The sequence below is a fragment of the Pelobates fuscus genome, chromosome 2, assembly GCF_036172605.1.
Source record: "Pelobates fuscus isolate aPelFus1 chromosome 2, aPelFus1.pri, whole genome shotgun sequence".
NCBI lineage: Eukaryota > Metazoa > Chordata > Amphibia > Anura > Pelobatidae > Pelobates > Pelobates fuscus.
Window position 1 is genome coordinate 3,917,860 of NC_086318.1, and position 144,179 is coordinate 4,062,038.

Genomic DNA, 144,179 nt, shown 5'->3' on the forward strand with positions numbered 1-144,179 from the left:
AGGCACACTATGGTGCTTCCTTGCAGGCAGACTGAATTATAGACACGCATTATGGAAGTAAAAGCTTTCAATTTGGAAAAAAATCAATCTTAAAAAAAACAAAAATTACATGCATTCTTTCAAGTTAGAATTTTGAAAAATGCTTCGTAGGAGATTAAGAAAAGCACGTTCCTTCAACTATTTAGCTGAGAGAGATGTCGGCAAGCTTTTGGAAATCTAGTTGGTAATTTGTATCACCTCTCTTGATTTCAGGAACAAATATCACCAGTAAACTATCCGCTCAAAAGGACACTGTAGGCACTCAGCTCATTGGAGTGGTCTGGGTGCAATGTCCCCTGTCCCTTATCCCTACAGTTCTTAGAAACTGTAATAATTACCTTGCAGGGTTATCTCCCCCTAGTGGTTTCTACCAGACAGCCACTAGAGGGACTTCCAAATGCTTAGATGACTTTTGACCATCTAATTGATGCTGTCCTCACATTCTGCATGAGGACTTCCAGCATTACCAGAATCCCCATAGGGAAATCTTAATACGAGAGCGGCCATTGCTGCGCATGTGCATTAGGTCTCCCCCGCCGGTCAATGTCGGCGAGAGAGGGGCGTGGGCAGAGCCTGACCCAGCGCCAAGGGACATGGTCGCTGGATTCAGGAAAGTGACTGAAGCGCCGCAGTAGGGGGGGGCGAGAGGGAGGGAGGGGGCCCGGTAGTATTCTATAGTGCCAGGAAAACAGCTTTGTTATCCTGGCACTATAGAATCTCTTTAAATTAGCTTGAATGGTGTCAGGGTATAAAAGGCATGTCCTGTAAAAATTAAAAAGTATTCTTTCTTTTCAAACTCAGTTTCAATGTATCAGACTTACTTTGGGAGGATCATTGGAATATGCGTTGATCATATTCTCTGCTCCATGCTTCACCTTCAGCTCAATGTCCAGCTTTTTCTGCAAAGCACTCAGCTTTGTGTTCTCTGTCTGGGAGCTGGTGTCACCTTTAGGAGCATCTCGGGTCTCTGGACATCCCGGGAAATAGTAACAAGAAAAAAATACATTTGGAAATGTCAGCAGACAGTATCACTCAATAAATAAAGAGAGTTACATTAGAGTAGGTAATGCCGTTATAGATACCGCAGACCCAGAGAGCAGCTTTAAATCAAGGAGTATAAACACTGAAATAAAAGATAAATACAGAGTAAACAACAAAAATCCCAGCTGCTAGAAGTCCCCCGTGCTTGATGACACCATAGGAAGACGCCATGTACATGCCTTCCAGTTTCAATAGATGTCAGTGAGATAGATCTACAGTAAATATTGTATCGACTCCAGTCTTTCATGGACATTTCTAGGAATACTCCAAGTTTGGTTTAACTCCTTACCTGGGTCCCACCAGGCGCCTGTGACCACATCCCGGGTATTCAGTCTTCCCGACATCTGACGTCTTTTCCAGATTTCATGGGGAGAACATTTGTAGCCCATGGAACAGCGCAGTCAGGGGAGTGGGCCTTGACAGAGCCAGGAGTAGGCAGGGGAGTAACCAGTTAAAGGGGCGTGGTTATTGGTAAATGGGGGTTGGACAATAGGAGTATATTAAGCGGCCATTTTATGACTAAGGGACATTTTAACTAAAGTGACACTTACCTGGTAATTGTTTTTGGCAGGTCTGTGTTGGTTTTTTCTTTTGTCTTGCAGATCATGGCATCGATGGAAGAAATCCTGGAGGGAGTGAGAGCTGCTGTGCGCGATAGAGGACTGGCCTGGCTTCATGAGCAACTGGGGGCTCAGGGTCCCCCCCCTACAACCCCTGCGGCGGCTGCACGGCGTTCCATGAGGAGGGCGAGACCGCCCCAGCGGCTGAGCCCAGGCATGGAGCCCGAAGTCGGCAGACGGAGGAGCCCGTCAGCGGAGTCTGTTGGGGCCTTGGATGAGGTAGCGGGCCCCAGCGGAGTGGAGGTACCGCGGCCGGCATCGTCGGTTCGACGCGGTGCTGGCCGGGCGCGGGCAGCAGCTAGGCCGAGGCCTACCACGCGGTGTGCGCCCCGCCGGGAGGCGGCAGGCGGGACGGTTGCGGCTGGAGCCAGGACCCAGAGCAGATCGGATGGTGGAAGCAGTGAGCGGTTGCGGCCCGGTGAGTCAGGGAATGGCGCTGGGGCTGGGCAGCGGGCGGGGGGCAGAGCGGAGGCCTCTAGTGATCAGGCGGTCCCCCTGATGGCAGGGGGAGCCCCTGGGCAAGGGGACACATCGGGGGCGGCCTCTAGTGGGGCCAGGTGCAGCACAAGGGACTCAGACGGCGGGTCCGCTCAGCCAGGTACATTGGGGCCGGCAGGGCCCGCGGCTTTAGCGGACAGGAAACGCCAGGACAGACAGGCGGAATCCCCAGTTCGCAAGGCGGCCCAAAAGGGGCCAGGTTCAGCGGGTCGGGATAGCTCCCAGGAATCAGCTCAGGGCTGGGAGAGAGCGGGAGGGCCGCAGGGGCGGCTCCCGGGGACCGAGGGGTCTCTCGCGGAGCCCTAGGCCGCATCGCAGCAGGGAGCAGCGCGGCGTCAGTGCCAGGCATGACAGGAGGCAGGCTGACGGGTGGAGGGGTAGAGAGAGGAGCAGGTCAGCAAGCAGGCTTAGCAGGAGGAGATCGGCCTCAGGGGAACGGAGGTGGAGGCAGTGGCGCAGTGCGTCTGGGTCATCAGGCAGGAGCTCGCCAGGTCAGCGGCGCAGCGCTTACGGCCGGGAGGGCCAGGCAGGGAGACGGGATATGGTGCGGAACTACAGGCAGGAGCATAAGGAGGTTGGGCGGGTATGTGATCATGTGGACACACTACCCAGGTGTCGTTCTCCTTGCAGGTCTCGCAGCACTACACCCGCGGTCCTGAGGCAGGGCCAGGCTGATGGGAGTCGGCGCCAATTGGATGCTCCGGAGCCAAGCATGGCGGACGGAAGGGAAACGAACCCACGGCCTTCTGCGGCTTCGGGCTCAGGCGGTGAGTCAAATGTTACACCACACGCAGGAACACTATTGACTTGCTTAAAATCTTTCTTAGATTCATGGGCGGGTGGGGAAATGGCTTCACCTCAGTTTGGGAGAGTGTGGACGTGTGAGAAAGGCCAGGGGTTACAAGGTAGGGCCGTGGGCCCAACACTGGATAGCGAAGTGGGGTTATCTGTGTCCGAAACTAGTAAGGAGTCGGGGGAGAAGGTTGGTATTGGGGGCGAAATTACCGACGCTGCGCGGCAAAACGTGCACGTGTCTTTCTCGGGCCCATTAGGTTGTCATCTGAAAATGGACATCAAGGAGAAAATTTGGAAGGGTGAGTTTGTGGAGGTTTTTTCCTTACTCCCGCTGGAGGAGTTCTTAGACATGAAAGAGGAGGACAAGAAGGACGCAAAGAAGGAGGAGGAGGAGAAAAAGCGTAGGTATCGGAAGATTCCTAAAACATTTGCGAACTGGCTACGGGCCTTTTGTATCCTGGCCAGCGTGATAGGGGAAAAGTCGCCGGATAAATGCTCCCAATTGTTTTGCTACCTAGATGGGATTGGGGAAGCGTACCGGACCTATGGCGGGGTCGCCTGGTGGCGGTACGACGAACAATTTCGCCAGAGGTTAGCGGCGAATCCCAGCATGCGGTGGGATCAAATGGACCTTCCCCTCTGGATGCGGCTCATGATGGCGCAAAAGGCTGCGCCCTTTCAAGGGACGGCCGGTGCGGCCCCTGGGGGACCTGCATCGGCCGGGCAAAAGAAAGGCTTCTGTTGGCTCTTTAACGAGGGCCAATGTAAGTGGGGTACGTCGTGCCGGTTTAAGCACGAGTGCTCAGGTTGTGGGGGTGCACATGGAGCCAGCCGGTGTTTTAAGCGAGGTAAGTCTGCGCCAGGAGCGGGAGCCATTGGAGCGTCGGCCCCCTCCGCTGCCGCGGGGGGCAACCCCGGTGAAAGTAGGCGAGATGCTGCCGTGGCTAAAACAGTACGGTAACCGTCAGGACGCTGAATTCTTATGGCAAGGCTTTACGGAGGGTTTTTCAATACCGTTTCAGAGTAGGGATGTGGGGAGGTTATGCAGTAACCTCAAGTCGGTGGGGGAACACCCGGGAGTTGTGAGGGACAAGTTGCTGAAGGAGGTGCAACTGGGTAGGATGGCTGGGCCGTTCGAGGCTCCGCCGCTGCCTGACTTGAGGGTATCCCCGCTGGGGGTAGTCCCCAAGAAGGAGGCGGGTAAGTTTAGGTTGATTCATCATTTATCATTCCCGAAAGGGGCGTCAGTAAATGATGACATCGATGAGGCCCTGTGCTCCGTATCGTATGCATCATTCGACCATGCTGTCGAGTTGGTTCGGAGAGCAGGGCGAGGGGCCTTGATGGCGAAGGTGGATGTGGAGGCAGCATTCCGGCTCCTTCCTATCCACCCAGACTGTCACCATTTGTTAGGGTGCCTTTTTGAGGGTAAGTTTTTCGTGGACCTGTGCCTACCCATGGGTTGCTCCATTTCATGTGCGTATTTCGAAAAGTTTAGCACGTTCTTGGAGTGGGTAGTGCGTAAGGAAACGGGCGGGGGTACGGTGGTCCATTACCTGGACGACTTTCTGTGTGTGGGCCCGGCTGGGTCCGACAGATGTGCCCAAATACTGCGGGTGTTTCAGAGGATAGCTCAACAGTTTGGGATTCCTCTGGCGGAGGACAAGACAGTGGGCCCGACCGAGTGCCTGAGTTTTCTAGGGCTGGAAATCGACTCGGTCGTGGGGGAATGTAGGCTGCCGGAGGAGAAGTTGAGGGTGCTCCGCCAGCAGGTGAACGCGATAAAGGGCGCTAGGAAAGTTACGCTGCGGGGACTGCAGTCCTTGCTCGGCAGCCTTAATTTCGCTTGTAAGGTGATCCCTATGGGTAGAGTTTTTTGTAGATTTCTGGCTAGGGCTACCTGTGGTGTCCGTCTGCCGAGTCATTACATCAGGGTGTCGGTAGGTATGAGAGAGGACTTGGACATATGGGACCGCTTCCTCACTGAGTTTAATGGACGGGTGTTTTTCAGGGATGCGATGAAGGCATCTGGCGACGCCGGGCTGTTTACGGACGCCTCGGGGAGCGTTGGCTTTGGGGCTTACCTTGGGGGCAAGTGGTGTGCCGAGGTTTGGCCTGCGGCTTGGTCCGAGAGCCCCTTGATTCGGAACCTCGCCTTTTTGGAGCTTTTTCCAGTTGTGGTAGCGGTGTCACTATGGGGCGAGGAGCTCAGGGACAAGAAAGTTATCTTCCACTCTGATAATATGGCAGTGGTACAGGTAATTAACAGTCTATCGGCTTCGTCCCTGCCAGTGGTTAGGTTGTTGCGGCAGCTGGTGCTCTTGTGTATGTCTTGGAACGTTGTCTTCCGGGCACGGCACGTGCCGGGCCTGCTGAATGTGGTCGCTGACGCTCTGTCTCGTTCACAGTGGGTGCGGTTCCGGGAAGCAGCACCGGACGCGCAAGCGACAGGGCAGGCGTGCCCGGAGGAGATGTGGCGGCTCGGGACGTTGTGCTTGGGCGATACATAAGGAGCTCACTGGCGCCGGGGACTTGGACCGCTTATACTAAGGTTTGGAGTGAATGGGAGGAAATGTTGTCCCAGGCGGGAGCAGGCGATTCTGCAGCCGGTAGGTTGGACACGCTGTTGTGGCTTCTTTGCAGGTTGGTGGCAGGTGGGTCGTCCCCTTCTAGGGTGGAGCGCTACATGTCTGCGTTAGCCTTCCTGTTCAAGTTTAACGGGTGGGAAGACTTGACGAAACATTTCTTGGTGAAGCAAACTTTGAAGGGTTTCAAGAAGGGCAGGAGGTCTGTGGATACGAGGAGGCCTGTGTCCTTTGCCACCCTTCAAGGGTTGGTGGGGTTGTTGAACGAAGTGTGTAGTTCAGCATTTGAGGTCACTTTGTTCTCTGTGGCTTTCGTATGGGCTTTCTTTGGGGCTTTTCGTATTGGCGAATTGGTGAGCGCCAATAGGTCGGGGGCATCGGGCCTCCGGTATGAGGATGTGGCTATCGAACAGGACAAGGTCGTGATCTGGCTCCGGCGCTCGAAGACGGACGTCTTCGGAAAGGGTAAGAATGTTGTCCTGTCCTCGCTACCAGGGTCCCCGGTGTGCCCGGTAGCGTGTGGGGACGTGTTTTTACGGGTTCGCCCGAAGGTTGGTGGTTGCTTCCTGATTCACGAGGATGGGAAGGCGCTGTCGCGCTTTCAGTTCTTGCGAGTCTTCCGCATGGGGTTGACGAGATTGGGCTTGCAGCCCGGACAATTTGGTACGCACTCCTTCCGTATCGGGGCTGCGACTGAGGCGGCGCGTCTCGGGCTGGGGGAGGAGCGGATAAAGCAGATTGGGAGATGGGAATCCATCAGGTTCCGTGCATATGTAAGGCCGGAAAGGTTGTTGTGAATGGAATGTTGTGGATGTGGGTAAAGGGTGCTCTGCCGGTTAACTGAATTTGTTTCCTTTCAGGCTTGGTCGCTTGGCTGGTGGGTCACTCGTTTGTCTACTGGGCGGAGAAGAGGGCCGCAGTTCGGAGACAAGGCACACAACTGGGTTTTCTTCTGGACACAGTGGACCTTCGGTGGTTTGGTTTTCGGGGTTTCAGCTGGCAGAGTATAAGTGGTGAAATTTTTGGGATGTTGTCCAGGGGGTTTGCCCCAGATATACTGTTGATTCACGGTGGGGGCAATGACTTAGGTTTGGTCCCCCAGAAGGTGTTGGTCAGGAGAATGAAGAGGGACCTGGATAGGGTGAGGGCTCTGGTCCCTGGAGTTACAATAGTGTGGTCTGAAATGGTGCCGCGGTTGAACTGGAGGCATGCCAGGGACCCGGCGGCTGTGGCACGTTGCCGAGGTAAAGTAAATAAGGCCATGTCTGTCTTTATTAGGAGAATAGGGGGGGTCTCAGTGAGGCACTTTGAATTGGAGGGCGGGTTGCCCGGTTATTTTAGGCGGGATGGTGTGCACCTGTCTGACGTGGAGTGCGATCTATTAAATTTAGGTTTCCAGGAAGGTATTTCCAAAGCCCTATTTATGTGTGGTGGGGGTCGCTCGAGACATTAAGGGTTCAAGTCTCTTGCTATGGCGGGATAGGGCTTGGGTAATTGGAAGGTAGGAGGAGTATAAATTGGTTAGGCTGGATTAAACTGGAGTGTGAAATGGTTTGTGGGTTCGAGCTCATCGGTGGCTCCGAACCAGGTGGTGTAGGGGGGTCTCGGTACACCCCTACAGTTAAAAAAGTTATGGATATGGGGCCTCTTTGGTAGGCCATGTGTTATGTGTTATTTGTTATTTATAATGTTATTTACTGTTATTGGGCGGGTTCATTGCCGGGGGTAATTTATGTACGGTGGGGGGTGGAGGTATATTTACTTTTGTGGCAATGACCCCAATTTGTTACCTTGTTTATAATAATAAATAAAGCTGTGGACTTTTTTATTCCAACAGAAATACGGTGTCTGTAAGTTATTGGGGGGTTGGGGTAAACAGCGCACCTGCCGAATAATCGACTGTGCGCATGTCATGTAGCCCATGGAACAGCGCAGTCAGGGGAGTGGGCCTTGACAGAGCCAGGAGTAGGCAGGGGAGTAACCAGTTAAAGGGGCGTGGTTATTGGTAAATGGGGGTTGGACAATAGGAGTATATTAAGCGGCCATTTTATGACTAAGGGACATTTTAACTAAAGTGAAACTTACCTGGTAATTGTCCCTCCCACCCTCCCTGTTGTTTTGGAGTTCCCGTTTGGTCACAGCGGCGGGATAGGGCTTGGGTAATTGGAAGGTAGGAGGAGTATAAATTGGTTAGGCTGGATTAAACTGGAGTGTGAAATGGTTTGTGGGTTCGAGCTCATCGGTGGCTCCGAACCAGGTGGTGTAGGGGGGTCTCGGTACACCCCTACAGTTAAAAAAGTTATGGATATGGGGCCTCTTTGGTAGGCCATGTGTTATGTGTTATTTGTTATTTATAATGTTATTTACTGTTATTGGGCGGGGTCATTGCCGGGGGTAATTTATGTACGGTGGGGGGTGGAGGTATATTTACTTTTGTGGCAATGACCCCAATTTGTTACCTTGTTTATAATAATAAATAAAGCTGTGGACTTTTTTATTCCAACAGAAATACGGTGTCTGTAAGTTATTGGGGGGTTGGGGTAAACAGCGCACCTGCCGAATAATCGACTGTGCGCATGTCATGTTATGTTTACACGAGTGGCCACCACCAGCTCCATCCATTTAAAAACATTACTGGAGAACGTAGCTCAAGAAACAGTTTGACTTTTACTGAATGAAACTACTGCCAAGTGCTGAACTATACTCACCTGCTGAGTTTATGGGATATGCTCAGCATTGTCATTATAAATAATGGGAACATTAAGACTGGCTGAAATTCCAGATATATTCTGCTATCAGACAGTAGTGGATTATGGGTTGGAGGCAGTCCCCCTGTATGGGGGTTAGGAGATACTCATTACAGGTGTCTGGAGATACGTATAAGGCGAACTACCTTCCCGAAAATATTAGCTACGCAATCTAACGTGCAAGAAATGTCAAAATCGCATATTCTGTACATTGTCTTCAGGTAACCACCTAACAATAGAAATCTAAATGTTAAAGGGTTCCACCAAGCACCATGACCACTTCAGTGTTTTGTAGTGGTTGTGGTGCCTGGAGTCTGCACTTACAGATATATTTAGACGATTGTCATTAGCCAGTCTGGAACGAGAGTTCTGTGCCGGATAATGTGAATTCTGTGCATATTCCACGCACAGAGGGTCATTCTTTGGCTGAGAGAGCTCAGTTGGTGGCTCTCGGTTCTCTTGTTCTTTGGAGGTTCCACGTTCAGGTCTCATACAGGTTATAAAATGCTAGAACTGGTTCAGTCTCCATGGAGATCGATAGATATACACTTACATATACACACAGCAATCACACACAGCGTTTTAATGTACCTGGAAGTTGATCTACTTTCTGCTCAACGTCATCAGGTATCTGACGTCTGGCGCGCTGAAAAAGCAGAAACAAAATCAATTAGAAAACAAAAGGCACTTTGCAAGAAAAATGCTCAAACAAACCAAAAGCTTTCACAGTCTATCCCCTGGTTGCTGCCACAGGGGCCAGTGATACGTTTTAAACTGCTAGAAACAAACTAAAATACAGGAAATGAGTCTACTTAAAGGAACACGCCAGGCACCATAACAACTTGTTTATAACTCCCCTAATAGGTTGGCCTTGCCGTGACAGGTGAGCTTACAGTTTATTGACCGTTAGAGTGGTACTGAAATCATTATTATTGAAACGTACATAGGGATTTAGGATAGCGCGCTGATAACGTTTTATTTGTTTTATGTATTTGGGCTAATGAATACTATAGCCACTGCTGCCGCCCATGAGTACTGGGAGTTTACGTTAAGGGTATAATTTTGTGTAGCATGCAATCATTTCATTGAAGTTGTTATGGTGCCTGGAGGCCCAGGCGCAGTCTTACATATAAGTGTTAACCTGTTCTTGACCGGTTTAACACCAAAGATGTGTCTCCGGTCTCTGTCTCTTCCGCTCAGTAAGGAGTGATGGCTGGAGTTAAGGACAGGGACGGAGGAGAATTATGTGAAGATAGGAAGGAGATCCCAATCCCAGATAACTCAGATACAATGAAAAATGTGTCTCATGGAGCAAATATGTTTTGTGCAAATTGTGTACATACAATAAAGTGCAAATGGTTCAAAATGATATTAAATCCATTAAATCCAGTATTTCAATGTATAAGGATTTTACTTAATTAAAATAAGAATAAAATAAAAGATCTGCTTCCCCCTCCAGTAATTCACATTAATAATCATAAACTGGGTCTCACTGTATTCTCCTTTTGGACCCAGCCATGAATTATATTGGCGTTTGGGGTAATAGCGCTCAGTTAATTATTAATATAATTGGAACCTTAAAGAAACCAAGTCATTTACTTACATTTCGAAGGCGCAAACGTGGAAAACACGAGAAAATGTTTCTATTTGCCATCATTAGCAACTTGATCACTACAACAGCTAAGCAGTGTCAACTGTCTGAGCAGTGTCTAGTGACTGCTGTAAGCTGTGACCATAAAGGGTGATGTCACATGATGTCACATCGAACTGTCACAAAGGATCACAGGCTCATCCAGCCAGATAGACAGACACACAGACACCAATATCATTTATAGTTTTATATTATTTTAATAAAAGATACATTATATATATATATATTGAGCTGTTACAGTCTGTCTATCTGTCTGTCTGTCTGAATATGGGCTGTGGACGGTCTTATTCACCAAACTCGGGTTATAGTGAATTGAAAAACAAACTGGAAAATTTAGACAAAATATATGATTTAGAAAATCTCTTCAATTCAACTTTTGCCAGAGATTACAATTGTTTTTTCAATTCACTGCAATTGTCTGTTTAGTGAATAGCTCACAATATGTTTCTCTCTCTCTCTGTGAAGCCCTTTCCACAACATGTCAGTGAATGAGAGGGCTGAATTAATGATGGCAGCTACAGATAGCGGCTGCTCCCACTAATCTCAGGAAAGATTGAACAGCCCTAAAACTGATAGAGTCTGTATTTTATGTATTAAAGGGACCCTCCAGGCACCCAAACCACTTCTGCCCATTGGAGTGGTCTGGGTGCCAACTCCCATCACCCTTAACCCTGCAAGTTTAATTATTGTAGTTTTCAGACAGCCACTAGAGGGACTTCTGTGTTCTTAAAACACGAAAAGTGTTTTAAACAACGCTGGACACGCTATGCATGAGGACCTCCAGCATCGCCGGAATCCCCATAGGAAAGCATTGAATAATACTTTCCAATGGGGTGGTCTAATGCGCGCTGGATTCAGGTTTTAACCCCTTCAGCAACATGGGATGGGGGGTGGAGGGAGTGGGGCACTGTGATCCTATCCGTAACCCAGCCATAATCTCACTGTGGTCTGATAGCCACGCACAGCACGTTACATTATAGTGTGCACCCGGGAATTCTTTACCATTGATATTATTTAATTTTATAAAATGTAAGAATGTATTAAAGGAACACTCCAAACACCATAACAACTACAGCTTTACTGGTTATGGTTCCAGGAGTGCCCTGGGGTTCCTTAATAGTAAGTAACCAAACCATTTAGGGTGATCTGACATATTCCCTGTGTCCTGCCGGGCAGCTGACTCTCCTGTAAGGAGCTTCTGTTATCTCCACTGAGCTATGGGTGCGGTACATGGTCAGCTCATTGGGTGAGATCTCAGTGTTAATGCAGCCTTGCACGGCTTTCCCAGCTCAGTTGGCATGAGCTTCTGACAGCGGAGAATGCAGCATTTGGCGCCCAGGGGCATTCGGGCAAGTTAAACCATTGTTATATGATGTGACTACTTACTCCGGGAGAGCGCCAGGGTACTACTGGCACCATAAGCACAGCAGCAGGCTGTGTTTGCTATAAAGGAGCTGTAGTTATATTGCATTGTGTGTGTGTATAAGCATCTATTTATTACCTAAACAGGGATAACTGTGGGTGCAAAATTGCATGCACCATTTACTGTGGCAAAGAATCGTGTAACCTTTAATATATGGTAATATTATATTTACTTCTTTAGATACATTTATTGACTCGAGAAACAAGGAATTTACCCATAAGTCTCTTAATCGAAAAGCCTCCTTCTCTTGGGATTATCATGACATCATCAACTATATCACCATATGTTAGTTGGGAACTTTCCCGTAACAACCCTTGCTAGTCAAACTCCTCCCCATTCATTGAGCACTATTTCCTGATTGGAGGGACTAGAAACTGATCAGCTTTTAAACACTACCAGTGGTTTGTATACTCCCCTATAACGAAATTAAGTGCTCTATTTAAACCTGGTGAACCTTCGATTCAGTTCCCCGGGAAGAGCTTGTTGATCGGTAAAATGCGCGTCGGGGCTCAGCTCAGTATCCTGGACCCCCATGATTATCATGTCTTGATAGATTTTCACTACCTCTTTTTATAGCGGCATAATACACTAACAATTCTCCTCTAGATATGATGATTACCCATTGAACATTTGAGGTTTGGGTACTGAGAAACGTCCGTATTATTAGACAGTCAGTTAGTTAAACACTTATTATTAGTGAGCTGCCCGTGAAGGCAGAGCTTACTTAATGAACCTTAAACAATCAGGGATACGTTCTGATCTATCTGATTAATAAATCCTTCGAGAACACTTTATTCACCTTTCATGTTCAGCTAGCTTTGGATTGTATCGCTTGGAGATTGGGTTTCCTTTGTCTTTATATGGGTGAAGCGCTATATAAATGGGTAACCAAAGTGTGAAATACCAGGTGATGGAAACCAGAGAGATCAAAAAAATACCTTCTGTGTTATCAATTTCACAACAATTCTTAACAGGGGTTTCCTAAAAACATAAACATAAAAATCCAAACATAGTGCAAACTGTAATGCTAAAACATATGATATAGAATTTTCCACAAACTGCCCACTCACACTTTTAGGAGCTAGAGGGGTATAGCTCAATAGAAGCACTTTCAGAGTCCGTAGAGGCGACTCTTATCCCTTCTTTTATCGCTTCCTTTCTTGTATTCTGGAAAGTATAAGGGAGAATACCTCTGGTGCAATAACGTAAGTACACTTTATATATTTATAAAGGGAAAAAGGGTACTTACAGACCCAGAGCCATCCGTATCGGCTCTGATCCAATAGCATATGTGGATTAAGAACCACACTCCTTTAAGAATAGCAGGACAAATGCCCAAAGTGTGTATCAAAAATGTAAACTTTATTGACTATATAAACAATTTAGTACAATAAAAATATAAATATATATATAAAAACACACTATTAGGCATAAAAAGTCCAGTAATATAAGAGTCCTTTGCTCACACAGTTTCCAGAACGCGTTTCGCCGTGACGGCTTCCTCAGCTGGATGTGCAAAAAGTCTGTTTCCTTCTTGTACTGGTTCCTGCTGTACCGGCTCCAGAACTCCGCGTTCTGGAGTTGTGCAAAAAGTCTGTTTCCTTCTTGTACTGGTTCCTGCTATTTGTACCCCTCCAGTGTGACAGAAGCTTCTGTTCCAGGGCCTTTTGGAGAGGCTTGAAGGCCATCCTCTTACCCACAGACTATGGACCTGGTCCCAGGAGAACCTGAAAGGGACTTGTGACGGTAGCAATCGATTTACAAACTGTGCATTGGTAGTTTGACAACTCTGTAGCGCCCTCTGCTGACTGAATACAAATGGATATATTTACATAATGCTGGTATGTAAATTAGTGCAATTAAATAGGTAATTAAATGTATATATTGCTGCTTTTTTGTGCCTGAAAAAGTTACTTGTATTATACAGTTAATGTATTAATTATAATTGCTCGTTTTTCAATGTTCTGTATATTTATATTTAAAATAGTTGTCACACCATGTTTAAGGACAAGTCACCAAAGGCTAGTCTTTGTCCAAAAAATAAATAAATAAAATAATAATAATAAAAGAAAAGGAAAATAAAATAGTATTGTGTGTTAGCTTGATTGAGAACTGTGTGTCCTTTCTGGGTTGTTTTGGGATTCCAGAGGGAACAATACTTGTCTAGAAAGACAGAGCTGCAGCCTGGTCAAGTGGAAGAGTTCCTCAAAGACCCCAGTTAAGCTTTGGTGACTGAGTCTGAAGAGCTCCAGAGTCCCTGGTAGCAGAGAGGAAGCTGACCTGGCGAAGGTACTTAGTCGGAGTACGGGAGCTCTGTCACAGTCAGTACCTTGAGTCACAAGGTGCGGAAATGGGGATGGACTGTGACACAGGAAATATCTAATATTTAATTAGGGTATATGAAATAGACACCATCTCATCCTGTAAATAAAGTGCCCCAATCCTGCTCTAATTACAGTCTAAGAGGAACGCCAAGTCCTCAGTGATCAATCAAGGTTCCTAGGGTGTAAATATTGCTGAATCCCAAAAGAGGAACCCAAAGGAAATATCCTAATGAATAAAACACTGTATCTTTAATAATATGAATTATGTGCGGCCCTGGACGGATGGCTTGCTGTGTGCATGATCGGCTCTGGGTTACAATCTTGCAGCTAATTTACTCGAACTCTTTAAAAACAAGAGGCGGAGAGGAAGAATGACAAACTACAAGCTGAATGTATTTGTTTTATAAGGTCGTTCAGTTTGTGGGAAAGCCCAGAAGGTAATATTTTTATGCAGAGAATATAGGAGACTACTTTTCTAACCATGAAGAAGTCCATGATGGTGTGGAAGTGTGTGGGGTGGTGGAGAGCAGTTAAATGTTATATCTGTTTGTATCTAATATCCCATTATGTGCTGTCTGTAATCCCACACAGAAAGCAGGGTCTCACAATGGAGTGATGATATTTCTATTTATTGGAATCAGTTACATCAAGTGACAGTAATTAGCAATGATTGGACGGGAATTGGTGGGACACAGTCCATCCCAAGCGGAGAGATAGTAGGACGGATCACGAGGCGTGCCATCAGTGTGCTATGTGCTATGCAGCGTCCGTCACTCGTTACCGGATAGAGATTCGTTTTCTGTTGGAAGAAAAGCCAAAGTATTGGTTAATTTATTATAAAATCATTTATTAATACGGTGATAAAACCAAACTGATCTTACAAATCACGCAGCCTTCATCATTCCAGCTTGTGTTACTGACATTTATAGGACCTCACACCTTCTGTAGATCACATATATTCTAACATTGCCTCCCACACTCTCTGAATCTCTGGGAATGGCTCAGTGTGATGGACCACTGACAATGAATGCCTGAACCCCTCCTACTGATTGCCCAGCACCCCAAATCATCTACTGATAGACATAGCACCCCAAATAATCTACTGATAGACATAGCGCCCCAAATAATCTACTGATAGACATAGCGCCCCAAATCATCTACTGATAGACATAGCGCCCCAAATCATCTACTGATAGACATAGCGCCCCAAATCATCTACTGATAGACATAGCGCCCCAAATCATCTACTGATAGACATAGCGCCCCAAATAATCTACTGATAGACATAGCACCCCAAATAATCTACTGATAGACATAGCACCCCAAATAATCTACTGATAGACATAGCACCCCAAATAATCTACTGATAGACATAGCGCCCCAAATCATCTACTGATAGACATAGCGCCCCAAATCATCTACTGATAGACATAGCGCCCCAAATCATCTACTGATAGACATAGCGCCCCAAATCATCTACTGATAGACATAGCGCCCCAAATAATCTACTGATAGACATAGCACCCCAAATAATCTACTGATAGACATAGCACCCCAAATCATCTACTGATTGCATAGCACCCCAAATCATCTACTGATAGACATAGCGCCCCAAATCATCTACTGATAGACATAGCGCCCCAAATCATCTACTGATAGACATAGCGCCCCAAATCATCTACTGATAGACATAGCGCCCCAAATAATCTACTGATAGACATAGCACCCCAAATAATCTACTGATAGACATAGCACCCCAAATCATCTACTGATTGCATAGCACCCCAAATAATCTACTGATTGCCCAGCACCCCAAATCATCTACTGATTGCATAGCACCCCAAATCATCTACTGATTGCATAGCACCCCAAATAATCTACTGATAGACATAGCACCCCAAATCATCTACTGATAGACATAGCGCCCCAAATCATCTACTGATAGACATAGCGCCCCAAATCATCTACTGATTGCATAGCACCCCAAATAATCTACTGATAGACATAGCGCCCCAAATCATCTACTGATAGACATAGCACCCCAAATAATCTACTGATAGACATAGCACCCCAAATAATCTACTGATAGACATAGCACCCCAAATCATCTACTGATAGACATAGCACCCCAAATCATCTACTGATAGACATGGCACCCCAAATAATCTACTGATAGACATAGCACCCCAAATCATCTACTGATAGACATAGCGCCCCAAATCATCTACTGATAGACATAGCACCCCAAATAATCTACTGATAGACATAGCACCCCAAATCATCTACTGATAGACATAGCAGCCAAAATCTTCTACTGATTGCACAGCAGCCCAAATTGTCTACTTATGGAAGGGCACCCCAAATCTTTTACTAATGGACTTAGCACCCCAAATCTTTTACTAATGGACTTAGCACCCCAAATCTTTTACTAATGGACTTAGCACCCCATATCTTCCACTGATTATTGTATAATATCCCCCTATCTGTCCTATCTCCAGGGCTGTGACGGATATTTACCCTCTGATTAGGACATTCCTCACCTTAGACATCTCTGCAATTTAATTGACACATATCGTAACAGCATTTCTTATTTCCAGGGCAGTCTCTATCCGAATTACAATTACCGGGGGGAAAGGGTACCAGGCACTTCATGAAGATTTGCCGTACACGACACACGCCAGGCTTTTCTGTAAGAGTTAAACAACATAGTTCAATACAAATCATAATGGGTTAACAGATAAACAGCATTCACGCATAACTCTTATCACTCTCAGCTCACACTCTCATTACTCCCAGCTCTCTATTATCAATCCCAGTTCTCCCATCAGTAATTCTGGGAATTGTAGACCCAGTTTGGGGAAATTGTTTAATTGTAAACTTTTCATTACTGAAATATAGACAGCTGACACTGGGAAGCAGATAGTTAATTATCCCAAAATAAAATACGATGTTTGTGGTTGGTATTCCAGGTATCTACTACCCTTTCTATATCACTGTTACTGCTCCCACTGGAAGGCTATTCCAGGTATCTACTACCCTTTCTATATCACTGTTACTGCTCCCACTGGAAGGCTATTCCAGGTATCTACCACCCTTTCTATATCACTGTTACTGCTCCCACTGGAAGGCTATTCCAGGTATCTACTACCCTTTCTATATCACTGTTACTGCTCCCACTGGAAGGCTATTCCAGGTATTTACTACCCTTTCTATATCACTGTCACCGCTCCCACTGGAAGGCTATTCCAGGTATTTACTACCCTTTCTATATCACTGTTACTGCTCCCACTGGAAGGCTATTCCAGGTATCTACTACCCTTTCTATATCACTGTTACTACTCCCACTGGAAGGCTATTCCAGGTATCTACTACCCTTTCTATATCACTGTTACTGCTCCCACTGGAAGGCTATTCCAGGTATTTACTACCCTTTCTATATCACTGTTACTGCTCCCACTGGAAGGCTATCCCAGGTATCTACTACCCTTTCTATATCACTGTTACTGCTCCCACTGGAAGGCTATTCCAGGTATCTACTACCCTTTCTATATCACTGTTACTGATCCCACTGGAAGGCTATCCCAGGTATCTACTACCCTTTCTATATCACTGTTACTGATCCCACTGGAAGGCTATCCCATGTATCTACTACCCTTTCTATATCACTGTTACTGCTCCCACTGGAAGGCTATTCCAGGTATCTACTACCCTTTCTATATCACTGTTACTGCTCCCACTGGAAGGCTATTCCAGGTATCTACTACCCTTTCTATATCACTGTTACTGCTCCCACTGGAAGGCTATCCCATGTATCTACTACCCTTTCTATATCACTGTTACTGCTCCCACTGGAAGGCTATTCCAGGTATCTACTACCCTTTCTATATCACTGTTACTGCTCCCACTGGAAGGCTATCCCATGTATCTACTACCCTTTCTATATCACTGTTACTGCTCCCACTGGAAGGCTATTCCAGGTATCTATCTACCCTTTCTATATCACTGTTACTGCTCCCACTGGAAGGCTATTCCAGGTATCTACTACCCTTTCTATATCACTGTTACTGCTCCCACTGGAAGGCTATTCCAGGTATCTACTACCCTTTCTATATCACTGTTACTGCTCCCACTGGAAGGCTATTCCAGGTATCTACTACCCTTTCTATATCACTGTTACTGCTCCCACTGGAAGGCTATTCCAGGTATCTACTACCCTTTCTATATAACTGTTACTGCTCCCACTGGAAGGCTATTCCAGGTATCTACTACCCTTCCTATATCACTGTTACTGCTTCCACTGGAAGGCTATTCCAGGTATCTACTACCCTTCCTATATCACTGTTACTGTTTCCACTGGAAGGCTATTTCAGGTATCTACTACTCTTTCTATATCCCTGTTACTGCTCCCACTGGAAGGCTATTCCAGGTATGTACTTCCCTTTCTATATCACTGTTACTGCTCCCACTGGAAGGCTATTTCAGGTATCCACTACTCTTTCTATATCACTGTTACTGCTCCCACTGGAACCCAGTGTACCCAGTAAGTGTGTCATAAGCCAGTGTACCCAGTAAGTGTTCCATTACCCAGTGTACCCAGTAAGTGTGTCATTAGCCCAGTGTACCCAGTAAGTGTGCCATTAGCCCAGTGTACCCAGTAAGTGTGCCATTAGCCCAGTGTACCCAGTAAGTGTGCCATTAGCCCAGTGTACCCATTAAGTGTGCCACTAGCCGTGTGTACCCAGTAAGTGTGCCACTAGCCGTGTGTACCCAGTAAGTGTGCCACTAGCCGTGTGTACCCAGTAAGTGTGCCACTAGCCGTGTGTACCCAGTAAGTGTGCCATTAGCCGTGTGTACCCAGTAACTGTGCCATTACCCAGTGTACCCAGTAAGTGTGCCATTACCCAGTGTACCCAGTAGGTTTGCCATTACCCAGTGTACCCAGTAGGTTTGCCATTACCCAGTGTACCCAGTAGGTTTGCCATTACCCAGTGTACCCAGTAAGTGTGACATTAGCCCAGTTTACCCAGTAAGTGTGCCGTTAGCCTAGTGTACCCAGTAAGTGTGTCATTAACCCAGTGTACCCAGTAAGTGTGCCGTTAGCCAAGTGTACCCAGTAAGTGTGCCATTAGCCTAGTGTACCCAGTAAGTGTGCCATTACCCAGTGTACCCAGTAGGTGTCTTATTAGCCCAGTGTACCCAGTAAGTGTGCCATTACCCAGTGTACCCAGTAAGTGTGCCATTACCCAGTGTACCCAGTAAGTGTGCCATTACCCAGTGTACCCAGTAAGCGTGCCGTTAGCCCAGTGTACCCAGTAAGTGTACCGTTATCCCAGTGTACCCAGTAAGTGTTCGGTTAATCCAGTGTACCCATTAAGTGTGCCATTACCCAGTGTACCCAGTAAGTGTGCCATTAGCCAAGTGTACCCAGTAAGTGTGCCGTTACCCAGTGTACCCAGTAAGTGTGCCATTAGCCAAGTGTACCCAGTAAGTGTGCCATTAGCACAGTGTACCCAGTAAATGTGCCATTAGCACAGTGTACCCAGTAAATGTGCCATTAGCACAGTGTACCCAGTAAATGTGTCATTACCCAGTGTACGCAGTAACTGTGCCATTACCCAGTGTACCCAGTAAGTGTGTCATTAGCCCAGTGTACCCAGTAAGTATGACATTACCCAGTGTACCCAGTAAGTGTGTCATTAGCCCAGTGTACCCATTAAGTGTGCCACTAGCCGTGTGTACCCAGTAAGTGTGCCGTTAGCCTAGTGTACCCATTAAGTGTGCCATTAGCCTAGTGTACCCAGTAAGTGTGCCATTACCCAGTGTACCCAGTAAGTGTGCCATTAGCCCAGTGTACCCAGTAAGTGTACCGTTAGCCCAGTGTACCCAGTAAGTGTACCGTTAGCCCAGTGTACCCAGTAAGTGTACCGTTAGCCCAGTGTACCCATTAAGTGTTCGGTTAATCAAGTGTACCCAGTAAGTGTGCCATTAGCCAAGTGTACCCAGTAAGTGTGCCATTAGCACAGTGTACCCAGTAAGTGTGCCATTAGCACAGTGTACCCAGTAAGTGTGCCATTAGCCTAGTATACCCAGTAAGTGTGCCGTTAGCCTAGTGTACCCATTAAGTGTGCCATTAGCCTAGTGTACCCAGTAAGTGTGTCATTAACCCAGTGTACCCAGTAAGTGTACCGTTAGCCAAGTGTACCCAGTAAGTGTGCCGTTAGCCTAGTGTACCCAGTAAGTGTGCCGTTAGCCTAGTGTACCCAGTAAGTGTGCCATTAGCCTAGTGTACCCAGTAAGTGTGCCATTACCCAGTGTACCCAGTAAGTGTACCGTTAGCCCAGTGTACCCATTAAGTGTTCGGTTAATCAAGTGTACCCAGTAAGTGTGCCATTAGCCAAGTGTACCCAGTAAGTGTGCCATTAGCACAGTGTACCCAGTAAGTGTACCGTTAGCCTAGTGTACCCAGTAAGTGTGCCGTTAGCCTAGTGTACCCAGTAAGTGTGCCGTTAGCCTAGTGTACCCAGTAAGTGTGCCGTTAGCCTAGTGTACCCATTAAGTGTGCCATTAGCCTAGTGTACCCAGTAAGTGTGCCATTACCCAGTGTACCCAGTAAGTGTGCCATTAGCCCAGTGTATCCAGTAAGCGTGCCATTAGCCCAGTGTACCCAGTAAGTGTACCGTTAGCCCAGTGTACCCAGTAAGTGTTCGGTTAATCCAGTGTACCCAGTAAGTGTGCCATTAGCCCAGTGTACCCAGTAAATGTGTCATTACCCAGTGTACCCAGTAAGTGTGTCATTACCCAGTGTACCCAGTAAGTGTGCCATTAGCCCAGTGTACCCAGTAAATGTGTCATTACCCAGTGTACCCAGTAAGTGTGTCATTATCCAGTGTACCCAATATGTGTGCCATTAGCAGTGCACCCAGTAAGTGTGTCATTACACAGTGTACCCAGCAAGTGTGTTTTTAGCTCAGTGTACCCAGTAAGTGTGGCATTACCCAGTGTACCCGGTAAATGTGCCATTACCCAGTGTACCCAGTAAGTATGTCATTAACCCAGTGTACCCAGCAAGTGTGTTATTAGCTCAGTGTACCCAGTAAGTGTGCCGTTACCCAGTGTACCCAGTAAGTGTGCCATTACCCAGTGTATCCAGTAAGCGTGCCATTACCCAGTGTACCCAGTAAGTGTACCATTCACCCAGTGTACCCAGTAAGTGTACCATTCACCCAGTGTACCCAGTAAGTGTGCCATTCACCCAGTGTACCCAGTAAGTGTACCATTCACCCAGTGTACCCAGTAAGTGTGCCATTCACCCAGTGTACCCAGTAAGTGTGCCATTCACCCAGTGTACCCAGTAAGTGTACCATTCACCCAGTGTACCCAGTAAGTGTACCATTCACCCAGTGTACCCAGTAAGTGTACCATTCACCCAGTGTACCCAGTAAGTGTGCCGTTACATGTCTGGATAGCCAGTGCTGCTCCTTGGATTTACCTTTCAATGCCGGTACACACTGCAAGCGGTTTTTAGATTTAGACAGACAGCATTTCTCGTTCTTCTTGCAATCCGCGTCAGTGCTGCAGAGGGGTTTATCTAGTGATATAATGCAAGATATCTCCTCGTTGCTGATTGGACAGAAGCCGGCGTGCTCTGTAGAGAAGGACACGGAATACTTTATTCTAACACATAATATATCGAGGACATACCTGTGTTATTATAACACCCATCATCCTCTGCCCAGTGTAGTACATCGCAGAGTTTGGTCAAATTATTATATAACGGAAAACGATACGGCGACCGTCAGAAAACACCTGTCCATATAGTATCCATGTCAGAGAGACAAAAGGAAAATGGCTTCCAGTAACTTGTCCTAAATCCTGATTTACTCTGTATTAACTTCCCAGGTGTTTAATATTATATTTATTTAATCCTGTATCTAACAAATTCTATATATTTTATAAATCCACCCCTCTTTATCCTGGAACTGGACTCCCTGTCAATCATTGTTATAGGCTCCGCCCATTACACCTGGCAGTCAGAGAGCAGACAGAGAGAAGGAGAAATGAAACAATATTTCTAATTCTCCTCTTCATTTGCATCGTGTGCCCTGGCTGTGCCTTGTCTGAGCTGGATTGTAGTGTCATTTGCTAAATGTTTTAGGTAAATTTAAAAGAAAATGGAGAATCGTATTAAGAAAAGATTCGCACAAGTTCTAGGTAATTTACGGTGTTTTATTAAATGGTGTAAATTCAAAGAAAGTCACAATGTCCCTTTAACTGGCTTTATTCACAGGACCAGAATGCTGATATATTGTGGGAAATTTACTGAACTCCAAACGGCCAAATTCAGGTCAAATCTTCCTGACACTATAGAATCCTTCAGTGCCCCCCTCCCTCGTGATGTCCCCCGGCGCTGGGTCAGGGTCCGTCCACACTCCTCCCCCAACGACATCAGCCGGCTGGGGAGACTTAATGCGCATGGGCAGCAATGGACGGGCTCGCATAATAATCTCCCTATAGGAAAGCATTATTCAATTATTTCCCAAAAGTGCAATAAATACCACTGCAGGGGACATGTGACATTGCACCCAGGACACTTCAATGTGCTGACGTGCCTACAGTGTCCCTTTAAAACTGCAAATTTGGTTTTTATTTAGTTTAATTCTGGGAAACGTTCAGAGCTTATCCCCTAAATGTCTTAATTTAAGAAATCAGTCAAAAAAAATTCACATTGTTAAAAAGTTATTTTTCCTTAAAATATAAATCCCCTTTGCATTATCAGTTTAGTTAGTAAAAAAGTGTCTGTCAAATTGTGTCTGAATTAATGTATACATTTGTGACGAGACCAATCTCGCCACATTGCATTGGAGGAGCCTGGTGCCTCTGGACTATGGCCCTGGGAGATTATGCCCTTTAAAAACAGTATTCGGCCATACCAGAGTGTATGTCACTCATTCTGGCCCTTTAAATAATGTTGGGGAAGGTTTGGCACTCTTTATATGGCACTTCGGATGCAGCTGAAGTGCCAAAGTCGTCGAAGTGGCCGAAGTGGCCGCCATTCGACAAAGGAACACGTGGCGGCGGCCATTTTAATTTAGTCAAACGCGGTCAGCGGTGTATGCTAAAGAATCTGTGGAACTGAAATCGGCTACGCAAATACACGAACACCGCTGACCCTTACCGTCGCCTCCACTTCGACACTTCGGTAAAAGTTGAAGTACGTTCGACAATTCGAACATCCTGTTTTAATGTGCTATTTGCACGAACGGACCTGTTCGTGCCTTAGAAGGGGACTTAGCCATTTTTCTACAGGAAATTGACCGACCGCACAGCCCAAATCTATGGAACTGTTTTGGGCAGGAAAATGTGCTTGCGGTCGGTCATAAAGGACTTCTGGCTATCTTTTTATCCACTGGAGGGATTGGTATGATTTTTGAGAGTGTTTATGTTTAAAGTATGCTGAGTTTAAATATGTAATTTTTATGGAGATTGGATGTATGGCTTTAAATTTACAGGGTATGTGGAAAAATCGTATTTTTACTGTCTGTGATAATGATGTTAAACCATTGTGTAACATAATTGTATCACAGGCAGAGGGGGGGATTTTGTGTGTGCTGGGAGTGTCTTCTGTAATGTACGTATATGATGATTATTTTAAAACACCCTGTGGGTGGTCCTACTTAATGGAAACTGTCATAAAAGAAGGTTCTTTTGGTGCCATTAAACAGACCACTGCTTGACCCTCAACACGGAGCCCTGTCTCGTCTTTGGGGGTATTCACTGTATGCTGTTAGAGACTGATTGCCAGGAGTGTAAGCGGATTGTCTGTTTTTCCTTGTTCGTCTGCTAGCAGCTTTTAGTGAGGTTCCAGCTCGGGAGTCGGCGTGCTATTTTGTATCCGGTTCGAGAGTTTGGTGTTCTGCAGTAGCTGTGCTTGTATCTCTGGAAGGGGAAGATCTCCTAAACGGCGGTTTAACCCTTTTATGCCTGGGGGTGCCGTTACAACATTTATTTAATAGATCCAGGGACTCTGCATGATTTTTGTCAGGATGGTAATTTCTGAATTTGGGGAATAAATGAAGCCGTTGTGTAAATCAATAAACAGCTTTATCTAATAATATTACCTTTTATTGGCGTTACACATCTCCCACCGCAACACTTCATTAGTCCAGAACAGTCCTTGTCGCTCTGGCATTTTGGTTTGGGAAACGGTTTGACTAAGGATTCTTCAGAAGCCGCCACATTGTCTGACTTCTTAGAAGGACAAAATCCAGATTTCACTGTAACCGAGATCGTCTGTTAGTATCTCATACACAAATACACAGTATAAACAATATAAAACTTGGAGATTATCTATGGAACCTTATAACTTGTCTGAGGCGCCCAAATCATTCAATGTCTGGACTTTAGTTCTAAACTTGAGAGAACCACCTAACTCAGAACTCAACTTAACATTGATGGAAACGTGTTTCAAATGATTTAATATTTTGAAAATTATTTGAATTTTTTGATCATTTTTGATATATTGATATTTTTTTTTACACATGATATATCTTGACAGTTTAATACAAAAAAATAATAATTTGAAACGCTTATCCAACATTATTAAATGGAGGCCAATATTGGTAAGATATCAAGGAAGTTAGTGAGTGGTGTTTGCCAACCTTTCTGCAGGTGGACCTTCTTCTGGTGGAGTTGGGGAGTTGATAAAGTTCTGGCACTAGAGCTGGTGTTTGAATTGCCTATTGCGGGGTATAGTTGAGGTCAAGCAGTTATTGGGGGCAGTGATATATAACATGGAGCCATTCTTGCTGGATTTTCACCGGCATCCTTGGTGTTTATTTGCCGTGATTTGGTTTGCTTCTGCAATCATAGCCGGCAATAGACATTTTATTTCTTATTGGAAGGTACTTTGGTGGGCTTGGTGTAGAAAGACAAGTGTTTCACCCACTATCACAAATCTGTCTTAGTTTTTTTTTTTTGTCATAAATGGTGACACTTAGTGATGTAACTGATTGCCCTGGGGAATCCTCACATGCCCTGACTCAGTTATCCACAGGGGGCAGCATGGAGCCAGACTCACCAGTCCCTGTTGAGGTACACCTACGGCTACAGCCACAGCAACATCTGTCGGTTCCTTGGCATTGTTCATCTGTATGGCAGTTACTGGGCAAAGCGATAACGCGTATACATATGGAGGCATCATAGTAACGACAGGAGTCCAGCTTATCTGTAGGATGAGAGCAGGTTATTCAGACAGTAAATACAAACATTCAAAGATAAATTCCATATTCAGTAAATAGAACATTTTATAATGTATTTCTCTTCTTATCTTGGGTTCCAGAATGGACACCTGCAGGATTATCCACTAAACAGCGGATATTAAAGGCAATTCTCATATTTACTAAAACCAAATCCAGCCCGAGCGATCTGCAGCAATCGCCCGGATGCATTCGGTGTCTGGATTATAATCAGTATTTCACACCCAAATCCTGCACTAATTATAGGACCCGGAAGATTCACAATATTACTAAAATTCACAGCCAACTGCATCCGGCAGAATTCAGACTTCCTTATTTTTCTGTAAATAGGTGGATACTGGACAATTCTATTGGGGCTGAATATATAAGAAGGAATTACTATAGATCCAGATAATCTAACAATGATAAAAAATATAGTGGGAATTCCAAGAACTGACGATTTATCCCATTTTTGCTGGGCTGTTAAAACTAAGAATTTTTACATTGAGCTATTTGTGCCTAAATGGTAAAATTCCCACTTTTTGAACATATTTACGCTAATAAACGCACAAAAACAATCAGTTACACCCTAAACTGAGGATTGGAAAAATTGATAAAACATTTTGCAAATTTCAAGATGAAAAAAATTACAAAGTTTGGGAATTTCTGACTTTAAATAAAAATTTCGGTTTAGAATTTTGAAATTAATTTCCATTGTTAAGGCAATCTGTTGTAGTTTATTATTCCAATAATTGCCAGTTAATTTATTTTAACAAATCACCCACTATGTGGTTTTAATTGCGTTTAGATTGTTTGCAATATGGTAAAGTCAGTAAAAAAAGTATTTAAAAAAAATAGTAATAAAATGAAATATTATAAAATTACGTAACAGCTATTAAGTAACTGCATCTCAACGCTTGGCCTACACATTTCCCCCCCCCCCCCCCCCCGACACATGAACATAAAACACATAACATCAGCACTACAAAAATAATAAATGAAACTGCGTGGTATCGTTACACCGATACATTATACTGTAATAGACGCGGAAACCGAACTCTTGGTTGGTTTTGGATCAATTCATTATTTTTCGATTTTCAGATTATCCAAAATTCGGAAAATATCGATTTGGATAAACCAAATTTCGTAACTTCTTTTATTTTTGGAAACACATCATTCGCTATAGGTAATGAATGAAGGTGTCAGTCACAGAGTTACCAAGGAAAGTACCAAACGGTTTAGCAGATAACTCCATTATTTGGTAGTTGGTGTCCTTATGGCAATCCCACGTAAGCAAAACAGCGGAAAGATAAACATTAAGAAAACCCATCCCTTCATTTTAATATTTCAGCTGTTTAGTAGATAACACCTTGATTTAGTATCCTTATCTGTGATTACATGGTCTATTTAAGGATACCAAATTAGAGAGCTATCTACTAAACAGCTGAAAGATCAAACCTAGAAAATAGCTGGTTTTCCTAAATGTAATCTTTCAGTTTAGTAGATAAATCTCTGATTTGCTTTTCTTCTGTGGGATATTTATGGATACCGAATTAGCGATCGATCTACTAAACAGCTTACAAATCTAAATTACAAGCCATTTCCTTAATATTGCAGCTTGGCAGAACTCCCTAATTTGGAATCATTTTCAAAACAAATGGATCAGAAACATTTAGTTTCAGTTTGGAAATTGGTTTAGTCCAAGAGGACATAGTCTTAAATTAGAGGGACAAAGGTTTAAAAATAATATCAGGAAGTATTACTTTACTGAGAGGGTAGTGGATACATGGAATAGCCTTCCAGCTGAAGTGGTAGAGGTTAACACAGTAAATGAGTTTAAGCATGTGTGGGATAGGCATAAGGCTATCCTAACTATAAGATAAGGCCAGGGACTAATGAAAGTATTTAGAAAACTGGGCAGACTAGATGGGCCGAATGGTTCTTATCTGCCGTCACATTCTATGTTTCTAAAATTGCTGAATTCGGACAATGAAATGAATTGCACATCCCTAATCATTCATACAAATGTAATTCCTGAATATTATCTCTTAGCAGTCCTTCAACTAATTTCCTAACCACAGACATAACATTGAACAGAGTGTTGCCACAATTAAATAAATTCATTATAAACAAAGCCCCAGGGCTACATGGTATTCACCCATGAGTACCTAGGGAGCTTAGTGTAGAAATATTTTTCATATCGCTGTTTTTAATATTTCAGGATTCTATGCTTTCAGGAATAGAATCAGAGGATTGGAAAAAAGCAGATGTGGTGCCTATATTTAAAAATGTTTCAAAAGCTCAACCCGGAAACTACAAACTTGTGAACTTGACTTAAGTGGTTGTGAAATAATTTGAAGGTCTGTTAAGGGATAATATTCAAGAATTCATTTTGAACAGTAATACCATTAGCAGGGATCAATATGGTTTTATGAAAGACAGGTCATTCCAAACTAATTAAATTGTGTTCTATGAAGAATTTAGTAGAAATATAGACTGTGGTGTTCTAATGGATGTGATTGATTTGGATTTTGCTAAGACATTTCATACAGTTCCACACAAAAGGTTACTGTATAAAATAAAAGTAGTTGGTTTATATGGAAACTTGTGTTATTGGATAGGACACTTGCTTAAAGATACAGTACAGAGAGTAGTTGTAAATGGAAGTGGCCAAGTTCATGGAGTGAAATGGATTGACTCAGGGTTTTATCCTGGGTCTATTACTCTTTAATTTGTTTACAAATGATCTTGTGTCAGGGTTGGTATGAAAATAAAGTGTGAGCCGGATATAACGTTACTGCAGAAGGATTTGGACATATTCTGGGACTGGGCAGCCAGGGGGCAGATGAGAGTTAATGAAGATAAACATAAATTAGTGCATTTCTGATGTGGAATACACACGTGATTTATATCCTATATGAAACTGAGTTAGGGAAAAGAATAGATGAAACGGCAGCAGTTGTTAAGGCCAGTAAGGTATTGTCAAGCATAAAAAGATGTAATAATTCTAATATTCTATGTCTATGTAAATCAATGATAAAACCCCTCCTTAACTATACGGTACACTTTTGGGCACCTGATGTAAAGAAGAATGTTATGGAACTACAAAGAGTGTTCAGATGGGCTACAAAATGTATTATGGAAATTGAAGATTTTAGTTATGAAGAAAGCCTAAGAAAACTTAAACTGTTATTTACTTTAAAAAGTTAAGTCAGAATAGATATGATAATATTATATAAATATAAACAAAGCTATTACAAATAGGTCTCTTTTAACCTGTACATTCATAGGACTAGATAGGCTAAGAGGTCACCCATTTAAACTTTAATTAAGAAGATTTCACCTATAAGAGGAATTCTCTGTTTAAAATGTTTATTCAAGGACTTAGTGGGTGGAGCGATGACGTGACGACAACGCACGCCGGTCACGTCCCGTGGGTGGTGAGGGGGAAAGCCGTGAAAAGCCGCGAGATACCTGGAGCTGGGTGTCCATGGCGGCAGACAAACAAACAACGATCCGATAGCACAGGAGAATTTTTGTAGCTGGCTAGAAGCTGAGAAGTGAAATTTGAACTAATACTGGAGCTAGCAGAAGTGGAGGAAAAAACGAGCACAAACTAAACTTAACACTCTTCGCAGGAACAGCAAACCAAAAGCGACAGCACAAAAGATTGCAAACACAGCAGAACGCAAGTACAAAAGACCAGTATTTTGCAATGTGTATATACCTATAATTAAATGTAACTGTCTATAACTGCCTGCTGATAAATTTATGCTGACATAAAGAGGGATGAAAGATTTTAGTGAAGGGGAGGTAAAGCTCCTGTGTATACACATACAATCCACATGCGCTCTCAGCGTTTGAAAAACTCCTCCTACAAGAGCACCGCATTTGTGGAACGACCTCCCGCACAAATTAAAATCTTCCCTAAGCTTAAAGTCCTTTAAGAGATCCCTCTCTACATACCTCAAAACAGAATGCACCTGTCATGGTTGATTATATATTTCCTACCTGTTCTATGTTAAATGTTGTATATATTGTGCATTAATATTGTTTTTGTATTTTATTGTACAATAACTGTAACAATGCAATGATTTGTGGACCCAGGACATACTTGAAAACGAGAGAAATCTCAATGTATCTTTCCTGGTAAAATATTTTATAAAAAAATAAATAAAATATATGGAGTAAATTGAGCAATCTCAAGGAGGGCTCAAGAGGAAAATTATTTAAACTCAAGCTACTATATATCCCGATGCTATTTGGATAATATCTGGAATTGTTATATTCTCTAATGCTTACAACCTGAATACTTATATAAGCGGAGCATAGAGAGTAAATGCCTGAAAGTCAAAATAAGCCGTGTGGCCCCGTAAATCAAGCACAAGAGAAGGAGAGTTAATTATATACATATTGTTTACTATTATTTATTTTTCTCTACCTCTCTACTTTATTAAATGCTAGTATATGAGTGAGCAATAATGGCAAATAAAAAAGTGAACCCAAGTTGGGAAATAAAAGAGAAAAAGTTTGATCAAAGAATTGAAAAGAGACTTTCAAATTATTTTTCACCTCAAGATAAAGATAATATGGAAAGGAGAATTAGTCTAAATGAAATAACTCAGCCTGCAACACAAAGAAATCCCAAACAAAATATTCTGGATTCTTCACAAAAGGATCCTTGTCTGATTGGAAAAGATCTTCTGAACGCGTGCTTACAAGAGCAATTAGAAAATATAAAGAAAGAGATCCACCTAATGATGGATGACTTTAAAACGGAGATATCCAAAATAACGGACAAAGTTAACTTAATTGAAGATAAAATGGAGCATCTAAAATTACAACAAGGACTACAGGAAGAAAGGATTCTACAGATGGAAAAGAAAATGGCGTTATTGGAAGTCAAGATCACCGATAATGAAGATAGAGCAAGGAGAAATAATATCAGAATAAGAGGAATCCAGGGAGAAGGGACACCAGGAGGGCTGGAGGAATATCTGAAATAATTCTGCAAATTCCTGGGAGTACATCAAAAGAACAGTCTATATTGTACAGAAAGGATCCACAGAATCCCAAAGCCCAGTAATATTTCAACTCAAACCCCAAGAGATGTCATTGAGGCATTAAGTTTATATAGACTTAAACAAGAAGTCATGACGGCAATGAGATCTAAATCTCTACATGGCTCTAAATATGAACCAATCAAAATATTCAATGATTTATCTAGAAGTACTAGAATGTCTAGAAAGAATTATTCACAATGTACTCTCAAATTAAGGGACCTGGGAATTAAGTATACATTATTATTATACATGGCTATTTCCAGTCGGTTTAAGATTCTGATATAGAGAAAAAGTTGAAACATTTCGGGAAGTCCAGAGTTTGCAAAAATGGATCCAGGGAAATGTTAAATAGCGGATGCATGGGCCTACTTCGGATTCTCCTCTCCTTCTCCCTCCAAAGGGGAACGGGGAGAGGTGACTCCGTGGTAGTTCCACGCCCGAGCAGGATCTCTTACATATTTTCCCACTTAAAAGGGGAAAAATCTAAAAGAAAAAAAAGGGAAACATTTATTATTTTTTATGTTTTTTTTTTTTTCTTTGTTTTTTTTAGAGATGGGCTACTTGTTATAAATAAAAGAGTATTGGGTGTAAAAGAAAGTAAAAAGAGATAATATAGTTATTATACAGTACATGCTTAGAAGTTAGAAATATGATCTGATTCAATTAGTAAGAAGGAACAATAGTTTAATTATAGTAAGGGGCATGTTAATTATTGAAATTAGATTAAATATTAAATAGAACAAATTGAATGATCACCTATAAATAGCACATTGTAAAAAATAAAAGTAATTATAAAAAATAGGGTATATGAACCCATAAAAGCAATATATAAGAATTATAATAGTAACTATTAATGAAGAGATGAGAATAACACATAGGTAGGTTTGAGATATATACACAGATGAAGAAATTGGGAGAAAGGAAAAAGCTGATAAAAATATAAATGGGTCTAATCACAATAAAATAGATTTTGTTAAAATCACTTATACAAAGCTCATATTAAATTGAAATAAGATTTTTTTTATTTTTTTTATAAACTCATGGTAACTTGTGGTATGGATAAATTGTTAAGTGTTGCCCATCACCTAACCGTTTAGGGCGGTTAACTTTGTATATTCTTTCCCTCCTGATATAGGGGGAAGGAATACAGGGATCTAGATGGTTCCTATGGGTAGGGAACCGAGTATTTCAATGTTAAATGTAGGGGTGCAATGTTGTGTTTGTCATGTTATATGTATATTTCCCACGCCGGAGAGAAGGGAGTTGGATAGGATGAAGACATTCTTAGAATAGCATCCTTGAATGTAAGAGGGTTACAATTCCCTGCAAAAAAGAGTTATTCTTACAGACTTTATCAGGAAGGAATCAGTACATACCTGTGGCATACAAGAGACCCACTGGCTAGTAAAAGAGAAAGATAGACTTATCTCAAAGGAATTTCCGTTTATTTTTAAATCCTCTATGTTTAAAAAGAAGAAAAGAGGGGTAGCAATTATAATATCCTCAAAAATAGATTTTAAACTAATTCATCAGGACTCTGATACTGAAGGAATAGTCATTATAATAATTTGTGAGATAAATAACCAGTTATATACTATTGTAAATTTATATGCACCAAATAAAGCCCCCATAAGGTTCTTGAATAGACTTGTGGACAAAGTTGATCAAATTAAACAGGGAAAAATAATATATTTGGGAGATTTCAACTGTTTATTGGACCCTATTATGGATAGAAATAAACTAAATAATAATGAGAATAAAGGATATATAAAACAATCTTCCCTAAGATTTAATGAGATTATCACAAAAGGCAGGCCTTATGTACATATGGCGTATATGGCATCCTATGGAAAAGGATTATACATGTTTTTCCTATTCACATCAAGTCTATTCAAGAATAGATTAAATATTGACAGAAATTAATACTGCTAGAATGGTTAAGAAGATTTTAATTACCAACATTCCATGGTCTGATCATAATGCATTAATTTTGGTTAACAAAGATGAGTTTGTCAAAACTAGATCTAACTGGAGATTGAATGAATATTTACTAAAAACAAGTCAAAATGTGGATATAATACAAAAAGCTATAGAAGATTACTTTAGAGAAAATAAAAATCCTGAGACATCGTTGTCAACGCTTTGGTGCGCATTTAAATGCACAATCAGGGGAAGTTTCATAAAATTGGGTTCAGAGGAAAAAAAAAAACTCACAAAATTTATCACAGCTGTATATTGAATATGAAAGGTTGGAAAAACAGAATATAATAGTCCTTCGATTAAAAGTAGTGAAGAATTAAAATAAATAAGAGACAATTAACAATATCTTGATTAATAAATCGAATCTAGCCTTAGAACGTTTAAAAAGAACTTGGTATTATAAAGGGAATAAAGCGGATAAATTATTAACAAATAGATTAAAAAAGGAAAAAACTATTATTATTATTTCTAAAATAAAAATAAGCGGAGAAGGAGTAATCCTGTCACCAGATAAGATCGGTAATGCCTTTCAGAAGTATTATTAAGGCTTATATAGTTTACCAGAGATAAATGGTATTTATAAGATCTCCGAATTTTTCTCTCAACTTAAACTCCAAGTATAACAGAAGCCCAATTGACATTACTAAATGAACCTATCCTACAAAGTGAAGTAGAAATTGCTTTTAATAAATTAAAAGCAAAGAAGGCGCCAGGACCGGACGGGTTCAGTAATTGTTTCTACAGAATTTTTAAAGGAAATATCATAGACCCGCTTACTAAATTATTCAATGACTTTATGGTACATGAAATGTTAAAGGCTCATATAGTCCCTATTCCAAAGCCTGATAAAAACCCGGAACTAGTAACAAACTATAGACCCATTTCACTGTTAAATAGTGATATCAAAATGTACTCCTCTGTATTAGCAGATAGGATTTCCAATATAATACCAACAATCATTCATCAAGATCAAGTGGGGTTTATAGCTAGTAGATCCCTAATTTTTAATATTAGAAGATTGATAGATGTCGCAGATTTAACAACTAAAAGGAATTTACCCCTCCTTGCCCTGTCATTAGATGCCGAAAAGGCGTTTGACAGGGTAAGGTGGGATTTTTTGGAGAACACATTACATAGTTTTGGAATCCATGGCAATATTATTAGGGCTATTATGGACTTATACACAGTCCTAACAGCCAGGGTTGTAGGGAGTGGCTTCTTCTCGGACTGGTTTCAGTTGACAAATGGAACAAGGCAGGGGTGTCCCCTATCCCCACTTTTATATCGGATAAGCCTTGAACCCCTAGCACATAAAATCAGAGATAATGAATCTATAAAAGGAGTAGAGTTAGAGGGAGAATCACTAAAGCTTACAATGTACGCGGATGACGTGGTACTCACGCTGACGGACCCCTTGATATCCATGGAAAAAGTTATAAGGGAATTCTCAATATATTCAGGATACAAATTAAATTTTAAAAAGTCAGTTGGACTCCCGTTTAATCTCACATTAAGTACCAAGCGCAATTTATTTGACAAATTCGGATTTGATTGTAAAAAGAATTCCATAGAAGTTCTGGGTATAGAGATTAACAATAAAGCCAAATAGAATGATGGAACAAAATATTTTGAAACTATTGAAAGATACGGGAAAAACCTTGAAAAAATGAAAGGGAATAGAGGCATCTTGGTGGGGAAAAAACATGATAAAATTCTATATATATCCAAAATGGGTCTATCTCTTCCGCATGATACCTCTCTATTGTGAAAGCTGGCTCTCCTTAGCACAATCAATTTTTAACCGATTTATATGGGGTGGAAAACGTCCAAGATTAAGTCGTAATTATTCAATGTTAAAGATAAAATCAGGAGGACTGGGAATTCCACAGTTAAGTCAAACGTGGAGAGCATGTAATATAGCCCAAGCAATAATAACCCAATCCAATTTAGCCAAAGATCAATTCTGGTATAAAGTGGAGCAGAGCTTACTTAAAGATGAAATAAATGAAGATCTATGCTCCCTTTTATGGAAGACAGATAATAAATATAAGTACCGACAGAGATATACTTCCAAGGGTCTGATTCTAAATAATATTATACCTATATGGAATAAACTAAGGAAAGATCTGGATATACAAGATAAACGTATTACTAGTATTGATCTTAGATATCTGCAAAATAATATCGCAGATCTAAATATACAGAGCTGGATTAAATCGGGGATTAAGAAAATAAACAATATAGTATAGCATGGTAAAGTAAAAGATTTCAATGCTCTAGTAGATGAGTATAAGCTGCAGACTAAAGAAATATTTATCTATATGAGAATAAAGGGCTATCTCAAAGAGCATTTACCCCAAACAATCAATACTCGAACAACTATTAAAAAATCAAATTACTATTAAAAAACTGGTTTCAAAATGCTTTAATCTAATTGAAAAAGACCCGGAAAAAATGATCTGCCAAGTAATAAATAAATGGGGAAAGGAGCTATGTAACATTATAAGCTATGAAGACTGGAAGAAGGTGTTAAACCTGATCACAAAGAATGTACATTGTCTTAATTTAGTGGAACTCCAGTACAAAGTGATGAATAGGTGGTATTTAACGCCAGATAGGCTAGCTAAAATGTATACAGACGCCTCCGCTAAATGCTGGCGCTGTGGGGTTCATAAGGCGGGAATGATGCATATATGGTGGGAGTGTGGAGCAATTAAAACGTATTGGTCAATGATAGCATTAAAGATTAAATCACTAATTAAAATGTATTTTGATATAAAGCCAGATATTTTCTTGCTGCAATTATAGATAATTCAGAATTTTGATCAATGTGCTGCAATGGTAATTCATATCCTGTTAGCAGCTAAAATATTCATTGCTAGAAAATGGAAATCTAGTGAAGTCCCAGTCTGGGAGGAAGTTAAATTACAAGTAATCTATCAGATAAAAATGGTGATCGGTATAGCTAAAGAACCAAACACAATGAAAGAAAGGCTCGGCATCATACAGCAAATTTAAAGTATGTACTAAATGTATTTGGTAACATAGGAATGAAATAACCGGCTTACAATGTTCTAAAGGCATCTTAATGTCTAAAAGGAATGTAAAAAGTTAATAGAAGTTTATCCCGGCCCCCCTGCTCTCTTAGCTGGAAATATTGTCCGGGGTTTTTTGTGTTTTATATTATATTATGAGACGAAAGGAAAAAAAAAGGGGGAAAAAAAGATAAAAAGAAGGACTTAGAGATTCATGTTATCAATAATATCTGAATAATGTAATATTTAATGTGTTTATGTCCAGTGTAATGTATTGTGTTTTGTTTTTTCTAGAATAATAAAAGTAAAATATGAAATATGAAAAAAAAATAATTAATTCAAAATTACGTTTTGTAAAGATTTTCAGACAAAGTTCAGATGCAGAATATTCAGGATTACAATATTTAATATGTGGGGTAAAAGCTTAGTGATCGAAGGAGAAATCTGACATTTTACAGTCAAGGATTTTGTTCCTCAATTTGTGAGAAAATTGGAAATCACTTTTACAACAGCAGTAACAGTAACAGGTAGGTGATCGGCTGAAATTGGTGCAGTTTACACCATTCAGTCTATATTACTATGTAACTATATGGTAGATGTAAAAAAACAGATACAATTTGCATCTTGTAATACCTTTTTGATTGAGCTAATACATTTTTTTAGTAATAAGCTTTCGGGAGAACCTCCCTTTCTCAAGTCTAAAGCATTTCTGAGCAAGACGACACATCGAATTCAAAGTTGAGTTGTGATAAATGGGTTAGAGCGACATGAGTCCAGATAAGACACGGGTTTGATAGAAAATAGTATTACAAAGTACAAATTTTATCTGTTTTTTACATCTACATCACTGGACTAATACGGCTACAATACCTTAACTACCGTATATACTCGAGTATAAGCCGACCCGAATATAAGCCGAGGCCCCTAATTTTACCCCAAAAAACTGGGAAAACTTATTGACTCAAGTATAAGACTAGGGTGGGAAATGCAGCAGCTGCTGGTAAATTTCTAAATAAAATTAGATCCTTAAAAAATTATATTAATTGAATATTTATTTACAGTGTGTGTATATAATGAATGCAGTGTGTGTATGAGAATGCAGTATGTGTGTATGAGAATGCAGTGTGTGTGTATGAGAATGCAGTGTGTATATGAGTGCAGTGTGTGTATATGAATGCAGTGTGTGTGTATGAGAATGCTGTGTGTATGAGAATGCTGTGTGTATGAGTGCAGTGTGTGTGTATGAGAATGCTGTGTATGAGTGCAGTGTGTGTATGAGTGCAGTGTGTGTATGAATGCTGTGTGTGTGTATGAATGCTGTGTGTGTGTGTGTGTGTGTGTATGAATGATGTGTGTGTGTGTGTATGAATGCTGTGTGTGTGTATGAATGCTGTGTGTATGAGTGCAGTGTGTATGAGTGCTGTGTGTGTGTATGAGTGCAGTGTGTGTGTATGAATGCAGTGTGTGTGTATGAGTGCAGTGTGTGTATGTGTGTGTGTAATGCAGAGTGTGATGCAGAGCCTTGGTGGGGGGTGGGCATTTTTTATTTTTTAATTATTATTTTAGGCTGTCTACTAGATGCCCATGCTTCCTCCTCAACAGTGCCGACCCAGCCTTAAAGCTATAATAGTCTCCATTGTGGTATCTGGCGGTAACCTGCACGGATTCAATTCTAGTTTTAGTTTTATTTTGCCAATCCCGGTTCCAGGGTCCGCCTTTCATATACATGGCAGGGCCTGTACATATATCTATATCAATATCTACATGTCTATATGTTTTTACGTGTTTTTTGTGTTTTCTTTCCTACTTGTAAAATACTACCGTGTTCACAGTTGATGTATCAGAAAGCTAAATATGCCTAACGACCTTGACCGCACAGCGCTTAGACTCTAATTGTTGGGCGTTTCATTGTTATTTTTTTTTTTAAATTTATACTTAATATGTAGTATTACCGTGTGTCTCCTCTCAATAGCCTCAGTGCATCTCGCCTACTGGCAAAGGGACAGTTGTCCACATATATATGACATTCCCACCTTATCGGTGAGTTGAGCTTGATTTATGAATCCTCTAGCTAGCCTATTCCATATGGGACATGCGCCTATTAACGAGATGGGTATGTCCACACTAAGTGCACTGAGGACCATCTCGCTTTGCTAATACTTGTGTTCTACAGTTACTTAAAATATTCACATAGTCCAGTCGGTAACCAAACTGAATGTCTACTGCAAACTAGCAATCTGGAAATATACTGTCTAGCCTATAGTAATCATCTCATTAACAAAAAAAGTGCTTACGTTTCAAGTCCATGAAAATGTTATGCTTGTTTTATTGTATGCTTGTCAAGGCTGTTGTGGCCTTGCAAAGCTATTTGTAATACTCAGCACACAAAAATAAAGAATTAAAAAAAAAAAAAATATTATTTTAATATTTTTTTTGTTTCATTACATTTTTTTATTTTATTATTTTTTATTTTATTATTTTTATTTTATTATTTTTTTATTTTTATTTTTTTATTATTATTAATATATATATATATATATTTTTGTCCCCCCTCCCTGCTTGCTAGCTGGCCAGGGAGGGGGGCTCTCCTTCCCTGGTGGTCCAGTGGATGGGCACTGTGTAGAAGGGGGCTGTGGGGGCTGCAGAGAGATGTTACTTACCTTTCCTGCAGCTCCTGTCAGCTCTCTCCTCCTCCGCCGGTCCGTTCAGCACCTCGGTCAGCTCCCAGTGTAAATCTCGCGAGATTTACACTGTGAGCTGACAGAAGAGCTGAACGGACCGGCGGAGGAGGAGAGAGCTGACAGGAGCTGCAGGAAAGGTAAGTAACATCTCTCTGCAGCCCCCACAGCCCCCATTGTCTGTATTATGGCAATGCAAATTGCCATAATAGAGACTGACTCGAGTATAAGCCGAGTTGGGGTTTTTCAGCACAAAAAATGTGCTGAAAAACTCGGCTTATACTCGAGTATATACGGTATATAGTACATAGACAGCATTGATGCTAGATAGGCTTTCTCAGCGTGTCACATTTTAGTGCTTTGTTACATTAGGTACACTATAGACTATTGTGTCAATAAGTGACACTCAGAACATTCCAAACATGGCAGTAGTACATTCTATGTGTCAGGTTCCACACCTTTCAGAGGCAGGAGGCACTTATTCTGACAGCCAGAAAAGCAGCACTTTCTGTCCTCCTTGCAGTCTCCGTCTGTCCGACATTCGTTCTTCGGATTGGTTGTATTCACCGAGTCACATCGTGGGTAATCCACGTCCAAAGGACAACTGCCCGGCTTCTCTACATCAGGAAAGGAACCAAAAAAATATTATTCAGACATAATGGGTAATAAATGATTAAAGCATTTTTACAGGAATGTCTGTGTGACACACTACACCCAGGGGCAGGGCCGGGTTAACATAGGGGCTGATGGAGCTGCAGCTCCAGGCCCAGGCCCATGGAATAGGCCCATTGATTTAAAAAATAAAAAAATTCAACTTTTTTTTTTTTTTTTTTTTAAACACACTACTCTTAGGGTTGCCACCTGGCCAGTATTTATTTGAAGCTGCCTGGCCGGTGATGATATTTCTCAGTATAAACAGAGAGATTACTCTGCAATACCATCACTGGCCAGTAGGGGTCGCTGTGTGTGTGGAGAGAGGCAGGGATAGGAAGTTAAAGCATATACCAGCATTTCTTTACTCACTGATCCGCGAGGAAGCAGCTACACAGCACAGAGAGTCCAGACAGCAGTTCCCAGCCTCCAGAGACACCCTACAGCTCAGGGAAGTGAGGGATGGGGTAAAGGCTGCAGGGAGACATGGGGTCACTGAGACACTAGGGGACACTGTGAGACATGGGGACGCTGAGACACTTTGAGACATGTGGACACAGACAAACATGGGGACACTTGGGGACACAGACACTTGGGGACACAGACATACATGGGGACACTGAGACACGGGCTCACTTAGACACTAGGGATACAATGTCCCCGGTTGTATCAGTGTCCCCATGTCTCCCAGTCAGTGTCCCTGGTGTCTCAGTGTCCCCATGTCTCCCAGTGACTCAGTGTCCCTAGAGTCTCAGTGTTCCCATGTGTCCAAGTGTCCATAGTCTCTTTGTGCACATGTCTCCCTGTGTCCCTAGTGTCTGTGTGCCCATGTCTCCCAGTGTCCCTAGTATCTCAGTGTCCCCACATCTCCCGGTGTCTGTGTCCCCATGTCTCCCAGTATCCCCAAGTGTCTGTGTCCCCTAGTGACATGTCTGTGTCCCCTAGTATGCCTGGGCACACCCTAATCCCCGCGGCCCACACTATGTGCCTCTCTTCGTGGGCTGGTGAGGGAGATCAAAGATCTCCCTCACCGGCCCACAGCAGCATGGAGGGCGGCAGGAGAGGACCCGGGGAGGTCTTGCCAGCAGCTCCGCCGGGTTCCTCTCTCCTCAGGCTAGAGTTCACTCTCCACTGGACCACCAGGGATGGCAGCAGCACGGATATTAAGAAAGCATGGAGTTAGAAAGCATGGAGTGAGCGCATCATTAGACGCATTTATGCCAAGTTCGGGATGCTGTTGTCCAGCATGCATTCATGCCAGGCTAGCCTTCCAATTCTTTGGGCAGACATGCCTCCTTTTTGGGCATGTTCGTCCATTTCGGAAGTTCTGGTTACATGCGTCAGTGGCCCACCCTTTTTTTTTTTTTTTTTTAAGCTGGTATAGAAATTTATTTAAGGTCCTTATATTGAGATGATATATATATGTTTGGTTATTTTGTGGCCTTGATCTTTTTTTTTTATTTTTTTAAATTCTTTATTTTGAAAGTGCATATATATATATATACACACACACACATGTTTCAGTATTGCGAGATATAGTGCACTTTGTTTTTTGAATGTTGAATAAAGATTCAAAGGTAAACGTGGATAAGCATAAACGAAATATAAGGAACACTTAGGTTTCATACGTCTACTATAACATTGTTGCTTGAGGCCCTAGAATTATGATTAATCACGTATATCTAGCTGTCTGCACAATTACAATGACTTGGGTTTTTCATGGAGTGATTTCGAGGGATCTGTGTATGGGAGAGACCAAACATTGGGTCTAAGTTAAACTAAGGGGTCGGTATACTTTGCCTGTGCATCGTGCCTCGGTTTCTGCATGAAGGTCTCTCTGCATGTACCAGGGGCAGTGGCATGAGCTGATTGGGTCAAGCCCGTTTGGCTCGCGTACAAAAAACAAAGCAATTTCCCTCGTAAGTGTATGGGGTCACGCCAAGTGGGCTCCTACTCTCGTGCTGCGCTGGTCACCATGGTAACATCATTATAATATGATTCATTACTATATATATGTGTAGACAGGCATAACAGTATACTTAGAGCAATTAAGGTGATATATGCCAACTAGGAGAGTGTGTCTAGAGGTCGCTGTTGGATTCTGTGTGTTGATATTTAGTGTCGCTGCTGTTTGATTCCCTTCGGGTCCACTCCGTCGACTGGGGGAAGACTCGTAGTGTGCTTACTGGTAGGGTCATCTAACTTGGCGTGGTCAGCGCCAATTATGTGGTTTGTGACGTGCGGCCATTTTCCTATAGTTTAGATGATGAATGGGTATTGTTCTCTACTGGTGTAAGGAGTCTGTTTGGGCCGTGGCGTGATCGCCGTCTTGAGCCCAGTTATGGGCCACGGGTTAAGTTATGTGTGCCATGGTATGCTATATGGGTGCACGGGGGTGTCGCAATGTGGTATCACTATGTGTTCCTCCCCACCCCTGCGTCTACATGGCCAATAGTGTAAATAATAACATTAAAAATATACATTTAAAAATAAATCATAAAGAGGATCAAGGTATAAATAGCCACCACCATCAGGAGTAGTCTTATAAGTATGAGTCAATATGCTAGTCCGGAAGAGGGCATAGGTGGGTTGCCCTTGTAGCTGGTCTGTCTCTTTGATAGGTGTGCTTTGCCTATAGATAGCGGCTTGGGGGGTGAGTCAGCGGGGATAAGGGTTGGAGCAAAAAGAGTCCTAGTGGGCCATAGAGTAGGTGTTTTAGTTCTCATGTTGTCCATGCAGTAACTGATCGGGATACGGGGCCGATCTTATATCCACGGGGGTTGTTCACCTCCGGGCAGATCAGTCTATGGTGGGTTCCGAGCTCTGTCCCGGGTCTCCCCTCTCGGTGCCCGGGTCATAACGTTGGTGGCTTCGGCTGCTTCTTGAGTAAGCGGCGCTGCAGGAGGTAGCTGCAGCGTTTTGAGGAGCTTCGCTGGATCCTCTCCCGCAGACAGAATCAACACCGCCTCTCCGTGGGGTACTACCAGGGTTCCAGACGCACCCTACCTGTATCTGATACTATGGTCACGCAATATTCTGGTGACCGGTTGGAACCGGCGCCGCTCTGCCAATACTGCAAAGGGCAAGTCTTCGAATATTGTTATCTGGCAATTGTCCACGTTAATCGATGCTTGGGCTCTGGAGCGGGTTAGGATGGCTGTCTTGACCGCGATGTCTCGTGTCGCCACTATTGTGTCTCTTGGTGCGTCAGCAGGGGCGGTGGGGGCTTTCCGGACCCTGAATGCCGTGATCAGTGGCGGTGTTTTGCCGTCTCCCTTCACGCCCAGTGCCCTGGCCACCTTGTTAGTGAAGTCCATAAGGGCCTCTGGGGTCACAGTCTCCGGCACCCCTCTGTCAGGGTACCTGTGGTCTCTACCTCCAAAAGAGGTAGAGACTTAGCTGTTCCACCATTCAGACGGTCTGATGACTCCCTTCCCCGCAGTCTATCCGGTCATGCAAGGCCGGCCGCGAGGGAGTGACTGCCTTTTACACCATCTAGGCAGGAAGTCATCATCAGGACACTCCCCCGGATCGACCTGTCAGTCAATTGCTGCAGGACCAATCAGGACGTCTCGGAGGTGTGGTTACTGCTCTGAACAGAGTATTTAACAGAGCTTCCTTCATTAGCTCATTGCCCTGTCGTGGTTCTAGCTTGTTCTAGTCACTCAGTGCTTGTGTATTCTATTATCCCTTTTGGTTTTGACCCGGCTTGTTTACCTTACTCTGCTTATCTCTGTTACCCTTGATTCGGCTTGTCTCTCGCTTACCTGTCTTCTGTTACCCTCGACCTCGGCTTGTCTTTGACCATTCTATACGGTACTACTTACGTTAGTCCGGCCATTCTAAGGTCCGGTATACGTATCTGGCTACTGTTTGTACTCTGCGTGTTGGATCCCTGTCCCGATCCTGACATTACGACAGGGCCAATGGATCCTGCAAGTACAAACAGTCAGCTGGCTTCTCCTGATCCTAGGTTTGAAGCCATGGATCACAGAATGGATCAGATGGCGCTTGCGCTACAGGCTCTATTATCTCATGCCAATAACCCACCAGAGGAGATACGTAATACCCCTGTCTCTCCTGTCGGTTCAGGTCTAGAGGTAGCCACAGTGGGTGCTTCTTCTCACATTACCCCCCCAGTACGCTATGGTGGGGCTCCTGAGAAGTGTCGTGGTTTTTTAAACCAAATTAGTATCCACTTTGAATTGCAACCCCGCTCTTATCCTACAGATAGGGCAAAGGTAGGATTTATTATCACCCTACTTATTGAGAAAGCTCTGAGATGGGCCAACCCACTATGGGAGAACGATAACCCATTAGTGTATAACTATAACGCATTTGTAGCTGCTTTTAGAAGAACATTTGATCCTCCAGGTAGAAAGGTTAATGCAGCCAGATTACTGTTGCGCCTGAGACAGGAGAACCGAACACTGGTGGATTATGCACTAGAGTTCAGGTCTCTGGCGTCAGAAGTCAAGTGGAATGAGCAGGCGTATATGGATGTATTTTTGAATGGCCTATCTGAAGTAATCCTTGATGAGGTTGCTACCAGAGAACTCCCTGAGAATTTAGAAGATTTAATTTCGTTCATCTCTCGTATAGATGAACGTTTAAGAGAGAGACAGAACACTCGAGAGAGGAACCGGAGACCTTCTTTTAGGTTAGCCCCCGCTTTTCCAAGTCCTGACTCCACGGTATCTTTGCTTCCTGAACCTATGCAGATAGGTTATACCCGCCTCTCTGAGGAGGAAAGACAGTACAGGAGAAGAGAGGGTTTGTGTATGTATTGTGGAGCCAAGGGTCATTTACTCTCGAACTGTCCTAACCGTCCGGGAAACGCTCGCACCTAAGTCTCTCTAGAGGACAAGCCTTGGGTGTTTCTATTTTGTCCTCTACTCCTAATTATAAAGATCACAGGCTTCTGCTACCAGTTTCCTTAACTTGGGAGAAGGAAGTAGTAAGGGCTATGGCATTGATAGATTCCGGTGCTGCTGAGAATTTTATCGACCAAGCCTTTGCTATTAAGAACAATTTCCCATCCCAGCTAAGGGAGACACCCTTGGCCGTTGAGGCCATAGATGGTAGACCACTACTAGACCCTGTTATCTTTCGTGAAACCATACCCATTAGTTTAAATGTTGGTATCCTACACGTGGAGAATTTATCTCTTTTGCTCATTTCATCCCCTTCCGTTCCCATAGTTCTGGGGTACCCATGGTTGAAGAAACATAACCCTATTATCGATTGGGAGTTAGGGGAGATACTCTCGTGGGGCCAGGGTTGCCAGGATAGGTGTTTATGCAAGGTTTCTCCATTAGCTAATGTTAACATACCTGAGACTCCTATTCAGTCCACAGAAAAACAGATACCAGACCTTTACCTAGACTTAAAGGCAGTATTTGACAAGAAGAATGCAGATTCTTTGCCGCCACACAGGCCATTTGATTGTAAAATTAAGCTCCTACCTGGGACTATGCCTCCGAGGGGCCATGTATATCCTTTGTCTGTTCAGGAGAACTTGGTTCTAGAGGAGTATATTCGGGAGAACTTAGAAAAGGGATTCATTAGGAGGTCTTCTTCCCCGGCCGGGGCTGGGTTCTTTTTCGTTAAGAAAAAGGATGGCTCGCTGAGACCTTGTATCGATTACCGAGGCTTGAATAAAATAACTGTCAGAAATGCCTATCCTATTCCACTTATTACCGAGTTATTTGATCGTCTTAAGGGCTCCAAAATCTTCACCAAGTTAGATCTCAGAGGGGCATATAATTTGGTGAGAGTCCAGCAGGGACACGAGTGGATGACGGCGTTCAATACTCGGTACGGTCACTATGAATACACAGTTATGCCGTTTGGACTTTGCAATGCTCCTGCAGTATTTCAGGATCTGATTAATGAGGTACTTAGGGAGTTTCAACATGATTGTGTCATTGTCTACCTAGACGACATACTGATACACTCTAGGGAGATTGAAACTCACCATAGACAGGTCAGAGCGGTATTACAGAAACTTCTGCAACATGGTCTATACTGTAAATTGGAAAAATGCAGCTTTGATCAGTCTCAGATAGATTTTCTTGGTTACGTGATTTCTGGGGAAGGTTTTAAGATGGACCCTGACAAACTCCAGTCTATTTTAGATTGGCCATTACCTAAGGGACTTAAGGCTATTCAGAGGTTTATTGGTTTCTCCAATTATTATAGGCGCTTCATTAAGGGTTACTCGTCTATTATTGCGCCCATTACCAATATGACCAAACAGGGGGCAGAAACTAAGACGTGGTCTCCTGAAGCTCTTGCTGCTTTTAAGAGGCTCAAAGAACTTTTTGCTTCTGCTCCAATATTAGTCCATCCTGATACGACTTTGCCGTTTCTGCTCGAGGTCGATGCCTCTGAGACAGGAGTAGGTGCGGTTCTGTCACAAAGATTAGCGGTAGATAAACCATTACACCCGTGTGGTTTTTTTTCCAGGAAACTTTCTGGGGCTGAGAGCAGATATGACATCGGAGACAGGGAACTGTTAGCAGTCATTAAAGCCTTAAAGGAGTGGAGACATTTGTTGGAGGGGACCCTACACCCTATTACGATTTTGACAGACCACAAAAACTTGTCATATATTGGGGAGGCTAAGCGCTTATCCTCTAGACAAGCTCGTTGGTCCTTATTCCTGACTCACTTCAATTATGTACTGACTTACAGACCTGGTTCTAAAAACTCTAAAGCCGATGCATTATCTCGCCAATATGAACCTTCTACTGTACCTGAACCAGTTCTTTCTTCTATAGTTCCGAAGTGCAATATCATTGCTAATACGAATCTCAGGATTCATTCTCCATTACTGGCCGAGATCATTAAGTTGCAACATCTCGCACATAAACAGACCCCTGCGGGTCGTCATTTCGTTCCTCCTGCTTTTCAACTGGAACTTTTACAGTGTTTACATAATAGCAAGATGGCGGGACATCCTGGTATTCGCAAAACTTACGCCTTGATCTCTAAGGACTTCTGGTGGTCTACTTTACGGAGGGATGTTGAGGAGTTCATCGCTGCATGTGAAGTTTGTACTAAAACCAAACAACCCCATACGCTTCCATGTGGACTCCTGCAACCCTTGGAGGTTCCAGAGAAACCATGGTCCTGTTTGGCCATGGACTTTATTGTCGATCTACCTATCTCTAAAAGACAGACTGTTATCCTCACCGTGGTTGACAGGTTTACTAGGATGGCACACTTCATTCCCCTGCCTAAACTTCCGTCTTCTCCCAAATTGGCAGAGATATTCGCCAAGGAGATTTTTCGCCTACATGGGATACCCTCTCAAATTGTATCGGACAGAGGCTCCCAATTTGTTTCCCGCTTTTGGAGGTCCTTCTGCTCTCAACTTGGTATTAAATTAAACTTTTCTTCTGCCTATCATCCTCAGTCTAATGGAGCTGCTGAACGTACCAACCAGAAAATTGAACAATATTTACGATGCTTTGTTTCTGAACACCAGGATGATTGGGTCGGTTTGATTCCTTGGGCGGAGTTTGCACACAACAATCTCGTTTGCGATTCTACTCATTCAAGCCCCTTCTTCATGAATTATGGTTTTCATCCGTCTATTCTTCCTTCGGATTCTCCTTCCCAGGGGGTGCCGTCGGTTGATGTTCATATTGCCAATTTGAGGAAGTTGTGGGATCAAACTCGACAAATCCTTGTGCACAACTCTATGTTGGTCAAGAAACACGCTGATAAACGTAGAAGGGCGGCTCCGGTCTTTGTTCCAGGTGATAGGGTATGGTTGAGCACGAGGAACATCTGTTTAAAAGTGCCCTCCATGAAGTTCGCTCCTCGGTTTATTGGACCCTACAGGGTGCTGACCCGTATCAATCCGGTTGCGTATCGTTTAGCTCTTCCTAATACCTTACGCATTCCGAACTCGTTTCACGTTTCATTGCTGAAACCACTCATATGTAACAGATTTTCCTCCACAATAGCCCCTCCTCGCTCCGTTCAGGTGGAGGGTCAGGAGGAGTATGAGGTCAACTCTATTATTGATTCTCGAATCTCCCGGGGGAGAGTACAATATCTGGTTGATTGGAAGGGATATGGTCCTGAGGAGAGGAGTTGGGTACCTCAGGAGGATGTTCATGCTCCCCGTCTCCGCAGGGCGTATCACTCTCGCTTCCCATCTCGTCCCGGTTCATTCCGCCCGGTGGGCGTATCTGAGAGGGGGGGTACTGTCAGGGTACCTGTGGTCTCTACCTCCAAAAGAGGTAGAGACTTAGCTGTTCCACCATTCAGACGGTCTGATGACTCCCTTCCCCGCAGTCTATCCGGTCATGCAAGGCCGGCCGCGAGGGAGTGACTGCCTTTTACACCATCTAGGCAGGAAGTCATCATCAGGACACTCCCCCGGATCGACCTGTCAGTCAATTGCTGCAGGACCAATCAGGACGTCTCGGAGGTGTGGTTACTGCTCTGAACAGAGTATTTAACAGAGCTTCCTTCATTAGCTCATTGCCCTGTCGTGGTTCTAGCTTGTTCTAGTCACTCAGTGCTTGTGTATTCTATTATCCCTTTTGGTTTTGACCCGGCTTGTTTACCTTACTCTGCTTATCTCTGTTACCCTTGATTCGGCTTGTCTCTCGCTTACCTGTCTTCTGTTACCCTCGACCTCGGCTTGTCTTTGACCATTCTATACGGTACTACTTACGTTAGTCCGGCCATTCTAAGGTCCGGTATACGTATCTGGCTACTGTTTGTACTCTGCGTGTTGGATCCCTGTCCCGATCCTGACACCCTCGCATCCGCACGTTTTTCTTGCGGTGCCTGGCCTCGAGTGTAGTGACTGTTCTGGTCAGGCTCCGGATCTGTTGGGCCATGGTTTCTATCTGAGCTTGGGTCCCAAGTTGCCAGTTGTCCCTTTCCTCTTCTCGGTTTTCCACTTCAGCTATGCGGTGACTCAGTGCTCCGACCTCCGTCTGTACTCCGGTAAGGTCTGTTTTCCACACTGCTCGGAGTTCCAGTAGCAGCCTCTTAATGTCCCCTTTTGTAGCTGGGGATGTGTCGGCGTCCGAATCCCCCCTTTGGTGCACTCCGCTAGTCGCTTGTGGGATCTCAGATCCATTTTCCCCCTCGGAGTCCTAGGAGAGACTGGAGTCTCGTGTTCTGCTGGGGGCCATCTTGGATTGGACCTGAGGCCACGGTCCGTCGAAGGATCGTCGAATGTCAGGCTGGTAAAGACCTTCCGAGCAGGCTGGCTTTCGATTTTTGCGCCCCATCTCGCTTATGAAGGTATTAGGCACAATTTGGCTTCTATTGTTGGCCGTTTTCGTGGCTTTTTGTCTGTAATTATAATCTGTGTGGCCGGAGCTCTACACAAACGCGTCTGGTCGGTTGCTCTGCCGGCCCACCCTTTTACATTGGCCATTAACTTCCTGCTTCACTGGACACTGCATGGATTTACTTGATAAAATAGAAAGGTGAACAGCGCTAAAGATCAGAAAATGTACATACGTTTAGTAGAAATACTGGCCAGCGGAGTAACTTAAAAAAAGAGAAACAAAAATACAAATAATGCTACAGTATGTATGAACGATATAATTCCACAAGAACAAAGGTGTTATATTCACACTCACACTTTGAGGAGCTATATCAGCTCGGTGTTAAGAGCCTGGATAGAATAATCCCCGTCTATGGATTTCTTGAGGTTCAAGATCGTTGGTGAATTTATAGGTGTAAGTATTCGTTATATGAAAAACAAGAGTAAAATACGCCACATGGTATAGTACGTAAATAAAAATATTGTAGTAAAAGTAGATGATCCTACTTACATATACTAGAGCAACGACCTGCTCTAGTTTGGAGAATTTTAGGTGGAATAATCCCCACCTCGGGATATAGTGGACCCAGGTATAGCAGCAAAGCAGTATTAGATAGGAAGGAGGACAAGAGAAATGACTGGATAGTTTAAAAAATATATATACTTTAATACAATAAGTAAAAAGTGAATAATAAACTATAAAACCAGTCCTGTATAAAAGTCCAAAATTCGTCCTCACTTGACGCGTTTCGCCGAAGCTTTCTCAAAAGGCATTCACTTTTGAGAAAGCTTCGGCGAAACGCGTCAAGTGAGGAAGAATTTTGGACTTTTATACAGGACTGGTTTTATAGTTTATTATTCACTTTTTACTTATTGTATTAAAGTATATATAATTTGTAAACCATCCAGTAATTTTTTTGTCCTCCTTCCTATTTAATACTGCTTTGCTGCTATACCTGGGTCCACTATATCCCGAGGTGGGGATTATTCCACCTAAAATTCTCCAAACTAGAGCAGGTCGTTGCTCTAGTATATGTAAGTAGGATCATCTACTTTTACTACAATATTTTTATTTACGTACTATACCATGTGGCGTATTTTACTATTGTTTTTCATATAACGAATACTTACACCTATAAATTCACCAACGGTCTTGAACCTCAAGAAATCCATAGACGGGGATTATTCCATCCAGGCTCTTAACACCGAGCTGATATAGCTCCTCAAAGTGTGAGTGTGAATATAACACCTTTGTTCTTGTGGAATTATATCGTTCATACATACTGTACCATTATTTGTATTTTTGTTTCTCTTTTTTTAAGTTACTCCGCTGGCCAGTATTTCTACTAAACGTATGTACATTTTCTGATCTTTAGCGCTGTTCACCTTTCTATTTTATCTGTCCATTTATCACAAGGTAGAGGGAACACCTTGTTGGTGAACTGCTGCTCACCCTTGAGAAGAGAGCGCTTATTACTCTTTTACAATGGATTTACTTGAAAGATGAAAGCATGATTTAGAGAGAGATTAGCATATTTTAAGACAATCATTTTATAGCTGCTTCATATGAGTTTCCCTTCCGGCAACATCTCCTCCAGATACATAACGCTTTAGAGGTATGACTGTTTTAGTGTTTTTGGTCAAAACGATTCTGTACTTAGGCCCCTCATAATTGTCAGCACATGGCCCATTGGGCTCTTAATCTGGCCCTGACTACACCTGCTGTATTAACCCCTAACCATGCTATATTAACTGCACACTATGCTGTATTAACCCCTAACCATGCTATATTAACTGCACACTATGCAGTATGAACCCCTAACCATGCTATATTAACTTCACACTATGCTGTATTAACCCCTAACCATGCTATATTAACTTCACATTATGCTGTATTAACCCCTAACCATGCTATATTAACTTCACACTATGCAGTATGAACCCCTAACCATGCTATATTAACTGCACACTATGCAGTATTAACCCCTAACCATGCTATATTAACTTCACACTATGCTGTATTAACCCCTAACCATGCTATATTAACTTCACACTATGCAGTATGAACCCCTAACCATGCTATATTAACTTCACACTATGCAGTATGAACCCCTAACCATGCTATATTAACTGCACACTATGCAGTATGAACCCCTAACCATGCTATATTAACTTCACACTATGCAGTATGAACCCCTAACCATGCTATATTAACTTCACACTATGCAGTATGAACCCCTAACCATGCTATATTAACTGCACACTATGCAGTATGAACCCCTAACCATGCTATATTAACTTCACACTATGCAGTATTAACCCCTAACCATGCTATATTAACTGCACACTATGCTGTATTAACCCCTAACCATGCTATATTAACTTCACACTATGCAGTATGAACCCCTAACCATGCTATATTAACTTCACACTATGCAGTATGAACCCCTAACCATGCTATATTAACTTCACACTATGCAGTATTAACCCCTATCCATGCTATATTAACTGCACACTATGCAGTATGAACCCCTATCCATGCTATATTAACTGCACACTATGCAGTATGAACCCCTAACCATGTTATATTAACTTCACACTATGCTGTATTAACCCCTAACCATGCTATATTAACTTCACATTATGCTGTATTAACCCCTAACCATGCTATATTAACTTCACATTATGCTGTATTAACCCCTAACCATGCTATATTAACTGCACATTATGCTGTATTAACCCCTAACCATGCTATATTAACTTCACACTATGCAGTATTAACCCCTATCCATGCTATATTAACTTCACACTATGCTGTATTAACCCCTAACCATGCTATATTAACTTCACATTATGCTGTATTAACCCCTAACCATGCTATATTAACTGCACATTATGCTGTATTAACCCCTAACCATGCTATATTAACTTCACACTATGCAGTATTAACCCCTATCCATGCTATATTAACTTCACACTATGCTGTATGAACCCCTAACCATGCTATATTAACTTCACACTATGCAGTATTAACCCCTAACCATGCTATATTAACTGCACATTATGCTGTATGAACCCCTAACCATGCTATATTAACTGCACATTATGCTGTATTAACCCCTAACCATGCTATATTAACTTCACACTATGCAGTATTAACCCCTATCCATGCTATATTAACTTCACACTATGCTGTATTAACCCCTAACCATGCTATATTAACTTCACATTATGCTGTATTAACCCCTAACCATGCTATATTAACTGCACATTATGCTGTATTAACCCCTAACCATGCTATATTAACTTCACACTATGCAGTATTAACCCCTATCCATGCTATATTAACTTCACACTATGCTGTATGAACCCCTAACCATGCTATATTAACTTCACACTATGCAGTATTAACCCCTAACCATGCTATATTAACTGCACATTATGCTGTATGAACCCCTAACCATGCTATATTAACTTCACATTATGCTGTATGAACCCCTAACCATGCTATATTAACTTCACACTATGCTGTATTAACCCCTAACCATGCTATATTAACTTCACATTATGCTGTATGAACCCCTAACCATGCTATATTAACTTCACACTATGCAGTATTAACCCCTAACCATGCTATATTAACTGCACACTATGCTGTATGAACCCCTAACGATGCTATATTAACTTCACACTATGCTGTATTAACCCCTATCCATGCTATATTAACTGCACATTATGCTGTATGAACCCCTAACCATGCTATATTAACTTCACATTATGCTGTATGAACCCCTAACCATGCTATATTAACTTCACACTATGCTGTATTAACCCCTAACCATGCTATATTAACTTCACATTATGCTGTATGAACCCCTAACCATGCTATATTAACTTCACACTATGCAGTATTAACCCCTAACCATGCTATATTAACTTCACACTATGCAGTATTAACCCCTAACCATGCTATATTAACTTCACACTATGCTGTATTAACCCCTAACCTTGCTATATTAACTGCACACTATGCTGTATGAACCCCTAACCATGCTATATTAACTTCACATTATGCTGTATTAACCCCTAACCATGCTATATTAACTTCACACTATGCAGTATTAACCCCTAACCATTCTATATTAACTTCACACTATGCAGTATTAACCCCTAACCATGCTATATTAACTTCACACTATGCAGTATTAACCCCTAACCTTGCTATATTAACTTCACACTATGCTGTATTAACCCCTAACCATGCTATATTAACTTCACACTATGCTGTATGAACCCCTAACCTTGCTATATTAACTTCACACTATGCTGTATGTAACGGATCCACTGGCACCCCGACTGGGTACCTCCGTTGAAAGATGCTCCTAGCGCTTCCAGAGGACTCCAAGCACTCCACCAGACACCATAAGCACCGCAGGCTGCAGCTATCTCCCTTCAGAACGAAGCAGGAACAAGCTCTTACAAGAGCTCAGTGATTATAGCAAGGGAATATGCCTAGCATAGCAATCCCTTGTAGCAGATTCCCCCAATAAGAGACAGGACTCAAGTTGAGGGTAAAACAGGAACTCTGGACTGGCTCATCCAGCCTGGCTTTTATTTCAAACTCACACATACAGGCCACACCCAGGGGGAGGCATAAAAGAACCAATGACATAGATGTTACCTCCCACACATCCCCTCCCCTTAGTGTGACACATAATCCCATTATGCATACAGTGTAAAATATACTTTTACACAACTTTCATAACTTTAAAACCATACATCACATTCACATAAAAATACATATCCACAATCAATCCATTCAGGGGAACAACATATTAAAAAATGGCATGAATCCGACCAGGGGTTCAAAAGTTACTAAAAGTATCTTTTGTTCCTTTCTGGCTGGCAGAAAAACACATAATCCCATTATGCATACAGTGTAAAATATACTTTTACACAACTTTCATAACTTTAAAACCATACATCACATTCACATAAAAATACATATCCACAATCAATCCATTCAGGGGAACAACATATTAAAAATGGCATGAATCCGACCAGGGGTTCAAAAGTTACTAAAAGTATCTTTTGTTCCTTTCTGGCTGGCAGAAAAACATCCCCACAATGCACCCTGGTTTCCTCCCTTCTGCCCTGGAGTTAATTGGAGAAGTAATCCAATTACCCAGGACTAAAGGCAGACTCCATTAACCACATGGTTGCAAAACAACATAAAACACTTTAAAATACATAAAGTCACATTTACACATAACACACAGACATTTCACCTATCCCCAGATAGCTGGGATCTGCACGCACAAAACTACCGAATAGCGCGCAGATCCTACTCACACAGTACAATTGCCATGGAGCTAAAGTCTTTCCCATAGTCTTTCATTATATGAATAGGCTCCATGGTATGGCTATCTGGGGTATCACATTCCCATAAAGTCTGGTCCATAGTCCAAAGGCAAGAGGCGGGCAATCAGCCCCCTCCAAGGACATGTGGCGAGGTCGGTTTCGCCACACTTCTCCCCTTTACCCCCCAGACTAACAGGGTACTTGACCTCCTGCCGGTCAGTGCCCTTGTTAGTCCAGCAGCCCACCCGCAAGACAGAAACAGCAGAGCAGCCCACCCACAATAAACAGTTACTACACCTGGGTGAGGGAGAATCTTGTCCAGGTTCAGGTGCCTCACCACGGCTGTGTGGGGGACTGGTAGGCTGCCTTGGTAGGTTGCTGAGGGGGCAGAGACCAGCGGTACTCTGTCCTGTTGCCAGCACTACCACGGGAGTAGTCTGGTTGGAGCCTGGTTGCTGGAGACCGACTGTCTCCCCTTTAAATACACCGCTCTGCTGCTGGAGACCGACTGTCTCCCCTTGAGTTACACCGCTCTGCTGCTGGAGACCGACTGTCTCCCCTTGAGTTACACAACTCTGCTGCTGGAGACCGACTGTCTCCCCTTTAGTTACACAGCTCTGCTGCTGGAGACAGACTGTCTCCCCTTTGGCTAAACAGCCCTGTTGTGGGGGGGCAGGACCGACAGTCCCTACCCCCTGTGCTGGAAGTGCAGAGACCACGGTCCCATCTGCACAGGTGTGGGGCTTACAGTCTCCCCCTGGTACATTAAGCTGCCGCTGGGGAGAGGTGGTAACCAGCTCCTCTCCCATTAGAACACTCTGCCGCTGGGGAATGGAGACTGGGCTTTCTATTCCCTGTACATTAATGATCCGCCGCTGGGGAGAGGTGGTAACAATCTCCTCTCCCATGCATACTTCCCGTCTCTGCGGAGGGAGACCGACTGTCTCTCCTCCCAGCACAGAGTCCTGCTGTGGGGGAAAGGGGGCTGGGCTCTCTATTCCCTGCTGGATACTCTGCCGCTGGGGAATGGAGACCGGGCTCCCAATTCCCAACAAATCACACTGCCGCTGGGGAGGGAGGACGGCTCCTTCAGCTCCCTGTAACTTGGGCGCAGAGACCACGGTCCCATCTGCACAGGTGTGGGGCTTACAGTCTCCCCCTGGTACATTAAGCTGCCGCTGGGGAGAGGTGGTAACCAGCTCCTCTCCCATTAGAACACTCTGCCGCTGGGGAATGGAGACTGGGCTTTCTATTCCCTGTACATTAATGATCCGCCGCTGGGGAGAGGTGGTAACAATCTCCTCTCCCATGCATACTTCCCGTCTCTGCGGAGGGAGACCGACTGTCTCTCCTCCCAGCACAGAGTCCTGCTGTGGGGGAAAGGGGGCTGGGCTCTCTATTCCCTGCTGGATACTCTGCCGCTGGGGAATGGAGACCGGGCTCCCAATTCCCAACAAATCACACTGCCGCTGGGGAGGGAGGACGGCTCCTTCAGCTCCCTGTAACTTGGGCGCAGAGACCACGGTCCCATCTGCGCTGGTGTGGGGCTTACGGTCTCCCCTTGGTGGGTTAGGCTGCCGCTGGAGAGAGGGTGTAACAAGCTCCTCTCTCTGAACTGTAACCTGCCGCTGGGGATCTGGGCCGACTGCCCAGCATCCCTGTAGGGCCGGTAGAGAGACCTCGATCCCATCTCCACCTGCCATCTGTGGGTCTCTCCAGGACCAGTCTATGAGGTCCCCTACTTCTGCAACTGGTAGTGAAGCAGGGGGTACCTCTGCCGCGTTTTCCCAGCTATAGGCTAGCAGGTCTGGGTCTGCCACCCAGTTTTCCCGGTCTGCGTCCCTGCTCTGCGGCTGGCAGGAATTTAATAGTTCTACATAGTCCATCTCCAGCTCTCGTTCCATGGCAGCGAAACGGCGGAGGTCTTCTCCCAGTCCAATAGATCTCGGGCCCTGTATCATCTCACCTCGGTAATGAAAGATAGCCCAGTACCGTGACTCTGCTGGACTGCCGAAGTCGACATCCTCCACTAAGGCTTTCCACAACAGGCCAGGGCTTGTGTAGTTCTCCCCCTTTGGCTGGATGCCCTCTGCCCTCCACGTCTCTGGCTGGACAGTGCACCACCACAGTGCCCGGTATGAGGCGTCCAGGCTCAGTTCCCTTTCCACGAGGTACTCGAGTTGTCTTACCCGCTGCCCTCCAGGTTGATCTCCCAGAAGTGGCATCCGCCAGGCCATTTGTTCCTCCAACTGGTATGCGACACCAGGAAGGCGCTGCTGCCGTTGATACTGGACTTCCTCCAGGGCATCGTACCATAATTCTTTCCGGGCATTATCTCTCCATTCTAATTCACTCTCTTCCTCAGGTGTGTGTGTTGCCCAGGGGTCTACGAACCCCATTTTCCCAAATCTTTGTGTAGACAGGGACGCTGTAGGCACACTAGCGTCGCCCTCCATTTGTAAATCCAAACGTACTGTGTCTCCGAGCTGCTTTACCTCGCACTAGGACGCCATCCCACCGCTTGCCACCAATGTAACGGATCACCTGGCACCCCGACTTGGTACCTCCGTTAATGGATGCTCCTAGTGCTTCCTGAGGACTCCAAGCTCTCTGGCAGACACCACAATCACCGAATCCGAGAAACCTTTAAATTCTCCCAAGCGTATGAATGCTGTAGACCATTGAATAGGAACCATACGAATAGGCTTGTACTCCTAGCAGTCAACTGGAACAGCATACAATAAATCCTTCCCCCAATAATGAGACGACACATCACTTTGAGGGTAAAACAGGAACTCTGGACTGGCTCATCCAGCCTGGCTTTTATTTCCAACTCACACATACAGGCCACACCCAGGGGGAGGCATAAAAGAACCAATGACATAGATGTTACCTCCCACACATCCCCTCCCCTTAGTGTGACACATAATCCCATTATGCATACAGTGTAAAATATACTTTTACACAACTTTCATAACTTTAAAACCATACATCACATTCACATAAAAATACATATCCACAATCAATCCATTCAGGGGAACAACATATTAAAAAATGGCATGAATCCGACCAGGGGTTCAAAAGTTACTAAAAGTATCTTTTGTTCCTTTCTGGCTGGCAGAAAAACATCCCCACAATGCACCCTGGTTTCCTCCCTTCTGCCCTGGAGTTAATTGGAGAAGTAATCCAATTACCCAGGACTAAAGGCAGACTCCATTAACCACATGGTTGCAAAACAACATAAAACACTTTAAAATACATAAAGTCACATTTACACATAACACACAGACATTTCACCTATCCCCAGATAGCTGGGATCTGCACGCACAAAACTACCGAATAGCGCGCAGATCCTACTCACACAGTACAATTGCCATGGAGCTAAAGTCTTTCCCATAGTCTTTCATTATATGAATAGGCTCCATGGTATGGCTATCTGGGGTATCACATTCCCATAAAGTCTGGTCCATAGTCCAAAGGCAAGAGGCGGGCAATCAGCCCCCTCCAAGGACACGTGGCGAGGTCGGTTTCGCCACACTGTATTAACCCCTAACCATGTTATATTAACTTCACACTATGCTGTATTAACCCCTAACCATGCTATATTAACTTCACACTATGCTGTATTAACCCCTAACCATGCTATATTAACTTCACATTATGCTGTATTAACCCCTAACCATGCTATATTAACTTCACACTATGCAGTATTAACCCCTAACCATGCTATATTAACTTCACACTATGCAGTATTAACCCCTAACCATGCTATATTAACTTCACACTATGCAGTATTAACCCCTAACCATGCTATATTAACTTCACACTATGCTGTATTAACCCCTAACCATGCTATATTAACTTCACACTATGCTGTATTAACCCCTAACCTTGCTATATTAACTTCACACTATGCAGTATTAACCCCTAACCATGCTATATTAACTTCACACTATGCTGTATGAACCCCTAACCTTGCTATATTAACTTCACACTATGCTGTATTAACCCCTAACCATGCTATATTAACTTCACACTATGCTGTATTAACCCCTAACCATGCTATATTAACTTCACATTATGCTGTATTAACCCCTAACCATGCTATATTAACTTCACATTATGCTGTATTAACCCCTAACCATGCTATATTAACTTCACATTATGCTGTATTAACCCCTAACCATGCTATATTAACTGCACACTATGCTGTATTAACCCCTAACCATGCTATATTAACTTCACATTATGCTGTATGAACCCCTAACCATGCTATATTAACTTCACACTATGCAGTATTAACCCCTAACCTTGCTATATTAACTTCACACTATGCTGTATTAACCCCTAACCATGCTATATTAACTTCACATTATGCTGTATTAACCCCTAACCATGCTATATTAACTTCACACTATGCTGTATTAACTGCACACTATGCTGTATTAACCCCTAACCATGCTATATTAACTGCACATTATGCTGTATTAACCCCTAACCATGCTATATTAACTGCACATTATGCTGTATTAACCCCTAACCATGCTATATTAACTGCACATTATGCTGTATTAACCACACTGCACCCCTCACACATACACACACAATGCACCTCTCAAACACACAATACTTCCAGAAATATACAATACTACAGCACCCCTCTCACACACACACAATGCACCCCTCACACACACACATTGTACCCCTGCACCCCTCACACACACACACACACACAATACACCTCACATACACACACTGCACCCCTCACACATACACACGCAATGCACCTCTCAAACACACATTGTACCCCTGCACCCCTCACACACACAATACACCTCACATACACACACACACAATACTTCCAGAAATATACATATATACTACAGCACCCCTCTGTCACACACACACACACACACACACACTGCACCCCTCACGCATACAAACAAACTTCACCCCCACACATACACAGCACCCCTCACACACATATTGCAACCCCTTACAAACACATTACACCTCTCACACACAGTGCATCCTCACATACACATTGTAACCCCTCACACACATATTGTAACTCCTCACACACAGCATATCCCACACACACTCACATACTGCACCCCTAAATGTATTATATTCCAGACACACACACACACAGTAGATCCCATATACACACTCTGGGTCCTTCAAACACACACTAGATGCACTACAGACACACTGCATCGAGTGCACACACTACATTCCTGACATACACACTCTGGATCCCCTATGCTCACACTAGATTCCCTGTAAGCAAACACACACTGCATTTCCTAAACACACACTCTTTACAATTCCTACACACTGTGCTCCCTATATGCACACTCTTTCACTCTATCCAGCCCTTAGCCACACATATTACACAACAACACGACTGAAGCCAACCTATTTAAACAAAACACCACAATCAGCTCAGTCTACACACACACAATCACACAGGCTTATGCACGATACACTTTCCTGACTCTTTTGTCCTCTGGTATCCCATGTATGGAGACACCAGATACAAGTTAAAAGCAAACACAGCGCAAGCATGTTATTACATTTGCTTGCACTGTGCAGAACAAATACTGGGCTTTTTTCTCATGCTAGAGCTCTTCAGCAGAGCTCTGGGCATGGTCTACACTAGAAGAACATTGAACCAACGCTCACTTTTTCTCTGTTACTATACAGGACACGACACGCTATTCTCTGTTACTATACAGGACACGACACGCTATTCTCTGTTACTATACAGGACACGACACGCTATTCTCTGTTACTGTAACGGAATGCAGTATAATAATGCACGATATCCGTTGGTATCCTCAGGAAATCCACAGTCAGAGTAGAAAGCACGGCAATATCCCCAATCCTCCCAATAACCGGACGAGACACAGTTTGGGAGTCAACTAACTCAGTTTATTCGCAAGCTGGCATATTTAAGCAGTTCCCCATGCAAGGGGTTTCCTTACAGATAATCCAGGGGATTTCTCCCAACATGCATTGTTACTTTCCCAACAGGCATTGCTGCACGAGAGGGATACTCCCACTAAAATGGACGATTAAGTGGATTATCCCCTCGTGCAGCAAAACTGACAATTGACTTTAAAATACATATTTTACGCAATATTCGGTACTTTGAGATGAATGAACGTTCGGCAGATAGCTGGGGTCGAAGCGCACACTTCGTGAGAATACCGCTCTGATCCCAGCTGAATTGACCGAACGCCGCACAGAATATATTCAAACATTGAGGTCGGTTTAAAAGTACCGAACAATTATGGGGAGCATAATGTACCGAACGCGGAACTCCCGAACGCTCTGGAAGTCCAGCGGTGTTCGTATCATTGAGTAGCCGTTTTCAGTTCCAGGCTCTCGACGACCGAACACCGCTGCAGAGACAAAAGGATCCAAGATGGCCGACCGCCGCATGGTCGGTAGCCGAACGGCGGCCACCTAGGAGAGCCCTTAATTACCGATTGCAACATTGTTGCAATCGGTTAATTGGTGCCACACGACTTGTGAATGTGTGGTCTACCTGGGGAGCCCACATTCGTATGGCGAACGGCCGGAATAGCCGTGTTTCGTCAAACGAATGCTTGGTATGCTGGCAGCGTACGGCTGCCAGCATGCGAACGGCCATAATCCAGCACATATACAGTTAAAGATACACAGTATGCAATCAGCCTACGGACAACCCAAAAGAAATATAGTTCAGAAGTGGCTAGGTTTGCCACAGTTACTATACAGGACACGACATGCTATTCTCTGTTACTATACAGGACACGACACGCTATTCTCTGTTACTATACAGGACACGCTATTCTCTGTTACTATACAGGACACGCTATTCTCTGTTACTATACAGGACACAACACGCTATTCTCTGTTACTATACAGGACACGACATGCTATTCTCTGTTACTATACAGGACACGACATGCTATTCTCTGTTACTATACAGGACACGCTATTCTCTGTTACTATACAGGACACGCTATTCTCTGTTACTATACAGGACACGCTATTCGCTGTTACTATACAGGACACGCTATTCTCTGTTACTATACAGAACACGACACGCTATTCTCTGTTACTATACAGGGGTTACTGCCTCGGCCCCATGTATTGTGAGTTGTGCTCATGTACAAATATTAATTAATAACAATAGTATAACAGGAGTAGGATCACATGGGATGATGAACGGGTGAATTCACTATTCCAGGGTCCCTGTCTAAGCCCTATGTTTATCAAGCCTGACAGACTGTGAATAAGAATGGGACGGTTCAGTGTTAACTCACCTGCCGGATCCGTAGCCCTGGCTCCCAGGAAGCACAGACTGAGACCCAGAACGATCAGGTTGGCAGAAATCATGTTGTCCTCACGCTGTGTGTGAGCCCAGTCTGTCACTACCCGGCCTTTATAGCAGTGTTACAGGGAGGGACGGAGGTCACACACTGACTGTATCTGTTCCAAAAATACAAGTATTTCCCAACAATCCCAGGATTTCCACGTGTCCTCAGGGAGCAATCATTATATCCAGCCACACCTAGGACACTCGGTCAGGGAAGTAACATTCGTTATGTAATTCTAAATGGCAGCATCTCATATTTTAGTTAGTGTGCACTTGCCACCTGATAATCATCACCCAGTGTATGTGTGTCTGTGTATCTGTATGTGTGTCAGTATTTGTTTCTGTGTGTCTGTGTATCTGTATGTGTGTCAGTATTTGTTTCTGTGTGTCTGTATCTGTATGTGTGTCAGTATTTGTTTATGTGTGTTTGTGGATCTGCATGTGTGTCAGTGTGTATCTGTGTGTCAGTATTTGTATATGTGTGTATGTGTATGTGAATGTATGTCAGTGTTTGTATCTGTGTGTTGGTGTGTCTCTATGTGTGTCAGTGTTTGCATCTGTGTAGCTGTATTTGTGTCAGTGTATCTGTATATGTGCATACAGCATTCAAACGCTGACACTACACACAAATACACCCTTGCATTCAAATGTCAATAGTACATACAAACACACCTCTGTATTACAACACCTGCAATAGATATAAACAGACACCTATATTCAAAAACCAACACTACACAAAAAATAATGCGTTCATTCAAGACTGGAGGCCAAGATAACATCAACATGCACCATGGAGAGTAAGGCCCTAGGGAGAGTGCGCAGCTTAGCGGACAGGGGCACATGTATGAGTGTGGGATGGATGATGCATGATTGGCTATATGCTACATGTGGGAGTGTGAGATGTGAGGAAGTGGGTGGTGACAGATCAGACTGACCTCAGTGCCACTTAGGAGCCGGACCAGCAACAAGTTTCCCGCCCACCCTCCCTTTGCTGTTTTGGGCCCGGGGGGGTTGTCACAGCGAGGCGGGGGGGTGTCCTTGCCAAATAAGGGATGGTTTGGTAGATTAGATGAAAAAGGGGGATAATGGCCGGGTCTCATCCTCCCCCTGTCTCTTATGGTGAACCTGGAGGAGCTACCAGGTTGGACGTGTCCCCACTGGGTTGTAAGTCGACCAGTGAGGAGCATTATGGTTGGGCCCCACTGAGTTGGTGGGGAGCCCTGAAAAGGAAGATGTTTTTCTTATGCCGAGGGGGGGAGGTGAGAGCCTTGGGGAAGTTAGATTGGCAAGGACGGTTTTCTTTGGTTACTGTATGACTATATGCAAATTGTTTGTTAATTTATGATATTTATTATTTCGTTATATGTTAAAGGAGTTATACAGTATTTGGTTGTGTTAATAAATGCTGTGGCCTGTTTTCTCCAAGAAGTTGTCTGTCGTTATTTGAAGGGGTAAGTTATGGTTTTATGGGGGATGAAGGGAATGCTATCCAATGCCCACTACGTACATACAAGACTGGATGCCAAGATAACATCAACATGCACCATGGAGAGTAAGAATGGAAGCCGAGATAGCATCAACATGCACCATGGAGAGTAAGACTCGAAGCCCAGAAAACTTCAACATGTACCATGGAGAGTAAGACTGGAAGCCGAGATAGCATCAACATGTACCATGGAGAGTAAGACTCGAAGCCAAGATAACATCAACATGTAGCATGGAGAGTGTAGCGGGCCCTGGGTAACCCGGCTAGTTACCCCCTCTATAAATGAACTAAGAGACCCATCTTCCCCAGTAACTGCACAACACACAGTTTCAGGGGTACAACAACCACTTTATTGGCCACAGGCGGCTTTATACTTTCCCCATGCAAGGGGTGGAACACACACAAAGACAATGTCCCATACCAGGGGTCATATAATGGAACCAGAACCCCAGTCCCTTTGTCCCTTGTTCCCGCCACTTATCCTCAGGGTTTCCCACCTCTGGTGGCCAGGGGGCCTTCATCCCACGAGCCTCTGTACCTGGGAGTACAAGTACAGGAAAGCTTCCCGCCTCTGTGACTCCGAGCCACAGAAAGCCTGCCAAACTGCCATTGTCCCCAAGAGAGTGTCCCCACCAATCTCAGGGACCCCCAGAATGGAAACTGCCTCTGTTTGTGAAGTCCCTGTTTGAAACCAGGCAAGGGAAGCGTCTCCGTTTGGGACACGAATGCTCCCCCTTGCTGCCGTCTGTCTATACGAAAGGCGCCCACCCAGGGAGGCACTCATTAATTACTTCCCTTGTGGTTTCACACTTATGTTGTAAATTGGCAAGATCTAATTGATTGGTGTGAACACTCCAAGGGTACTGGGGAGGTACCCGTTCGGGAACCAAACGGGGTGGGAAGCAATCCAAGAATGCTCCCCCTAGATGGCATTCGTCTAATGAATAGGCTGCCACCCAGAATCGGCACACACCAAGGCTTCCCTTACGGTTTGTGGTTTTCACACCTCGTTACGTGAACATTCTATGACAACATTCTAAATGATGTATCTTGGTGGTCCACGTTCGGGAGGTGAACAGAACCCGTTTGCATTGAGCCCTCCTGAATGGAGAGCAGGTAAAACAAACATAAAATAATACAGGGGAAACCACGTGGACCATTTCCTAGCAATTCATGAATAGGTAGCGGTCCCGCCACAGAGAGTAAGACTGGAAGCCCAGATAAAATCAACACACCCCAGAGAGTATGACTGGAAACCGAGATAACATCAACATGAATCATGGAATGTTAGACTGGAAGCTGAGATAACAGCAACTAGGCATGTGCATGGGGAAAATTTTCGGTTCGGTTCGGCATTCCGAAATTCGGGATTTTCGCCATTCAGGACTTCGGCAATTCAGCACTTCAAGAATTCGGAACTTCGGCAACTTTGGAATTTCGGCACTTCGACACTTTGGAAATTCGGTAACTCCGGAAATTCAGCAACTTTGCCACTTTGGCAACTTCGACACCTCTCTTGCAGCCGCTTGGTAGATAACTCCCTAATTCCCACGGTATTAGGGAGTTATCTACCAAAAGGCTGAAAGACCAATTAAACAAGAATAAGGGGGGGACCTAGTGTCCTCCCCCCTGGCCCCAACCGACAGGTGGGGGCCCTAAATACCAATAATGGGGAGACCTAGTGTCCTCCCCCTTGGCCCCCACCCCTCAGCGGCAGGTGGGGGACCTAAATACTAATAAGGGGGGAACCAAAAAAAAAAACTTACCATTCGATGTTTTCTTTCTTCTAAAATCTTCTTTTTTCAGCCTCAAAAAGGCCAAATAAAAATCCATAATAACCGACGCAATTATAAAAAAAAAAAAAAAAAAAAAATCCATCTTCACACATGGAGGGCTCCGCGCAGACTGAGCTCTGCAGGGCGGGGGGAGGCTAATAAAGCCTTGCCCCGCCCTGCAATTAGGCTCAGAGCACTCTGATTGGTGGGTTTAAGCCATCCAATCAGAGTGCTCTGACAGGTAAATGAAGAGACTGACAGGTAAGTCTCTACATTTACCTGTCACAGCACTCTGATTGGTTGGTTTGAAATACACAAATCAGAGTGCTCTGTGTCATTTTACACAGTGTGGGAAAGTTCTTTGGAATTTTCCCACGCTGTGTAATTTGACTCATAACTCTCTGATTGGTTACTTAATCCACCAATCACCTTTTTTTTTTTTTTTTTTTTTTTTTTACAGTGAGTCAAAAAAAATTGTTGACTATTGGCAGTTACATTGTCGCCTTACATAAACCATCTGCTAGTTTGGTGGGTGAACGCAAAGAATGAGGAGAGCGTCAAATAAGGGACGTGGCCCTGGTCATGGTGCTGCTGGTGTTGGTGGAGCTCCTGTTGCAAGGAGAGGACGTGGTCGATCTGTGCCAGCTACACGCACAAGTGATACAGCTTCCTCAGGTGCGAGTACGCGACAGAACCTTCAGCGTTATATGGTAGGCCCGAATGCTGCACTACGAATGGTGAGGCCAGAACAAGTACAGGCGATAGTAGATTGGATGGCTGACAGTGCCTCCAGTTGCTGCAACTTGTCTCCCACCCGGTCCCCTGCTGAAAGCTCAGAGTTGGCACCTGCAGCCCATGGCCATCTGTCTTTCACCTCACCCCCTTGCAAATCAGCCAAGCAGTCTAACCCACAAGTCATGCAGCAGTCTCTTATGCTTTTTGACGACTCTGCTGGCGGGGTTTCCGTGGGCCATCCACCTAGCCCTGCCCCAGAAGTGGAGGAGATTGAGTGCACTGATGCACAACCACTTATGTGTCAGGATGTGGACATGCAAGAACCACCGCAGCACATCTCTGATGATGACGAAACACAGGTGGCAACTACTGTGGCTTTCTGCAGTGTGCAGACCGGCAAGGAGGGCAGGGTTGAGGAGTGGGTGGAAGATGATGTGGAGGATGATGAGGTCCTAGACCCCACATGGAATGAATGTCATGCGAGTGACGTGTGCAGTTTGGAGGAAGAGGCAGTGGACGCACAGAGGCACCAGCACAGCAAAAGAGGGAGCAGGGTGCAAAAGTGGAGAAGCCGTCCCCTAGATGGTATGCCTGCTACTGCCCACCGCACCCAGGGACCGAGCACACCAAAGCCAGCTCCAAGGAGTTGCCTGGCATGGCAGTTCTTCACAATGTGCTGACGACAAGACACGAGTGGTTTGCACGCTGTGCAATCAGATCCTGAAGCGAGGCATAAACGTGCTAAACCTGAGCACAACATGCATGACCAGGCATCTACATGCAAAGCACGAGCTCCAGTGGAGTAAGCACCTCATAAACCAAGAAAGGTCTCAGGCTCCTCTTCCTCTTCCTCTTCGGCTGCTGTCTCGGCCTCTTCCTCCACATCTGGAGTGACAGTGGCACCTGCCACCCCGCAAACAGAGGATGTGGCAGCAGCGCCATCACGTCCGCCACCGTCCCCAAGCATCTCCACACTGTCCCATGGAAGCGTTCAGCTGTCCATCTACCACTAGAGAGAAAGAGGAAGTACGCCCCTACCTACCTGCGAACCCTGGCCCTGAATGCCAGCATATCAAAATTCGTGGCCTGGTGGTATGCGATAATGGGCGAAATCTCGTAGCAGCTCTGGGCCTAGCCGGTTTGACGCACATCCCTTGCCTGGCGCATGTGCTGAATTTGGTGGTGCAGAAATTCCTGAAAAACTACCCAGATATATCAGAGCAGCTGCAGAAAGTGTGGGCCGTATGTGCACGCTTTCGGCGTTCTCACCCTGCTGCTGCTCGCCTGTCTGTGCTGCAGCGTAACTTCTGCCTTCCCGCTCACCGCCTCATTTGCGACGTGCCCACAAGGTGGAATTCCACCTTGCACATGCTGGAGAGACTGTGCGAGCAGCAGCAGGCGATAGTGAAGTTTCAGATGCAGCACGCACGGGTCAGTCGCTCTGCGGAACATCATCACTTCACCACCAATGAGTGGGCCTCCATGCGAGACCTGTGTGCCATTTTGCACTGTTTCAAATACTCCACCAACATGGCCAGTGCCGATGACGCCGTTCTCAGCCTTACTATTCCGCTTCTATGTCTCCTTGAAAAAACGATGATGGAAGAGGATGTGGCACAGGAGGAAGAGGAGGAGGAAGAGGGGTCATTTCCACAGTTATCAGGCCAGTCATTCACAAGTGTTTGGAGGGTGGGCTCCTGCACCAGCATAGGCCAGATACACAATTGTCCAGCCAGGGCACAGTTCTGGAGGATGAGGATGAGGAGGAGGAACCGTGTTCACAGCAGGGTGGCACCCAACGCAGCTCGTGGACATCACTGAAGCGTGGCTGGGGGGATCCGGAGAACACAGATGACAGCTTGTCCTTGCCTCTGGGCAGCCTGGCACACATGAGCAACTACATGCTGCAGTGCCTGCGCAACGACTGCTGAGTTGCCCACATTCTAACTTGTGTTGATTACTGGGTGGCCACCCTGCTGGATCCCCATTACAAGGACAACATGCCGTCCTTAATTGCCTCACTGGAGCGTGATCGGAAGATGCTCGACTACAAGCGCACGCTGGTAGACGCGCTGCTGAGGGCATTCCCTATTGACACCAGGGGCTCAGTGGAAGTACAAGGCGAAGGCAGAGAGGAGGAAGAGGTCGCCAACGCAGATGGGGCACCGCCAGCACCTCAGAAGGCAGGGTTAGCATGGCCAAATGTGGAAAAGCTTTGTCAGCACGCCACAACAACCAGCACCACCAGCTGATATGGAACGTCTTAGCAGGAGGCAGGTGGTAGACGCGCTCCATGCATCAGGACTGCAAGAAATGCACCGCAGACCGCATGTTTCTTTTTTTATATGTCCCAATATTTTGGGGGCTACTCCAATTTAAAAAAAATATATATATAATATATAAAAACAGTGTTGGCTACCTCCAACCCTCTCTCAAATGGATAATTCTGTTGATCCTCCTGACAGCCATGCTTTAGATTTAGATTTATGTTCTTCCAAAGCTAAAATCAAAGATTCCATCTAGTGCTATTTTATGGATCAGCTGTATTTTCTATTTTTATGTTATTTTAAGTCATTTCCCTATCCACATTGTTTGCAGGGCACTTGCCCTACTCTTACCCCCATTTTACTTACTTTTGAAGCCCTCTAGCCCTTTCCAGGACTTTAGAGGCATTTTAGTGCCCAAAAGTTCGGGTCCCCATTGACTTCAATGGGGTTCAGGTTTGGGGTCAAGTTCGAGCCCGAACCCAGACTTTTTTTCAAAGTTCGGCTGAACCCGCCGGACCCGAACATCCTGTGTCCACTCAATTCTAATTATTACACATTGGAGAACATTTTTAGTAAATTGATCTGAACTTTACAGATCCCATACACTTCATTGTGTAAGACGTTACTTCTATATGCACCATGGAGAGTAAGACTGGAAACTAAAATAACTTCAACATGCATGATGGAGAGTAAGACTGGAAGCCGAGATAACATCAACATGCACCATGGAGAGTAAGACTGGAAACTAAAATAACTTCAACATGCACCATGGAGAGTAAGACTGGATAATAAAAATATTTTTTTAATAAAGAAATGAATGTTACCAAAGAAGTAAACACAAAGTTTACACAAACAGATTTGAAACAAAGGTCACATTTCTTTCCGAAATGTATGATTTCGGATGAGATGAAAACGTTTGAGAAAATGATAATGAGCGAAGCACAGAGCATTAAAAAAACTAATACATTTCAGAAGAATCTATCAGTGGTAGAACAAAAAGCTTTAACTGAATTAAAGAAGAAAGAGGAATTTATTGTTAAGCCGGCGGATAAGGGAGGAGGTGTTGTGATCTTAAAAACAGACGACTATGTATTAGAAGCAGAAATGATTCTTCTAGATACAAACACCTATAAAAAAATACCAACAAATCCAAGTGAAAAAATACAGAAAAAATACAGCAGTTGTATAGAGAAAGGATTCAATTTGGGTATTTTAAAGAAGAAGAAAGGAAATATTTATATCCAAAAGTCCCGGTGTTTTATTGTTTTCCTAAAGTGCATAAAAATAAGGAAACCTCCCCCCGGGAAGATCGATCATCTCAGGGTTAGATTCTGTCTCCTCAAATGTCTCTGAGTACATAGATCACCTGTTACAACCAATAGTTGTAAAAAAAAAAACCTTCATATTTGAAGGATACCATTCACATGCTCCAAATTATGGAAGAAATAGAATGGCAAGATCACTATCTCCTAGTTACATGCGACGTCGGGTCTTTATACAGTATTATACCCCACCAATTAGGGATGGAAGCGCAAAGCATTTTTTAGACAAAGCAGGTTTTATCGATACACAAATCAATCTTATATTAGAAGGCATCTTATTAATTTTAACCAATAATTTTTGGGGGTTTAAACACTCAATTTTTATGCAGACTACAGGTACGGCGATGGGCACCAAGTTCGCACCTAGTTACGCAAATCTATTTATGGCATACTGGGAAGAAAATATTATATTCCCCAGTACCTATGTTGCGTACTTGGTGTCGTATCGCCGGTTACATTGACAACATATTGTTGTGTGGAAAGATGGAGAAAAAGCTTGAAGTTATTTTTAGAATTTTTAAATAATAATGAATGGGGGATTGTTTTAACATCTACATACAGCACGAACTATATTAATTAAGACTGGAAGCCGAGATAACATCAACATGCACCATGGAGAGTAAGACTGGAAGCCGACATAACATCAACATGTACCATGGAGAGTAAGACTGGGAGCCGAGATCATGCCAACTTGCATCATGGAGAGTAAGACTGGAAGCCAAAATAACATCAACATGTACCATGGAGAGTAAGACTGGAAGCCGAGATAACATCAACATGTACCATGGAGAGTAAGACTGGAAGCCGAGATAACAGCAACATGTATCATGGAGAGTAAGACTGGAAGCCGAGATAACATCAACATGCACCAAGGAGAGTAAGACTGGAAGCTAAGACAAGAAGAAGAGCAAGCCCCAAACTACGGAAGCGCCTGTGCGATGCATTGCAGCTTTGTGGCACATATGATAACGAGATACGCACAACAGTCCAATGCAGCCTCATATGTAGGATCTTTAAGGCTGTTAGTGCTGCAGTCATCAGTGGTCTCAGTGGCCTTATGGCAATTCCAGGCCTGCATTCACATGCCCATACCAAGTACAAACAGATGCTTCAAGTCAAACACATAGTCACTGCACACAAATACACCCCTGCAGGGATGAGCAAATGGTAGATCTGCAGTTGGCAAAGTATTGTGGAAGTTGTATGACATCTGAAGATCTACCTTCTGGCCCATCTTGCACTAAGGGGAGCTAAAAAGATTTTCTCGCACCAGGGCTCACTCTCCATTAGTTCCGCGATAGTGAATGATGTGTTTCTTTAATTCATTATGAATGTCACAATCTAATTAGTCTTGAATAATATGTGTACTTATTCTCATATAAGCACAAATATTCTAGATTGAGCCTTTTCCTGATCTTTACTCCTTGTGGTTTTGGGTCTGCTTGTGATGTAATAACACACGTGTGACTACCGCCATTCCAAATGTACAGTTTTATATATTTCTTGGTTCCTGCGTCTGTTTTCATACTTTGGGCAGACAGTTTTATTCTTCTTCTATGGCGAAGCTTTCTAAGACCCATAATTATCATCTGCCATTGAATTAGTTACAGGTAAAGACTGATCGCAAATTAATTTACAAGAACCTCGATAATAGGGGAAATAGAACCTGGTAAGGCACCCACATCAAATGAGAACAATAATGTACATGTTAGTAATTGGGACTATTTCTTCTAATGACATTCAGAACAGGGGTAGACAACGTTTGAAGAATAATAACAGCCTAGTACAGGGGTAGACAACGTTTGAAGAATAATAACAGCCTAAAACAGGGGTAGAACAGAGGTAGACGACGTTTGACTCTCCAGATCTTCAGTTGATGTTATTGGTCGGCATGTTTGTTGGACCACAAGTTCCTGTGTTTCTATCTGTATTTATTCCATGTGGATTTATTATACACGTTTTACAAGGACATACATTACCATGGTGTGTTCCATTAATATGGGGCTGGAGGTGGTTCACAAATTGTGTAACAATAGCACAACGCAGACAGCTACTGTGTATCACTTGTTCAGTCTCACTCAGAAACGTTTATCTTCTTCATGTGTAACACCAACCGTTCAATATCATTGTTTCCTTGATAGTTTAATTGTGATAAGTGCTTAGATTACTGGGGCGGATTAATGTATGTCAAATTTTAATTACACAGTCCATGACTCATGTTAAATCTTGTTTTTCCAGTCTGTCTCTTAGTTCAGGAACAAATGTTACTAATTCTCACAATGTTCACATACCTCCCCAGTGTCCCAATTGAGAAGGAACAGTCCCTATTTTAGGCCCAAATATTTATGTCCTTCTTTTCTATTATTATTAGTAGTTTTATTTATATAGAGCAAGCTTATTCCACAGTGTTTTACATTATAAAAGGGGCATTTAACAAATGAGACAATAGGTAGATGAGGACCCTGTCCATGTGAGCTCAAAGTCTAGAGGAGTTGGGGCATAGAACACAACAGAAAGGGCTACAGGGGGACAGCAAACGACAAGGTGGGAAAGTAGCAGAACTAGAAAGGAGAGAGCAAGAGGCAGGTTTGTGAGATATAAGTTACTCTGGGAGGCCATAAACCTTCCTAAAGAGATGAGTTTTAAGGCACTTCTTAAACAATTGAAGACTAAAGGAGAGTCTGATGGCGGTCGGCAGACTATTCCAAAGGAAGTGAGCCGCCCGTGAGAAGTCCTGCAAGCGTGAGTTGGCTGTACAGGTGCGAGCAGCGGTCAGAAGAAGGTCACCGAGTGGAGAGACTGAGAAGGGGCATACCTACGAATCAGTGAAGAGATATAGGAGGGGCTAGAATTGTTTATATCTTTATAGGTAAGGGTTAGTATATTGAATTGACTCTTATATGATACAGGAAGCAACTGTAAGGATCGAGGGGTGAGGTTTAAGAGGAGTGACAAGAGAGAAATATCAGTCTTGCAGCAACATTCATCACAGATTGTAGGGTTGCAGTTCGGCTTCTGGAGAGACCAATTAGGAGAGAACTACAGTAATCAACTAGAAAAGCTACAATTTATAGGGAAATTGTGTGAAGTGTTCTTGCCCCCACCAGTAGTCTACAACTGGAGTGGGCGGAGTAACTTATTATTTATTTATATAGCACATTTAATTGCAACGTTGTTGCCCAAAGTGCTTCACAGTTACATTAAAACATACATTTATAAAAACATTAGCAGGTGTACAAATGGCCCTGTCTATGACATCACGTGCTGCTCCAGCCTGGCACAGGTCAGAGTATTTTGGCGGTTGCCATTTTTAAACGGTCGTATTTTAAAAACTATACATCCTACAGCAAAGAGCTTTATATTGTGAGAATCGCGATTGCGGTTGGGGGGACTCCCAGGGAGCCCCCCACGGCACGTCCTTCCTCCTGGGGGCCCCCCTGGCCATGTGAGAGTGAGGACCTTGCGAGGACCTCACAATCACATGGCCGGGTTAGCTGGCTCAGGCATTGCCAGCAGGGGGACTAACTGTAATGACAGTCCCCCTGCTGGCTGGAAATAAAATAAAATAAATTAAAATAAGTAAAAAAAATAATAATAATATACATAGAATATATACACACACACACACACACACACTGTCTAGGTGTATTTTACTATTAATATATATTTCATTTTATATATATATTAATATCAAATTACACGTAGACTGATACTGATTAAATATATATATCATTATTGTTATATATATTTATATATAATATAAAAAAAAATGTAAATACGTTAAAAAATCAAATTAAAAAAATAATTAAAAATAAATAATTTAAAAATATATAGATGGGTGTTATTTCGTTCTAACTATTGTGATAGTAATATATATTTATATCAAAATTCACGTAGCACGAAATATATATCTATATACATAAATATATACGTATATATCACTATATATATACACCCCTATAAATAAATAAATAATTTTAAAAAATTATATATATATATATATACACACACACACACACACACACACACACACATATATATATATACACACACACACACACACACACACACGTATAAATATATATATATATATATATATATACACACACACACATATAGATTAATTCTACACATATATTTATGTAATATTTTTACATAATTAGGTATCTTAATTAATTACAATTAGCGGGACCTGCCTGACAACCCATGCCGAAAGTAAAGGGAATTGTAGATTATGCTAGCTTTAGTGTACCTATAATCTTAATTTTATTAATGACAGGAGGCGAGTATTTGCTTAAGTCTCTCTTTACTAGAACTCCACAGCAGCACAGAAAAAACAACCAATCAGAAAAAAGTTAGGTACTATAAAACTCCCCTCCCCATGCATCATTTCCTCTTTCAAGCTGCGACAAAACAGAATAAAAGGCAGAGAACATCATGGGGAAGAAACGAAGTCCTAGATACGATGAATATAACGATGTCCACCATCCAAGTGTAACCGTCAAACTCGATAGTGTAGATGGACTGTAAACTGAAACGAGATAAAAAGCAGAATCGAACAGGTTGATTATCCAATGAAATGTACTCCGAATAAACATGAAGATGTCCAATGTAGCAACCAAATTAACCTAATATGTAAATATCCCAACCCTATTAAAGGAAAAAAACAGACATAAGGAACAAGCGACAGGTAGCAGAGACAACAAACAGAGTTGCATACCTACCTGATAATCTAAACTATAACATAAAACAAGGGAGGGACAAGAATGGGTGGGAAATACTCGCCTCCTGTCATTAATAAAATTAAGATTATAGGTACACTAAAGCTAGCATAATCTACAATTTTATAACATGACAGGAGGCTTCGTATTTGCTGTTTGAAAGCTCAGTTCACCAATCCAACGCTGTTTGTGTCGCTGGTAATTATTCCAGGAAATATCAGAGTAATCCTAATTGGACATTCCAATATGATAAATGACAGCCGACGGGTCAAAGAAGATGCCAACCGACAAGGTATCTCAAATACGGAAAAAGGCACCCTCCGTCGGTAAATCCATTGTACGTGGCGTAGCAAACCGTTTCCTAGAAGTCGGTCCATGAGCTAGCAAGCTGACCTATTAGTCACATTCCTGTAGTCGTATAACTTCAAAATCCGCTCTATGACCTAGGGTCGCGAGAAGAAAACTGACACCAAGTCTCAACTCATGACCCATAAGGCGGTTCCACCGATCGTGCCAGGGCCATTCGGCGATGCGGCCTTGCAGGGAGATCTCCAATCTCAAGGAATGCACTGAAGACCACCACCAAAATCGCAATAGAAGCCGAGGAGGATCTTCGTACCTTCCTGTCCTACCCGGTGGGGTGACTCATCCGAGCATAAATTCATAACGCACACAATGAGAGTGTGGCCAGACCAGCCGTATACAAAGTGATTCCAATAGTCCAAACGGACCGTGTAAACTTCGGACGCCGTAGAGAAAAAGCTCCAGAAGACGTCCGTTCAGGGTTCCGAACTGAACTTGAGTGGAGGAACGGTGGTCGACTATTCTGGGAATAGGGAATCCCAGAAAACTTCAAAGGAATGGGAAGTGCAAACAGGAACGCAGATTTTCATCCTGAAATGCCCTCGTCCAAGAGTGAAAGATGTCTGTGTGAGAGTCGGGTATACCAGGTACCACCATAAGGTCTCGTAGGTCTCCTCGACGATAGTTGAAAAGTAGGGTAGCGCGAATCCAACAAGATGGCTCCCGTGAGGGATAACTAGAGTATAGACGGAGGGTCCTCCATCTCCGAACCCTGATCACCCGGCATGCGTTTCGAGGAGACGGGGCAGTCCTGCCATCTTATCCCAAGATCTGAGGACCGGGAAGGTCAAGACAAAACGGGGGTTTCCGGTCGTACCCTGTGAACCATACGTACGGCTTTTTACATTCAGAGCGGGTAGTAGGCTCTCCTTAATCCTGTTACCCGAGCAAGGTAGAGCCCGTTTGCTCCCTGAAGGTCCCCGTATCTCCTGCCACCTAAATACGGGAGAAACTGTCTGAGCAGTTGTTCACAATGGTCCGGATATCCAAAAACAGAAAGCAATCCTCTGCTTGTTATGGTGCAGAATATACCCAAACCTGCACTCACATAATACCTGAGTTCCATCCGATAGCCGTACCATCTCCAGGAATGTGTATAAACAAGTGGGAGTCACCCCTCGTTATACCACTGTGAGAATATCCCTCCATTACAGGAGATAGACTAGAGGGAACCAGTCTACCTATGGATATCTTGCATGACCAGGCAGTCCTCTATATCGAAATCAGTAGCACGGACGTCAGAACTACTTGAATGCAGGAGGGACGCCCCTCCCTGTAGACATCGGTGTCTTGCACAGGTACAAGCCTGTGTGATGAACAAATGGATGGCACCGTAGAGCGTCAAGTGCATGAGAGAGCCGCGCTCTCTACTAATGTGATCAAATATCGTGCTAACGTCCGGCTGATAGCCTGAGCGGGCCGCACCCGTAAATAACCAAACAGTAGAGTCAGCATCCGTGACCGTTCCTCTCTATGAGAATGCTTCCTCCAAACATGACCCCTGTATCCAGCTCAGTCTCCGGCTGAGGTTGAGGGGGGGCTGCGCCCTCTAATAACAAATCAGTGTCCGGCAACGTATCTGAGAGGGGTTCGCTCTCTGCTCCAGCAGATAAAATATTCTCGGATTGAAGAGATGGAGGGCCGCACCCTCCTGTGATCCAAGCTAGGGTCCCTAGGGACTCAGGGTGACCAACTAAAGGGTACACCAAATACGAGTATCAGCATAAGGCTGAGGGCAATCTACGGGAAAACGATGGGAAAAAACTATCAACTGACCGTCCGGATCCCGCGCGCGCGCGCGGGGTCCAGGCAAACCGTTGGTAGTCTGAGGAAAGCTGGAGACGTTCTCCGCAATCCACGAGCACCCGGGAGGTCGGAGGAGGTCCAGTCAGGCCTCTCGACGACCCGAGCGAAAGGAAAAGGAAGTCACGAAAACGAAAAGGACAACAAAAACGTAGATGCGAGTAGAACGCAAATTCCATCTCAGCTAGAAGGCAAAAGGCAGGTCGGAAGGCAAGACAAGTAAGCCCCACTGAACAGGGCCAGGAGCTAACCTACGCAGGAATAACTACCGATAGTTATATGGACACCGGGAGACAGATACGGAGTTAGTTGATAAAGACAAGGAAAACACTGCGTTCTCCTGAAGGTGTCTGAGTACCGGTCCTTGTCCTTGCAAAGTTCTCCTCGGAGAAGTGCCGTCGCCGGACTGGCGCAACCGCGGAAGTGTGTCCGGGGTCTTAATAAGAAAACTTGTCCTTCAGGTCTGAGGTTTAGGGCCTTCACCCTACCTACCATATTCAGATGGCCGTATATTGGTGTCCTCTTGGGTAGTATGGCAATGGTGCTTGTCCGGACACCCGCCCATTTCCATGTCACTGGTGGGCACTGGCTTCTCCTCAGTGATATTCCCCCAGGCCTGCGGCCAAAAGGGGATAGAGCAGGCCCAACAGGCCAAACTAATGGACACAGAATAGTTGGCCAAGCAAAAGGCACCGACATAGTAGGCCATACTTATGGGCACAGACACAGCAGGCCGTTCTTATGGGCACAGACATAGCAGGCCGTTCTTATGGGCACCGACAATAGCAGGCCAATCTTATGGGCACAGACAATAGCAGGCCGTTCTTATGGGCACAGACAAAAGCAGGCCGTTCTTATGGGCACAGACAAAAGCAGGCCGTTCTTATGGGCACAGACAACAGCAGGCCGTTCTTATGGGCACAGACAATAGCAGGCCATTCTTATGGGCACAGACAATAGCAGGCCATTCTTATGGGCACAGACATAGCAGGCCGTTCTTATGGGCACAGACATAGCAGGCCGTTCTTATGGGCACAGACATAGCAGGCCGTTCTTATGGGCACAGACATAGCAGGCCGTTCTTATGGGCACAGACATAGCAGGCCATTCTTATGGGCACAGACATAGCAGGCCATTCTTATGGGCACTGACATAGCAGGCCAATCAATGGGTTGTGTATACCACGATATTATTATAGCCCTGTATTTATATAGCGCCCTCCAATTCCGTAGCGCTTTACAATGGGTACTGAATGAGCAACGGGGACCTCCGTGTTCGGGTAGAGGTCCCTAAAAATTGCAGATCCTCAGGGCAACTTGTGACATGGGACCCTTAGACACCAACCCTATTAGACAGTGTAATGCCGTGTGGGTAAGCTGAACCGGGACCGGCAGCCCCTAAATGCCCAGCAGGCAAACCGTGGTATTCCAGCTGTAGTGGGTAGACGCGGCAGTTGTTCCAGTGATCCTCATGTCCATGCATGTAAGATACGCTGAGCGATACTTTCCTAAAACTGTGAATCGGTAAGCACCTGCCCACACGGGTCCGTCTGAAAAGTTTAGCATCATTATAGGTTAGCAACATCATATCCCTGAAGGCTATTGTAACCATGGAAACTCCCAGGAGTAGGGTTAAGTAGCCAACTCAATGGCTCTCCCCAAGGACCTGACTAAATTGTATAGTAACAGCGTAGACTGGTCTCCCATACCAGGTAGTCAGAGCCCGGTCCAGTCATGTCTATATGTGCCATGGACAGGATATCCAAACCAGAGTAGACTCATCTGAGTCCTCATAACTGGGCCAGAAAAAAATATATAAATAAATACAAAAATAAATAAAAAATATATACTGCGAAGCACACGGATAGCAGAACTCGCAGAAAAACTGTGATATACACTGTAGTAAACTCACAGCGATCTGTGACGTAGACTGTCAGGAAAAATCTGACAGTAAAACACACAGCAATCTGTAACGTAGACTGTCAGGACAGACTCACAGTAATTGTGATATACACTGTTCACGCAACTGTCAGCAATCCGTGATATACATGACAGCTAAACCCACAGTAATCAGAGTGACATAATAGGTCCTGGTGTACCATGCAATGATGGGCCAGACGTAGGCCACTAATACAGTAGATATGGTGCATGCAGGGTACAGGCCCCCATAGGAAGTAAGCGTATGAAGTACGCCTACAGGGTAAAATAAGTTCTGTGTCACAGACAGAGCAGTATATGGTATACTGCCTATAGGCATGTACCCCCAGTAAAGGAAATCTAAATATACACAGCTCAACATCTATACACACACACATGCACACACACACAAATCTACATAAATACATATATACAAGTACATACATCTATCTGGACATAAAATCTCAAGGGAAAAAATCACTGCATTGTCCCCTATGACACAAACTGCATGTAGTCAGTTAATGAAAGAACAAACTGACATGCAGTAGGAAAACCGAACTGGGTGGAGGTAGACCTCCAACAAGCAAAGTAATGAATAGTACCGACGGGGGGGGGGGGGGAGTGCGGTTGCACTCTCTCCCGGTCGAACTCTCCCCCGCCCGGTCGGACACACGAGGTCCGCGGGCGGAGGCGGCCGCGGCGAGCGGCCACGTGGGGAAAGAAGATCCGGCCGTTGGGTACTAGCGGGAAGCGCACGCGAGTACCCCCGCGGCCGGCAAGGTACATGGGACCGCCAGAGATGAAATCCGCGGTCCCGGAGCTCGGGGGTCGAAGGAGGCAGATGTAGTAAGCCTCCTGACGCCCCGAGCGGCACACACACCGCCAGAAAAAGGCGGAATCACATAGCATGCACAAAAACCGGCATACACAATCCAAGGGAAATGGGCAGGGGGGGGCACAAGCCCAAGAAAAAGGCAGCAAGGAACCCAAATACCCCCCACAAATATATAGGAAACTACAGGCGAAGTTGCAGGGGACAAATAAATCACACAAGATATAAAACACCCTGATGGAACAAATCCAGCAAGGGCAGAAATAAATAAATAAATAAATACCGAAGAATAAAATCTCACAAGAAAATAAATACATAGATTACAGAAGATAAATATATCTATGACCAAATTTAACAAGTGCAATCTACAAAATAGAGTCTAAAAAACTGAATGTAAGCAATAAATCCCAAAGCCACCCACTATAAGCAGGAGGCAGTGGTACTCTGACCTGTACTGGTGCGGAGCAGCAAAGAAAGAGGAAATGATGCATGGGGAGGGGAGTTTTATAGTACCTAACTTTTTCCTGATTGGTTGTTTTTTCTGTGCTGCTGTGGAGTTCTAGTAAAGAGAGACTTAAGCAAATACGAAGCCTCCTGTCATGTTATAAAATTTAATTTGCTAGCACTATATTTAACCCTATACCTTTCCAAGACACCATAAAACCTGTACATGGGGGGTACTGTTCTACTCAGGAGACTTCGCTGAACACAAATATTATTGTTTCAAAACAGTAAAATGTATTACAACGATGATATCGCCAGTAAAAGTGACATTTTTGCATTTTCACCCACAAACAGCACTTACACGGACGATATTAGTGCTGCAATACTTTTTACCGTTTTGAAACAAATATTTGTGTTCAGCAAAGTCTCCCGAGTACAACAGTACCCCTCATGTACAGGTTTTTTATGGTGTTTTCAAAAGTTACAGCGTCAAATATATGGCTTGTGTTTCATTTTTTTCACATAAAAATTCGCCAGATTGGTTACGTTGCCTTTGATAACCTATGGTAGCCCAAGAATGAAAATTACCACTATGATGGCATACCATTTGCAATAGTAGACACCCCATTTGCAATACCTTGGGGTATGTCCAGTCTTTTTTAATAGCCACTTAGTCGCAAACACTGACCAAAATTGGCGTTTTTTGCATTTTTCACACACAAACAAATACTAACGCTAACTTTGGCCAGTGTTTGTGACCAAATGGCTACTAAAAAAAGACTGGACATACCCCATTTGCAATACCTTGGGTTATCTACTATTACAAATGGTATGCCATTATGGGTGTAAATTTAATTCCTGGGCTACTATACAGTCCCAAAGGCAACATAACCAATCTGGCGAATTTCAATTTCAAATGTAACGTGCTATATTTGACACTGTAACTTCCCAAAACACCATAAAACCTGTACATTGGGGGTACTGTTTTACACGTGAGACTTTGCTGAATACAAATATGTGTATTTTATTGCAGTAAAACCAAACAGTATTATGACATTGACAGTTAAAATGGCATGTAGAACTAAAAAAAAATAACATTTCTTATTTTCTCTTATTTTTTTCATATTAAATTATGTTTCATAGCTAAATATTTGATATTAAATGAAAGCCCTGTTTCCCCTGAATAAAATGATATATAATAAGGGGGGGTGCATTTAATATGAAAGAGGTGAATTACGGTTGGACAGACATATAGCGCAAATGCCAGGTTTTGTTTACGTTTTGTTTTGATCACAACGTGTACATTTGGCTCAGTCCTTAAGGGGTTAATGTAACTGTGAAGCACTTTGGGCAACAACGTTGCAATTAAATGTGCTATATAAATAAATAATAACAGTTACTCCGCCCACTCTAGTTGTATACTACTGGTGTAGGCAAGAACACTTCACACAATTTCCACAGAAATTGTAGTTTTTCTAGTTAAGTGTTCTTGCATAGCAAGACCACTTAAAGCGGCACTGTCATGCCGAACTTACCTTTCCTCAATCTCTCCCTCTTCTCCCCCTCTCTCGGGATCGGTTATTCTTTTCTTCCTGTCTCCTTTAGTTTTCTTTAAAACCATAAGACAAAGTAGGGACTCTTTGTCTTATGGGATTCCTCCGCTTGACCAGCTCTGACCAGCGGAGGAGCAAAGTGTGCTTCATTTCCGCTGGTCAGAGCAATTTTCCCATGATCCCTAGCTTTCCTCCCTGTTCCCACAATGCTTCCTGTCAGTATTGCCGATCGTCCTGTCACTTAGACAGAACGCCGGCAAAACTGCCGAATTGCATCCTAATAGAATTCTCCATTGGTGTTAGGATGCAATTCGGTACTTTGTTTGTATCGGAATTTCATTCTAATGAATGAAACTCCGATCCTATTCATTGCCGCGGCTGCATCTTGCAGCCGCTTAGTAGATAACTCCCTAATTCCCACGGTATCAGGGAGCTATCTACTAAAAGGCTAAAATACCTGAATTGGTCTTTCAGCCAACTTTACTAATACTAAGTAAAGATTACTTAGTATTAGTAAATAATATGCCCCTACTCGCTATACCGCGAGTAGGGGCATGTCTAGTAAGCAGTGAGCAGCCTGTGGCTGCTCACTGTAAAAAACAAAAAAATAAAACAATAAACACCCCCCCTCCCCTGCGCGGGGGTTAAAGATTGGGGGGGGGGGACCTACTGTCCCCCCCCCCCCCGCCCCCACCCCTGCGCGGTGGGTGGGGGCCCTAATAAAACAATAAGGGGGGGGACCTACTGTCCTCCCCCCCGGCCCCCACCCCTGAGCGGTGGGTGGGGGCCCTAATAAAACAATAAGGGGGGGGACCTATTGTCCTCCCCCCCTGGGCCCCCACCCATGCGCGGTGGGTGGGGGCCCTAATAAAACAATAAGGGGGGGACCTACTGTCCTCCCCCCCGGCCCCCACCCCTGCGCGGTGGGTGGGGGCCATAATAAAAACAATAAGGGGGGGGACCTACTGTCCTCCCCCCCGGCCCCCACCCCTGAGCGGTGGGTGGGGGCCCTAATAAAACAATAAGGGGGGGGGGACCTATTGTCCTCCCCCCCCGGCCCCCACCCCTGCGCGGTGGGTGGGGGCCCTAATAAAAACAATAAGGGGGGGGACCTACTGTCCTCCCCCCCAGCCCCCACCCCTGAGCGGTGGGTGGGGGCCCTAATAAAACAATAAGGGGGGGACCTACTGTCCTCCCCCCCTAGCCCCCACCCCTGCGCGGTGGGTGGGGGCCCTAATAAAAACAATAAGGGGGGGGACCTACTGTCCTCCCCCCCGGCCCCCACCCCTGAGCGGTGGGTGGGGGCCCTAATAAAACAATAAGGGGGGGACCTATTGTCCTCCCCCCCCCTGGCCCCCACCCCTGCGCGGTGGGTGGGGGCCCTAATAAAAACAATAAGGGGGGGGGACCTACTGTCCTCCACCCCCGGCCCCCACCCCTGAGCGGTGGGTGGGGGCCCTAATAAAACAATAAGGGGGGGACCTACTGTCCTCCCCCCCTAGCCCCCACCCCTGCGCGGTGGGTGGGGGCCCTAAATGAACCCCCCCCCATCAAGGTGACTAGGGGTCCCAAGCCCCTAGTCACCCCCCACCCAAAACATTCTATCCCCTACCTACCCCCCTCACCCTAAAAATAGTGAGGGGGGAATAAAATAACTAACCTGTAAAAAAAAAAAAATTAAACTTACCATTTGACGTCTTCTTTTTTCTAAATTCTTCTTACTTCAGCCCCCCAAAAGGCCAAATAAAAATCCATAAACCCGTCGCACTTTAAAAAAAAAAAAAAAAAAAAACGAGCGCAAACAAAAATTAATCCATCTTCACCTATGGAGGGCACGCCGCGTACTGAGCTCCGCAGGGCGGGTCAAGGCTTATAAAGCCTTGCCCCGCCCTGCAATTAGGCTTAGAACACAATGATTGGTTGGTTTAAGCCAATCAGAGTGCTCTGTGTCCTTTTACACAGCGTGGGAAAGTTCAATTTTCCCACGCTGTGTAAAATGACACAGAGCACTCTGATTGGCTTAAACCAACCAATCATTGTGTTCTAAGCCTAATTGCAGGGCGGGGCAAGGCTTTATAAGCCTTCCCCCGCCCTGCAGAGCTCAGTCTGCGCGGAGCCCTCCATGGGTGAAGATGGATTAATTTTTGTTTGCGCTCGTTTTTTTTTTTTTTTTTTTTAAAGTGCGACGGGTTTATAGATTTTTATTTGGCCTTTTGGGGGGCTGAAGTAAGAAGAATTTAGAAAAAAGAAGACGTCAAATGGTAAGTTTAATTTTTTTTTTTTTACAGGTTAGTTATTTTATTCCCCCCTCACTATTTTTAGGGTGAGGGGGGTAGGTAGGGGATAGAATGTTTTGGGTGGGGGGTGACTAGGGGCTTGGGACCCCTAGTCACCTTGATGGGGAGGGGGGTCATTTAGGGCCCCCACCCACCGCTCAAGGGTGGGGGCCAGGGGGGGAGGACAGTAGGTCCCCCCCCCTTATTGTTTTATTAGGGCCCCCACCCACCGCGCAGGGGTGGGGGCCAGGGGGGGAGGACAGTAGGTCCCCCCCCCCTTATTGTTTTATTAGGGCCCCCACCCACCGCTCAGGGGTGGGGGCCGGGGGGGAGGACAGTAGGTCCCCCCCTTATTGTTTTATTAGGGCCCCCACCCACCGCGCAGGGGTGGGGGCCAGGGGGGGAGGACAATAGGTCCCCCCCCTTATTGTTTTATTAGGGCCCCCACCCACCGCGCAGGGGTGGGGGCCAGGGGGGGAGGACAATAGGTCCCCCCCCCTTATTGTTTTTATTAGGGCCCCCACCCACCGCTCAGGGGTGGGGGCCGGGGGGGAGGACAGAAGGTCCCCCCCCCTTATTGTTTTATTAGGGCCCCCACCCACCGCGCAGGGGTGGGGGCCGGGGGGGGACAGTAGGTCCCCTCCTTATTACCATTTTTTTTTTTTTTTACAGTGAGCAGCCACAGGCTGCTCACTGTTTAGTGGACATGCCCCTACTCGCGGTATAGCGAGTAGGGGTATTGGGGAGATTTTAATCTCCCTTGTCCTATTATGGGGGTCATATTGACCCCCATAGAGTGAGGGGGGACATGGGGGGCTTAGGAAGTGGCGAGGAGCACTGCTCCCTGCCGCTTCTATAGTTACATATTACAAGGAGGGAGCTGCACGCCGGTAGCTCCCTCCTTGTAATAAACTGAACGAACAAACTAACACTGATACACAGTGATACACAGTGTTAGTTTGTTCATCTGATTTTTTCTATTCATTCATTCGTCTGTCTGATGAATGAATGAATAGATGAAATTCCCGTTCGCATGTCCAGGTGTTTCACTTGGCATGTGCGGGAATCTCACAGTCTGTGTAGTGTGGGTAGATGACGTGTCCCACAGGGACTTCACCTACCCACACAAAGATGGCGGCGCCCTGAATAAAGATCGGGGCAGAAGATAAAGAATTAAAAAGAGGTAATGTGGGGGGCTTAGGGGCATTTGGGGGTGACTAGGGGGTCGATTGGATGTAGTGGAGGCGGGAGGGGGGTTAAAAAAAAAAACGGGATTCGGCATGACAGTGCCGCTTTAATGTTATCTCACATATATATTATTATTATTATAGCCAAATTTGCCACCCTAACTCCTCCCACAGTTTTTACACTACATAGACAGAAATATACCAAAACGTGCAGATTGTTCCCGATCGGATTGCTATTACTTTGTGGAATGTTTCGCCGAATGGTTCAAGGAATATCATCGTTCTTGTGGCGAAATTGGTCCCATAGGAATGAATGGCAAAATGTTCAAAACTAGAGTGGGAGCTGGCAAAAGCTGACAAATCCCAGGGAGCTGAAGGTGCCGTCCTCTCCCCAGCGGCAGTGTCCCCCCCAGGGAGCTGAAGGTGTCGTCCTTCCTCCCCAGCGGCAGAGTGTCCTGCAGGACGGCACCTTCAGCTCCCTGGGATACATACTGCCGCTGGGGAGGAAGGACGGCACCTTCAGCTCCCTGGGATACATACTGCCGCTGAGACAGGACATGGGGAGGAGTTGTCATTGGAAAAGGAGACACTGAAGAAGCATTGGGAAAGATAGGAGGAGAACAATGAGAGAGCTGTGTCACAGTGACCAAGAGATTGAAGAGTTTTGAGAAAGAGGCCATAATCAACAGTGTCAAAGGCAGCAGAGAGTATAGAGTAGTGGCCTTTGAATTTAGCTGCAGTTAGATCATTTGTAACTTTAATCAGAGTGGTCTCCATGGAGTGGAAGGGGCGGAATCCAGACTGAAGAGGGTTGAGGAGAAAGTTGGAATTAAAGAAGCAAGTCAGATGTGTAAAGACAAGTCATTCCAGAAGCTTTGAGGAAAGAGGGAAAAGGGATATGGACGATAGTTGGAAGGAGAAGCCGGGTCAAGAGATGGCTTTTTTAGAACAGGTACAACAGTAGCGTGTTCAAGGGGAGCAGGGACAACACCAGAAGAAAGAGATCAGTTGAAGATGTGCGTTAAGGATGGTGTAACGGACCGTTTCGCTCACAAAAGGATAAAAAACGTTTAGGCGATAATCCCCTTCCAGATAGACAAGCAGCTACTAGAGATGTCCCGAACAGTTCGCCGGCGAACATAGCTTGTTCGCGATCACCACGGCGGGCGAACATATGCGATGTTCGGTCCGCCCCTATTCGTCATCATTGAGTAAACTTTGACCCTGTACCTCACAGTCAGCAGACACATTCCAGCCAATCAGCAGCAGACCCTCCCTCCCACCTCCATGATGAATAGGGGGCGGACCGAACATCGCATATGTTCGCCCGCCGCGGCGACCGCGAACAAGCTATGTTCGCCAGCGAACAGTTCCCGGCGAACTGTTCGGGATATCTCTAGCAGCTACTGCAATCACCCATCTCCCGAACTGCAAACTGCACGAATTCACCAACTCCCGAACAGGAAACACAGCAGCCGAACAGGAAAAGCCCTATGAACAGCTTACACTCCTGGCAATCGGCATACAATCAAATTCCCCCCAAGAATGAGACGACACTTCACTTTGAGGGTTGAGCAGGAACTCTCCTGTAATGGCCACACACTGGCTTTTATGCAAGTCCCCATGCAAGGGGACATCCCAAGGGAAACAGTACAACCAATCATTTACAGGAGAACCGTAAAACACACATCTCTCCCCTCTGCCTGTGATATAATTACTGAACACAATGGGTTAATGTAATTTATCACAGGCAGGAAAAATACACTTTTTATACATACACTGTAACTTTAAAAATATGCATCATATTCACACAAAACATACATATTCAGAATCAGCATACTCCAAATATAAACAACCAAAATTCAGCCAATTCCATCCAGGGGTTAAAAAGTTAAGGGAAAGTCCTATTTGACAAAATGAAGCATGGCTTTTCTGCCCAAAACCAGAGTCTTCCATCCTGGAGATAATTGGGAAGTAATCCAATTATCTCCAAGGACAGAGGCAAAACTCCATTAGCCACATGGCAGACAAAGGACAATAACAAACGTAAAAATACATACTGTTACATTTATCACATAGCACACACACATTCTACCTATCCCCAGATAGCTTGGATCTAAACGCACATCACTACCGGATGGCGCTCATATCACATACATACAGTTCAATCGCCATGGAGCCAAAGTCTCTCACACAGTCTCTCAGTATACGGCTGGGCTCCATGGCATAGCTATCCGGGGTAGCATGGCTCCAACAGTCTGCAGAAATGCACAAATAAACCTTTCTGCAGGTAAAATAAAAGTTTAAAATGCAGGACCAAAGTCTAAAGGGAGCAGGTGAGCAACCAGGCCTCTCCAGTGGACAGTGGCGAGGTTGGTTTCGCCACACTTCTCCCCTTTACCCACTAGACTAACAGGGTATCTGACGTGCCCTGGTTAGTCCAGCAACCCACCCACGAAGCACAAACAGCAGTACAGCCCACCCACAATAAATGGTTACTCCACCCCGATAACGTGGGAACTTGTCAATGTTCAGGTGCCTTACCATGGCTGTACGGGAAACTGGTAGGCTGTCTTGGTAGATTGCTGAGTGGGCAGAGACCAGCGGTACTGCCCTGGTGCCCGCGCTACTACGGAAGTAGCCTGGTTGGAGCCTGGTTGTGGGAGGGGGAGACCGATTGTCTCCCCTCTGGATACACCGCTCTGTTGCTGGGAAACAGGACCGACCGTCCCTACCCCTTGTGCTGTAAGTGCAGAGACTACGGTCCCATCTGCACAGTTGTGTGGCTTAACATCTCCCCTGGGTGGGTTAGGCTGCCACTGGGGAGAAGGGGTAACAATCTCCTTTCCCTGAACCGTAGACTGCTGCTGGGGAGAGGGGGTAACAAGCTCCTTTCCCTGGACCGTAGACTGCTGCTGGAGAGAGGGGGTAACAAGCTCCTCTCCCTGATACGCTCTCTGCTGGTGGAGGGGGGGGAACAACTGTCTCCCCTTTCAATATTTTGTCCTGCGGCTGGGGTGCGAGACCGACGGTCTCTGCTTCCTGCAGGACACTCTGCCGCTGGGGAGGAAGGACGGCACCTTCAGCTCCCTGGGACACACACTGCTGCTGGGGAGGAAGGACGGCACCTTCAGCTCCCTGGGATACATACTGCCGCTGGGGAAGAAGGACGGTACCTTCAGCTCCCTGGGACTCACACTGCCTCTGGGGAGGAAGGACGGCACCTTCAGCTCCCTGGGACACACACTGCCGCTGGGGAGGAAGGATTGCACCTTCAGCTCCCTGGGACACACACTGCCGCTGGGGAGGAAGGATTGCACCTTCAGCTCCCTGGGGTACACACTGCCACTGGGGAGGAAGGATTGCACCTTCTGCTCCCTGGGGTACACACTGCCGCTGGGGAGGAAGGACGGCACCTTCTGCTCCCTGGGATACACACTGCCGCTGGGGAGGAAGGACGACACCTTCAGCTCCCTGTAACTCCTTTTTGGCCAAATCTGCTAGGAATTGCAGGTACTCTCCTACTAGTTTCCTGGCGAGCTGCACGGCTCTCTCCGGGAGGTTAGGTCCATAGACAGACAGCACCTCTGTAACGGACCGTTTCACTTACAAGAGGATAAAACCCAGTTTAGTCGATAATCCCCTTTACAGATGCACAGGCAGCTACTGCAAACACCATTCTCCCGACTGGAGACACACGAACACTGGATCCGAGAAACCTTTTAAATTCTCCCAAGCATATGAATGCTGTAGACCATTGAATAGGAACCATATGAATAGGCTTACACTCCTAGCAGTCAACTGGAACAGCATGCAATCAATCCTTCCCCCAATAATGAGACGACACTTCACTTTGAGGGTAAAACAGGAACTCTGGACTGGCTCATCCAGCCTGGCTTTTATTTCCAACTCACACATACAGGCCACACCCAGGGGGAGGCATAAAATAACCAATGACATAGATGTTACATCCCACACATCCCCTCCCCTTAGTGTGACACATAATCCCATTATGCATACAGTTCAAAATATACTTTTACACAACTTTCATAACTTTAAAACCATACATCATACATACATACATACATTAAAAATGGCATGAATCCAACCAGGGGTTCAAAAGTTACTAAAAGTATCTTTTGTCCCTCCTGGCTGGCAGAAAAACATCCCCACAATGCACCCTGGTTTCCTCCCTTCTGCCCTGGAGTTAATTGGAGAAGTAATCCAATTATCCAGGACTAGAGGCAGACTCCATTAACCACATGGTTGCAAAACGACATAAAACACTTTAAAATACATAAAGTCACATTTACACATAAACCATAAAAAGTAGGTGCGCAAAATAAATATATCACTTCAACAATAGAAAGTGCAAAGCATGCAGATTTATCTTGCAATTAACTGTAAAGTCGCAGGTATATTCACATGTTGGGAAAACACCATATATCAAGTGATTGGTGACAAAATCGCAGGTATATATATATAATGGGAAAACACCATATATCGAGTGACTTGTGCAAGCAAGATACACACTGATCAAAAATAATAAATAATTAATACTTGCACAGGTCTGCTTAGATGGTCTGATCTGAAAATATAAAAAGACACAGACCTAGTGCAGTATTGTGGAACAGATAAATATAACTGAAAAGGAATATTCCAAACTCACAATTGTGGAGTGGTTGTAGTACCACTCCAGACTATCTGGCTCTGGGGGGATCAGTCCCCTGTGATCGTGGGATCCGGTAGGTAGATAACTGGGAACAATCACTCGGTAGCCGGTCCGGTCAGAAGTAAAAATCCATTTTATTTCAACATAAAACTGTGTATAAAAATAACTTATAAAATATAAAGTAAGTCTTTCTGTCGCTAGTATGAGAGTTCAAAAGGTCCAGAGTTGCACTTTCCGAGTAAAACGAAAACGAAAGTGGTAGTTCTTTTACTCTGTCTCCCACGCTCCCAGCCAGCGAAGTTACTTCCGACTTCCGGTTTCCGGTATCACGCAACGCGTTTCGCCCCGCCTCTTGGGGCTTTCTCAAGCCTAAAATGTGAGTGGCTCCCAATGTCCTTTAAATAGTATCTACCCAATTAGCCCAATTGGCATCTTTGCAAGCCTCATTACTTGAGCCTGTTATATCATACATATAGAGTGCAAAATGTATTTCAAAAAACCAACTACCAATGTATCTTTTAGTTTGGTTACAATTAGTTGTAGATACATACATATACTAAAATGATATCTACAAAATGTGGGAAGAAAATATATTAATACTTTAAAAAAAAAATTTTTATACTACAAACATATATATATAAAAATAAAAATAAAAACAACGATAATACTTGAAACAAAATCAGAATGGTTTAGCATAGTGTCTAAGTACATTTTAAATGAATACATCTTATAGAAAAAATGGAATTTATACATGAGCATAGGTAGAATAAAGACAGCCTGAAATATATTAAGCTATCACCAATTTTTCAAAGCCTAAAAAAGGGGGAATATCTACTAAACACATACCCATCTAGACACATTATTATCTCTCTATTCAGAACTAAATAAATGCTAAATATTAGCCATACTGATCTTATGACCGGAATAACTGTCAGAGAGGGTTAAACACTAGAGAAAATAAGAGGGTTAAACACTAGAGGAAGTTAGAGGTAATTATACTGATCACCTGTCTCAAATATACTGATCCTATGTCCAAAATAACTGTCAGAGAGGGTTAAACACTAGAGGAAGTTAGAGGGTAAAACACTAGAGAAAGTTAGAGGTAATTATACTGATCACCTGTCTCAAATATACTGATCCTATGTCCAAAATAACTGTCAGGGAAGGTTAAACACTAGAGGGGGTTAGAAGGTTGAACACTAGAAGAAGTTAAAGGAAATTATACTGATCATATGTCCCAAATAACTGTCAGAGAAGGCTAAAACACTAGAGGAAATTAGAGGGTGAAACACTGGAGGGGGTTAGAGGAAATTAAAAAGGTCAAAATCGATATTCAGTCCCATAGGGGATAATGTGTCCATATAGTAGGCCCATTTCATCTCCTCCTGCCCGATTTTCTTAATGAAATCACCCCCTCTCCAATCTTTGTACACTCTTTTAATCCCTATAAACGAAAGGCCTATAGGGTCTTGGTTGTGCATCTCCTTAAAGTGATTGGAGACACTGTGGCTTGTGACCCCCTTCCGAATATTGTATACATGTTCACGTATTCTCACATAGAGAGGCCGTGTGGTTCTCCCAATATACTGGAGACCACAGGGACATTCTAAAAGATATATTACATTAGCACTTCGGCATGTAATATGCTCCCTTATATCATATTCATTTTTATTTTTAGTTGACTGAAATTTGTATACTACTTTATCAGTCCGGCGTGTGTCTCTGCACCCCAGACATGTTCTACATTTGTAAAAACCTTTTAGGTCTCCAAATGCATTATTGGTTATTGGTGGAATTTTTTCTTTTAAGAAACTTCTCACCAATGAAGTCTTGAAACTCGGTGCGCCCCTAAAGGTGATATTTGGTTTGTCAGGTAATGTATCTCCAAGATCTTTATCCATTTTTAGGATATGCCAGGATTTGTTAATCACTCGTTTTATTGCTTTATGTTCTGAATTAAAATTAAACACCATTAGATCTTTTGGGGGGTCCTTTCTCCTATTTACAGGTTTTTCCAGAACAGAGGGATTTCCGCACCGAGTTTCAAGACTTCATTGGTGAGAAGTTTCTTAAAAGAAAAAATTCCACCAATAACCAATAATGCATTTGGAGACCTAAAAGGTTTTTACAAATGTAGAACATGTCTGGGGTGCAGAGACACACGCCGGACTGATAAAGTAGTATACAAATTTCAGTCAACTAAAAATAAAAATGAATATGATATAAGGGAGCATATTACATGCCGAAGTGCTAATGTAATATATCTTTTAGAATGTCCCTGTGGTCTCCAGTATATTGGGAGAACCACACGGCCTCTCTATGTGAGAATACGTGAACATGTATACAATATTCGGAAGGGGGTCACAAGCCACAGTGTCTCCAATCACTTTAAGGAGATGCACAACCAAGACCCTATAGGCCTTTCGTTTATAGGGATTAAAAGAGTGTACAAAGATTGGAGAGGGGGTGATTTCATTAAGAAAATCGGGCAGGAGGAGATGAAATGGGCCTACTATATGGACACATTATCCCCTATGGGACTGAATATCGATTTTGACCTTTTTAATTTCCTCTAACCCCCTCCAGTGTTTCACCCTCTAATTTCCTCTAGTGTTTAACCTTCCCTGACAGTTATTTTGGACATAGGATCAGTATATTTGAGACAGGTGATCAGTATAATTACCTCTAACTTCCTCTAGTGTTTAACCCTCTCTGACAGTTATTCCGGTCATAAGATCAGTATGGCTAATATTTAGCATTTATTTAGTTCTGAATAGAGAGATAATAATGTGTCTAGATGGGTATGTGTTTAGTAGATATTCCCCCTTTTTTAGGCTTTGAAAAATTGGTGATAGCTTAATATATTTCAGGCTGTCTTTATTCTACCTATGCTCATGTATAAATTCCATTTTTTCTATAAGATGTATTCATTTAAAATGTACTTAGACACTATGCTAAACCATTCTGATTTTGTTTCAAGTATTATCGTTGTTTTTATTTTTATTTTTATATATATATGTTTGTAGTATAAAAATTTTTTTTTTAAAGTATTAATATATTTTCTTCCCACATTTTGTAGATATCATTTTAGTATATGTATGTATCTACAACTAATTGTAACCAAACTAAAAGATACATTGGTAGTTGGTTTTTTGAAATACATTTTGCACTCTATATGTATGATATAACAGGCTCAAGTAATGAGGCTTGCAAAGATGCCAATTGGGCTAATTGGGTAGATACTATTTAAAGGACATTGGGAGCCACTCACATCTTACGCTTGAGAAAGCCCCAAGAGGCGGGGCGAAACGCGTTGCGTGATACCGGAAACCGGAAGTCGGAAGTAACTTCGCTGGCTGGGAGCGTGGGAGACAGAGTAAAAGAACTACCACTTTCGTTTTCGTTTTACTCGGAAAGTGCAACTCTGGACCTTTTGAACTCTCATACTAGCGACAGAAAGACTTACTTTATATTTTATAAGTTATTTTTATACACAGTTTTATGTTGAAATAAAATGGATTTTTACTTCTGACCGGACCGGCTACCGAGTGATTGTTCCCAGTTATCTACCTACCGGATCCCACGATCACAGGGGACTGATCCCCCCAGAGCCAGATAGTCTGGAGTGGTACTACAACCACTCCACAATTGTGAGTTTGGAATATTCCTTTTCAGTTATATTTATCTGTTCCACAATACTGCACTAGGTCTGTGTCTTTTTATATTTTCAGATCAGACCATCTAAGCAGACCTGTGCAAGTATTAATTATTTATTATTTTTGATCAGTGTGTATCTTGCTTGCACAAGTCACTCGATATATGGTGTTTTCCCATTATATATATATACCTGCGATTTTGTCACCAATCACTTGATATATGGTGTTTTCCCAACATGTGAATATACCTGCGACTTTACAGTTAATTGCAAGATAAATCTGCATGCTTTGCACTTTCTATTGTTGAAGTGATATATTTATTTTGCGCACCTACTTTTTATGGTTTATGTTTTACTTGGTGAATTGTATCAGATCCCCTTGTAGGTTGCTGCATTTATCTATTTAATTTCTCGTCTCCATACTTCTGCGCCATCCTATTCTATTTACACTACATTTACACATAACACACAGACATTTCACCTATCCCCAGATAGCTGGGATCTGCGCGCACAAAACTACCGAATAGCGCGCAGATCCTACTCACACAGTACAATTGCCATGGAGCTAAAGTCTTTCCCATAGTCTTTCATTATATGAATAGGCTCCATGGTATGGCTATCTGGGGTATCACATTCCCATAAAGTCTGGTCCATAGTCCAAAGGCAAGAGGCGGACAATCAGCCCCCTCCAAGGACACGTGGCGAGGTCGGTTTCGCCACACTTCTCCCCTTTACCCCCCAGACTAACAGGGTACTTGACCTCCTGCCGGTCAGTGCCCTTGTTAGTCCAGCAGCCCACCCACAAGACAGAAACAGCAGTACAGCCCACCCACAATAAACCATTACTACACCTGGGTAAGGGAGAATCTTGTCCATGTCCAGGTGCCTTACCACGGCTGTGTGGGGGACTGGTAGGCTGCCTTGGTGGGTTGCTGAGGGTGCAGAGACCAGCGGTACTCTGTCCTGGTGCCAGCACTACCCCAGGAGTAGTCTGGTTGGAGCCTGGTTGCTGGAGATTGACTGTCTCCACTTTGGATATATCGCTCTGTGGCTGGGGGACAGGACCGACCGTCCCTACCCCTGGTGCTGTAAGTGCAGAGACTACGGTCCCATCTGCACAGTTGTGGGGCTTAACATCTCCCCTTGGTGGGTTAGGCTGCCGTGGGAGAGAGGGTGTAACAAGCTCCTCTCTCTGGACGGTGAACTGCCGCTGGGGAGAGGGGTTAGCAGGCTCCTCTCCCTGACACTCTCTCTGCTGGTGGAAAGGGAGACCAGCTGTCTCCCCTTTCATTCTCTGGTCCTGCTGCTGGGGTGCGAGACTGACTGTCTCTGCTCCCTGCAGGACACACTGCCGCTGGGGAGGATGGACGACACCATCAGCTCCCTGGGGTACACACTGCCGCTGGGGAGGAAGGACGATACCTTCTGCTCCCTGGGACACACACTGCCGCTGGGGAGGGAGGACACTGCTCTCCGCTCCCTTCACTTCACACTGCCTTCTTGGCACATCACTTTGCTGCTGGGGGGCAGGAACAACAACCTCTGCCCCCTGTAACTCAGCCTGTCGCTGGGGAGGATGGATAACACCATCAGCTGCCTGGGGTACACACTGCCGCTGGGGAGGAAGGACGATACCTTCTGCTCCCTGAGACACACACTGCCGCTGGGGAGGGAGGACGCTGCTCTCCTCTCCCTTCACTTCACACTGCCTTCCTGGCACCTCACTTTGCTGCTGGGGGGCAGGAACAACGACCTCTGCCCCCTGTAACTCAGCCTACCGCTGGGGAGGATGGACGACACCATCAGCTCCCGGCGACACACACTGCCGCTGGGGAGGGAGGACGCTGCTCTCCCTTCACTTCACACTGCCTTCCTGGCATATCACTTTGCTGCTTGGGTTGCTCACAGGACCAGTCTAGGAGATCTGCTACCTCGGGTACTGCTGGTTGCTGTTGGGAAGGAGGACCTGTTGTCTCTTCCCAGGCCTCATTGATGAGTCGCAGGTAATCCCCCTCCAGGTTCCATTCCTGGGTAACCAAATATAGTAGGTCTGCCTCGAGGTCAATAGCGCCAAAGAGACCCAGCATGTTCTCTCGGACGCCGTACAGGTCCCAAAAACGAGAGTCGGTATCTTCCCCAAAGTCCTCATCACCACTATTATCCCAAAATAGACCGGGGCAAGTGTAATCTCCGCCTTCAGGGAACTCATATTCTGCCATACTGGGGACACACTGAGCCGCGTACCACTGTAGCGCCTGGTATGCGTCGTCGAGCGTCAGTTCTGCGTATACTAGAATCTCGAGTCTAGTCACCCACTTTTCTGTGGTCTGTTTTCTCAGGAGGAACATCCGCTCTGCCATTCTAGCCAGGATTCGCTGCCTTCTGCTGCGGCGCCGATCCCCTCGTGAATACTGTACTTCTTCTAGGGCTTCGTCCCATAATCTGGCTCTGGCCGTCTCTCTGTACCTCATCATGTGCTCCTCTGGGGCTACTCCAGACCCCAGGCGTACGTAACTGTACACTGTATCTTGAAGCTTCTTCTCCATTTTCCCGAATTCCTTCGTAGATAGGGTCGCTGTACGGATACTAGCGTTGCCCTCAATTTGTAATCCAGAAATGGTGTTGTCTGTAGCTGTCCCTCTGGTTGTAGGAACGATCCCGCCGCTTGCCACCAATTGTAACGGACCGTTTCACTTACAAGAGGATAAAACCCAGTTTAGTCGATAATCCCCTTTACAGATGCACAGGCAGCTACTGCAAACACCATTCTCCCGACTGGAGACACACGAACACTGGATCCGAGAAACCTTTTAAATTCTCCCTGTTACGACACTCGCCGCCTGGGGAGTGAAGCCGCCGTTTAGCCGATAATCCCCTTTCTCCAGAAATGCAGTTCCAGCATTACCGATCATAAGACTCCCGACCGGAGCATACGAATGCGGTAACTCCCGATCAGCAATCCATCCGAAATCCTTCCACAGCTAGAAATAAACGAAAACGCTGTCCCAATAGTCAATCCCTCCACAAACGAGACAAAGCTCCGTTTTGAAGGTCAAGCAGAATGTGTTTAATGGGGGCTACCTGCCCAGTATTTATGCAGGTCTCCACCAGGTAGACACTCCCCTAGGGGACCTGGTGGAAGACTGTAAAATATATTTAACAGTAGCCAATCGCAGTGGCCATAACACAAGCCCTCCCCATTTTACCCATAAGACATTTCTTCCTATCCCGGAGATAATTAGGGAGAAATCTAATTAACTCCGAGGATAGGAACCATCGCCATTTTAAACACAAACATACAAAATGCAATAAAATACATAAAATCCGAAATACCGAAGATATAGTATTCGTCCAACGTATCCCCAGATAGCCTGAATCTGAAGGCATATTCCTGCCGAATAGCGCTCAGATCCGAAGTACACAGTCCAATCGCCATGGAGTCAAAGTCTCTCATAAGTCTTTCGGTGTACGAATGACTCCATGGGCCGGCTATCTGGGTAAGTCCATACGGATGAAGAAAACCCCCGAACGGAACAGGGTTCGTATGCCTCCAAGGGAATAGAAGGAGGGACGGCCGTTTCCAGCGGTGTTCGGTAGATAAAGAGTCCGTTTTTAGATCCATGGGTTTTGCACCGAACACCGCTGATTCGCCTCGTGTCCAAAATGGCCGCCGCCTCGTGGTCGGCATACGAACGACGACCACCCGTATGAAATGGAATGGAGAGGTGTTTGCGGTTAACCACAGCGTTCTAATTTGTGGTCAAGGTGTTAATGAGCCGCACACTCCTCTCCTGGGTGGCCGATGTTCGGTAGTTTTATTCGGTACTTTAGGAAACGAAAAACCAATAGCGTACGGACAGGACATCCACGAATCCCATGGAAACAGATGAACCCGCAATACAGGTCTATGCAGTAGGGTTCGTCACACGGCTCCCCCCTTGTGGAACACTCCGGCAGACCCGGCTTGGCCCTTTAGCGGGTCAACGTGGGGATGACCGGACTAGGAAGTAGTAAGGACGTCGGTTTGCCGGGATAACCCATCTGCATTCCCATTCTGCTTACCGGGTCGGTAACTGATGGTGAAGTTATATGGCTGTAATGCTAAACTCCACCGCAGCAGTCTACCATTGTCTCCCGAGACCCGGTTAAGCCAAACAAGGGGATTGTGGTCCGTGATAAGGGAAAATTCCTGTCCATACAAATAGGGGCTCAATTTCTTCAATGCCCAGACCAGGGCCAAACACTCTTTCTCTACTGCCGCATAACTCACTTCCCGGGGTAACAGCTTTCGACTGAGGTATGCGACAGGGTGTTCTCCTCCATCTTCCCCGACCTGGCTTAGCACAGCCCCCAGTCCATACATGGAAGCATCTGTATGGACGAGAAAACGTTTGTTAGGAAGTGGGGCAGCCAGGACAGGGGCATTCATGAGGGCCTGCTTAAGTGCTTGGAACGCAGCTTCACAAGCTGGAGACCACAGGACCTGCTTAGGGAGGTTCTTCTTAGTCAGGTCTGTCAGGGGTTTAGCTATCGAGCTATAGTCGGGGACAAAGCGTCTGTAATACCCTGCAGTCCCTAGGAAGGCCAATACTTGGGTCTTGGTTATAGGTGTGGGCCAGTTCGCTACTGCCTCTATCTTGGCCGGCTCTGGTCTCTGGCTCCCACACCCTACCCTGTGACCCAAGTATTGTACCTCAGCCATACCTAGATGACACTTCTCTGGCTTTAACGTCAGGCCAGCGGCCCGAATTTTATCCAGTACTACCCCTATGTGTACCAGGTGTTCCTCCCAGGACTCACTGTAGATCGCAATATCATCCAGGTATGCACAAGCAAAGTCCTGGAAGCCATCAAGGAGCCTATCCACCATTCGTTGGAAGGTAGCCGGGGCGTTCTTCATCCCAAATGGCATAACCTTAAATTGGTATAAGCCAAAGGGGGTGACGAAGGCCGACTTGGGGATGGCGTCCTTGGCCAGGGGAATCTGCCAGTAGCCCTTACACAGGTCTATGGTGGTCAGGTAGCGTCCCCTGGCAATGCGGTCTAATAACTCGTCTACCCGTGGCATCGGGTAGGCGTCAGTGGTGGTCCGCTCGTTGAGCCTCCTGTAGTCCACACAGAACCGGGTGGTCCCATCTTTCTTAGGCACCAGGACTACAGGGGAGGCCCAAGGGCTATCGGAGTGCTCGATGACCCCAAGCTGGGTCATCTCCTCTATCTCCTTCCGCATTCCTTCTCGGACTGCTTCAGGGATACGGTAAGGGGGCTGTCGTAAGGGGTTCTGTCCAGGGGTCTCTACCTTATGTACAGCTAGGGTAGTGTAGCCGGGTTCTTGGGAGAACGTCGCCTGCTTCTCCCACAGAAGCTGTTTCGCCTGTTCCTTCTCCGTGGGGCTTAACCTGTCCCCTAGCTGTACGAGCTCAGTCAGATCCGTCTGGGCACCTCTGGCTAATAGGTCGGGTAGGGGTAAGCTTTCGGTATCGTCTGCAGCGGGGGCACACACTGCGGCTATATCCTCCGGTCGTTCCTGATATTCCTTTAGCATGTTCACATGAAAGGATCGCTGGATCCTGTCATCTGAACAGCTGGCTATAAGGTACGTAGTATCGCACACCTGGGCTAATACTTTATACGGGCCCTGCCAAGATGCCTGCATCTTGTTCGCCTTCACAGGTTTGAGCACTAGTACCTTCTGCCCAACCTGGAATACTCGCTGTCGGGCACCCCGATCATACCATTCCTTCTGTCTCCCCTGGGCCACCCGGAGATTCTCCCTTGCCATCAGAGACAGTTTCTCCATGCGGTCCCGAAGTTCCAGAACATACGGTACTATGGGGGTACCTTCCTGCTCTGTCTCCCCCTCCCAGTGGCCTCTAATGAGATCTAGAGGTCCGCGGACCCTTCTCCCATAAAGCAGCTCAAAGGGGGAGAACCCAGTAGATTCCTGGGGCACCTCTCTGTAGGCAAACAACAGATGAGGCAGGAATCGCTCCCAGTCTCGGCAAGTGTCAGAAAAGGTCCTCAGCATCTGTTTGAGGGTGCCATTAAATCGCTCGCAGAGACCGTTAGTCTGTGGATGGTATGGGGAACTAAGTATCGGTTTAATGCCGCATACCCTCCACAGCTGCTGGGTGAGCACAGCGGTAAATTGGGTTCCCTGGTCAGAGAGAATCTCTTGAGGGAACCCGACCCTGGTAAAAATCCTAACCAGGGCATCAGCAACTGTCTCTGCCTCTATGTTAGACAGCGCCACTGCCTCTGGATAGCGAGTGGCGTAGTCCACCACGGTGAGAATGTATTTCTTACCAGATGGACTAGCCCTGGCCAGTGGACCCACAATATCAACGGCTATGCGGGCAAAGGGCTCCCCAATAATAGGCATCGACATAAGCCTACCTTTTGGGTGGTCCCCCCGCTTCCCTACCCGTTGACAAGTGTCACACGTGCTACAATATATCCGCACAGCCTGGTTAATTCCTGGCCAAAAGAAATTCTGCATAATCCTATGGCCTGTGCGGCGGGACCCTAGATGTCCGGCTAGCGGGACATCATGCCCTATCCGCAGAATCTCTCGCCGGTACTTCGCGGGTACTACCAGCTGTCGATTCGGCGGAGGGGCAACACTTTTCTGGGATGGCTTAGGGATCCGATATAACCTGTCCCCTACCCACTCATACCGCTCCCCCTCTGCTCCCTCCTCTCCAGTGTCTGCTCTGCCTCTATACCTCTGGAGAGATGGGTCTGTCTGGGTTTCCCTCCCGAACTCCTCCGGGGAATCCCAACTAGCTAACGTCGGCCCTGGGGTGTCAGTCGGGGAATCGGTCCTTACCTGGGTCTCAGCAGCAGGTGGGCCGGTTCCAGCAGCACGGGTCTGAGCACGGGTAGTCACTGGGTTGGCTTCGCCAGGTCCCATAGTAGCATAGGCGGAAATCAAAGGGGCCAAATCATTTCCCAGCAAAACATCGGCAGGCAAGTCCTTCATAACCCCCACATTCACATGTCCAGCTCCCGCTCCCCAGTCCAAATGAACTCGGGCAACAGGCAGACGGAACACGGCGCCTCCTGCCACCCTTACTGCCACAGTGTTCCCGGTGTGTTGGTGTTCCGAAACCAGGTTCTTTTGGAGCAAGGTCATCGTAGCCCCGGTGTCTCTTAGACCAGTGACCTCTTTCCCGTTCAACTTAACGGTCTGTCTGTGGTGTTGGCGGTTGTCCTGCTGAGCTGCGTGAACTGGGTCTGCTTCGTGCAGGAAACCCCAAAATTCCTCCTGCTCCAGGCAGTGAGCAGAAGGCTGAGGTGGTTGCTGGGCTCCGCCGGCTGGGTTTCTCCAGGATGGCGCTTGGTTGGCGTGGTTTAAAGGGCATTCCTGTTTTTTATGTCCCATCTGTTTGCACCCAAAGCACTGGATCTGGTTGGAGTAACCCCGTTTGTTGAATCGGGCTGACTGCCCATGGTTGGTTGCTGGCGGTATAGCGGGGGTACGTTGTGCTGGGGGGTGATATAGGTTGGTGGTTGGAGGTGCTGCCGGTTTGTATTCCACTCGGGCAGGGACCTTGGCTGCTGTCTGATCGAGCTTACGGGCATCAGTGTATTCGTCAGCCAGACGAGCAGCTTCGTGGAAGGTAGCGGGTTTGCGGTCCCTGACCCACTCTCGAACTCCTGCAGGTAGTTTGTCAAAGCAGTGTTCTAGCAGGAACACTTGCAGCACCTCTTCCCCAGTTACCGCTCGACATCCTGTCATCCAGTGGGCTGCCGTGCGGTGTACCCGGCATGCCCATTCCACATAGGAATCACCAGCCTGTTTATTATTGTCCCGGAATCGCCTCCGGTACGCCTCAGGGGTAACAGCGTACCGGGTCAAAAGAGCATCTTTTACTGTCCGGTAGCTAGTGAGTTCCTCCTCTGGGATGGCCCGAAAAGCTTCACTAGCCCGGCCGGATAGTTTCCCAGAGAGGATAGGAACCCATTCTTCTGCGGGTACCTGGTGTAAAGCACACTGTCGTTCAAAGTCCGCCAGGAACCCGTCTATCTCTCCTTCCGTCTCAATAAAGTTTTTAAAAGCAGCAAATGGTACCTTTTTCTTCCCATTGTTATTATGGGGTACCTCTGCTGCTGCAGCTCCGCTTCTCTGGAGCGCCTGTTGTGCTGTTACTGCGGCTTGTACTTGAACCACAATATCCGCTGCAGGGTTGGGGCCAAAGTGTGCCAGCCTGATCTGAACTGCCCGGTTAAACGCTATTTCCTCGGGTGTTAGATCCAGTAGGCCAGGCACATTAGCTATCTCCCTTCCCTGTGCTGTATCCATCTCCACCAATATAGCAATAATCTCTCTTTTCTTGAGATTGCTCGCTGATCGTCCTCTGCGCTCCAAAATGTCTTTAAGGGTAGCACGCCTTAACTCCTCATATTGCATTTCCAATCCGGGGTGTGTAGCTGGCCTTCAGGGCGGTGGGATTCATCCCGTCGCTTGCCACCAGTTGTTACGACACTCGCCGCCTGGGGAGTGAAGCCGCCGTTTAGCCGATAATCCCCTTTCTCCAGAAATGCAGTTCCAGCATTACCGATCATAAGACTCCCGACCGGAGCATACGAATGCGGTAACTCCCGATCAGCAATCCATCCGAAATCCTTCCACAGCTAGAAATAAACGAAAACGCTGTCCCAATAGTCAATCCCTCCACAAACGAGACAAAGCTCCGTTTTGAAGGTCAAGCAGAATGTGTTTAATGGGGGCTACCTGCCCAGTATTTATGCAGGTCTCCACCAGGTAGACACTCCCCTAGGGGACCTGGTGGAAGACTGTAAAATATATTTAACAGTAGCCAATCGCAGTGGCCATAACACAAGCCCTCCCCATTTTACCCATAAGACATTTCTTCCTATCCCGGAGATAATTAGGGAGAAATCTAATTAACTCCGAGGATAGGAACCATCGCCATTTTAAACACAAACATACAAAATGCAATAAAATACATAAAATCCGAAATACCGAAGATATAGTATTCGTCCAACGTATCCCCAGATAGCCTGAATCTGAAGGCATATTCCTGCCGAATAGCGCTCAGATCCGAAGTACACAGTCCAATCGCCATGGAGTCAAAGTCTCTCATAAGTCTTTCGGTGTACGAATGACTCCATGGGCCGGCTATCTGGGTAAGTCCATACGGATGAAGAAAACCCCCGAACGGAACAGGGTTCGTATGCCTCCAAGGGAATAGAAGGAGGGACGGCCGTTTCCAGCGGTGTTCGGTAGATAAAGAGTCCGTTTTTAGATCCATGGGTTTTGCACCGAACACCGCTGATTCGCCTCGTGTCCAAAATGGCCGCCGCCTCGTGGTCGGCATACGAACGACGACCACCCGTATGAAATGGAATGGAGAGGTGTTTGCGGTTAACCACAGCGTTCTAATTTGTGGTCAAGGTGTTAATGAGCCGCACACTCCTCTCCTGGGTGGCCGATGTTCGGTAGTTTTATTCGGTACTTTAGGAAACGAAAAACCAATAGCGTACGGACAGGACATCCACGAATCCCATGGAAACAGATGAACCCGCAATACAGGTCTATGCAGTAGGGTTCGTCACACTCCCAAGCATATGAATGCTGTAGACCATTGAATAGGAACCATACGAATAGGCTTACACTCCTAGCAGTCAACTGGAACAGCATGCAATCAATCCTTCCCCCAATAATGAGACGACACTTCACTTTGAGGGTAAAACAGGAACTCTGGACTGGCTCATCCAGCCTGGCTTTTATTTCCAACTCACACATACAGGCCACACCCAGGGGGAGGCATAAAATAACCAATGACATAGATGTTACATCCCACACATCCCCTCCCCTTAGTGTGACACATAATCCCATTATGCATACAGTTCAAAATATACTTTTACACAACTTTCATAACTTTAAAACCATACATCATACATACATACATACATTAAAAATGGCATGAATCCGACCAGGGGTTCAAAAGTTACTAAAAGTATCTTTTGTCCCTCCTGGCTGGTAGAAAAACATCCCCACAATGCACCCTGGTTTCCTCCCTTCTGCCCTGGAGTTAATTGGAGAAGTAATCCAATTATCCAGGACTAGAGGCAGACTCCATTAACCACATGGTTGCAAAACGACATAAAACACTTTAAAATACATAAAGTCACATTTACACATAACACACAGACATTTCACCTATCCCCAGATAGCTGGGATCTGCGCGCACAAAACTACCGAATAGCGCGCAGATCCTACTCACACAGTACAATTGCCATAGTCTTTCATTATATGAATATGCTCCATGGTATGGCTATCTGGGGTATCACATTCCCATAAAGTCTGGTCCATAGTCCAAAGGCAAGAGGCGGGCAATCAGCCCCCTCCAAGGACATGTGGCGAGGTCGGTTTCGCCACAACCTCATTAACCTCTCTGTCAAACTCCTCCTGAGTGTAGTCAGATGCCATGCTTGCTCTGCTGAAGTTGGTTCCTTTTGTAGATAGGGTCGCTGTACTAACGTTGCCCTCAATTTGTAAATCTAGGGAATGGTGTTACCTTGTAGCTGTCCTTCTGGGCTGTGGGAATGATCCCGTCACTTGCCACCAATTGTAATGGACCGTTTCGCTCACAAGAGGATAAAAAATGTTTAGGCGATCATCCCCTTCCAGATAGACAAGCAGCTACTGCAATCACCCATCTCCCGAACTGCAAACTTCACGAATTCACCAACTCCCGAACAGGAAACACACGAACACTGGAAGCAGCCGAACAGGAAAAGCCCTATGAACAGCTTACACTCCTGGCAATCGGCATACAATCAATTCCCCCCAAGAATGAGACGACACTTCACTTTGAGGGTTGAGCAGGAACTCTCCTGTAATGGCCACACACTGGCTTTTATGCAAGTCCCCATGCAAGGGGACATCCCACAGGGTGGGACACAGTACAACCAATCATTTACAGGAGAACCGTAAAACACACCCAGCACAAACATACATCCCTCCCCTCTGCCTGTGATATAATTACTGAACACAATGGGTTAATGTAATTTATCACAGGCAGGAAAAACACACTTTTTATACATACACTGTAACTTTAAAAATATGCATCATATTCACACCAAAATTCAGCCAATTCCATCCAGGGGTTAAAAAGTCCAGGGAAAGTCCTATTTGACCAAATAAAGCATGGCTTTTCTGCCCAAAACCAGTTCCACAGAGTCTTCCATCCTGGAGATAATTGGGAAGTAATCCAATTATCTCCAAGGACAGAGGCAAAACTCCATTAGCCACATGGCAGACAAAGGACAATAACAAACGTAAAAATACATACGGTTACATTTATCACATAGAACACACACATTCTACCTATCCCCAGATAGCTTAGATTTGAGCGCACATCACTACCGGATGGCGTTCAGATCACATACATACAGTTCAATCGCCATGGAGCCAAAGTCTCTCACACAGTCTCTCAGTATACGGCTGGGCTCCATGGCATAGCTATCCGGGGTAGCATGGCTCCAACAGTCCACAGAAAGGCACGAATAAACCTTTCTGCAGGTAAAATAAAAGTTTAAAATGCCAGACCATAGTCTAAAGGGAGCAGGCGAGCAACCAGGCCTCTCCAGTGGACAGTGGCGAGGTTGGATTCGCCACAGATGGCACAAGACAAGGGGAGAGAGCTGATAAGGTGAGATGGGACAGGATCGAGCGGGCAAGTGGTGGGGCGAGAGGAAAGGAGAAGCGCCGCCACCTCCTGTTTAGTAGCTGGAGAGAAGGGGGAGAACCAATTCCTTAATTATTTAATCTTGTCGCTAAAGTAACATGCAAAGCTATCAGCTGAAATAATAGTTTGTGCGGTGGCAAAGTAGAGAGTTAAAGGTATTAAAGAGATGCCTAGGATTGCGGGAGCATGAACTAATGAGAGAGGCCCCTGGGGAGATAGCGCAGCTAAGCGGACAAGGGCACATGTAGGAGTGTGGGGATAGGTGCATGGGATTGGCTGGGAAAGAGTGTTTGGGTGGAATTATGTTCTGTGTAAGTTAGTGCGGGGGAGGTCTTACCTCAGTGCCACTTGGGATTCGGGCCAGCAAACAGCTTCCTGTCCTCCTGCTCCTGTTTGCCTGGGCCTGCAGATTTACACAGCTTGAGGGATGAGGTTGAGGCTTTCTGGCTTCCCTCAGGGCTGCTGCTGCGCTGGATGGTGGCCGGCACCTGTGGAGGCAATTTGGGCACATTAATGGAGGTATGGCTACCGGTGTGGGCCCCCCCCCCCCGCAGCCTTCCTCCCCCTGGAGCACCCCCTGCGGTCTCCCCTGCTGCCTCCTCTGCGGTCCCTACCCCTGCGGGCCGCACCAGCACTGGCAGGCGTTCCCGACCGCCTGCCAGGTTCTCTCCAGATCCCACTCATCGGGCCCGGTGTAGGAGCAGGAGTGTAATGCCTTAACTACGGTATCCTCTTACTTCCTGGTTCCACGGAGTCTAGCCACACCCCTCTATGACACGGTCTGCCTATTTAATCTGACTGCACCAGCTGATCAGGGCTGGATTATTGAACTACGTTCCTTACTCACAACCAGGCTACAACTTCATTGTGAAAGCCTCTGCTACCAAACCGGACTGAAAGACTCTGCAAAGTTCCCTTCACCTCTCCTCATCCAAGACTAAAGATTAAACAATCTTCATACGCCTCTGAGGATATCTCGGGAACCAGTGTTCTATGTGCAGGAAGCTAAGTAAAACCAATGTGATAAGAGTTGCATCTAAAAGCTGTTATTACCTGTCTCCAAAAGTCCTTCGGTAAAAACAATCCTGTTACAGCTAAACTCAACTCATACTTCATATCAGTTATCTGCATCTGGCTTGCTTAAGTTAAAGTATGGAACAGCTATTGTAATTACTGCTCACCTAAACCGTTAACTCTATTAAGAGACTCTTTATTGATTCAGTGTCTGCAATTTTCTATCGTTTACTCCTTAAAGCTACAGTGCCTGTAATTGTGGACTTCAGTTATCATTTGCTACTTAAAGCTACAGTGCCTTTAACTGTGGACTTCAGTTATCATTTACTACTTAAGCTACAGTGCCTGTAATTTGGAATTAAAGTTTTTACCTTTTACTTTCTTTAATAAATATTCAACTATACGAAATCTGCAGTTGTGTTCCTTCATAACAAATGTTTAAACGTGACAAGGAGCCTGGGCCCGAGGCATCGCCAGGACGCCCCAGGCACGCGGCCTACCACCAGTGGCCATGATTTGCAGGTTTCCGCTGCTGCGCACATGGCGCAGCCTGCTCCCTCCGAGGTGATGCCTTCCTCTGCTGTGCGCCCTGCGGCCCGGAGGCCTGGTGCGCAGCCTACCCGGCGGGCTCCACAAGCCCGGCCGGTTCCCCTGACTCCCGCCAAGGCCGCCAGTGTTGGAACGCGGTCCAGGGACGATGGGAGGCCCGTGAATACTTCCGGGCGGCAGGCAGCCGCCCGGCAACGTGCCAGGTCCCCCCGTGGCCGGCGGGGGTGTAGGGCTGCCGCTGGGCCCCCTGTGGTGAGTGGGCCCGCAAGGGCCGCGCGGGGTACCGTGGTACCGCCGTTGGGGGTGCGTGGGGGGTCCCCTTGTGGGTCGGGAGCCTCCTCTGCCAGTGAGGAAGGCTCCCGGTATGCTCTTTCCCCTGTCCCCTCCTCCTCCCATGGGGTTTCAGTGAGTGGGTCCCCTAAGGGGCCCAGCTTCCCACTGACAGGGCCCCTGGGACCCTCTCATCCCTTACTGTCCTCCTCTTACCCCCTGCTCCCCCTTTCAGCTCTTTGGGTCCCCCCCCCTCCTTTCCTGCACCCCTCTTCCTCCAACTTCCTCCCCCCCTTCCTCCTTCCTCCCCCCCCCCCTTTTTTCTGCCCTTCCCTCCCCTGGTGCCTATCCTGCTCTATCTTGGTCCCCTCTGTTCTCCCCTGCCCCCTATACCTGGCCTGGCCCCCCTACCAACCTCCCCTGCAGGTCACTTACCTTGGCACTCCTCTTGGGTGGGCTCACTCCTCTCTGCTGCTTCCCTCTCAGGACAATGCTGCAGTTCATGGATCCATCCAGCAGGTGGCGCCTGGATCACAGCTGATGTCTTCTGTGGATGCTGGAAACTGCTGTTTCTTTGCCTCAGCCTTCTGTGAGCACAGTGCCGGGCTTGGATCGCCAGGCTGCAACTGGTGAGTAAATTTCACCCCTCTTTTTAGCGCTTCGCGTGCCTACCTTGTTCCGTCCTTTATTCAGTCTAGTCCTTTTTGCACACACAAAAAAACAACAACAAAAAAAAAAAAATTATTATTACAGGACAGAAATAAAATGTAAATTGCCAAATGGAAAAAATTACCATAAAAAAAATAAATAAAAAAATAAAAAAAAAAAGAGTGAATACAATGACAAATACAAGAAGAAGATTAAACGTAAAAAAAAAAAAAAAAAAAGAAACTGAAATAGACTCCAAGTACTTGGGTACATGGACGCCGCTTCCCCCTCCCCCTTAATTTTCAGTATGCATCGTATGTTTAAGTGCGCTTTCCTGCAGCGTCCCGAGTTCGCGTGACTCTGGGTGTTGCTGAGCCAATATGGCCCGCTTGGCTTGCGCGCAATACTAGGGGGCAGATGGGGGGAGGGGCTTTTAGTGCAGGGACGTTCCCTCCTGCCACGGGGGATCCCTTGACTAAGAGGGACATTAGGTCGGTTACGCCCCATGGCGCATATTCGAATGCACCCTGTGTTCTGGATAGCATGGTCAGGGAGAGGGCTCCCCGCGAATGCGCTGCGTGGTTCTGCGGTCAGGACACTCGGGACGCATATCGTCCCTGGGATGAGCTGGGTTGGTGGAGGTACGTTTTGCACTTTCGTTGGCGGTGCGACCCTTCTTTGTCTGGGGCCAGATGGGCTTCGGCCTCTGGTTTTCCTTAGGACTCGCCTGGTGCCTCAGCACAGTGCGTTTTTTCGTCCTCTCTGCATTCTGTCGGGATGGGGGACGTGGGTGCTCTCGGTGCTGGACCCTCAGTCCATGTGAGAGCTCCATCAGGTGGTGTGGGTCCAGTTTACCAAGAACACTCAATTAGCTTACTTCCCAATTGTTTAGTGTGCCTCTGGAGTCTGCTCTGCGGGTCCCCCCTTTGGGATGTGGTGCCCATGGAGGGGCGGGGTTGATATCCCCTGATTCCTTATTTACTCGGTTGTCATTTCCTTCCGGGGGCTGGGTTTGAGATGGTGGCTCGGCGCAGCGGTCTGCGTGGGTGGGACTGCGGGGCCCTGGGGCCTTGCTGACAAAGGCGGCGGTGGAATCGTTTTTCCGGCTGCTGCCAGTACGCCCGTCGAGTTATTGTTTCCGGGCTGTGTTTCTGACGGTCAGGATTAGGTGACTATGTGCCTCCACGTGAGTTGCTCCCCATGTCGCTTATGTGTGGGGCCATCAGTGTCGCATGTCCGCACTCTGCTGCTGAAGTGTTTTCTTGGGGTAGTGTTTTGGAGTTTTGGAGTTCTGTGGCCCAGGCCTTATCCATGGGTCGGGATGCGTGCTATGGTCTCCTGGATAGTGGGATCGATTCCTGTAAGGGGAACTTCGGTTGTCCCTGGCTGCGGTTTGGGACGTCAGGCAGGAGGTGTCGGTGGTTTGGAGGGGCGTTGTGGGTTTCGGCTGCGCTACCCGTGGGCTCTCCTGGGTACGCTGGGCTTTGCCTGTTGGGGTTGCCCTTGGGACTGTATGGGGTTCCTGCTGGGCCTCCTTTAACGGTGGCTTGTGCAATCTGGCCCCCTGAGTCCTTTCCGCTGGCTTCCAACTGTTTGCCGCTGCAGCAAGTTTTGGGGTTTTGGGCCATTTGGGCTCTCGGTGGTGTGCTGCCTCTTGCCCATTACGCTGGCTCTGGTGGGTTCTTGGAGGTTCCCCTTTCTGGTGGCCTGGTAGGCATGGGGTACCCGGCTCACAAACAGGTGGGTGGGTTTTCCTTGGGGACCATCGTGTGGTGGTGCTGGCTGTCTTTATCATGTGACAGTACCCTCTACCCCGGTGGTACTCTGGTACTCTGGTTGCGGAGCCTGGCTCGGCGCTGTTTGAGTCTAGGGGCGGCTGGTCAGGGTTTTTTGTCAGGTTATTACCGATATGATGGCCGATGCTCTGTCTTGTTCATTATAGAGCGTACTTCGGGCGGAGGTGTCGCGGGGTCGATTTATAAGGCAGTGGAGGTGTGGTCGCTTGGTCCAACGGTCTGCTGAATCTGAGGCGGCGTGGAGTCCGCTCCAGTAAGGTTGGAGTGATCGGGACGGATGGGAACGTTTCCTTGGGGGTTCCGGGATTGGACTGCTCATCTACATGTTTGGTTCCGTCTATTACGGGCGTTGGGGGCGATTTATGCGATTAGCGGGGCTCGGCTTCCCGTTCATGTTACGGTCATCGGCAAGTGGGAGTGTGTTTTGGTGGAGTTGAGTAGGCATTGGAGCGGACTTCCTTCAGGTTTCGCAACTCGACAGCTGTTGTCGTTGGGAAGGATAAGTTGGTTGAGGTTGGCTGATTCATCTATAGAATCTGTGCAATTCTTGGATGTAGCGGGGTTGACTTTCTGCGTCCTCGTGGAGTAGATGGAATGCACGGGGTAATGTTGGGCTCCTACCATGATGTGGTGGGTTCCCAGGATAGTCTGAAATATACCGTTCCAATCGGAGATGGTGTAGGGTCCCGTCATTTGCCTGTTTTTCCAGTGGGAGTGCTGTTCCATCCCCTGGATTCTTCGGCCTCCTCACCCCTGTTTGATTCTCGGAGATGGGTTTTCTCCCCGGCGTCCATTTCATTGGGGTGTTCCACTTGGGGGCTCGAATTCCTGGATGAGGATGGTGGGGAGTTCGAGGGGCATTCATTCTGGTCGGGGGTGGCTACGGATGCCGCCAGGCTCGGCGTGCCTGCACCCATGGTTCGGAGGGCACAAATGGTGGGAGTCAGGATGGTGGGTTCCTGAGGTTCACCCTGCTGGTCTCCGAATGGATTTATCTCCATGATTACGGTCCCTCCCCCCCCCCCCGGAATGGGGAGGGTGGGATTCTTGTATGTAATTTGGGCCAGGCGGCAGGGGCGAGTGGTTGGATCCTACGCCTTCGGGAGCGGAGGTTCGGTGGTCTGGTACCGGATACATGAAGGGGGTGTGGCTCTTCGCCTTAGGGTTTGGCCGGATGTGGCCTAGTTATCTCGAGGGGATGGGTGCGCTTTATGGAGGTCAGAATAGGCCTAACTGGCGCTGCGAGAAGTGGTGGAACAGGCTGATGTAGATTAATTTAGAAATAAACAAATATGTTTAAATGTCTATCTGTTCCTGTCCAAATCTGAGATGATTAAATTGCGTATACGCAGAAGTAAGCTCACACTGACACATGGAGTTCAGGTTAAAAGCACTTCAGAAACTTTAATACAATCTGGTTGGAAAACAGTTGTGCAGATCTTTTTAAAAGCAAAATGACATCATCATTGAATATCAGATAATAACAAATAAACATCATTAATTGGATTAAACATTATGTGACTAACTTCGTGTCCACCCACCAATATTATTAATTGGCTCAGGGGTTTGAGTGACCAGCTAGGTGTCCTCCCACCGGGAGGTGGTATTGTTCTGGACAAGGGTGTGGACAGAAGGCTCAGGCGCCATCTTTCCCAGCATGAGGTTTACTCGGTGGAAAGGGGGGCTTGAGCGTCATTTTACACAGTCAGTGATATCAGGCCTCATGTCCAGGTGCAAGGTCTCTTATGAATAGAACATTTCATTACTACTGTGTTCTCGTGGCCTTCAAACTATACTATCTTACAAGTTTAGGGAGTAGTCAGCAACTCCTGTGTCTTTGCAGGAAATACAGTCTTTGTCTACTATACTAATTGGGTTGGGAAATTCAGTCACGTAAGGTAGTTTTAAAATGAACAAGTTAAGTCATGAGGACAAAATGGAGGATTTGAAGAAGTCAGGTTAGGAGGACAAAATGGAGGATTGTCACAATATAAGGTTAAAATGGAGTTAGTACAATAATTCAATACAAGTACAATAAAGATTTTTAATAATCCCACATCAGTCCCCCCTATGAAATGTTAAATTCTAAGAGATAAAAACTTTATTAAGTTAGTATCAGGAAGACGTGTTAACCCAAGGCACAGAAATGACTGGAGTAACGGTTCTCAAAGTCTTCTTAGTTCTTCAGAGGGACATCATAAATAGACAAGCTTACATTACCATATGGACTTGTGTTATCTGGAATATAGGCACAAGTAGTCATGGTGACAGGTAAACGTTGTTGGTTGCAATAGATATAATAAATGCAAATCAAAATATTATTATTATTATTAGCAGTGACGGTTGGGAAAATGGACTCAAACTTTCCTTTTACTGCAAAATCATCTGGTACCCCCCTTGGCACACCTATGGCATCAATATATATATATCAATCAAACTTTCCCTTTAGAGGGGTGCTCCTCTTTATGTTCTGAAGCATGAATGTGGTGTGTCAAGAGTACCTTGTCATGTATTATGTGTATGGACATAATAACCTTGGCTAGGGCGCATTTGCTTATGCATTGTAGTATTAAACCTGTCCCACGCTACATCAGCGTAGGTGGACTCGGATCATTTAGTCAATATTAATATCACCACAAACTCAGGATGGGCAAATAATCCTGAGGGAGCTTGGCGTTTGGATCTCTTTAGCTTCACGAGGTCTCCTTTTGGGGTCCTCGGCTTTCCATCGATGGCAGGTGGTCAGGCATTATTATGGCCATCAAACACCTACTTGCTGGTATCTTTTTATTTAACAAGTCATTTTTTTCTTTAGAGTCAAAAGTGTGTCAAAATCAACAAATGTCACTTCTCATGTTGCAGAGAGAGTCTTGAATCTGGAACAATGAATCCACTGAGTGATCTCTGCAACTTTCACAATGCACTACTGGGTATATGGTCTTGGATGTCACATTGATGACCGGCTAGGCTTCTGGCCATCCTGACAAAATGTCTATGATAACTAGTGCATATTTGACCCAGTAGCTCTTTGTCATCTGGATTCTTGAAAGGGATATTGAGAGTTAGCTAGGTGCTTAGGGGTATTTTAGAGATCAAAGAGTTCATGAGGGTCTTGGATAGGTATAAAGTTCCATGGGCTCACTGCCCAGTACATGTTTTTGGGTAAACAGAGCTTAAGAGCGTTGGAGTACAGCCCGTCTTCAAGGGTTGCCCCTTTCTGTTTTTCCAGCTTTGTATTTCTTCAGGGTCAGTAGCTGCTTTGTCATTCTTTTAGAAGCTTGAGATCTGTAGGTAGGATCTACATGGTGAGTATAGAAGTTTCTTTAGCGGACACCATTCTGTCCACTTCCCTTGGTGCACTTGTGGCTTGGTTGGCAGCTTTTAGTCAGCTGAGTGGTGCTTCTTATCTTCCAGATTGATCCAAAATAATGTGCTGCACCCAGGGCATGTCTTGAGTCAGTGTAGATATTGGCATGTCTTCCTTCAGGCATTTTGTATGCCACTGAGAAGGCTGTCAATTCAGCGTCTTGAGCAGATGTGAGTGAGGAAAGTGAAGGTGCTTGACGTACCTGATCTTCTGTAGCAACAGCAAATCCAGTATGGTACCTTTCCTCTTTATCCGCAAACAGAGTGGAGTCAGGATCTGGTAAAGCTACTTTGTCTTTCTATTCACAGTTCTCTTGCTGACCCCCCTCTGTAGAGATTTGTAAATTGAATGTTCATGTTTTGTTCTAATGAGTCAAGTTCCTTTCATGAGATTTCTGGGGACTTAGTGAAGAAAAAAACATGAGGGACAGCCACCTCCCTTACTTCCATGGGAATCTGGGTCAGGGCCGCACTATTTCCTTGAGAGTGCCCAAAACAGTTCTTTCAGTGTGGTATTCCCCCCTGGGAAGTGGCGGAAGAGTGGCCAGAGCAACTTTTCTTCAAAATATAATGTTGTCAGGTAGAGGCAGAGTTGTCTATGGGTGGAGGAAATTGGTAAGGAATAAGAAGGGAGGAAGCATATAAAGGATATAGATATGGTGGTGGGGAGATGGAAGAATGAGTAGCGGATAGAGTGAGAGGGAAGAAGGTGGAGTAGGAGGAGGAGAAGGAGGAGTAGAGGAGAAGTAGGAGGAGAGAGGAGAAGGTGGAGTAGAGGGAGGAGTAGGAAGAGGAGGGAGGAGTAAGAGCAGGAAGAAGGAGTAGGAGGAGGAGAAGGTGGAGTAGAGGGAGGAGTAGGAGGAGAAAGTGGAGTAGAGGGAGGAGTAGGAAGAGGAGGGAGGAGTAAGAGCAGGAAGAAGGAGTAGGAGGAGGAGAAGGTGGAGTAGAGGGAGGGGCAGTAGGGGAAAGTGGGGGACTGCAGATGAAGGGGAGGGATTGGTGGGAGGAATAAGCGGGGGTGGGCAGGTAAGGGAGCAGACAGGTGATGTAGCAATGGAGGAGACATCAGAAATCAAGACTAGGTAGAAATGCAATGGAGGCTGCAAATAGCCCATGTACAACAACTATTAACTGGCCCTAAGCTTTCCCTAGAGAAAAATAATAAAAGGCTAACATGCTCATCTTGTCTCCACAAGCCTCGAACGTTTCACTCCCATGGGTGGCCCATGATGGCTTGCCCACCACTTCTCCACACGGGGCCTTGTGCCCGCGGAGACAGACGCTATCCCTGACTCTCGTTCTAAATTTAATAATTTATATCTAACATCTCAAAATGTAATTTCTACTTATATCACAAATATACATTATCACAATTTTATGTCTCGTAAATGGGATAAAATTTATTCTACTCTTCACTGATAATGTATTTTTAAAACATACAAAATAGACAAATAACATTGCCTTCTGCAAAATAAATGGAAAAGATAATGGAGATTTTGTTAAGCTTATAAATGGCTATACATTAATTCACATTTCTTGTTCTCCAGTTTCTGGCTGTTGATGACAATGTACAATGTAATAGAGCAGCGGAAAATGCTAGTAGAATGCTTGGTTGCATAGGGAGAGGTATTAGCAGTAGGAAGAGGGAAATGCTCATGCCATTGTACAGAACACTGGTGGGACCTCACTTAGAGTACTGGATACAGTACTGGAGACCATATCTTCAGAAGGATATGGATACCTTAGAGAGAGTTCAAAGAAGGGCTACTAAACTGGTTCATGGATTGCAGGGTAAAATTCACCAGGAAAGGTTAAAGGATCTTGACAGGTATAGCTTGGTGAAAAGACGAGACAGGGGAAATATGATAAAAGCATTTTTAAATACATAAAGGGAAACAACACAGTAAAAGTGGAGACTATATTTAAAAGAAGGAAAAACTACCATAACAAGAGGACATAGTCTCAAAAATAGAGGGACAAAGGTTTAAAAATAATATCAGGAAGTATTACATTACTGAGAGGGTAGTGGATGCATGGAATAGCCTTCCAACTGGAGTGGTAGAGGTTAACTCAGTAGAAGTGTTTTAAGCATGCGTGGGATAGGCACTTGCTGCTAGTAACAGATCTAGAATTAATATACTATAATGCCCAAAGTCTCAATTCCTATGCATATGCAATAATAAAATATCTGGGCTTACAACAAAAATTATGTTAGTCAGTCTTTAAACTTGGCTTATTCATTTGTTCAAGAAATCTTGGTTTATTAGAACTTTCTTTTAGTAAATGTTCTTTAAGATAACCCTTCTTTCAGCATGTTATCAATCTTTGTACACAAAGCTAAAACACACTTGTTACTTATACGTGAAACGATAGACATATATATTCTATCTACATATTAACCATTACTTGTCACAGACACTTTCCTGATATAGGGAAACTAATAGTAGGATAATTTTAGTAATTGTAACTTTTTTGTTCATAATATATGGGAATTAAGGAAGACAGCATGTCTTTAAGATAGGATGAGCATGACACAATACACGGGCGGATATGACCTCACTGATATGGTAAGGGCAGAGTGAGGGCAGGAGGAGGCGTGGGTACTAAGGACAACCTTCTTTTGTTCTAGGGGCCATTTTCTTTTAGGGCATTTCAGCTGACAAATGAAAGCAATATACATGTAACAGCCCGTGAAGCTTTGAAATAACATGGTGCAAAAAAAAAAATAAAAAAAAAAATAAATAAATAAATAAAATAAATAAATAAACTCACGGAATGCAAACAATATACCTACAGCCATTAATCACTTTTCCTCTTCACAATCTAGCTTAACAACTTTGCATATTCCCTCTATCCACATTGCATAGTAATGCAACAAATCACACTTGCCTTTACATTTTTAACTCGTCCAAATAATTCTCTATTCCTGCATCAGATTCACTTTCCTAACCTTCGTAATAAACACTGAGCTACATCCCTGACTCCTTATCTTATACAACAGTCTTGGAGAAAATACTTTGTTCCATTGCTAAATCTTATCATTAGTTTCTGAATAATTTTACTGAACGCAGAACTGAAAAACCAGGAATGTCACCCCTCCCTCTCCCCCCTCGCGTCTCACAGAAGGCAAGGAGGGAGGGGTGAGGAGAGAGCCAGCATGAAGTTTTTTAACCATGTCAGCGCTGGAAAGACAGTTACGTTACAATTATTGCAAAAGCAAAGAGACACAAAAACACAACATTTAATAATACTCTTCAGTGAAACTCAATACAAAACCCCCACCCTCTACCAGGGTAATGGCTAACACAAAATACAAATAATTATATAAATTATAATATACATACATTCTTAACCCTTTGTGATCTAGTTCTTCCTCAACCCTACCTTCCTGCTGAATAGCATTGCTACTCTGTACCAGTAAGCTTGCTTTCTTCTCTGTCAGTAATCTACCACATGAAGGCACAGCAATTTTACACACTTTAGCAATCTCTATCTTCAACTAGATCACACGCGCTAGCCAGCCCTTATTGGGCTTTTCTAACCCTGTTCCATTCCCCTCCTATACAGGCGTCCCAGATATAGGGGGAAAAGGTTTTAAACAGTGTCTACAATGGTGGACTGACACTCGAGAGGGGTGGGTCCCCCCCCAGTGCGTCTTCCCAAAACGTAGACTAGTCACTAATTGGAGGTGAGAAGTGTGTGACCAATCACTTCTCTCACAATAGAAATAGGAGAGGATAGAATAATAATATAGGAAGTATAGAAAAGGTAAAGAGTAAGGAAAAAATCCTTAGGGACAGACACAGGAGTTTAAATGACTCCACATTAAACAAACAACAGTACAGTTGAAATACAGTGCATGCATCACAGTTCAAATGAAATCAACAGTAATCCCTTTCCTTTAATCATGTGCTTACTCCAAAGTCACCTTTCTCAACCCCGTAGTGTCCCCGCTCGGAAGAACGACTTTCGTAAGTCTCACTACCAGCGGCCAAGGATAACAGCTAACACCGGTCCGAAATCCTTTCTAGCCTCCCTCGTTACAGCAGTCCACTTAAAGTGGCCGCGCCACCCTCACTCCCGTAGTGCCCCTATAAAACCCACTTTATAAGTCTCACTACCACGTGATGCGGAAAACAAGCAATGCCTGCCTGAATCCCCCCAGGAAACTGAGTCCCCTGCCACAAGGCTAAGTCTCCTACCACAATTAAATAATCAGTGGACCTTCAACTCAACTAGAGCCGAAGGGTCCGGGTCAGGACGTCCCCAACTCAACTAGAGCTGGATGGTCCGGGTCAGGACGTCCCCAACTCAACTAGAGCTGGATGGTCCGGGTCAGGACGTCCCCAACTCAACTAGAGCTGGATGGTCCGAAAGCGCACAGTGAAGCTAGCTAGGCTATCAAAGTGACACAAAATTGGATCACAGGAAACTATGATTCTACACAGATCCCACAGTTCCACAAACTTCTTTTTCCATACAGCCACAGCCACGAGGCTCCTAAAAGAAGTAAACAGGCAAAGAAGACCCCCAGGAACACATCCACAGGTCAACCCCCCTTTTTCCCTACAACCACAGCACCGTGGTTCCTAAAAGGAGTAAAACAGGCAACAGAAGACCCCCAGGAACGCATCCACAGGTCAACCCCCCTTTATCCCAAAAGGGGTAAAATACAAACAGATAGACAGACAAACTGAAGACCCAGGCAAATCCCCTCAGGTCCACCCCCCTTTATCCCAAAAAGGGGAAAACAAGCAAAACAGAGAACCCCAGGCAAATCCCCTGCAGGTCCCCTTTGTCTCAAAATGGGGAAACAGGCAAACAATTCAAACACACCCAGGCAACAGATAGACTAAAATGCAGGTAAACAAGTGAGTAACGAGACACCGGGCAAGATATTACCTGTCTTTGATGTCCTCCCGGGAAGCAGTCACAGACACGTGGACGGGTCAATCAAAGGGGCCGGAACATACCGGTGGCTCTGCAGAAGTCTCTACCGTGTACCTGGAGGTGATCAGTCTCCTTTCCTACCCCCAGGATTCCCCCGTCCAACAGTATCTTCCTTAGGACGGCTCACCGGCCAGACATAGCCCGATGCCCCACGTTGGAAAGCGCCAAATTGATGTAGATTAATTTAGAAATAAACAAATATGTTTAAATGTCTATCTGTTCCTGTCCAAATCTGAGATGATTAAATTGCGTATACGCAGAAGTAAGCTCACACTGACACATGGAGTTCAGGTTAAAAGCACTTCAGAAAATTTCATGCAATCTGGTTGGAAAACAGTTGTGCAGATCTTTTTAAAAGCAAAATGACATCATCATTGAATATCAGATAATAACAAATAAACATCATTAATTGGATTAAACATTATGTGACTAACTTCGTGTCCACCCACCAATATTATTAATTGGCTCAGGGGTTTGAGTGACCAGCTAGGTGTCCTCCCACTAGGAGGTGGTATTATTCTGGACAAGGGTGTGGACAGAAGGCTCAGGCGCCATCTTTCCCAGCATGAGGTTTACTCGGTGGAAAGGGGGGCTTGAGCGTCATTTTACACAGTCAGTGATATCAGGCCTCATGTCCAGGTGCAAGGTCTCTTATGAATAGAACATTTCATTACTACTGTGTTCTCGTGGCCTTCAAACTATACTATCTTACAAGTTTAGGGAGTAGTCAGCAACTCCTGTGTCTTTGCAGGAAATACAGTCTTTGTCTACTATACTAATTGGGTTGGGAAATTCAGTCACGTAAGGTAGTTTTAAAATGAACAAGTTAAGTCATGAGGACAAAATGGAGGATTTGAAGAAGTCAGGTTAGGAGGACAAAATGGAGGATTGTCACAATATAAGGTTAAAATGGAGTTAGTACAATAATTCAATACAAGTACAATAAAGATTTTTAATAATCCCACATCATAGGGAGATCTGTTGGAGAAGGCTAGATCTCTCCGGTGGCTGTTGTTTCCACCCTCTGGCTATTAATAAGTTGGCAGCAATCAAAATATGATATGTTAGGTCGGCATGTGCTTTTGGGAATGGGTCAATCGAGATGAAGAGTAGGGCATTTTCTGGTCTCAGGTTGGTTCTCGTGACCAGTGCCCCTTGTATCACCCCCTCAACTGCCTTCCAGTATCCTCTGATGGCCGAGCAGGCCCACCAGATGTGGAGCATTGTGCCCTACTCTATTAAACATCTCCAGCAAAGTCTTGAGGTGTTGGGATATATGGTCGCTAGTCTAGTCGGTACCAAGTACCACCTATATTGTAACTTGCGCATTAGCTCTAGGTGGGATGCGCATCTGGATCTACCTTTATGGGCTATGAAGGCTTGGTTCCATTGTTCTTCTGAGAAGACTGTACTCAAATCCTTATGCCATGCGTCCCAGGTGTGCGGTTCCTAAAATCGCTGCCATATACACATCCACTGATAGGAGACTTAACAGATATTAAACTGATAAGAATAGTACTACCTAACACACCTTATAATAACGCAGAGAGAGGCAACACAGAGAGAGGAGTCTGAAGAAGTGGAGTCAGAGGAGGAAGGTGGCTTTGAGGAGGTGGAAGACCAAACACAGCAGGCGTCCCAGGGGGCTTGTTGTCATCTTTCGGGGACCCTTGGTGTTGTATTTGGCTGGGTGGAGGAAGAGACCTTCAATGACATCAGTGAGGACAAGGAACGGGACATGGCTAGCATGGTATCCAACCTTGTGCAAATGGACTGTTTGCGGTGCGTTAAACGGGGAGTTTGGTCTGTCACTGTGAAGCAGGCGTAACCCTTACACTACCTGATCGATACAACATCATACAGTAGGTCCCCCCCTCATTATTTTTATGGCCCCCACCCACCGCTCTCGGGTGGGGGTGAGGGGGAAGAACAGTAGGTCCCCCCCATTGTGATTTATGCCCCCCACCCTCCGCGCAGGGGTGTAGGTCCCCCACCTTATCCAGTAGGTCCCCCACCTTATCCTTATTTACTGAATATTCCCCTGTATAACAATGTTTGGCATTTAGTGAATATTACCCATTCTGCTCTGTGTCAGTGTGTATCAGGGATCCTTAGGATAGGTGTCAATCCATATCTGCCAATTGTCCCTATGTAGGGGGAACAGTCCCTATTCTGCTCTGTGTCAGTGTGCATCAGGGTCTCTGAGGACAGGTGTCAATCCACATGTCAAGGTGTCAATATGTCATATGTCAGGTGTCAATCCATATCCATTGTGATTTAGGAATGTTAGGTGATTTATGCCCTTTATGGATTAATACCAGACTCTGCATCAACTATGTAATTTTCCATGGGAGTTTTGCCATGGATCCCCCTCCGGCATGCCACAGTCAAGGTTTTAGTCCCCTTCAAACAACTTTTCCATCACTTTTGTGGGCAGAAACAGTCCCTGTGGGTTTTAAAATTCGCCTGCCCATTGAAGTCAATGGCGGTTCGCCCGGTTCGCGAACGTTTGCGGAAGTTCCCGTTCGCCAACCGAAAATTTATAGTATAATAATAGAATGCTATATAATGACTATAGTATAATAATAGAATGCTATACAATATATAATGACTATAGTATAATAATAGAATGCTATACAATATATAATGACTATAGTATAATAATAGAATGCTATACAATATATAATGACTATAGTATAATAATAGAATGCTATATAATATATAATGACTATAGTATAATAATAGAATGTTATATAATATATAATGACTATAGTATAATAATAAAATGTTATATAATATATAATGACTATAGTATAATAATAGAATGTTATATAATATATAATGACTATAGTATAATAATAGAATGCTATATAATATATAATGACTATAGTATAATAATAGAATGCTATATAATATATAATGACTATAGTATAATAATATAATGCTATATAATATATAATGACTATAATATAATAATAGAATGCTATATAATATATAATGACTATAGTATAATAATAGAATGTTATATAATATATAATGACTATAGTATAATAATAGAATGCTGTATAATATATAATGACTATAGTATAATAATAGAATGCTATATAATATATAATGACTATAGTATAATAATAGAATGCTATATAATATATAATGACTATAGTATAATAATAGAATGCTATATAATATATAATGACTATAGTATAATAATAGAATGTTGTATAATATATAATGACTATAGTATAATAATAGAATGCTGTATAATATATAATGACTATAGTATAATAATAGAATGCTATATAATATATAATGACTATAGTATAATAATAGAATGCTATATAATATATAATGACTATAGTATAATAATAGAATGTTATATAATATATAATGACTATAGTATAATAATAGAATGCTGTATAATATATAATGACTATAGTATAATAATAGAATGCTATATAATATATAATGACTATAGTATAATAATAGAATGTTATATAATATATAATGACTATAGTATAATAATAGAATGCTGTATAATATATAATGACTATAGTATAATAATAGAATGCTATATAATATATAATGACTATAGTATAATAATAGAATGTTATATAATATATAATGACTATAGTATAATAATAGAATGCTGTATAATATATAATGACTATAGTATAATAATAGAATGCTATATAATATATAATGACTATAGTATAATAATAGAATGCTATATAATATATAATGACTATAGTATAATAATAGAATGTTATATAATATATAATGACTATAGTATAATAATAGAATGCTGTATAATATATAATGACTATAGTATAATAATAGAATGTTATAATAATATATAATGACTATAGTATAATAATAGAATGTTATATAATATATAATGACTATAGTATAATAATAGAATGCTATATAATATATAATGACTATAGTATAATAATAGAATGCTATATAATATATAATGACTATAGTATAATAATAGAATGTTATATAATATATAATGACTATAGTATAATAATAGAATGCTGTATAATATATAATGACTATAGTATAATAATAGAATGCTATATAATATATAATGACTATAGTATAATAATAGAATGTTATATAATATATAATGACTATAGTATAATAATAGAATGCTATATAATATATAATGACTATAGTATAATAATAGAATGTTATATAATATATAATGACTATAGTATAATAATAGAATGCTGTATAATATATAATGACTATAGTATAATAATAGAATGCTATATGATATATAATGACTATAGTATAATAATAGAATGCTATATGATATATAATGACTATAGTATAATAATAGAATGTTATATAATATATAATGACTATAGTATAATAATAGAATGCTGTATAATATATAATGACTATAGTATAATAATAGAATGCTATATGATATATAATGACTATAGTATAATAATAGAATGCTATATAATATATAATGACTATAGTATAATAATAGAATGTTATATAATATATAATGACTATAGTATAATAATAGAATGCTGTATAATATATAATGACTATAGTATAATAATAGAATGCTATATGATATATAATGACTATAGTATAATAATAGAATGCTATATAATATATAATGACTATAGTATAATAATAGAATGCTATATAATATATAATGACTATAGTATAATAATAGAATGTTATAATAATATATAATGACTATAGTATAATAATAGAATGTTATATAATATATAATGACTATAGTATAATAATAGAATGCTATATAATATATAATGACTATAGTATAATAATAGAATGCTATATAATATATAATGACTATAGTATAATAATAGAATGTTATATAATATATAATGACTATAGTATAATACTAGAATGTTATATAATATATAATGACTATAGTATAATAATAGAATGCTATATAATATATAATGACTATAGTATAATAATAGAATGCTATATAATATATAATGACTATAGTATAATAATAGAATGCTGTATAATATATAATGACTATAGTATAATAATAGAATGCTATATAATATATAATGACTATAGTATAATAATAGAATGCTGTATAATATATAATGACTATAGTATAATAATAGAATGCTATATAATATATAATGACTATAGTATAATAATAGAATGCTGTATAATATATAATGACTATAGTATAATAATAGAATGTTATATAATATATAATGACTATAGTATAATAATAGAATGCTATATAATATATAATGACTATAGTATAATAATAGAATGCTATATAATATATAATGACTATAGTATAATAATAGAATGTTATATAATAAATAATGAATATAGTATAATAATAGAATGTTATATAATATATAATAACTATAGTATAATAATAGAATGCTATATAATATATAATGACTATAGTATAATAATAGAATGTTATAATAATATATAATGACTATAGTATAATAATAGAATGCTATATAATATATAATGACTATAGTATAATAATAGAATGCTGTATAATATATAATGACTATAGTATAATAATAGAATGCTGTATAATATATAATGACTATAGTATAATAATAGAATGCTATATGATATATAATGACTATAGTATAATAATAGAATGCTATATGATATATAATGACTATAGTATAATAATAGAATGTTATATAATGACTATGATACCGGAGAAACTGACGGAAGCCAAGCACAGAGAGATGGACACAGGTTTCTTCAGGAAGGAAGAGATTCTTTATTGGATCACCGATCGGGACTCAGAGGGACTAATGTCACCAAAATACAGCAAGTTCTGAGCCCCGGACAATAGTGCAGGCTCCTTATATAGGCACATAACTCCTCCCATATTAAGCTCCACCCGCACATTCTCTTGACCAATCAATACAAATAAGAATTAACTTCCTGCTTGACCGCATGGCCTGTCCAGCACAATGGAGGAGGGGAATACTACATCCTGTATTCTTGCACATGCTCCGTACACTACTGATCGTATCTTGCCTCGTGCAACCAACTGATCGATACGTCAGCATATGCACGTACACATGCCACGTGGTAATCTCGGCCTACTAAATTTATTTTTACCGAGATTCCACCACATTCCCCCCTTTGATGCCTCTTGATATTTCACAATTACTTGAGGCATCACTTAACCTTGGTTTGCATACACCGCAAGTTACCTTGAACCAGACCAGACTTATCTATGATGTGAATCTTCAACACTCATCCTCCTGCATTGGTTCTCCCTGATCTAGAGCCTTATATTTATAAATTGCCATTATCTGTGCAGCAGCCTTCCTCTCTGCTATATTTTCTATCAGGCTTTGCACAGACCTAACTACTAAGGGTATAAGACATGGCAGGAGTAGACACAACATTAAAATCAGTAGGACTCCACCTACCACTGCTTTAAGCCCTCCAAACCATTCATACCAGCTACCAAACCAACTACTTGGATTGTACCCTTTCCATACCTGAGTAGGCACATGCGCTAGTTTAACCATATGGCTAGTAAGCTGTCAGGATCGGGACAGGGATCCAACACGCAGAGTACAAACAGTAGCCAGATACGTATACCGGACCTTAGAATGGCCGGACTAACGTAAGTAGTGCAGTATAGAATGGTCAAAGACAAGCCGAGGTCGAGGGTAACAGAAGACAGGTAAGCGAGAGACAAGCCGATTCAAGGGTAACAGAGATAAGCAGAGTAAGGTAAATAAGCCGGGTCAAAACCAAAAGGGATAATAGAATACACAAGCACTGAGGGACTAGAACAAGCTAGAACCACGACAGGGCAATGAGCTAATGAAAGAAGCTCTGTTAAATACCCTGTTCAGAGCAGTAACCACGCCTCCGAGGCGTCCTGATTTGTCCTGCAGCAATTGAGTGACAGGTCGTTCCGGAGGAGTGTCCTGATGACAACTTCCTGCCTAGATGCTGTAAAAGGCAGTCACTCCCTCGCGGCCGGCCTTGCATGACCGGATAGACCGTGGGGAAGAGAGCCATCAGGCCGTCTGGATGAAGGAACAGCTAAGTCTCTACCTCTTTCGGAGGTAGAGACCACAGGTACCCTGACAGTACCCCCCCTCTCAGATACGCCCACCAGGCGGAATACACCAGGGCGAGAAGGGAATCGAGAGTGAAACGCCCTGCGGAGACGGGGAGCATGCACCTCCTCCTGAGGTACCCAACTTCTCTCCTCAGGACCATAACCCTTCCAATCGACCAGATATTGCAGTTTCCCCCGGGAGATTCGAGAATCAACGATGGAATTGACCTCATACTCCTCCTGACCCTCCACCTGAACTGAGCGGGGAGGGGCGATCGTGGAGGAGAACCTGTTACATATTAATGGTTTTAGCAAGGAAACATGAAATGAATTAGGAATGCGTAAGGCATTAGGCAACGCTAAACGATACGCAACTGGGTTAATTTGAGACAGTACCCTGTAAGGTCCAATATATCGAGGAGCAAACTTCATGGACGGCACGGAAACATTAACCGAATGTTTCTAGTACTTAACCATACTCTATCGCCTGGAACAAACACCGGTGCTGCCCTTCTACGTTTGTCAGCGTGTTTTTTAACCAGCGTAGAATTGTGCAGAAGGATTTGTCGAGTTTGATCCCACAACTTTCTTAAATTGGCAACATGAACATCCACCGACGGTATCCCTTGAGAAGAAGACTCCGAAGGAAGGATAGAAGGATGAAAGCCCTAATTCAAGAAAAAAGGGCTAGAATGCGTAGAATCACAAATGAGATTGTTATGTGCAAACTCCGCCCAAGGAATCAAACCGACCCAATCGTCCTGGTGTTCTGAAACGAAACAACGTAAATATTGTTCCACTTTTTGGTTAGTGCGTTCAGCAGCTCCGTTGGACTGAGGATGATAGGCAGAGGAGAAATTCAATTTGATGCCTAGTTGGGAGCAGAATGATCTCCAAAAACGGGAAACAAATTGGGAGCCTCTGTCAGAGACAATCTGGGAAGGTATCCCATGCAAACGGAAAATCTCCCTGGCGAATATCTCCGCTAATTCGGGCGAAGATGGGAGTTTAGGTAAGGGAATGAAGTGAGCCATTTTTGTAAATCTGTCTACCACAGTGAGGATGACAGTCTGCTTTTTAGAGATAGGCAAATCAACAATGAAGTCCATTGCCAGGCAGGACCAAGGCTTTTCAGGAACCTCTAAAGGGTGCAGAAATCCGCATGGAAGCGAATGGGGTAGCTTGGTCTTGGTACAAACTTCACATGCCCCGATGAATTCTTTAATATCCTTTCGTAAGTCAGGCCACCAAAAATCTTTAGAGACCAGCGCATAAGTCTTGCGGATGCCAGGATGCCCAGCCACCTTGCTGTTATGGAGACAGCGTAGCACCTCCAGTTGGAGAGCGGCAGGAACGAAGTGTCGATCCCCAGGGGTCTGTTTGGGTGCCAAATGCTGAAACTTCATGATCTCAGAAAGCAATGGAGAGTGAATCCTGAGATTCGTGTTCGCGATGATATTCCCCTTAGGAACTATGGAGGACAGAAGTGGTTCAGTTATAGTGGATGGTTCATATTGACGAGACAATGCATCGGCTTTAGAGTTCTTAGAACCAGGTCTATACGTAAGTACATAATTAAAGTGAGTGAGGAACAAGGCCCAGCGAGCCTGCCTGGCGGACAAGCGCTTCGCCTCCCCAATATAAGACAAGTTCTTATGATCCGTTAGAATAGTAACAGGGTGTAGTGTCCCTTCCAGTAAATGTCTCCACTCCTTTAAAGCCTTAATGACCGCTAACAGTTCCCTCTCCCCGATGTCATATCTGCTCTCAGGCCCAGAAATTTTTTTAGAGAAGAAACCACAAGGGTGTAACGGTTTATCCACCCCTAACCTTTGAGACAGAACAGCCCCAACTCCTGTCTCAGAAGCATCGACCTCGAGCAAGAAAGGCAGAGTCGTATCAGGATGAACTAGAATGGGAGCTGAGGCAAAAAGTTCCTTGAGAGTCTTAAAAGCACCAAGAGCTTCCTCAGACCAGAACTTAGTATCAGCCCCTTGTTTGGTCATATTGGTAATAGGCGCAATGATAGAGGAGTAACCCTTAATGAAGCGCCTATAGTAGTTGGAAAAACCAATAAACCTTTGGATAGCCTTGAGTCCTTTGGGCAAAGGCCAGTCTAAAATAGATTGGAGTTTACCAGGATCCATTTTAAAACCTTCCCCAGAAATCACGTACCCAAGAAAGTCTACCTGAGACTGATCAAAACTGCACTTCTCCAATTTGCAGTATAGACCATGTTGCCGAAGTTTGTGTAACACCTTTATAACCTGTCTATGGTGAGTCTCAATCTCCTTAGAGTGTATTAGTATGTCGTCCAGGTAAACAATAACACAATCATGCTGAAACTCCCTAAGTACCTCATTAATCAAATCTTGAAATACTGCAGGAGCATTGCATAGTCCAAATGGCATAACAGTGTATTCGTAATGGCCATACCGGGTATTGAATGCCGTCATCCACTCGTGACCTTGCTGGATTCTCACCAAATTGTAAGCCCCTCTGAGATCTAACTTGGTGAAGATTTTGGAGCCTTTAAGACGATCAAATAACTCGGTAATCAGTGGGATAGGATAGGCATTTCTGACAGTTATTTTATTCAAGCCTCGGTAATCGATACAAGGTCTCAGCGTGCCATCCTTCTTCTTAATGAAAAAGAACCCCGCCCCGGCCGGAGAAGAAGACCTCCTGATAAATCCCTTTTCTAAATTCTCCTGAATATACTCCTCTAGAACCGAGTTTTCCTGAACAGACAAAGGATATACATGGCCCCTCGGAGGCATAGTCCCGGGTAGAAGCTTAATTTTACAGTCAAATGACCTGTGTGGCGGCAAAGAATCGGCATTCTTCTTGTCAAACACTGCCCTTAAGTCTAGGTAAAGGTCCGGTATTTGTCTCTCTGTGGACTGAGTAGGATTCTCCTGTATGTTAATATTAGCTAATGGAGAAACCTTGCACAAACACCGATCCTGGCAGCCCTGGCCCCACGAGAGTATCTCCCCTAACTCCCAATCGATAATAGGGTTATGTTCTTTCAACCATGGGTACCCCAGAACTATGGGAACGGAAGGAGACGAAATGAGCAGAAGAGATAAATTCTCCACGTGTAGGATACCAACATTTAACTCAATGGGTATGGTCTCACGAAAGATAACAGGGTCTAGTAGTGGTCTACCATCTATGGCCTCAACGGCCAAGGGTGTCTCCCTTAGCTGGGATGGGAAATTGTTTTTACTAGCAAAGGCTTGGTCGATAAAATTCTCAGCAGCACCGGAATCTATCAAAGCCATAGCCCTTACTACTTCCCTCCCGCAAGTTAAGGAAACTGGTAGCAGAAGCCTGTGATCTTTATAATTAGGAGTAGAGGACAAAATAGAAACACCCAAGGCCTGTCCTCTAGAGAGACTTAGGTGCGAGCGTTTCCCGGGCGGTTAGAACAGTTCGAGAGTAAATGACCCTTAGCTCCACAATACATACACAAACCCTCTCTTCTCCTGTACTGTCTTTCCTCCTCAGAGAGGCGGGTATACCCTATCTGCATAGGTTCAGGAAGCAAAGATACCGTGGAGTCAGGACTTGGAAAAGTGGGGGCTAACCTAAAAGAAGGTCTCCGGTTCCTCTCTCGAGTGTTCTGTCTCTCTCTTAAACGTTCATCTATACGAGAGATGAACGAAATTAAATCCTCTAAATTCTCAGGGAGTTCTCTGGTAGCAACTTCATCAAGGATTACTTCAGATAAGCCATTCAAAAATACATCCATATACGCCTGCTCATTCCACTTGACTTATGACGCCAGAGACCTGAACTCTAGTGCATAATGCACCAGTGTTTGGTTCTCCTGTTTCAGACGCAACAGTAATCTGGCTGCATTAACCTTTCTACCTGGAGGGTCAAATGTTCTTCTAAAAGCAGCTACAAAGGCGTTATAGTTATAAACTAATGGGTTATCGTTCTCCCATAATGGGTTGGCCCATCTCAGAGCTTTCTCAATAAGTAGGGTGATAATAAATCCTACCTTTGCCCTATCTGTAGGATAAGAGCGAGGTTGCAATTCAAAGTGGATACTAATTTGGTTTAAGAAACCACGACACTTCTCAGGAGCCCCACCATAGCGTACTGGGGGGGTAATGCGAGAAGAAGCACCCACTGTGGCTACCTCTAGACCTGAACCGACAGGAGAAACAGGGGTATTACGTATCTCCTCTGGTGGGTTATTGGCACGAGATAATAGAGCCTGTAGCGCAAGCGCCATCTGATCCATTCTGTGATCCATGGCTTCAAACCTAGGATCAGGAGAAGCCAGCTGACTGTTTGTACTTGCAGGATCCATTGGCCCTGTCGTAATGTCAGGATCGGGACAGGGATCCAACACGCAGAGTACAAACAGTAGCCAGATACGTATACCGGACCTTAGAATGGCCGGACTAACGTAAGTAGTACAGTATAGAATGGTCAAAGACAAGGTCGAGGGTAACAGAAGACAGGTAAGCGAGAGACAAGCCGAATCAAGGGTAACAGAGATAAGCAGAGTAAGGTAAATAAGCCGGGTCAAAACCAAAAGGGATAATAGAATACACAAGCACTGAGTGACTAGAACAAGCTAGAACCACGACAGGGCAATGAGCTAATGAAAGAAGCTCTGTTAAATACCCTGTTCAGAGCAGTAACCACGCCTCCGAGGCGTCCTGATTGGTCCTGCAGCAATTGAGTGACAGGTCGTTCCGGAGGAGTGTCCTGATGACAACTTCCTGCCTAGATGCTGTAAAAGGCAGTCACTCCCTCGCGGCCGGCCTTGCATGACCGGATAGACCGTGGGGAAGAGAGCCATCAGGCCGTCTGGATGAAGGAACAGCTAAGTCTCTACCTCTTTCGGAGGTAGAGACCACAGGTACCCTGACATAAGCTCAGCTATTGCTTGCCCTTCGTCATCTATTTGAAGACAGCAATTGCTCAGGTTAAACTTCCCACATACACCTCCCTCTACTGCCAAAAGGTAATCCAAAGCTAATCTATTTTGGTATACTGCTGTCCTCATCCTGGTATTATGCTTCGCTAGAAGATTGAGCGCTTGTGATGTCTCGTTAGTAATGATCTCAACCACTGCCTGTAATCTTATAATACGGTTGAGCATATAAATTGGGGTTCTATAACCAAAGGTACCATCCTCTGCCCACGTGGCTGGCCCATAGTAACCTATAATACGCTGGGGAGGCCATTCATTATCTTCCCAGGTGCCTATCTCTATGGGTCCCCTTTTCTTCCTATGATTCACATCATACACTTTAACACCTAAAGTCTCACCTGTTTCAATAGGTAACAAGAAGAAGGATGGTTTGAGCATACCCAACACACATGCCCCTTCCCAGTCCTGTGGCAACTCCGAATAGGCTTTCTTACCACAGATCCAGTACAAATTTGCTGAGGCTCTCCAGTTAGATGTGATGGATAGATCAAACCACACAGCCTTTAAATTGGCGTATCTAGCAAACGGGTTAGATGGTTCTGAGACATTTGAAGCCGACCACCAAGTTGTATTCTTTGTATCATCATCATAAGCTTTTTGCCCTAGACAAGTTAATTCTCCTACAGAAGTATTATACATCATTCCTTTCCTCGCTATGCAAACATAACCTATGATGGAGGTCTTTAATCTCCACTCAGATTTACCTCTAACACTCATATGATAATCGGCTTGTGTAGATATTAATTGGTCAACTGCCTCAGAACCGGACATTACCTCCTTTGCTTCCCAAGGCCATTGGTCTCCCATGTTAGTACCTCCACACACATAGCAGTTGGTAACATTAAGACTACCGGCAATACTTTCGGCTAAATCAATTAACAGGTTTTTAGCATTATGGGGGATCTTATTATCTATGCTCATCTCTTCATAAAAGGAATGGTATACTTGATGAGTTTGGGAGGATACCGTATCAGTCTCTATCCCTATAAACAATACTGTCCCAGGATCTAAACCCGTCCCATATATTTGAAACCCAAATAAATTACCATATTTATATAAGAACTTGTCGGGGTTATTTATAAGTATATGGACTGGATTGCATTCCATAGACTTACAGTATGGATTGGTAGGCAACTTAGTCACAATCATGTCCTTGTCTGCTGTCTGTCCCCAAGTTGCCCACCCCACACAAGACCAATATGGGCAAAAGTTATAATCTCTATTTGGGCATCTAGGGCTCACATACTTATTTTTACTACTGGGACAAATATATTTATCGTTAGACCCATACGTCCTCTCCCATCTAAGATCCCCACATACATTCCACGGCTTTCTACCACTTGATATCGCTTTACACGCATCAAATAGCAGAACACCTGAAGAATATACGGATTCTAATACCGTTTTGTTAATTAGGGTCCCCTGAGGATCTCCATTCCTGAGAGTCAACCAAATCGTACGGGGTTGATACTCTGGACTGAAGCACCTAGGTTCTCCTACTCCTAAATGGCACACACTATATTCTATATTTAAGTATCTACATCTTGATACATCTCCTTTACACTCGTATTGCGAATGCCAAATTAGGGTCTGGGAAATATGGTTACCTGTTCTTGTAGTCTTAATGCATACCTCACAGCTAGGAGTGTCGGTACCTCTACCTTCCTGAATATTAAAATACACATATAAAAACATTATTAAGAATACATCTTTCGTCGTCATCCTCAGTCTTCGTCCGTGCGAAGGCACCTCAGCTTCCAGGATGTAAGGGCTGCAGGGAATGGAGTTCTGCTCGTCTTCACAGGGGTCCCTTCGAGACTTTTCCTGACTTATACACTCGTTGGTGAGCGGACAGGCTTTATTATGGCCTTCTCACTCACTTACCAAATCTCTGAAACAATAAAATTTATAATCCACAAGGTTCCTCGTCACTCCGACTGAGTCGTGCGCTTTAACCGGATCTTGCAGGGATTCTCTGGATCTGCTGTAGCTTGCCAAGAATCGACTGCTGCTGGTTTAACCCTGGAGTGATGTATCCACGGAGTCACTTCGGCTACTTTTATCGCTGTAGGGGTAGACAAAAGAACAACATAAGGACCTCTCCACTTGGGCCCTAACGGTACATTATTCCACTCTTTAATCCACACTTGGTCTCCTGGGTGGTAACTATGAACTGGGGGATAAATATTCACAGGTAATCTATCTTGTACCCATTTCTGTACCTCCTCCATAGTCTTACCCAACTCTACAACCTGCTGCCGGGTAATTCCTTCTCCCAACTGACTCAAATCCCCCCTTAAGTTACCAAGTACGGGAGGTGGTCGCCCATACATGATTTCAAAAGGAGAGAGGCCCATCCTTCTGGTAGGTGTACTGCGGATTCGCAATAGAGCTATGGGCAAGAGAACGTTCCACTTAAGTTGGGTTTCCTGAATAGTTCTATTCATTCTCTCTACCTTACCAGAACTCTGGGGTCTATATGCCGTATGAAGCCTCCACTTTATACCAAGCATATGAGTCAGTTGTTGTAGGCACTGATGAGTAGCCCCACCCGGAATTAAAGCAAGCAGGTTATATGGATTGTGCACAACTGGATGTATGCTAACAACCGCATCATTGACTGCTCTCAAGTCCTGCACAGGTCGATACTCATCTGTACCGGGCTTTTGAACAGGCAGCAATGGGGTGTTCCAGGGGGAAGTACAGAATTTTAGGATACCATACCGTATGAACTTATCCAGATAAGATTGGATGTTCTTCTTAGCCTTCTGCGGGATGTGATATTGTCTTAGGCTCACTGGATAAACCCCAAGTTTAGTTCGATTTTAATAGGTGGAATATTGCGGGCCAGTCCTGGTGGGTTGTTCTCTGCCCAAACTCCTGGTATGTTGAATAAGGATTCATCACTCCTAGGGTTTTGGATAGTCAACGCTGTATAAAGTCGCCACTCTTCTTCCTTTGGTACAGATAATGTCATAATACCTGAAGGTCCATTAAACTTTAAGGATGTTGTTCCGTTTGGTAGGAACGTAATCTGCGCTTGTAATTTGGATAGCATATCACATCCCAGCAATTGGACTGGACATTCAGGCATGTAAAGGAATTGATGTTTTACTACGTGGCCTCCCAATGTACAGAGTCGACTTTTAAGAACCGGTTTTGCAGCACTTCTTCCAGTTGCTCCTATTACAGTAATAGTTCTTCCAGATGGAGGAGCAACTAGATTAGTCACCACCGAATGTTCAGCACCAGTGTCGATCATGAACGCACTCCTTTTTCCCCCTATTGATACATCGACCATAGGCTCCGCTCGACCAAGGGGGATGGAGCCCGGTCGGTATCAATAGTCCTCCATGACCGTGTCAGCCAATCCTACAAAGTCCCTACCTTCTCTATCGCGGGACCTTTGCGCTGCGGGATAGTACCTATCTTCCCTTACACTTCCTCTGTTCCCATTACTTCCTCTACTACCATTGCTCCCTCCGGGGCCTACTCTACCTCTCGCTCTTCCTCTAAAGTTTCCATAACCTGCCCTGGGTCTGTCTCTCTCATACTGTTCCCTTCGTGGACACTCACTTCTCCAATGCCCTTCTTCCCTACAGTATGCGCACTGATTTCTACTCAGGGGTTCCTCATTCCATCTACTATCGCCTCTATCTGGGCCCCTTCTATCTACGCCTGCGATTGCTACCGCTAGCATATCTGCCTTTCTACGCATCTTGCGCTCTTCCTCTTTCTTTGTCTCTGTTTCCCTGTTCATGTATACTTTATTCGCTACCTCCATTAGTTGGGTAATAGACATTCCTGCAAACCCTTCTAACTTCTGTAGCTTGCGCTTAATATCTCCGTAAACTTGGCTGACAAAGGCGGAGTTTACCATTCGGGAATTATCAGCGTCTTCCGGATTAAAGGGGGTATACAAGGGGTATGCCTCCAATAATCTGTCATAAAAGACACTGGGCGCTTCATCACTTTTCTGAATCACCTCAACTGTCTTTGACATATTAATAGCTTTCTTCCCTCCGGCTTTCATGCCAGCAATTATAGCGTCTCTATAGGCTTTTAGTTGAACCATATCTGCGCCATTAACATTCCAGTCGGGATCGGTGTTAGGGTAATGTGTTGCGGCCCATGCTGCTGGATTGGCTTGATTTAAAGTACGGGCTTCATCCTCCAGCGCTTTAATGGCCGCTTGGTTAATTCTAGTCCTTTCCTCATTATTGAACAATGTCATTAATAACTGCTGGCAATCAGCCCATGTCGGATTATGTGTCTGAACTATCGAGGTGAACAGATCGGTCATAGCTTGTGGTTTCTCAGTGTACGAGGAGTTGTGGGTCTTCCAATTCAAGAGATCGGTAGTCGTGAACGGGACATATACGAAGACTGGGTCAGCATATGCCATTTGCCCTGCGGCATCGAGATAGGCTGACCCAGGATTCAGACGAAGAGGCATCTGGTAATGTTTGACTTGTTGGGTACCGGTCAGTTGTCGGGTTAGTATAGGGCTACGTGAAGAGGCGTCGGTTAGAGGTTCCAGTCGGGGGGTGGTAAGGCATGAGGATGTGGGAGCTTGATTTTGGGAAAAGTTGGTAAATAGAATACTCCCAGCCGAGCTAGAAGAAGCTTGACCGGAAGTTTGAAGTGGCGCCAAATCAGGATATTCAGATCTAACGGGGGTTGGTTCTGGTTCCGGAAGGGAAGGTTTAATACGAGGGGGGGTGGATTCTGTACTGGAGGAGGAAGCGGAAGTGGATGGGGGCAATGAGGGAAGGGGTATAGAACTTCCTGCACTCGCGTCACCTCTTCCTATAGGGAAGTAAGGGGGCGGCAAAGGGATCTCGGACTCAGGGGGCGTGTCCAAAATGGGCCTAACCATAGTCCTAGTGGACAAACAAGTCCTGGCCACCATGAGGCGACATTGCTCCTCGTGGCATATCTGAATCCATCTTGGCGAGTCGTTTACGGCCTGTCTCCAACAATCAATATATGGAAACTGTCCGTAAAGTTCAGGCCTACCTGATACAGCCACGTGTACACGCTGTACCAGAGTTGGATCCAAACTACCACGTGGCGGCCATGCCGCAACCAAAGTAGGCCACTCCCTAGTGCACAAAGTGACCAAACGTACAGGAGACATTTTAACCCCGAAATCACATGTTTTAAATCCCTTTTTAAAATTCTTTACCATACAACCTAAGGGATCCAAAATCGTTGACTCCGACGCGCCCATACTTATCAATGGAACGTCGTTGACAACGAATACTATGCACGCGTTCTATTCAACAGTCACACCCGTTTCCTTCGGCAACAGCACCACGTGGTACGGTTACCAAGTGAAACGTACACAATAACACAATGAACACTCAGGGAATTCCCGTACACACACAGCTGTTACACCAGTCACTAGAATAATCAATATTATGCCCTTTGGCGAAACTATACAGTCACCCACGCTATAATTCTCTATATATGAATTACCCGTCTATAACACACCCCAGTAACATCGTCTTTTACAAATAGCGGTTACAGTACGGTTAGCATAGGTCAAAGCACAATTTAAGGTCACAATACAATTATTAGTGGTTATGGTGTTAAACATGCAATAGACGACAATGATTAGTACTTATATACAGTGTCAGTAAATATACAGGGTTATGGTACCGTGCACTATGATACAGCAACACACTATTAACACTCTCGCTAGACGGCTGAGCTCGCGCTATCTAACAAGATATACACTTTACTAACGATCTTTAACACATATACAATCCCAACTAAACTATTGGCCAGTACCTTGAATGGACTACCTAAAACTATCTACATCCGTTTTGGTTAGCCACACTGCCCAAGCACCACATATAGCGAACTAGAGGGCGGAATTTACAACAGCACCCTTTTAGTCTATTTACTCTATCAAAAATCTAGTGGGTTCCAAATTTACACGCCTTCCCACTTAGCCAAGATAGGTTGAGATCTAGCGAACCGAATTTACACAGACGCCGCTTAGTCTCCCGGTCCCTCCGACCTAGCGAACAAAATATACACCCTAGAACGCTAGTCTAGACAAGACACCGGTGTCCGGCTAGGGCTATTTACACAGAACCCCGCCTGACTCCAAACCAAATCAAACGGTCTTACTAAAGAGCGTTCGATTGAGCGGTGCGCCTTCGCTCCTTCCCTCCGACAGAGGGGGCAGATTCCATACACAGATTTAAACCCCTTTTGGGCCTACCGCACAATCGGTATACCCCTAGTGGGTCTGCCGTCTAAAACAGCAGTTGTCTTACCTCCTCGTTCCTGAACCTGAGTTCACACTCATCGACGGGGACACCCCAGCACTTCTTACGTAGAGGCCGATGATCTCCTGGACAACAGACCAGTGGCGCCGAGACGAAGGGAGGTCCACGCAGAAGTTCAGGGGTGCAGCCGTAGAGAACGTGGGCAAAGATAGACCGTCTCACGCCTCTGCCTCTCAGCTACCGTTGAACGACGAGCTTCCCGGCCAATGCACCAAATGATACCGGAGAAACTGACGGAAGCCAAGCACAGAGAGATGGACACAGGTTTCTTCAGGAAGGAAGAGATTCTTTATTGGATCACCGATCGGGACTCAGAGGGACTAATGTCACCAAAATACAGCAAGTTCTGAGCCCCGGACAATAGTGCAGGCTCCTTATATAGGCATATAACTCCTCCCATATTAAGCTCCACCCGCACATTCTCTTGACCAATCAATACAAATAAGAATTAACTTCCTGCTTGACCGCATGGCCTGTCCAGCACAATGGAGGAGGGGAATACTACATCCTGTATTCTTGCACATGCTCCGTACACTACTGATCGTATCTTGCCTCGTGCAACCAACTGATCGATACGTCAGCATATGGACGTACACATGCTACGTGGTAATCTCGGCCTACTAAATTTATTTTTACCGAGATTCCACCACAACTATAGTATAATAATAGAATGTTATATAATATATAATGACTATAGTATAATAATAGAATGCTATATAATATATAATGGCTATAGTATAATAATAGAATGCTATATAATATATAATGACTATAGTATAATAATAGAATGCTATATAATATATAATGACTATAGTATAATAATAGAATGCTATATAATATATAATGACTATAGTATAATAATAGAATGCTATATAATATATAATGACTATAGTATAATAATAGAATGCTATATAATATATAATGACTATAGTATAATAATAGAATGCTATATAATATATAATGACTATAGTATAATAATAGAATGCTATATAATATATAATGACTATAGTATAATAATAGAATGCTATATAATATATAATGACTATAGTATAATAATAGAATGCTATATAATATATAATGACTATAGTATAATAATAGAATGCTATATAATATATAATGACTATAGTATAATAATAGAATGTTATAATAATATATAATGACTATAGTATAATAATAGAATGTTATATAATATATAATGACTATAGTATAATAATAGAATGCTATATAATATATAATGACTATAGTATAATAATAGAATGCTATATAATATATAATGACTATAGTATAATAATAGAATGTTATAATAATATATAATGACTATAGTATAATAATAGAATGTTATATAATATATAATGACTATAGTATAATAATAGAATGTTATATAATATATAATGACTATAGTATAATAATAGAATGCTATATAATATATATAATGACTATAGTATAATAATAGAATGCTGTATAATATATAATGACTATAGTATAATAATAGAATGCTACATAATGACTATAGTATAATAATAGAATGCTATATAATATATAATGACTATAGTATAATAATAGAATGCTATATAATATATAATGACTATAGTATAATAATAGAATGCTATATAATATATAATGACTATAGTATAATAATAGAATGTTATAATAATATATAATGACTATAGTATAATAATAGAATGCTATATAATATATAATGACTATAGTATAATAATAGAATGCTATATAATGACTATAGTATAATAATAGAATGCTATATAATATATAATGACTATAGTATAATAATAGAATGCTATATAATATATAATGACTATAGTATAATAATAGAATGTTATAATAATATATAATGACTATAGTATAATAATAGAATGCTATATAATATATAATGACTATAGTATAATAATAGAATGTTATAATAATATATAATGACTATAGTATAATAATAGAATGCTATATAATATATAATGACTATAGTATAATAATAGAATGTTATAATAATATATAATGACTATAGTATAATAATAGAATGTTATATAATATATAATGACTATAGTATAATAATAGAATGCTATATAATATATAATGACTAAAGTATAATAATAGAATGTTATATAATATATAATGACTATAGTATAATAATAGAATGCTATATAATATATAATGACTATAGTATAATAATAGAATGTTATATAATATATAATGACTATAGTATAATAATAGAATGCTATATAATATATAATGACTATAGTGTAATAATAGAATGCTATATAATATATAATGACTATAGTATAATAATAGAATGTTATATAATATATAATGACTATAGTATAATAATAGAATGCTATATAATATATAATGACTATAGTATAATAATAGAATGTTATATAATATATAATGACTATAGTATAATAATAGAATGCTATATAATATATAATGACTATAGTATAATAATAGAATGCTATATAATATATAATGACTATAGTATAATAATAGAATGTTATATAATATATAATGACTATAGTATAATAATAGAATGTTATATAATATATAATGACTATAGTATAATAATAGAATGTTATATAATATATAATGACTATAGTATAATAATAGAATGTTATAATAATATATAATGACTATAGTATAATAATAGAATGTTATATAATATATAATGACTATAGTATAATAATAGAATGCTATATAATATATAATGACTATAGTATAATAATAGAATGTTATATAATATATAATGACTATAGTATAATAATAGAATGCTATATAATATATAATGACTATAGTATAATAATAGAATGTTATATAATATATAATGACTATAGTATAAAGATAGAATGTTATATAATATATAATGACTATAGTATAATAATAAAATGCTATATAATATATAATGACTATAGTATAATAATAGAATGTTATATAATATATAATGACTATAGTATAATAATAGAATGCTATATAATATATAATGACTATAGTATAATAATAGAATGCTGTATAATATATAATGACTATAGTATAATAATAGAATGTTATATAATATATAATGACTATAGTATAATAATAGAATGCTATATAATATATAATGACTATAGCATAATAATAGAATGTTATATAATATATAATGACTATAGTATAATAATAAAATGCTATATAATATATAATGACTATAGTATAATAATAGAATGTTATATAATATATAATGACTATAGTATAATAATAGAATGCTATATAATATATAATGACTATAGCATAATAATAGAATGTTATATAATATATAATGACTATAGTATAATAATAAAATGCTATATAATATATAATGACTATAGTATAATAATAGAATGCTATATAATATATAATGACTATAGTATAATAATAGAATGCTATATAATATATAATGACTATAGTATAATAATAGAATGTTATATAATATATAATGACTATAGTATAATAATAGAATGCTATATGATATATAATGACTATAGTATAATAATAGAATGTTATATAATATATAATGACTATAGTATAATAATAGAATGTTATATAATATATAATGACTATAGTATAATAATAGAATGCTGTATAATATATAATGACTATAGTATAATAATAGAATGCTATATAATATATCATGACTATAGTATAATAATAGAATGTTATATAATATATAATGACTATAGTATAATAATAGAATGCTATATAATATATAATGACTATAGTATAATAATAGAATGTTATATAATATATAATGACTATAGTATAATAATAGAATGTTATATAATATATAATGACTATAGTATAATAATAGAATGTTATATAATATATAATGACTATAGTATAATAATAGAATGCTATATAATATATAATGACTATAGTATAATAATAGAATGCTATATAATATATAATGACTATAGTATAATAATAGAATGTTATATAATATATAATGACTATAGTATAATAATAGAATGCTATATAATATATAATGACTATAGTATAATAATAGAATGTTATATAATATATAATGACTATAGTATAATAATAGAATGCTATATGATATATAAAGACTATAGTATAATAATAGAATGCTATATGATATATAATGACTATAGTATAATAATAGAATGTTATATAATATATAATGACTATAGTATAATAATAGAATGCTATATAATATATAATGACTATAGTGTAATAATAGAATGCTACATAATATATAATGACTATAGTATAATAATAGAATGTTATATAATATATAATGACTATAGTATAATAATAGAATGCTATATAATATATAATGACTATAGTATAATAATAGAATGCTATATAATATATAATGACTATAGTATAATAATAGAATGCTGTATAATATATAATGACTATAGTATAATAATAGAATGTTATATAATATATAATGACTATAGTATAATAATAGAATGCTATATAATATATAATGACTATAGTATAATAATAGAATGTTATATAATATATAATGACTATAGTATAATAATAGAATGCTATATAATATATAATGACTATAGTATAATAATAGAATGCTATATAATATATAATGACTATAGTGTAATAATAGAATGCTATATAATATATAATGACTATAGTATAATAATAGAATGCTATATAATATATAATGACTATAGTATAATAATAGAATGTTATAATAATATATAATGACTATAGTATAATAATAGAATGTTATATAATATATAATGACTATAGTATAATAATAGAATGCTATATAATATATAATGACTATAGTATAATAATAGAATGCTATATAATATATAATGACTATAGTATAATAATAGAATGCTATATAATATATAATGACTATAGTATAATAATAGAATGCTATATAATATATAATGACTATAGTATAATAATAGAATGCTATATAATATATAATGATATAATGAACTATAGTATAATAATAGAATGCTATATAATATATAATGACTATAGTATAATAATAGAATGCTATATAATATATAATGACTATAGTATAATAATAGAATGTTATATAATATATAATGACTATAGTATAATAATAGAATGCTATATAATATATAATGACTATAGTATAATAATAGAATGTTATATAATATATAATGACTATAGTATAATAATAGAATGCTATATAATGACTATAGTATAATAATAGAATGCTATATAATATATAATGACTATAGTATAATAATAGAATGCTATATAATATATAATGACTATAGTATAATAATAGAATGCTATATAATATATAATGACTATAGTATAATAATAGAATGCTATATAATATATAATGACTATAGTATAATAATAGAATGCTATATAATATATAATGACTATAGTATAATAATAGAATGTTATATAATATATAATGACTATAGTATAATAATAGAATGCTATATAATATATAATGACTATAGTATAATAATAGAATGCTATATAATATATAATGACTATAGTATAATAATAGAATGCTATATAATATATAATGACTATAGTATAATAATAGAATGCTATATAATATATAATGACTATAGTATAATAATAGAATGCTATATAATATATAATGACTATAGTATAATAATAGAATGCTATATAATATATAATGACTATAGTATAATAATAGAATGCTATATAATATATAATGACTATAGTATAATAATAGAATGTTATATAATATATAATGACTATAGTATAATAATAGAATGCTATATAATATATAATGACTATAGTATAATAATAGAATGCTATATAATATATAATGACTATAGTATAATAATAGAATGTTATATAATATATAATGACTATAGTATAATAATAGAATGCTATATAATATATAATGACTATAGTATAATAATAGAATGCTATATAATATATAATGACTATAGTATAATAATAGAATGCTATATAATATATAATGACTATAGTATAATAATAGAATGCTATATAATATATAATGACTATAGTATAATAATAGAATGCTATATAATATATAATGACTATAGTATAATAATAGAATGCTATATAATATATAATGACTATAGTATAATAATAGAATGCTATATAATATATAATGACTATAGTATAATAATAGAATGTTATATAATATATAATGACTATAGTATAATAATAGAATGTTATATAATATATAATGACTATAGTATAATAATAGAATGCTATATAATATATAATGACTATAGTATAATAATAGAATGCTATATAATATATAATGACTATAGTATAATAATAGAATGTTATATAATATATAATGACTATAGTATAATAATAGAATGTTATATAATATATAATGACTATAGTATAATAATAGAATGCTATATAATATATAATGACTATAGTATAATAATAGAATGTTATATAATATATAATGACTATAGTATAATAATAGAATGCTATATAATATATAATGACTATAGTATAATAATAGAATGCTATATAATATATAATGACTATAGTATAATAATAGAATGCTATATAATATATAATGACTATAGTATAATAATAGAATGCTATATAAGATATAATGACTATAGTATAATAATAGAATGCTATATAATATATAATGACTATAGTATAATAATAGAATGCTATATAATATATAATGACTATAGTATAATAATAGAATGCTATATAATATATAATGACTATAGTATAATAATAGAATGCTATATAATATATAATGACTATAGTATAATAATAGAATGCTATATAATATATAATGACTATAGTATAATAATAGAATGCTATATAATATATAATGACTATAGTATAATAATAGAATGCTATATAATATATAATGACTATAGTATAATAATAGAATGCTATATAATATATAATGACTATAGTATAATAATAGAATGCTATATAATATATAATGACTATAGTATAATAATAGAATGTTATATAATATATAATGACTATAGTATAATAATAGAATGCTATATAATATATAATGACTATAGTATAATAATAGAATGCTATATAATATATAATGACTATAGTATAATAATAGAATGCTATATAATATATAATGACTATAGTATAATAATAGAATGTTATATAATATATAATGACTATAGTATAATAATAGAATGCTATATAATATATAATGACTATAGTATAATAATAGAATGCTATATAATATATAATGACTATAGTATAATAATAGAATGTTATATAATATATAATGACTATAGTATAATAATAGAATGCTATATAATATATAATGACTATAGTATAATAATAGAATGCTATATAATATATAATGACTATAGTATAATAATAGAATGCTATATAATATATAATGACTATAGTATAATAATAGAATGTTATATAATATATAATGACTATAGTATAATAATAGAATGCTATATAATATATAATGACTATAGTATAATAATAGAATGCTATATAATATATAATGACTATAGTATAATAATAGAATGTTATATAATATATAATGACTATAGTATAATAATAGAATGCTATATAATATATAATGACTATAGTATAATAATAGAATGTTATATAATATATAATGACTATAGTATAATAATAGAATGCTATATAATATATAATGACTATAGTATAATAATAGAATGTTATATAATATATAATGACTATAGTATAATAATAGAATGTTATATAATATATAATGACTATAGTATAATAATAGAATGCTATATAATATATAATGACTATAGTATAATAATAGAATGCTATATAATATATAATGACTATAGTATAATAATAGAATGCTATATAATATATAATGACTATAGTATAATAATAGAATGCTATATAATATATAATGACTATAGTATAATAATAGAATGCTATATAATATATAATGACTATAGTATAATAATAGAATGCTATATAATATATAATGACTATAGTATAATAATAGAATGCTATATAATATATAATGACTATAGTATAATAATAGAATGATATATAATATATAATGACTATAGTATAATAATAGAATGTTATATAATATATAATGACTATAGTATAATAATAGAATGCTATATAATATATAATGACTATAGTATAATAATAGAATGCTATATAATATATAATGACTATAGTATAATAATAGAATGCTATATGATATATAATGACTATAGTATAATAATAGAATGCTATATAATATATAATGACTATAGTATAATAATAGAATGCTATATAATATATAATGACTATAGTATAATAATAGAATGTTATATAATATATAATGACTATAGTATAATAATAGAATGCTATATAATATATAATGACTATAGTATAATAATAGAATGCTATATAATATATAATGACTATAGTATAATAATAGAATGTTATATAATATATAATGACTATAGTATAATAATAGAATGCTATATAATATATAATGACTATAGTATAATAATAGAATGCTATATAATATATAATGACTATAGTATAATAATAGAATGCTATATGATATATAATGACTATAGTATAATAATAGAATGCTATATAATATATAATGACTATAGTATAATAATAGAATGCTATATAATATATAATGACTATAGTATAATAATAGAATGTTATATAATATATAATGACTATAGTATAATAATAGAATGTTATATAATATATAATGACTATAGTATAATAATAGAATGCTATATAATATATAATGACTATAGTATAATAATAGAATGTTATATAATATATAATGACTATAGTATAATAATAGAATGCTATATAATATATAATGACTATAGTATAATAATAGAATGCTATATAATATATAATGACTATAGTATAATAATAGAATGCTATATAATATATAATGACTATAGTATAATAATAGAATGTTATATAATATATAATGACTATAGTATAATAATAGAATGTTATATAATATATAATGACTATAGTATAATAATAGAATGCTATATAATATATAATGACTATAGTATAATAATAGAATGTTATATAATATATAATGACTATAGTATAATAATAGAATGTTATATAATATATAATGACTATAGTATAATAATAGAATGCTATATAATATATAATGACTATAGTATAATAATAGAATGTTATATAATATATAATGACTATAGTATAATAATAGAATGTTATATAATATATAATGACTATAGTATAATAATAGAATGCTATATAATATATAATGACTATAGTATAATAATAGAATGTTATATAATATATAATGACTATAGTATAATAATAGAATGTTATATAATATATAATGACTATAGTATAATAATAGAATGCTATATAATATATAATGACTATAGTATAATAATAGAATGTTATATAATATATAATGACTATAGTATAATAATAGAATGTTATATAATATATAATGACTATAGTATAATAATAGAATGTTATATAATATATAATGACTATAGTATAATAATAGAATGTTATATAATATATAATGACTATAGTATAATAATAGAATGCTATATAATATATAATGACTATAGTATAATAATAGAATGTTATATAATATATAATGACTATAGTATAATAATAGAATGCTATATAATATATAATGACTATAGTATAATAATAGAATGTTATATAATATATAATGACTATAGTATAATAATAGAATGTTATATAATATATAATGACTATAGTATAATAATAGAATGCTATATAATATATAATGACTATAGTATAATAATAGAATGTTATATAATATATAATGACTATAGTATAATAATAGAATGTTATATAATATATAATGACTATAGTATAATAATAGAATGTTATATAATATATAATGACTATAGTATAATAATAGAATGTTATATAATGTATAATGACTATAGTATAATAATAGAATGCTATATAATATATAATGACTATAGTATAATAATAGAATGTTATATAATATATAATGACTATAGTATAATAATAGAATGCTATATAATATTAGAAGTCAGAACAATAAGGAAGAGCTGGGACATGATCACGTGGCTGCTTAGCCCCGCCCCCAGCACCGCTGCAAGTCTTGTCATGTGATCTCACAGCCTGGTCACATGACCGAGAGGCAG

General features: G+C 42.6%; 1 protein-coding gene across 2 annotated transcripts; it reads right to left on the reverse strand.

Annotated features, from left to right (window-relative positions):
* Positions 1-14,336: 14,336 nt before the first annotated feature.
* LOC134586379 (antileukoproteinase-like) lies at positions 14,337-60,510 on the reverse strand. 2 transcript variants are annotated; one of them, XM_063441859.1, is made up of 7 exons: positions 60,346-60,510; positions 38,172-38,330; positions 24,801-24,947; positions 23,842-23,997; positions 21,213-21,368; positions 16,264-16,410; positions 14,337-14,522 (listed from the first exon to the last, which is right to left on the reverse strand). In XM_063441859.1, exons 1-6 carry the CDS (start codon positions 60,416-60,418, stop codon positions 16,265-16,267), a joined length of 837 nt encoding a protein of 278 aa, XP_063297929.1. In that variant the 5' UTR covers positions 60,419-60,510; the 3' UTR covers positions 14,337-14,522; position 16,264. The 2 variants fall into 2 exon arrangements, with proteins under 2 accessions (XP_063297929.1, XP_063297930.1); XM_063441860.1 differs by lacking the exon at positions 24,801-24,947.
* Between the last annotated feature and the right edge of the window lie 83,669 nt (positions 60,511-144,179).

Coding starts and splice junctions, on each gene's coding strand:
- LOC134586379 (XM_063441859.1), bottom strand. CDS start 60,418: ATGATTTCTGCCAACCTGATCGTTCTGGGTCTCAGTCTGTGCTTCCTG. Junction 23,998..24,800: donor GTGTACCTCAACAGGGACTG/GTGAGTCTGGCT, acceptor TCTCGGTTACAG/TGAAATCTGGATTTTGTCCT. Junction 16,411..21,212: donor GTGTGTACCGGCATTGAAAG/GTAAATCCAAGG, acceptor TAACTCTTACAG/AAAAGCCTGGCGTGTGTCGT.